The 144,179-nt window shown below is 45.7% G+C and overlaps 1 protein-coding gene across 1 annotated transcript; it reads right to left on the reverse strand.

Annotated features, from left to right (window-relative positions):
• Positions 1 to 610: 610 nt before the first annotated feature.
• TAF9B (TATA-box binding protein associated factor 9b) lies at positions 611 to 92,668 on the reverse strand. The gene is made up of 7 exons (XM_086918743.1): positions 92,547 to 92,668; positions 67,709 to 67,790; positions 32,704 to 32,840; positions 32,491 to 32,625; positions 24,783 to 24,864; positions 9,174 to 9,284; positions 611 to 1,383 (listed from the first exon to the last, which is right to left on the reverse strand). Exons 1-7 carry the CDS (start codon positions 92,610 to 92,612, stop codon positions 1,220 to 1,222), a joined length of 777 nt encoding a protein of 258 aa, XP_086774869.1. The 5' UTR covers positions 92,613 to 92,668; the 3' UTR covers positions 611 to 1,219.
• Positions 92,669 to 144,179: the final 51,511 nt, after the last annotated feature.

The raw sequence follows: 144,179 nt of genomic DNA on the forward strand, positions 1-144,179 counted from the left end.
TTTTGCATCAGCAACAGTTGCGGTGTCTCCCACCAATGTGATGCTCCAGTGACCGCCTGCGTCAACAGCCAATGCGAAGAGCCAGAGGTGACCTCCTCCTCGCACCAGACTCCTCACTGCCCCTGCCAATGCAATGCTTTAGCTGAGGCAACCTCCTGGGTTTGGACTGTGAGAAGATAAACTCTTTACCAGGACATACCTGGTTCCAGTATCCAAACCGCACTCTATCGCAGTTGCCCAGAACTTGTGACTTTAATCCAGTCCAGTATGACCAGATACCAGAGAATGGTGGTTCCTGCTTTTTGGATCTATTTTCAACTAGAACTTTTAAAATGTGTAGCCCGGGTTCTACTGATTGGATTTTTGTTATTTTGGTGATTTTTCTTGTGTTAAGAAATGCCGATATTGTCACACTACTAAGTAACTAAAAGGTAATACATCTTTTGCCAGGAAATCCAAAACCAAAAAGGAAATGTTCTCATCAAAAACAGCAATCACAAAACCATTTTATCATTAAGGAGGATAGTGAACTGCAGTTGATCCATATGTTAGGAGAGTGAAGCAAACAATTTTCCGACATATACAGTTGAAACATGAAATAGGCTATAACTATTGGCAACAGCTCTGTATTTTTTTATTTAAAGGCAAAATGGTTTAAATTATTGTCGCCTGCGTTTTTAGTAATTTAGAATGAGAATTTGAATTAAGTTGACATTATTATAAAGTGGTAAAGTAGTGACACAATGTAAACAGTCCGAATTTAAATTTGAAGCATTTGCAAGTGACACAAACTGAAGGTTCATTTAAATTTAAAAAAATCCAAACAATTTTACTTTTTTTTTTTAGAAAAATATATCTACACAAAGACAACAGAAAAGGACTTATCTAAAAAAACATTACATTTAAACATACTAATACCATATGAAGAGCCAGTTCTCATTTTCAAATTACAATTATCAAAAGTGGATGAACAATCAAAGCTGCTCTATGGAAAAAGAAACTGAAATTAAATTCCTCTGTTCCATCAAACAGACTTAACATGATGGCATTCTACGTGAAAACAAGTGCAAACTCCAATGTGACCCATCCCTGATCCCCACATACTTGACTTAAATGTTGGTAAGTAACAGTTCGTGGAAAATGCTCTATAACGAATTGGCCGCAAACTACACACAGACAATTCTATTTTTCTAAAACAAAAAGTTCAACCACCAGCAGGTTAGAGCGCATCATAGTCCTCGTCATCTTCGTGTTTCCTCTTCAGTGGATTTGATTCAGCCGCATTCTGTGAGGATACCATGTTTGTTGTGATGAGGATGTTCTTTGACCCGATTAACGAAGGATTAATAAGAACATTTTGGACTGTAGGGGTAGTGGTAGTTGCTGCAGTATAGAAGAGAGAACAAACATTGATTTCAAATGTTAAGACACTCAATTCTAATGAACTAGTAAAGGTCAAGATACAGCACAAGTATTGGACCTAACTATATCAAATACTTTTCATCAACTACAGAATAAGTGAGAGTGTAGGAGGCTGGCTTAGTATACGGTGCACATTTAATTAAGTGATGCACCTTGCATTAATCCAGGCAACCCTTGTGGTGATTTTAGTGGTCGTTGATAATAACCATAGAACGCTCTTAAAGTGGTAGCCGTGGAGAGCAGCCTTCAGGCTTATCTTGAAGGAGTGTTAAGCAGCTTGTTTCACCAGTTTAATCATGTACTGTAGGTTAAACGACAATGAACTACACAGTGTATATATAAACATATGCCTATTTATTACACACCACTCACCAGCACATTGTAAGATCTCCTACATGGAGATAGCAACTCAAATACACAACACTACTTCAATTGCAATAAGGTAAATAGCACAAAATACAGGGGTCTCCAGGTGATGAGAAAACCATATATTAAGGAAGTGGAATGCAAACTGCAGGAGAGGACAGGACTTGGACAAGAAGATTCAGAGGAGCCGGGGACATAGGGAACCACCCAAGGTAAGTACCCAGGAACCCCACAGAGGCTGTGTGCAGAGGGGGAACACAGCCACGTGTCCAATGGAAGTCAATGGAGATGGCACGTTCACAGTTTTGCAGAAAACGGACCCTTTCATAGAACCTTGAAGAATTACTTTGGAGGACGGAAGGTTGGAGAGCCACCCCACCTGTGAATGCCCTAGAGACCAGGTTACCTCTACCGAGGAAGCCAGGTGCATAGGGGTGAAGAGACATCTGAATCCTCCGTAGACGACAACGGAATACTTGGAGAAAAGGGCCTCTGGAGAAGTAGGTGAACAAGTCCGGTGAAATCCAAGGGTAGATTCTGGCAGTGAAGAACCTGCATGCAGAGGGGACAGAGTCTATGCCACTCAGGAGTGACCAGGAGACCACGAAGAACATGCCCACCGTTGTCAGACGGTACAGACAAGTTGACGGTGACCATGCCGCTGCAGCGGTGAGGACCAAGCGACGCTGAGGAAGACCTGGAGTCATGCACAAGCTGTCCCACGTTGGATGTCAAACACCAAGGGTTAGGTGTCTGGGGGGAGCACCAACAAGCCTTGGTGGCCGTAACTAGCGTGGAGAACGAAGAAGGAGCAAAGTTGGAACCAGCTAGGTTCAAGGGACTCACCACAAGCAGAAGAGTAAAGAGCAGACCCTGAGCAAGCAGGGGAGACCTCTGAAGCAGAAGACCAAACTCAGTAGAACCCGCAGGCCGAAGGCACATGAATTACAAGCGGACCTCGAGCAACTCACCAAATATGAAGGCCCACAGTGCAGTGGATACAGTGAGGATGCTGTACTTGGCAGGAAAAGATGCTGGAGGCTAGAGCTTCTTGTAGCCTGAAGATCTCAGGAGTGTAGAGCCAACAAGCCTTGTCACTGGAAAGTCAAAACAGTGCACAGGGGCTCGGTCCCTGGGGTTTAGAAGAGGGATACTGGCCTCAAAATCTACTGAGGGAGAACCTCATAAGCTTGGACTCACTCACAGTGAACTCATGATAAAATGGACTACATGTGGATTTCACCGGTGTCCGCCTTGTAAGATAAAGCCGCTGTGCTGAAGCCAGGTTAAGGGGCACCAGACTGGTTGCATGTGGACATGTGTGCGCACCCCTGGAAGGGCTGTGCTGGGGAGATTCCTGTTGTGCGTAGCCCAGGAGTTGGTACAGATAGAACGGTGTGGAAGGGATTATGTAGAGTTGTGTGGCGACATGGAATAGGCATCATAATGTGGGGAGACACATGTAAGGTAGAGTCAGTGTTAACTGTTTCACTGTAGGAACCCTCCATTATTCTCCTATGGAGACATAGACCACCTGGGGTAGTTTCAGTGCCCTAGGGCCTACAAACTCCCGAAACGCACCAAAGTACACTATAAGCTGTGTACAAAGAAATATTCTCCTGAGTCCAAAGCCATATCTGTATTGATTATGGGTCATCCAGAAATGACATATTCCTCTGACTCCGCTCATAACCAGAGCCCGGCCGGGTGTGACTCTGCCAAGCTGGATTAATTACCTTCCTCCCCAAGCTGTAGCATCAGAGGCCTAGCCCTTCACTGCAAGCATTCCCAAGGGCAAAGATTTTCTCTCCAGGAGGGAGAGGTTGAGGTGAAGCTGCAGGGTATCAATCAGCAGCTGTCACCCGGACCAGGCACCAGGCCTGCTCCAGGCCATGAAGGAAGGGATCAGGGGGAGGTAAAGGGCTTTTCAGAGACCATCTGGCATGAGACCCCTGGATGACGCCATCTTGAAGTATTTCAGAGGCCTGTTCAGAAAGTAGGGATCAGGGGCGGAGAGGTGATGTGCCGCTGCAGGATAGAGCAGAAGTGCCTTCCTGCCCGCCCCCTCCAATTTCTCTTAAAAGATCTTGTACAGGAAGAGGAGCTCGCTCTGTGGTGTGGTCTTGCTGAGGAAGACTGGCGCTGGAGCCTGGCACTATGGGCAGCTGGAAGGAGGAATCCCCTGACCGCCCCAAGACTCTGGACTGTGCCTTTGAGGGAGTCCAGTGCCCGTAGGAGGAAGCCCGGGGACGCTGTGCAAGAAGGAGAGGCAGGTGAAAGGCTAGCGCAGGGAGCCAGTGAAGACAGCTCCCTGCTGAGTCACCCTCTTGGAGGCCAGGAGGGTGGTTAAAAGTGCTCCAGATGGCTAGGGTTGATCACCAGGAGCGAGAAGAGGCCATCGAAATCAGACCTACGGGGCAGATATGCCCCCAGAAGGCAGCTGACCTTTGACCTCAGATCGGACCGACAACGAAGCGCGTGGGGCTCTACTGCTGGTCTTTGATGGTACTCCAGGGTGGGTCAGGTCCCAGGGGCTTCTCCCAGAAGAATGTCATGCCGGGGAGCACCATCACACACCTCGTGAAGGTGCAAACGTGACCCAGGCTCTCAATCCTTGGCCCCGCAAAGTAAAGTCAAGACGCGCCGTTGCGCTCACTGTGAAATGACCCCCCGGTGGCCCAGGAGCCTACCCCGGGCTGTGACGTAACCTGAAGCCGGGGAGTGCCGTTTTGACCAAATGAAGAGGTTCCTGGGGCCAATGACCCCATCTCAGGGTCCCGCCAAATAGCAATTGCGCACCAGTGAAGAGATTACTGGGGCCCGGGGCCCCTACCCCGGGCCACGCAGAAGAAGTTTGAAAGCGCAGTCACGCTCCCTGAGAAGGTGGGAGAGGCCAAGGACCCTTTCCTGGGCGCTGGTGTCAGAGGTGAGTGTGCCATCGCACTCACCCGCAGCAAGAAGGTGGACGGTGAGTACTGTCGCACTTCCCCGAAGGCCCCGCCCAACTTGCTGCAGCATCTGTGTCTACCCACAGGAGAGGGCAGATCAGAATGAAGAGTCGGCTCTTGTGGCAGGACACAAAGATGCTGGCCAGGCAAGGAACTGGCGAGAGCAGCCAGGGGTGGGCTCCCTGGGCTGCTCTCCACCTTAGCTGCATGTGGGGTGTCCGGGTGGGACCGGGCCCCCGAGAAAGTAAAGATGCAATGTGAGGTCACCAACGAAAGCAGCGCGGCTCTCCCCGCAGCAGTGGGAGAGCAGCTGCTAGAATATTCACGCTTCCAGAAAGAGAGCCCCATATGCCCTGCTGGGCTTGGACCATGGAAAAGAAAAACCTACTTGATTTCAGAGCGTGGTGACCTCCGGAAGATGGAGTCACCACCATTTGTTTGCAAAGGTGCAGAGGGAGCTGCAGGAGCAATGCAGACTCCCCCAGCACGAAAGTAGAACGTCCCCACCCTATGGGGTACTTGAAGATAAGAACCCCTCAAGGGTTATTCATGTTTTGTCAAGCATACCTAATGCTGGAACTTTTGTTCTTCAGCTGGGAGCTGATGCTTAGGACTACACTGAGGTGTGATAGGCTGAACATGGATTGTCTTCGTGGAGATATCCCCTAGAGGTGGAAAGGTGTAATTGCACCAGTGGTGCATTTACGAATGGTGTTCCTTATGGAGATTGGAAGTCACATGTAATATGTGGAATGATATGTAATTTCGAAATATGTTGCCAGGCATTCTTGCCAGGATGCCTGGTTGTAATTTCATAATCATGTGAATATAAATGTGATGCCTTTTAGGGACTGAGATGGACTTTCATTTTTCATGTTATCAGATATGATAAGTACAAGTCATTCTAAGTGATGCCTAGACATGTATTCTTGCTACTGCGTTGACTGACTGTTCTTATAAAGCGCACTAATGCCGAGGCGTCTTGGCGCTGTGTTAGAGTTAGGCAATGGCAATGTAGGGGAGAATCTTTCTCAGTCCTCTTAGGGTGAAGAAACATGCGGACATGACCGGATTGATTTGTGGGGCCCAGGTCAAATTTTTATTGACCATGACTCCTAAATTCCTAGCTTTTAAAACTGGTATCAGAGGTGATCCGGCAGCATTTGGCCACCATAGTTGGCTCCAGATTGGATCCTTTGTGCCAAATTACAGGAAGTCTGTGGCCCTGGTGTCTCCTGACTCCGTAACAGATACTATAAGCTGCGTATCGTCAGCATAAGACACCAATTTAAACTCATGGCTCTTTATCATTCAACATATATGCGGCCAGTGGGGCCACATATATGTTGAATAAAGTTGGTGATAAGGCCGATCCCTGTGGGACTCCACCCAGCAAGGTAAACTCTTCAGATCTTAGGCCATTCCAACAGATCATTTGTCCCCTGTCTGACAGAAAGGATGATAAAAGAGAAAGTGATGTGCCCCTTACTCCCGTCTCCTGCAGCCTTTGATTCAACACTGTATGATTCACTGTGTCAAAGGCTGCAGTTAGATCTAGCAGGACTAATATAGCCCTTCCCCCTCATACGGTTACCTTACGTATTTCTTCTGTTGCTCCGTAGAATGTTTAGCACGGAAACCATGCAGGGTGGTAGCTAGCAGATTGTTTGTCTCAAGAAAAGCCATCAGTTCACAATTAATGGCCTTTTCCAGTACTTTTGCTGCAAATGGCAGGCAGGAGATAGGTCTATAGTTCATCTCAACCTGTGGGTCCATTTTAGATTTTTTTCATAAGTGGGAATATACAGGCTTTTTTCTATGCCTTGGGGAACAATCCATCCGCCAAACTTTTGCTAATTAGTGGGGATAGGGCAGAGCTGATAACTTTAGATGCCATGTGAAGTATATAAGGGGGACACGGATCCAGAGGTGAGCCAGACTTAATACTCAAGACCAATTCCTCCACCCTGTCTTCTGAGATTGGGGGGGAATGATAACAAGCCAACTTGTTCCTTCATACATTCTGGTTGCACTATGTTTATTTGTTCTGTGTTATGTCTTGAGTTAGTTGAACGAGACTATCAGCCACTGTTATTAAAGTGCGTTTTTACTATATGGTCAGTATGAGAGGCTCTCAGTCAGGGTTATGTGTCACTTATTTAAATAATGGGGTGGGCCGCCACTGGGGTGGTGCCATTGGGAAGGGCCCTTGCTCCAGGTTATGGCCAACCCACTGCATTTGGGGGCAAAATGATGTTCATACATGTGAGTGATGGTACTAGCCCCCGCACTGGGGCATTGTACGCAATGTCAAGACTTATTCCCAACAGCTTCTGTATATTTGTAAAATAATGCATAGTATTGACTAGTGTGTGTGTAAGAAACGTACTCTTTCTTTTTGCAAAGAAAAGTACAGAGTGGACAATCAAATATTGAGTGTTATTTCTGTGTACCTATAAATGGCGATTACTAGCCCACACCACCTGCTTTGAGTAAGCCTTAGATTGCTCTGCAATGCTACCCTCTGATAGTCAAGCATTACAATGGGGTGTTTGGTTCCCAGTGAAGGACAATGTAGACCCATTATTTGTGCTGGCCTCAAAACTAATGCCTCGTTTTCCAACACTAGCCCTCTGTTTTTCTACATACTAGCAGTTTGATAATCAACTGGCGTGAGACTAGAACAGGAAGGTGAAAAGAAGACAACATTTTGAATTCAACAAGGCCTCATTTGTATAGAAATTTCAAGGCTGTCTCCAATAAACTAGTTGTTGAAATAAAGCAATAGGGAATCTAAGTGTAAAAAAAAAGTGACTAGGTTGTCATCTGTAACACAAGCAAGTATCAGACAAATGAACATTCTGGGATGATTATTCTTGGTCACAGCTAGAGATGCAGAACTGGATAATGGGAAATGTTTTTCTATAAACTTTATAGCTCCTTTGAAGGTCGCTCTACAACAAATTACAAAATAGTTACTTACCAGTAGGAGTAGTTTTGCAGCTTGAAGAGTTTTCTGGATTCAGAAGCTGTGCATTACTCCATCTAGTGGTTGGGTATGTAATTATTATTCTTTTTTGTTCTGGGGATCGTTGACCACCATTTGGTGGTAGGGCCATCTCTTGATTTTCAATTTTTTAATATAGTTCCCACCTGCTTGCTTCATCTCCCATTTCTGGGGAGGCAGGTGGGATGCATGTGAATCTGGAAAACTTGAAACTGTAAAAATACTCCTACTGGTAAGTAACCATTTTGTTTTGCAGCATGATTCCTTTTCTGGATTCACATGCTGTTCGTTAGATTATGTAGTTGTAGCAGTATCCTGTTTCCTGGGTTGGTTGGGTTGAAACGTGGGTGTTTCGTGAAGGTGTGTTGCGATGACCAGGCTGCTGCCATGCAGATATCATGCAGGTGATGCGCCCTGCTTCTTGGTTGAGTGGGCTCTTGGACGCATAGATAATGTCTTTGCCACTCTGGTGTTCCAGGTTTGTATAGCTGAATAGAAACAAGAACTACCCTGCCAGGGTTAATTTCAAGGTCCCAAAGGGATCCTTACAATCAGATGAGAGGTGACAAAAGATACGTTTCAGAGCTGACAATACATCACACAAAATCAATACACCTTTTTTATGAAAATATATATAAATATATATATATATATATATATATATATATATATATATATATATATAATTTATTTGTTATTTGTTATGTTTGAGTTCATATAAAGAATCCATATAAGTGCTTTAGAAAAATATATACATTGATTTAGATTCTTACATTAAACATAAGGTGGAGGGAGAAACCATGGTGTTTCTGGTTTAGAATTGGATCATAGTTAGAGTTAAGCAGAGTGCATTCATTCAATACACTCCCTCTCAACCTTACTCATTACAATAATTATACAATCACACACATAAAATTATAGAGGTACATCAGGGCCTGCAGGAGAAATATCTTGTGGCTGCTAGGACTGAAGTTACAACATGGAGGCAAGACGATGTGGACAGGGTGGTTTAACAAAAACTACATGTGACTCACATGGATGGCCCTAAGTGTAGTTTTTGTTAAACCACCATGTCCACATCGTCAACCCTGGGTGAATGAGGTAGATTACCAAGAGTGTCTTAGGACCAAAATAATGTTGCAGTTTAAACTGGATAGCCAAAGAGGGATGCATCTCTGAGAGGCCCTGGTGCTGTCCATACACCTGGGTCATCAACAGGTTAGAGAATGTGGGAGGTCAAGTTTCAACCTGCTGCCAGCAGACGGAAAAAACAGTGTGATCATCAAAGGCAAGAAGACACTGGCCCAGAACCAGGGGAATGCTAAAAGAAAGTGGTGAGGATAATTCAGTGAGAGAAGAGAGATAATTGGCAGTGTTTCGGGATCTTCAACATACTGTAAAGGGTAATTCAAAAAGGTGTCAATCTTTACCTGATTTTATTGATGTTTGAGAGGATGGAATCTGTACAGTGAATCTTTGACTGGTCAGTGGCACTGGGTTCCCAACTTTTGTTGACACGGATACAGACTGTGCAGGAGTACCTGTAAACAATACACAACAAGGAGTTGAACATGTATTGCGTTTGCTATTAACAATCGCTCCTAAAAGTTTTATATAGTCTCTAGAGGACAAACTTATGGAAGACAAAACACATCTCAATGGTTTACTAACAATGTGCATTAAAACTACCCCTTTACAGTTAAGGAGTGAAGTTAAAATGGCGAAGAGAATCATAAAGGGACGATTGTTTACTGACAATATGACAAGAGTGAATAACAAAAGTATGACTAGCATTGTAGTGCATGTTAAGACTGACAATCTTAAGTCTGATGTAAAAAAAAAGATTATAACAGAGAAAACTCTGAGCTGCAGAGTCTGCACATTCGGCTGGATCATCACCTGCATTCAATAACCAACATCTCGCAGGAGGTCTGCAAATCATCAGAACATTTAAGGCCTTCATCTGAGCCTTTAATTCTCAAGTGGCAGCTGTTGCTATGCAACATTTCTGGACATCACCTTCTTTAGTTTTTCTCTTGATTCATATAAAAAAAATTAAAAACAATAGGCTCATTGTATGTTCAACTCCTATATGTTCCACCTTGAAATACAGCCCATTTTATAGCTCCCAAAAATATTTTTTACATAACTGTTACAAGGACAGGAGCGCATAGCCATGACGTGCACGGACATTGGTGTGTTTTCAACAGCTAGGGCCCTGAGGGGGAACAGCCCAGAGACTAAAAACCAGTCGTCAGTGCAGGGAGGATGGGCCGGTCAATGTGGAATCTGCGGCTAGATCATGTCTCTACCGGATAAGGTAAGTAACTTTTCCATCGGATAGAAACATCTAGCCGCTGATTCCTTACCTTTGAATAGATGCCAAAGCAATACCATCCCCAGAGGAGGTACTGCAGACAAGTTTAGACCAGGATGTCCTGCAGGGCAGAGCAGTCACAAAAGCGGCCCCTGGGGACTTGACTGTCCAGGCAGTAGTGCTTGGTGAACGTGTGCAGTGATGCCCACGTTGCTGGCCGACACATGTCAAGGACTAAAACTCCACATTGCCATGCTGTGGTAGCTTTAACTCTGGTACAGTGAGCCCTGAAGCCTTTAGGAGGCTGCTTTTTGGCTACAGTTTAGCAGATTTTGATGCAAAGGACAACCCACAGAGAGATTGTCCTTTTCAGCACCGCACAATCCCTCTATGGTTCCACGGTCTGCCCCCCTAAAGAGTTAGTCGTCCACCTGGAACTCTTTTGTGTGGTCAAGGTGGAATGACACCGCTCTTTTTCAATCATACGGTGGAGTCACTCCTCTTCTTTAGAAGGGGGCGGTGGAGCGTTGAAAGTGGGCAAGGTGACAGATTGCCCCAAGTGGAATGGTGTTACCACTTTCGGGAAGAAAGAGACCCTAGTGTGAAGCAGTAATGTGTCAGGTACAGAAGCTTAGATGACGGAGCATACAATTTACTCACCCTCTTGGCATAAGTTATTGCTACTAAAAATGATATTTTGATAGTAAGCAGCCGGAGGGGGCAGTTGTGCAGAGGTTCGTATCGAGCACACATCAGGAAGGTGAGAACCAAGTTAAGGTCCCACTGAGGAATGATAAAAGGGGCAGGTGAAAACATTTACAAGCCCCATGAAAAATCGATTTACAACAGGGGATTTAAATAAGTAGGGTTCGTCTGGCAGCCTTATAAAGGCAGACAAGGCCGAAAGGTATCCTTCAAGAGTACCCTGAGTTGGGCCCTGCTGGGCAAGGATCAAAATAAAAAGTAAGACCTGAGATAGGGAAGCAGAAAGAGGATCAATAGATCTTGATGTACAATATTTTAGACATTTTTGCCACCGGCAGGCGTACAGTCTTGTTAAAGGGACGCCTGGCTGCAAAAATAACATTAAACTTCGGGAGGAAAGTCGAATGCTATTAACTGCTGCAGCTCATTCTCCACACAAGAAGGCGTAGAGTTGACAGTTTGGGGTGGAGGACCTACCCCTGCTGTTGCAGAAGAAGATCCTCCTGGAGGATCAATGCTCAATTGGAGAAGCTCGGGATACCAGACTCTCCGTGGAGAGTCCAGAGCCACAAGAATGACTTTGCCCCGGTTGCTCATGACTGCAGGTGAGCACAGGATAATGTAGGTTGTTTAGTGACTTACCCTGACAAGGATTGTGGCTTGTCAGAGTGCATCCTCTGCCAACCAGAAAGCTGTTTTCTAACATCCGCTCTATCAATAAATTCTTGACACTGATATCAAGGGCTTTGCCTGGGGAGTAAGCAAATCACCTCTGTCTGCCAAACCTGCATGCAGGCCCTCGAAAAAATGTTGCCACTGTGAATGTGCAGGTTAATTTGCTAAAGGCTGAATTAATGAATATATGAAATGACTAGCCCCACTGAGAAGAAACTGCAAGTAGTTAGAGACGAAGTGGCTCAAGGATACTGTGAAGAAGTTTAAGAAGGATACTTCATCGTTTATCAAAAGGCTAAGAAGGCAGACAGCAGGACCAAGTGCAAAGGACTAAGGGTAATAGCATGGAATTCTTCATGGAGGATTGGTTCGTTACAGTGCTGATACACAGGGGCTTCTCCAGTTTTTCCAGTGAAACACTTGCACAGAAACCAAAGCCCAGGCAAAGCTTCCTTTGCTGTGACCAAGTCCCATCTTAGAGTGATCATTCTAAATGGATTCCACAACTTCAAGGATAATAATGCCAAGAAGCACCAGCGTGACCTAGGACTAAGGTATAAAGATGTTATTCCTGAACATGCATGTTATAGCAGTGGGAAATAAATGGCACTTCATCTTGCCCAGACATGTTGGTGGTTCAACAGTTGGTGTACCACCAGACTGCAGAGGAGACCAGAGAAACTATGTTGCAAAATGTGAGCAGTCTTCTCTTCGATAGGGGTGACATCCCCAGTCATCCCCAGGTTGTGTCCTTGCCTACTGGATCAAGGATGTAGAAACCACTTCTTTTGGAGGAACTGATTTAGCAGACTGCATATATACAATGGGTTCAGGTCAACACTTGTAGCATGCAGAATTGTTTTCATTTAACAGTCTTGACATGCCGGAGGTTAGGGGAAGGGAGTTGGAGGGGTGGACAGTAGATCATACATAGCAATCTACACCATTGTGTTAATTCATGTTTGGGACGGGTTCTTCTGTTGAATATGTAAAAAAGTACTATCAGACATTCCAACTGAGGTAAATCAAAGAATGAGCCTTCGTCTCAGTGGAGGACTCATTTATTAGCATGGAAAGCATCATCACCATGCACCACGAGATCAGCTGGAAATGCCATAAAGGGTTGGAAAGGTAAAGTAACTAGGGAAACCGTATTGTGGCCTTCGCATCCTGAGAGAAACTGCTGCGTGACAAAGCTCTAGAACCTTGGACTTGAAGGACACCCCCCAAAGAAGTTCAGTGTACTCAAGGTAAACTTCCTTGGGAACAGCAAAATGTACAGGTACTTTCAAAGAAAGCACACATTGGTAAGATTCAATATGCACTGGGGTAAAGAGCTTGACTGCTGAAGTCAGAGTTTATAATGAGAAATTGGGTGCTGGTGTCACTTCTTCTAATTAGAGAACACTATAACATACCTGCATGAGGAATCTCAGTGCAAATAGGGGACCGATTTTGGGGAATTGAAGAATTTATATTTGGAGAAAGCTCTCCCCAACCTCAGGGTGGTGACCATTCAAGCTAGTCTCCAGCTAATCCTGCAAATAGTTATAATAAAAAAGAAATCCTGCAAAAATTTAAACAAGGCCATTGTAAAAGGACCAGATTCTATAAAATGGGATTAGCTTGTGGCAAAATAAGTTGAAGCTATGGTGAGAAGGAAGGCCTCTGCCTTCACACCACAATGAGTCAGGGTCTTTATCTACACACTAGAAAGATATTTAATTGTAACTATAAATAATGCTTTGCAAGTGATATCCAGTTACTGGACCCCTAGTGACCACTCCATTTTGCGATTGTTGCCACCTATGGCTGGGTCCCACGTCCCCCTTGTGCCTACCAAAGTAGCTTGCATTAACCGTATCCTCAGGAATTTATGTTGGGAAGATGTTTATTACAATAACTCCCTTTTGACAGGTATAAAACACACTTAGTATTTAAAAGAAAGGCACTACTCAGTAGACCTTTTAGCACACAAGGAAGGGTGTTAAGTATTGGAAAGAAGACCATGTGAAAATGTAATGGAGCGGTTTACACCATTTACTCCTATGTGAATGCTAAATGGCTGTGTTTGCCATTTCAGGATTCGAAGCATAAGGATAATAAGCATTGATCTATCAAGTGCAATGGTTGTGATATGAATGTTTCCAAATTACAGTTATTATAGTACAACTCTTAAACTGTTGTCTTTTAATTCTTAGATATTAGTTGGTGTATTTTGGGGGAGTTGCTTTGCATCATGGCTGCGTAGACGTGCTCTGAAAGAGCCCTGCACGACGGCCCGAGTTAAGTATGCATCCGGAGGAATCCTGGCTCTTACTGGCATGCAAGTTGGTCTCATGGGACCCGCGAGACCTCCAGCCACCACATGAGCGACTATCATGGTGCGAGACCCCGTGGTAAAGGAAACGGAGCCCCGATTCGGACGAGAAGACGGTGCCATTCTGGAATCGGCACAGTGAGACCAGCATGAGATGCTGGGAATGCGGACCTGCCGGAACCTGTTGAGGCGGCGCAAACAAGTCATGGTCCCAGAGGAAGGCGGATTGCCTCAGTGAGAGAGATTGGGACAGCGGGGGACCCGGTGACTGCTGAAAGGGGGCCCCGTTCCTGCAGGGGAGGCAGGTACTGGCTACGGGCTGGAGGAGCAGCCAGTTTGCGACGTTGGGCCGGTGAGCCAGTCAAGCCCCTGCCAAAACAGCGCTGCCACTTAGTGACCCTTGCGGAGGCCGGATCCTGACCGGAAATACAGTGGAAGGGCGGATCGGACAGACGCGGGTGGAGAAGTGATTTGCTTGGCCCGTGGAGCAGTGGGGTCTAAGAGGTGAGCAGCTGAGAGGGACCTGAGTGGACAGGGACGATCCTGCCCAGAGCACGAGTTGCCCTGCACCAGTGAAGCATGCAGTACAGTGGACCACTCCTGGATGGCAGCCCCCTCCCCCCCCCCCCGATAGCCAGCGTATCGTGGGCAAGCTGGGTTGAAAGACCGGTGCAGGGCGGCGGACTGCCGGTTTGCTGAGGGGCTGCCTGGGGCTTGATGAGATCCGGCTGGCTTGGTGGCGGTGTGCTCTAGGAGTGAGGCGGTATTCCGGGACCCCTGGTCAGATGTCGTGAGAGCAGGGGTAACTGACGGGAGACCCCCCTGAGAGCCTGGTCCGAGAGGCCACAAACAGGCTGGTCAGTTCTGCCTGACTGGGAGACGGAGGCAATTAGTGGTGAGAGAAGTTCCAGCACCCCAGGGCCCAGGGGTCTGTGCAGAAGAGGACAAGTGCCTGGGCCAATACTGAAGTTCCACACATACCAGTGCCCAGGAGCGGATCACTAGTGCCAGAGGACAGACTGGAGACTGTGCTTAGACCTCGATCGGGCGTCTAGAGGTGCCTGGCTGGGGGGGCCTTGGGGCGCAGATCCCCCTTGCCATAGTCTTGGAGGGTGGGGTTGAAGTCGTCATGGAGGGATACTTCAGGCGTTCCCCCTGACAAGGAGGGTCATACAGGATATCGCCCAGCGCAACTGGCTGGTCATCATCGCAAAGGACAAAGCGACAAAGGTGCATTCTAATTAAATATCAAATTATGCACAGCCTACATTTAATGGCCCAGATGACAGAAACGAGGATCCAGTGATGGGGAAGGGAACACCGGAGAGGGCTGCTGAGGACACACCAACACTAATGGACGTTATCCGGGCCATTTAGTCGACTAGGGACTAAATGATCTGGAAGATAGATGCTGTGGCCGTAGATGTTAATTTACTGAGATGTGATCTACGGAAAGTCTAGGATAGAGTGATGACGGTCACAGCTTAAGACACAGAAGCAACAAGTGATCAAGCTAGATAAACGCGCTGAACCGAAGATTTGTGGGGTTTCCTGAGAAGGCAACGGACCCCGTAGTGGAATTGTTCCTGGAGGACTGCATTGCCTGAGAAATGGCTTCTAAGCAGTTGTCAAAGTTCTTCAGTAACGAACAAGCACACAGAGCATTGGTGCCCCCAACCCCTGACCTGGAACGCCTCCTCGAGCTATCATTGCAAAACTATTTAATTTCAGGGATAGGGATCTTCTACTCCAGCTTTCTTGTAGCGGACAACAGTTCTTCTTCGAGGGTCATTCCATATCAGTGTACCCTGATTACACCCAAAGGGTCCAGAAACAGAGAAAGACCTTGGTCGCAGTCAAACGGCGGCTTAGAGACCTGAACCTAAAATACAGCCTCCCGGCGAAATTATGCGTAGAAAGCGAGGATCGTGCCTTGCTCTTTTTCTCGCTGGAGGAGGCGAGAGACTGGTAGGACACCAGGGCCCAGGACCGCACGCTGCAGTCTTCAGATTCGGAGGTTGTTCCGGGATCAGTGGAAACGACTCCGGACATTGAACTTGGAACCGGAGACTCAGGCAGTCGCCCAGACTGAGCTCTACACGCCGAACAACAAATGTGGAACTGTACAGATAAGTCTGTTATGTATATGTGACGGGAAGGGGTCCCAGAAAGACTGGCTCGGGTATTTACTATAGGGGTTTCTAGGAGACTTGCAATTTGAGATCATGTGGGTGGCCTCTTGACCTTCTTATTTTCCTTTTTCTATCCTTTAAACTCAGAAAAAAGTACAGGTTGGGGGCCATTCTGGTAGTTAATTACAATGGGATGCCCCCCACTAGAGTCCAGGCCCACCGGCGAAGCTTCAGATTAATCTCGCACCCCGGCATAGCCAGTTATCTTGCACAACACTCAAAAGACATTACCACTTGTATTTCAAGGTTGGACCGGGCCACTGACCTGGGACTGTTAAACTGACAGTGAAGTGCTTACAGGGAAGGAGGGGAGTGGTGTGGGGCGGTGTGTAATGTTTTTTTCTATGAAACACAAGATGCAAATTGAAATTCATTCTGCTGCCCATTGGGGGGGGGGGGAGGGTGGGGGGGGTTGAAAGGTTGTTCGTTTGTTGGGAAACTTTTGGGGTCACACTCTTATCACTTGCTCAGCATAGTCACCTGTGTAGGCCATGCTGCTTGCAAGCTATAGGCTTCAGTTACATTGGCCTGAGCACTACCATTTCTTTTAGCGCAGAAAGCAGGTCTGACCCAAGCTTCTCCCAGCGAGGCCTCGCACTCGCTGCTTCAAGGCCCCCACCCCACTGTATGTGAGGTTCACGAACATCAAAGTTCAAGTTCCTTCTTAATCTTGCAACACACCCCAGGCCCCCACCTGAAAGCTGTGAACGGAGAAAAGGGAAGTTCCCACCACAAGCTACTTCTTGAACCTGTCCGATAAATGAGGATAAATGTGGCAAATCAGTATCACAGACTGGCACATAGATGCATGAATACAATCCTTTGGAGCAATAATAACACATTTCTAATTAATGATAGATTTTCCAGTCAAGATGCCAGGAACTCAGTCTAGACTGGCCTACGTGATACACAATTACAAGAAGGGGCCACATTTACACTTATGATGGGAAGGTACCAGGCAGGGGCGTAAAAGGCGATGAAGGGATATGTGATACGAGGTGGCGTGACATGACGTAATTATAATCTCACGCTTTGGGCATTATAAAAAGGAGGCCCGCACGAACATCGGCGGGCAACTCCTCGTCTGTTTGTAGGTATTCAGGCAGAGAGTTGCCTCCAAGGGCCCTTGATCAAATGTTCATATTTTTTATATATAATTTACCTGTATTTTATCTGTGTAACTGCTTTTCAACAAGACATTTTATGTCTGCATATGTTTTCTGTAACTTATTTTTCTCATTTAAGCATTTATATTGTGATTCTAGGACATCTCACTAAGTATAGAGTTGTGAGCGTACCTAATAATAATAATTTGTATTTTGCATTCTAATGTATTTCCAGGATTCTCACTATAAGCAAATGTGAGTATATTTCTATGCAACTAGCACAACCGTGTTTATTCAAACTGCCTCAGAGCACATAAATGCACTTAAAGAATAGTCTCTCTCTCTTCTTAGCAGCTTCAAAACTGTACTTTGTGGAATCAAACTGCTATCATTGAATATTTCTAGAAGCTGTGTCTTCTAATAAAACTTGTTCAACTTTCAGAAACAGTCTCCAAGGCTCATATATCCGTTTCTTCCTATTTTTAGAGCAAGCGTTCCAGGACTACCCCGGTGCAACTTAAGGTGCCCCATTTCCCTTAGTTCTCTCTCACGGTCTCCCCAGCGCGGCTTCAGAGCTGCTGCACCGAGTCCCCTGGCCCCTCCTGCCCACAATTAATCTTCCCTCCGACAGTAGCACCGAGGGCAGGGTGCATTGTAAGTATAAGGTAGGACATTCCCTAGTGTGTGTTGCATGTCCTAATAGTGAATTACAGCCATTTTCGTTATTCACTATTGCAAGACTACCTGTTCTCCATAGGCCAGAATGGGCAGTTAGATTATTACATCTTATAATCCTAACTGACTCAGAGAACATGGTAAAAATTGGAGTTTAGTATGCCTGAACTCAGAATGATAAATTACATCTTTTAGTGAAATTGGTTTTAACATTCTGTGTTTGAAAATACCACTTCTAGAAGTAGGTATTTTCTTGTCCAACTATCCAAGCCTGCCTCTGCTAGGCTGTTTATTCCTTGTATGGAGTTGAAGTGACAGGGCTGGGGGATTCCAGGAGACAGAATGAGTCAGCCCAGTGGTGAATAGAGAGATCTGGATTTAGATGGGAGGGAGGGAGGAGTTGCACCTGGGACCTGAATAGGGCTGTGCCTTCCCTCCACAATGCTGGCTCCACCTCCTGTGGGGCGTCTGATGTTTCTGCCCTGCACTGTGAAAGGAAAGAAGGAGTCATGTAAACAGAGTGCTTCAGAACTGGTTTGGACTGGGCAAAGGCCCCTCTGCCCTCAGAAGACAAAGGATTTTGGGGTATGAATATTGGAACTTTGATTCCAAGAAATTAGATCACTTTTGGCCAAACAAGATGAAATCTTTGCTGAGGAGAGGAACCTGAAGAAACTGAGGAGAGACTATCCCTAAGCTGAAGTGCTGCTTGGGAGATAGGCCTGCAGTGGGTGCCCGACTGCTAAAGTAAGGAGAAAGGAACTTTGTGTATTTTATTTCAACTTGTAAGGATCTCCAAGGGCTTGGAACAGAGCTTGCCTCCCGATGAAGTCTCAGGGACAACAGACTTCACCAACCAGCTCCCCAAGAGTCTTCCTAAAGTGCCTGCAGTTGTGCTGGACTTTTTGAGGACTTGCGTGTCGCAAGGAGCTGGAAGCACAACTCAAGAACAAGAAGTGTGTCGCCGAACTGCCGTTTCACAACACGAGAAGCCTCACATCGCCGAAGAAGAGGAACAAGGTCGCCGCAGACGCAGCCACATCTCCGGGAAGCGGGTCGCAGGAGAAAAGGATCGACGTCGCATCAGATGCCGCCGCATATCCGAGAAGTGTGTCGCAGGGCCTGGCGCTGCTCATCGCCGGAGAAGAGGATCGACGTCTCCGCAGATGCTGCTGCATCACTGGGAAGAGTATTGCAGGGCCGGTCGCGGCTCGCATCGTTGTGGAAGCAACTCGCATCGCCAGGAGAGAGGATCGACGTCGCATCAGACGTCGCCGCTTCATTGGGAAGAGTGTCGCAGCTCACATTGTGGAAAGCATCTCGCATCGCCGGAGAAGAGGATTGACGTTGCAGCAGACGCCGCCGCATCACCGGGAAGCGTGTCGCTCCAAGGAGAAAGCGTCATCTTTATTTCTTTGCACCAGATCTTCAAAGCATCACTGTCCTTGCGTGTAAGGGACTACCGCATCACATTTCCTGCTACTCTTTCGTTGCCCTGCGTGTCGCATCTTAAGGTACATTGACTCAAAGTGTCGCATTTTAAGATCTAAAGAGAAGGAAGCTAATTCTACCAATTTCAGTACAGTGTTGTGGATTTTTGTCGTTTGTGGTCTTGTGATAAGTCTAAATAAAGAGTACTTATTTTTGATATAAAACCTGTGTGGTGTCCATCTGTAGTGTTGTCATTTGATTACTGTATGTGTTCACAAATGCTTTACACACTGCCTCTGAGATAAGCCTGACTGCTCGTGCCAAGCTACCAAGGGGGTGAGCAGGGGTTATTTTAGGAGTGTACCCCCTTACCCTGACTAAAGGCAAATGTGAGAAAGTGGCTCTATATATACTGGACCAAAGTGAGTTACAGTGTGTATAGAGTCCACCAACCCCAGAGGTATAACCGAGGTTAAAGTCAGGGCTGACCTTACTCTCAAAAGTGGTAGCTTGGTCGAGCAGTAAGGCAGTACCAGAGGACGGTGTAAAGCATTTGTTGTGCACTCTCAGTCAGCAAAAGGTTTCACACACTCAAGGAATGAACTCCAGGCCAATTGTTTTTATATCAAAAGATATAGTTGTTTTATTTTTAGAAACAACAGGCATAGAAAAATATACTTTTCTCATTGACGAGTGATCTCAGGTTATTGCTTTGCAGAAAGGAAATTACTTTGTAAACCCAATAGGTACAGGGGTTGCAATAGGCAACACAATTCTAAACACAATTTAGCATTGAGCTCAATGGGTTTTTCTACACAATTACAGATGATTACTTTGTAGATTACTTTTGTAAGTCCAGGACTTGATCCAGTCTTGGGGTCCAAGCTGGAAACAGTTTAGTAAAAACGTTTTGGTTATTGCAATGATTTTTAAGGAATAAAAAGGTATTTTAAAAGTTCACACTTTTCAGTGAAAATCTGGCAATGTTAACCAATGTGAGAAAATTCAGGTTACAGGTAAAGTATGTACTTGTTACTTTTGTAATCCAGTACTGGGCTCCTAGGTCCAGCACTGGGATCTCTACTTAAGACAAGTAAGTAATTATGTTTCCGTAGTAGGTACGATTTTTAAGGAAGATTTCGAGTTTTCAAAAGTAGACACTTGGAAGAAATTTCATAGAAAAGCAGTCAATGGATGCCTATGGAGAAAATTCAGGTTACTTGTAAACCCGGTTAGGATTACTTTTGCGGTTCAGTACTGTGCTACAAGGTACAGTGCTGGCTTCTCTCCTGATCACAGGTGAATACTTCAGAATTTGGTTGATTTTATAGGAATACTTTAGAGTTTCAAAACTTCACACTTAGAAGATTCTTCGAGTCAAACCAGTCAATGTTATCCTATGGCAGGTAAGTGGGTTATCGGTTTCCAGTGAGTACTCGACCAGTGAAGTTAAGGTTCTGGGCATAGACTCAGGGGTCCCCCAGGGTCAGGTAGGTACAGTTGGTACACCCCCAGCGGCACAGGGGCAGCCGGGTGCAGAGGTAGTTAGGCCCAATGTTGTCCAATGAGAGGCAGGGGGTCTTCGGTTGGTGGCGGTTGGCTAGCTAGCAGGCCACGCGGCTGTGGGAGCTGGGCTCCTGGTCACTTGCTCAGGGCAAATGGGGAAGTAGGTTAGGACACAGGGGGCACTCGGGCGGCTGGGTGCAGGGTGCTTTTGAGGCGCCGAGCGCTCAATGTTATTCAAAGAGAAAGGTAAAAAGGGAACAAAGGCTGCAGGCTCGGGGACGGTGATTCTTCAGGTGCGACCACCACTTCGAGAGGTTAAGGTGGGATCTTGGAGAAGAGGTAGGTACCCCAAAGGAAGGCGCAGGGGGCTGCAGGGCGACGGGTGCAGGGGTGTCTTTGAGCGTCGTGAAATCTTACCCTCTGCTGGTCGCGGTTGGAGGGGTCCCTGGTTCTGAGGCTGCAGGCGTCGTCTGGTTCGCCGAGGAGGGTCTCTCGGCACTGGACTTCAGGTCCCGGACGCCGGGGGGACGTCCTCGTGGTCTTGGATCACTCGGGCATGGCAGGTGCCGACTGGGTTGGTCTGGTGCTTCTTGGCTGGCACCAGGGGTATGGTTGTTGAAGCAGAGCCTCTGCTGATGGGAGTCCCAGTCTTCAAGAGGGTCAAGGCAGGCAGGTCCTCCGGGGGTCCCAAGGTTGCTGTCTGCAGGAGTCGCCGCGATTAAGCAGGAGCAGGTTCCAGGATTGACAGGCCTGTAGGGCTGGGGCCAAGTCAGTGGGTGTCGTCCTGTTAGCAGCTGCACTGCGGGTCTTCTTCTTGATCTTCTTTTCTTATCAGGATCTGAGAAAGGAAGGTTCAGGGAGCCCCTAAATACTGAATATAGGGGTGCTACAGGTAGGGCAAGGGCAGGGACATATAGGTCCCTGTCCTGGGGTGTGTACACCCCGTAGTCTGCTCCTCTCCTGTGGGAGGGGGGCAGGAACCTAGCTGTGTTTGTGCATGGCTTCCCATCTTCAAGATGGCCGGAGCCCGGGGTCGTGCTTCACCTCGCATCTCCCACCTGAGGGGTGGGGTTGGCAAAGGCTGGCACACCCCCCTTCCTGACGCAGTTTTTCCCGCCAGTCCTCCCGCCAGAGTGGGGGTCAGAACCGGTGGGGGCCAGTTGCTGGGTACAGCAAATGGTCTGGAGAAGCTCACAGAGGCAGCCAGCCTTTGAAGCTTCCCCCTGCCCATCCTGGGGGAGGAGACCTAGCACCTCGTCCAGGATGTGCATTGTTGCAGGCCCAGGAGAGCGAGGGGCTCTCCACCCAGGGGTCCAGCAACATGTCTGCTTTGTGGCAGCCTGGGTAGCCACTTAGTCCAGATGTGGATTGTAGGGTAGGTGTCAGGGGGCATCTCTAAGATGCCCTCTGGGGTGCATTTTAATTAAATCCCACACTGGCATCAGTGTGGGTTTAATGGTTGGGAAGGTTAATACCAAACTTGTCAGTCTTCAGTGTAGCCATTACGGTGCTGTGGAGTTCGTAATGACGACCTCCCAGCACCATATACTCTTAATGGCATCACTGCACTTACAGTGCCCAGGAATGGCCCTGGGAACTGTAGGGGCACAGAGCGTATGCACTTGTGCCCACACCACTGGCATAGGGCACCCAGCGAGAGGGGTGACTGATGTATGCCAGGGCAGTGGGTCTTGTGGGCATGGCACACAGGGATGTGTGCCATGTTGACTCTTTGTTTTGTGCTGTACTTAGACACTCAGCCTTCAAAGTCAGTGTGTGGGTGTCAGGGTACAGGACCTCTAAGGGTGGCACAAAAAGTGCTGCAGCCCTTAGGGGTCTGCTCTGGTCACCATGCCCTGGGTACCTAGGGTACCATTTACTAGGGGCTGACAGGTGGCCAGAGATGCCAATTGTGTTTCAGGTTCAACAAAATGTTAGGGAAGGAACACAGGTCCTGGGTACCTGGTTGGCAGGAGCCCAGGGCGCACTCAGTCAAACCACATCAGCAGTTCAGAAAAATGTGGGGGCATACCAATGCAAAAAAGAGGACACTTTCTCACAGCAAGGGTCCCTATTTGCCACAAGTACTTACTTGTACCAACTAGAGACCCCCAAATCTAACGCCCACATTTACAGGGCACTAAGGGGGGACCTTGCCACAGACCCCCTCCCTGTTCAAGCCAAATGGGGCGCGTTACTGGAGGAACCTTTAACGGACTTGGAATGGAAAAGGGTACATGAGGGGGTTAAGCAGATTAGCTCTAATGCCAGATTTAAACTTACCCAATTCAATATTGTTCACCAAACCTATCTGACTCCATGTGTACTACACAAAATATACCCGGACCGCCCTGCCCACTGTCCCAAATGTGGTTATACAGATGTCCATTTCTTACATATGACATGGGAACTGCGGCAATTCTGGGGGTCAGTACTAGAGCGCTTGCAGCAGTTAACGGGGTGGACGCTACCCCACTCCATTTATGAGGTACTTCTGAGACTTCTCCCTAGACCTAAAGGGAAAAAGCTTACACGGAAATTTCTCCATCTGGGGCTGGCCAAAAGGAGTATTGCAATCAGGTGGATGAGTTCGAAGCCCCCCCACTGTGGAAAATTGGGCCAAAGACTTAAGGGAATGGACAACAGCAAACTTATTTCGAATGAGGTGAGTTCAGAGGAATGAACAATTGGAAGAGGATGCGAGGTCCTGGTACACCATGATCTCGGAAATCCCTCTAAGAGAGGTCCTCACCTCACAAGCAACGGAGGGTACCCGGGCTGACCACGCTGGATCAGAAACGGGGGTGCAGTCAGAGGGCAATCACAGTCCGAGAACATAGTGGAAACACCACAATTTCGAGATGTAGTCAAGACTCTTGATACATGGTGAGGGGGGTAGTTTCCTTTATGTGACCCGGGTTAGGGGTTGTGGGGGGGATAGAGGGGGGGGGGGGTTTGGTTAAGAGTTACAATGCTATGATTTATCTCCCCGAGATACAACTGTTCATGTCCGAACACAGTACTAGGTTTATTAACGCAAGATTTCAGTTGTGAACACATCCTCTCTTTGACACGACTGTATTGTAATTGTTGATACAATTATCCGTGATAAGTAAATATTGCTATGACTGTATTGTGATTCTGGACGATTAATAACCATAATTAAAAAAAAAAAAAATTGTTGGTGGATTTATGTAAATACATTTTGTCTGGTGTGCGTTATACCCTGAAGTAAACTGGTGCATGCCTTATAAAAGAACAATCATGAAGAACAAATACATTTTAAATGACAATACAATCCTAGTATTAAATTCAACAATCGTTAATCTGTGACAGATCTGGGTACAGTGTCTTTGATATCTCAGAATTCCATAGAGTGGGGTCAGCTGTCTGCTTCTGAGGGCTGTAAAAAAGGAAGGGGGTTTGCAAAGCGGGAAATATCTTTGGTGTTGAAAGGAGTTGATGCAAGATAGAGACGGAGGTTGGAAAAGGATGCTTAGAGACACACAGTCTTATACACTGTAAATAAGCAAATGTGTAATTTAGCATCTAAAGAGGATGTGCAGAAAGTCATGAATAATTAGGCAAAATTGTGCTGAAACAGTAATGTGATAAATATTTAGCTTATGTTGGCTGCTAAATGTTACTGATTCCGGTCTAGGAAAGACATGGCTTGGTAGTTCGGGCTGGACTGTTCCCATGAGGCACAGGGGCAAGGCTGATTTGCATATAGCCATTGTCTGACCTAGGGTGGTGTGGAGTGCAAAAAAACGATGGATTTAGGCCCAGATCATTGTACTGGGGTGAATGTAAGACATTGTTCTGCATTCTGTCCATCAACTGTGTTTTTTGCAAAGCTAAATGTTATATGCCTGGTAGGGTTAGAAGGTACTTCTAAGCAGCCTACTATAGCATTGCATATTTAAGGATAAAACAAAGGATTTTCCTTTATGGCAAAAGCAGTTTGTTGAAAGATTATTTGACAATTGTGACGAAAGCAACCAAAATTTTTTTTCTAAAGACAGCAAAGGAACTTACACAAGTGGAACTTTTTCTAAATGTTACCATGCAAATACCCCCAAAACTAAATGTTAACGAAGTAAACCTCTTACCAAGAGTGGGTGTGCTCGGTCTGCTTGTAACAGCACCAACACTTAATCGGGGCACTGTTATTCTTCCTGTTGATGAGGACATCTGTATGAAATACATCAATGAACAAATTAAGTATCAGAAATAAAGTCTACAATATATTGAAACATTACATTTACAGATGTTTGGGGAAAAGAACTCACCTACATATCGTGAAAAAAAAAATCACACATGCTATTTTTGTAGTGAAACCACTGATATCTGATTTCGTATATCCTTGCAGAAGGAAATGCTTCTTTTTGCTTGGCGACCCAAAATGTTTTAGGCAAATGCTGCTGGTTTTTCGACTCGGAGTGCACTGAGGCCCACTAACCAGACCTCGGTGCCAGTGCTTGGACCCTTATCTGTGTAGGTTGGATTGGGCTACACCCAAATGGCATAGATTAACTTACGTCTAAGTCCCTTGTATATGGTACCAGTAGTACTGAGGGCCTGTAAGCTACAGTGACCCCTAAGGGACTTCAGTACTAGTTGTACCATCCTGAAGGGTACAGGGTAAAACATGGCACTGAGTTTGAGACTGGAGGGGAAGTTTAAAACTGCTAAATCGGCTTTACTATATTAAGCACTGGCAAAGCCCAAACCCCCTTTTGAATGTGTTTAAGTCACCCCCATTGATTTCAAGGCAGAGTGCAACAGATTCAAACAGTAGAACAGGCAATTAACATATTATAGCAGCAAAAACACAGGAAGGTACGTTTTTGCTGCAAGAGAGACGGGTAGCCCAATTGGCAAGTACAGAGTTACATGCCGACATCTCAGCTGTTTAACTTCTGAATGGGACGTCCAAAATTCTTTCTTCAAGGTATCAAACAACTCATTAGATAAAGCCTGATTTGATGACTAAGCCGGGGGGACCTGACCTGACACTGCCACTGACCTGGGAGGTCTCTACTTGGGCTCCTGGAACTCCGCAGCCCCAGCGCTGCTTTGCTGAAATAGACGCCAGGCTCTTTGCCTCCCTGCTGCCTGCCGCTTCCCAACCATCGCGGCGAGGCGGCAGATCGGGGACTACATCCCCCAGCACCGCTTGCGCCTAGGAAGGCGTGCACCCTGCCCCGCCCCCGGAGGTGCGCTTAAGGTCAGCGCGAGCCCCGGGGGGGCGGGGGACCGGACCTGACACTGCCACTGACCTGGGAGGTCTCTACTTGGGCTCCTGGAACTCCGCAGCCCCAGCGCTGCTTTGCTGAAATAGACGCCAGGCTCTTTGTCTCCCTGCTGCCTGCCGCTTCCCAACCATCGCGGCGAGGCGGCAGATCGGGGACTACATCCCCCAGCACCGCTTGCGCCTAGGAAGGCGTGCATCCTGTCCCGCCCCCGGAGGTGCGCTTAAGGTCAGCGCGAGCCCCGGGGGAGCGGGGGACCTGACCTGACACTGCCACTGACCTGGGAGGTCTCTACTTGGGCTCCTGGAACTCCGCAGCCCCAGCGCTGCTTTGCTGAAATAGACGCCAGGCTCTTTGCCTCCCTGCTGCCTGCCGCTTCCCAACCATCGCGGCGAGGCGGCAGATCGGGGACTACATCCCCCAGCACCGCTTGCGCCTAGGAAGGCGTGCATCCTGTCCTGCCCCCGGAGGTGCGCTTAAGGTCAGCGCGAGCTCCCGCGTCGCGGGATCGCACGTGGGTCGGCGCCCGGGGCTAAGCCCGGTCAAAGGGCGGGCCCTCTGTGGCCCTCAGCGGCACGAGGAGGACGGGGACGGGCCACTCCCCTTGGCATCAACTCCAGAGAAGGTATAGTGCCTAATCTTATTCATTCACGACTTATGGACATTCTGTTTCACCATCATAGCCATACTACATAAATCATGCCATCCAAGGGGGCCTATCAAAATTTCTTTCAAAAACGACGCCCAGCCCAGGAAATGGACACGCACACTCGGAGCCATAGGACCCTTACCGCTATCAGTGAAACAGATACTGATGATTGCCGTCAACCCCCAGATCCAACTCAAACCCTCCGACAAGCCCCTGACAGCCCGGAAACATTGTCTTACTGGGAGGAACTAAATGCTTTGTGCGGGACTAATTTTCTTCCAGTTACAGCTCCTTCCCCCGTAAAAGGCTCTACTATTGACACTCACGCCGATAGACCTTGCGATCCACCCCTATCACTCAAGGAGGATAGCAGCCAAGCTATTGGATTGTCACAGGGCCAAAGTGCGAAAAGGAAGCACGACGGGGTTAATGATAATGTTTATGAAACAGAAGCTAAAATACAAAAACTTTGTACTAACCCCTGATCGCCTGCCATAAATCCTATCTTATCCAAGGTGCACACTGAAACTCTGGATGATGAAGTAGCATCCCCCATCTGCAACTATTGCCCCAGCTTGAACTGATGTTAAGATCTGTAATAGCACCCCTGCTTGATCAAATCAACATCTTAGGGGATAGGTTGACAAGCTTAGAGACTATCATTAAAGCCAACTCTTCCCCTCCCGCAAAGATTGTAACACCTAATTGTTCCACTCCCTACTGGTCCCAAAGTGCCTTACACTACAAAAATTGTCCCAACTGTAAGTCATTCTCCCATCTGCCTACCTCTAACCGTTACCAAAATCGCCCACAAATCTGTGACCAATACAACAAAAAATGTCCTAACCAATGGCCAACCTCCCAAGAGACAACCCCCAACTGCCACCAAAATTGCCCGTAAACCTGCATTAACCAACTACTCTGCTAACCAAACAGAGTAGCTTGTATAGATTTGCCTCCAGAAGCCGCCCCCTTTGTGCTTGTTCTTGCAGGAGTACCTGCACCCATCCACGGGAAACCTGAAAGACATCAGGACCTACTGTATAAGGTCCTCTTTTGGTTATCAAAAAATAGACCCCTCCCACCCAACAAAGACGGTGGCATCCTGAGCGTTAGAAGGGTGGGCTGGTTAGGGTCATCTAAAGAAATTCCCGGGGACCTAGTTCTAGTTAAATTTAGGGACAGGCACACAGTCCCCTACCTATGATCCTCCCGGCCCCATGAAAATGACGGCTCCATCTCCGTTTGGGATCTGTATGATTTTTACCCGAGTACCCCACCTATCCCCCCATCAAGATCAACAGCCCTACACAAATATTTCCTAGGTAGGGGTACCATAAACTCTCCTACCCCCTATAGACCTGACTTCTTTTACTAATATTGTAACATTTGAGAAGCCTTTATAAAGGGACAAGTTTATATCTCAACCCAGTCGGTAATGCTGTTTTTATGTACCTTCCCTCCGAAAAAGAAAAAGGTTCCTATAGGCTGGGTATATGTCTTTTTTTTTTTACCTTGTATATATCATTGTTTATATTATTTTCTTATGCTTGTATGCTTATATTGTTTTATATGTATGCTTTTATGATTTTAATTCAAAATCGAATAAAGCCAAGTGAACTGAACTGAACTGAACTGACTAAGCCGAAATAAACGTAACTTGTTGCCACATGCAACTTTTCAAGTGGCCATTTACTAAAGCTGGCCACGAGGAAGCCCTATATTATTTTCTTATGCTTGTATGCTTATATTGTTTTATATGTATGCTTTTATGATTTTAATTCAAAATCGAATAAAGCCAAGTGAACTGAACTGAACTGACTAAGCCGAAATAAATGTAACTTGTTGCCACATGCAACTTTTTAAGTGGCCATTTACTAAAGCTGGCCACGAGGAAGCCCCCCGCCCACCAGGGGAGACACATAAATAACTCCCAGGACAGGCAATATTAAAAGGCACCTGTTAAAGGAAGTGTTACCTCCTCCTGGAAGAAAGCCACACAAGGGGTTAGCTTAAACAAGCATTTGCAATGCAATAGGTCTCCCATTTGGAATGTTTGAGCTATTGGTATTGTAAATGACAAATATTTTATTTATGTGTTTGTTTTGAAAATAGCGAAATTAATAGCTTTGTCATTTACAATGCCAATAGTTTTAACTTTCGCAAACGTGACACCTATAGCATTTGTAATGCAATAGGTGTTGTATTTACATGACTAAGATGTATTAACCCTTTCCATGCTCATGACGAGCTCAGCTCGTCATGAGGCACAGTGGAGCTGTGCTGATGACGAGCTGAGCTCGTCATGAATGATGTACTAAAGCATTTTCCAGCACAGGAGGGGAAAATGCACAGCAGCGATGTGGTTAATATTACAAATTACAAAGGCTTTTATTTTTTAAATAATTAATACTTAATTAAAACTTATTGTCATTTATAATGGCAATAGCTTAAACTTTTGTAAATAACTTTTCGGAATATTATGTTCAGTGCATTTTATTGTGATGAAAATCCAACAACAGAAGTGAAATATTAACATCTTTTTGTGACATTTGTAATAAAGCTTGAAACATTGAGAGAACATATTAGAACCAGTTGTATTTGAATGGTTGCACAGAGTGATGCTGTGGTGCCGAGTGATGCTGTGGTGCCGAGTGATGCTGTGGTGCCGAGTGATGCTGTGGTGCCGAGTGATGCTGTGGTGCCGAGTGATGCTGTGGTGCCGAGTGATGCTGTGGTGCCGAGTGATGCTGTGGTGCCGAGTGATGCTGTGGTGCCGAGGGATGCTGTGGTGCTGAGGGATGCTGTGGCGTAGAGGGATGCTGTGGCGTAGAGGGATGCTGTGGCGTAGAGGGATGCTGTGGCGTAGAGGGATGCTGTGGCGTAGAGGGATGCTGTGGCGTAGAGGGGTGCTGTGGCGTAGAGGGGTGCTGTGGCGTGGAGGGGTGCTGTGGCGTGGAGGGGTGCTGTGGCGTGGAGGGATGCTGTGGCGTGGAGGGATGCTGTGGCGTGGAGGGATGCTGTGGCGTGGAGGGATGCTGTGGCGTGGAGGGATGCTGTGGCGTGGAGGGATGCTGTGGCGTGGAGGGATGCTGTGGCGTGGAGGGATGCTGTGGCGTGGAGGGATGCTGTGGCGTGGAGGGATGCTGTGGCGTGGAGGGATGCTGTGGCGTGGAGGGATGCTGTGGCGTGGAGGGATGCTGTGGCGTGGAGGGATGCTGTGGCGTGGAGGGATGCTGTGGCGTGGAGGGATGCTGTGGCGTAGAGGGATGCTGTGGCGTAGAGGGATGCTGTGGCGTAGAGGGATGCTGTGGCGTAGAGGGATGCTGTGGCGTAGAGGGATGCTGTGGCGTTGAGGGATGCTGTGGCGTTGAGGGATGCTGTGGCATTGAGTGGTGCTGTTGGATTCAGTGGTGCTGTTGGATTCAGTGGTGCTGTTGGATTCAGTGGTGCTGTTGGATTCAGTGGTGCTGAGTGATGCTGTGACATTCAGTGGTGCTGTGGCGTTGAGTGGTGCTGAGTGATGCTGTGACATTCAGTGGTGCTGTGGCGTTGAGTGGTGCTGAGTGGTGCTGTGGCGTTGAGTGGTGCTGTGGCGTTGAGTGGTTCTGTGGCGTTGAGTGGTTCTGTGGCGTTGAGTGGTTCTGTGGCGTTGAGTGGTTCTGTGGCGTTGAGTGGTTCTGTGGCGTTGAATGGTCACAGAGTTAATGGTTGGAAAAACAAAGCCATCGTCAAGGATAACGGGCGTCCAGCAACTACAATTAAGGAAGTAAAAAACAATAAGTGAGCAAGTCGAAAGTGTAAAAATAAGACTGGCTTGCTCTTTTCCAAATCTATTGGTTGGATGTGGTGCACTGTCAGACTGCGCGCACGTTGTCGGAATGCCACGGGGTGGAACCAACTGCAAGTGCATTGTCAGTATGGCACAGAGTGAAAGTGACTGCATGTGCATTGTCGGAATGGCAAAGGTGGAACCAACTGCACGTGCATTGTCAGTATGGCACAGAATAGAATGACAAGAGGGCGAAAATGTGGGGCGAAGAGAACGAGAAACTAGAGGGACGCAGGATTTAAGGCAGAGAAAGATGAAAAAGAGTGGATGAATCAGTGATACAGGAGGGAGGGGAGAGGGGGGTCGAGAATTGCAATGAAAGGGAGTGGTAGAGAGAGCAAATTCAGATACATAGGGGCAATGTTGGCAAGCACTTACGAAGAGCAAACAATGTAATGGTACAAGCAGAAGTCACTGAGCTCCGCCAGACAGAAGTACTGCGGCAAGCCTCTGACATCACACAGGTATGACTGGTGCCCGGTTAGCAAGAGAGGGCAGCGGAGCTCTGGGGTCAGACGGCGCAGTGATTCACAAGCGCCCGGGGCATCCTGAGGTGTCCACACGGGTTCAACAGACAAGTGTGTGTCATCGAAGCTGTTGGCTAAAGAAATCAGACACCCATACAATGTGGCCACATTCGACATGGGGCCACTTGGCAACTATGAACTGCACAGCAGTCACCAGAGTGGATTATGTACCCCTATTTTACAGAATGGGAGATATGGAAGAGGGGGCTGTTAAATACTTAGTTCTAGCGGTGCAAATCTCTGGGGCTGCAATAGGGATTTAGATAATGTTCAGTTAAAAAACACGAACAAAATGCAGGTGAACGTAGATATTAATGGCGCAGCAGTTGCTATTCCAGCCTCAGAGTGCAAATGTTGTCGATTAGCAGACAAGTATATACAAAGAGGAGTGAAGTGTGAAGCAGGGGACGCGAGAGCGGATCCCTTTGAAGTGAAGCTTTCGGTCGCTAGAGAAGTGTGAGCCTGGTGGGGGTGGGGGGTCGGGGAGGGGCGGGATGCCAGCGAGTGTGAGGGAACGGGCCAAGCGCGCGCTCGAGAAGTCACGGATGAACAAGTAACACGCATTGTCAGAAATCCGGCTGGTTGGTTTGAGAGACTTTGGTTCAGCAGTAATAGGTTCGAGTAAACTCGACCTAAAAACGAGCTTCAAAGGGGAAGCCAACTTTGAGGGGCATATGTTAACCACATTTGAGAGTATATGTTCTTTTCTTCGGGTATTATAAATGGGGTAACCCGTAGGACCATTGGACCCGGGTGAACATCGGTACAAGAAAAAAGGTCACAGTGGTTAGCTGATTACAGATTCATGTACGTAGAACTAAATTCAAATGCATTAAAAAATTCAAAACGTCACTGCACAAACTGTTGATTTCTTGTGATTTCATATTGCATCACAGAAATAGAATTAATCAAAACATATGAGATTAATCAACATTGTTACACATCGGTGCTCAGAAAGGGAGGGATGGAGTGAGTGAGTCCTCAAGTAAAGTTGAGTGATAGAAGGCTGATAGCCAGAAACCGGTCCTTGGATGCTTGATTCCGGTCTAGGAAAGACATGGCTTGGTAGTTCGGGCTGGACTGTTCCCATGAGTCACAGGGTCAAGGCTGATTTGCATATAGCCATTGCCTGACCTAGGGTGGTTTGGAGTGCAAAAAAACGATGGATTTAGGCCCAGATCTTTGTACTGGGGTGAATGTAAGACATTGTTCTGCATTCTGTCCATCAACTGTGTTTTTTGCAACTAAAATATGTTGGCATAATTATTACATGATTTCCTTAACAATCAGTTTCATAACTCTAATGGCTATTGCATCAATTGAATCATGCATGAAATGACTTCTTTCATGTTGACTGTTGCCAAGAGGGCCGATCAGCTGCCTTTACTTTCAACCACACAAAATAAAAAAACTGTGCAAAAGTGCTATAGCTTCACAACTATACAGAATTGAAGCCTCATGGTGAGCGAAGGAGAATACATATGTGAGGAAAGATTTTACAAAGTTCACCTGAGAAAATAAAGGCAAAGCAATTAAGATGTTTTTATAAAACCATACCTTTTTTTGCAAAGATTTCAGTCTGTAGTTAGGTGCAGTCAAACAGTATCTGTCAGGTGGCAATCTAGGTCCAGCATACGGCTTGATCAACGGCAAAGGCATTTGGTTTTTTTGTCTTGCTATGTCTAATAAAAACTGAAAAAAGAGAAGCTTAATTTTAATACGTTTCAGAGTAGTGGCCAGAGTAATGATAAATACGTCGACATAGCTTACATCTCTTGGAGGGGGAGAGGTGAAAGACTGGTCTGTTCTGCACTGGATTGCCAATCTCACATCATCAGCATCAACGTTTGATTTTTTAGCATGGCTTGAGTAAATCTTAGCATCCTCCAATATAGTAGTGACATATCCTTTGGAAGGAGAGAAAAATCAGTTAACAGTAACAGAACAACGTATTTGAGATTTGCAATCTTGATCACCCTAAATATATGCATTTTCCAGTACTAGAACATTAGCGCACACTGAAATACTCACATTGGCCCTGGTAAATAAACTCAATGATTTGACTAAATCATGTTGCCTAGACTGGTATTATTAATGTAATTCGAGGTAGGATTGCCACACTGCTAGAATTGAATGCTATTTCGCAAAGGCATAAACATAAAGAAAGAGGTTGGAAAAGTAAACCGCTCAAAATAACAAACGTCCGTTTTTGCAGTTTCTATTTAAGAAATGTCAGTTATTGCATAACGGCTTAAGCTTTTTATTCACTTTTTTGTTTAAACTAAAAGGTGTAAATCAGTAAAAAATCACATTACTTTGTATGGCAGAAAAGGGGTATAAAACAGATACCAGCTTTATATCTGGGAGTTGGAGAGGTTCTGTATCTTAACACAGCTATTCAAATATTAAGAGGCCCATAGTCTGTGAAAATCCCTGACACAGTAAAATAGCTTGCTCAGGCCAAACCCATCGACTTAAGTTCACGATCCTGGAAGAGGTTTCTCTCCCCAGGGTCGATAGCCTCATCCTGAAACTCTCCTCTGCTAGATTCTCCCTTGTCTGTGCACTGTTTAATCGTCCACCTGAACCTATGCCCCTTTTTCCTCAGTTACTCGGGGACCAAATTTCTCAGCTGGTAATTAATCATGCTAGGGTTGTCATTCTGGGTGATTTCAACTATTGGACATCGGACACCCGCGAGAGTAATCCCTCGATAGAATTCTCCGATCTTTTGCTGAGTCTGAACTGCTCCCAGCAAGTCAAGTCAAAAATTTGTATAGCGCACTACTCACCCAGAGGGTCTCAAGGCGCTTGAAGGGGGCAGGAGGGGGGGTGGGGCTTGTTCGTTACTTATCAAATAGCCAAGTTTTGAGTTGTTTTCTGAAGGAGAGGTGGTTCTGTGTAAGGCGGAGGTGGGTGGGGAGAGAGTTTCAGGTTTTGGCCGCTAAGTAGGAGAAGGATCTTCCTCCAATGGTGGCTCTTCGGATGCGTGGAATCGCGGTGAGGGCTTGATTGGACGATCGTAGTTGGCGGGTGGAGGTGTAAATGGTCAGGCGCGTGTTGAGGTATTTGGGTCCCAGGTCGTGGAGGGCTTTGTGTGCGTGGGTGAGGAGACGGAACGTTATTCTCTTGTTGACTGGGAGCCAGTGAAGGTCTCTCAGGTGACCGGATATGTGTTTGTGGCGGGGTATGTCTAGGATGGATGAGTCGGGCGGAGGCGTTCTGAATGCGTTGGGAGTTTATTCTGTAATTTGGCTGTGGTTCCGGCGTAGAGGGTGTTTCCGTAGTCCAGTCGGCTTGTGACAAGTGTTTGGGTGACCGTCTTTCTTGTTTCGGTGGGGATCCAGCGGAAGATTTTCTGAGCATACGTAAGATGTTAAAGCATGATGATGAGACGGCGTTGACTTGTCTGGTCATCGAGAGGGAGGAGTCTAGAATGAATCCCAGGTTGCGAGCATGGTCCGTTGGTTTGGATGCGCTGCCCAAGGCCGGTGGCCACCATAAGTCGTCCCATGCGGAGGGGGATGATCCTAGGATGAGGACTTCCGTCTTGTCAGAATTCAGTTTTAAGCGGCTGTTCTTCATCCACTCGGCAACGTCTTTCATCCCTTCGTGTAGGTTAGTTTTAGAGGCGTTTGGGTCTTTGGTGAGGGAGAGGATCAGCTGGGTGTCGTCGGCGTAGGAGATGATGTTGAGGTTGTGCTGGTGTGCGATGGATGCGAGGGGGCTCATGTAGACGTTAAAGAGGGTGGGGCTGAGCGATGATCCTTGTGGTACGCAGCAGATGACTTCGGTGGCCTCTGACCTGAAAGGGGGAGGGCAGACTCTCTGGGTTCTTCCAGCGAAAAACGAGATGATCCAGTCCAGTGCTTTTCCTTGTATCCCGACGTTTCTGAAGCATTGTACAAGGGTACTATGACAGACTGTGTCAAATGCTGCGGAGAGGTCCAGGAGGATGAGGGCAGCTGTTTCCCCGTTGTCGAGAAGTGTTCGGATGTCGTCTGTGGCTGCGATGAGGGCGGTCTCGGTGCTGTGTTTGGCTCGGAAGCCGGACTGTGAGGGGTCGAGGGAGCCGTTAGATCCGAGGAAGGCTGCAAGCTGATTGTTGACGGTCTTCTCTATGACCTTGGCAGGGAAAGGGAGGAGCGAGATGGGGCGGTAGTTCTTAAGTTCAGTCGGGTCTGCTGTGGGTTTCTTCAGTAGAGCACTGAGTTCGGCATGTTTCCAGCTTTCTGGGAAGATAGCGGTGTTGAGGGAGCAGTTGATGATATCCCGGAGATGGGGTGCGATGATGGAGTCGGCCTTGTTGAAGATGTGGTGGGGGCATGGGTCGGTTGGTGATCCGGAGTGAATGGAGTTCATCAAGCGGATGGCGTCTTCGGTGCTGATTGGGTTCCAGGCGCCAAGGGTGGTGGTGGGGGGCTTCGGTTCGGTGGTGGTGAGGGGGGTGGACTGGTCGCCAAAGCTGTTATGTATGTCAGCGATTTTGCTGTGGAAGAATGAGGCTAGAGAGTTGCAGAGGTCTTGAGAGGGAGTGATGTCGTTAGAGCCGGCGCTGGGCTTGGTTAGCTCTTTGACGATGCTGAAGAGTTCCTTGCTGTTGTGGGCGTTGTTGTCGAGTCGATCCTTGAATGCTAATTTCTTGGTGGATCGGATCAGCTGGTGGTGTTTGCGGGTGGCGTCCTTGAGGGCGGTCATGTTGTCTGTGGTTGGGTTTTTTCGCCAGGCTTTCTCGAGGGTGCGGCAGTTCTTTTTGGAGTTCTTGAGGTCGTCATTGAACCAGGAGCTTGCTACCTGGTTTGTTGTGATGGTTTTTCAAGGGTGCTAATTCGTCGGCGCAGTGGGCGATCCATTGTGCGAGATTGATGGCTGCTTGGTTTGGGTCCGATGGTTTGGCGGGAAGGTTTTGGTTTAGCAATGTGGTGAGCTGGTCGGTGGTAATTTTGTTCCAGTTTCTGCGTTGGACTTGTTGTGGGTGGTGGTGGGTTGTGGTCTTTCTGAAGTTGAAGTGGATAAGGCTGTGGTCCGTCCAGTGGAGTTCTGTGGCGTGAATGAAGGAGATGTGTTTGCTGGAGGAGAAGATTGGGTCGAGCGTGTGTCCGGCGTGGTGGGTGGGGGTGTTTACCAGTTGTATCAGTCCGAGATTGGCGAGGTTGTCCAGCACGGTGGTGGTATAGCTGCCGTTACTCTTTTCCAGGTGAAAGTTGAGGTCCCCTAGGAGAATGTAGTCCTCGGAGGGGAGGGCGTGTGGGCTGATAAAGTCAGTGATCTCTTCGCTGAATTGTGTGCGGGGTCCTGGTGGTCTGTAGATGAGGGTGCCTCTTAGTGTGGTCTTGGGGTCGGTGTGTATCTGGAAGTGGAGGTGTTCGGCGGCGGTGAAGGTGTCGTCGGAGCTGATTGTGAGGCGGATGGTGTTCTTGTGGACTATGGCGATGCCTCCTCCTGTTCGGTTGATGCGGTCCTTTCGGATGATCTTGTAGCCGTCCGGGATGGCTATGGCAATGCCGGGCGCTGATGCGGTATTCATCCAGGTTTCTGTAAGAAAGGCGACACCGGCGTTGTGGTGCCCAGTAGGTTCCATAGTTCAATGGCGTGTCTGTGGACCGAGCGGGTGTTGAGCAGGATGCATTTCAGGTGGTTATTGTCGGAGCTCTGTTTGGCGTCAGTGGGCGTAGTGTAGGTCTTGATGCAGCAGAACTTGCATGATTGACAGGTGAAGGGTACATGGGTGCGTCCTGGGGCGGCTTGGTGGCAGTTGGGAAGTCGGTCGGTGATGAGTGCAAAGAGGGTTGCGGCGTCGTAAGTTAGGCAGGTGGAGTTGGTTTGGCGGGGGCCAGGGGGTCTGGCGCTGAACGCGGTCCAGGCGTAGACGGGCTTACCTTTGGCGCACCTTCGGCGCTCATGGGGCGCGACCGCTGCGTGTGAACGCTGCGCTTAAGTGCATCTGTCATAAATGGATCGTGGAGGGGGCGGAGCGAGGGAGGAGCAGCTGGGAGGCGGGAGTGGGGTTGCGAGGTCTGGGGATGCCGGAGGGCTACGGGGGAGGGGCCGCGGGGGAGCAGGAGAGGCACAACAAATGGCACGAAAACAATGCAGGACGGGATCGGGGGGCACAATCTGGCACAGACACCCAAAGCGGCGATACCAGGCAAAGCGGAGCAATATTATATAATGAAATGGGCAAATCAAAACATCTTATTTGCAATGGCAGGCGCAGAAATGAGCACAATATTATATGACGAAATAGGCAAATCAAAACAACTTATTTGCAATAGCAGGCGCAGCAATGAGCACAACGATACCAGGCAGCCCAGGAGGGAACAATGTGGACACCAGGCAGCCACGAACACCAGGCGGCTCAGGAGCGAGGTGGAGCGACCGGTTCTGACCAGGTCAGGACGGTCACAGCTCCTTAATGCACTTTCCTTTCCTTATGTGTTTCAGTGGGAGGGAGGAGCAGCTGGGAGCGGGGTTGCGAGGTCTGGGGATGCCGGAGGGCTACGGGGGAGGGGCCATGGGGGAGCAGGAGAGGCACAACAAATGGCACAAAAACAATGCAGGACGGGATCGTATCCATGTTCCTACACATATAAAAGGTCATACTCTTGACCAAGTCTGGTCTTCTAATATCGATATCACCCCTCCTTCCATTTACCCTTGTTCCTGGTCCGATCATTTTTTTGTATCTCTTTCGCATTGACCTACATTCCCTTTGAGCCTCTGACCCCCGCAACCAACATCACAGCCCGTAACTGAAAACGAGCTAACCTAGAAGATTTTCACTCGATACTAGCTGCCTCTATCCCCTGTGACCAGGCCTCTATAACCACCCAGGCTTCTCGCCTCGATTCTTGGATCAAGGCTGCCAGCGATAAGGTGGCCCCTCTGATAAAGATTTAGTCCAAACGTCCTCACAACGCCCAATGTTGGTTTACTGACCAACTAAAAAAAGATAAACTGTCACTCCGCCAAGCTGAGCGCCGCTGGCGCCGTACCTATTCACCCGAAGTAAAATCCGCATATGTTGCGCTGTAAAGCTATATAAAAACTCCATCCTTCAGGCAAAAAAGTTATACTTCTCCCCAAAAATTCTAAACTCTGCATCCAAGGTAAAAGATATTTTTTCCATTGTGAACGAGCTCACACAATCTGATAGGATGACTCTTCAAGATGTCCCCTCACAATCATTGTGTGACTCCCTTAATTCATATTTTATTGATAAAATTATCACCATAAAAAATAACATCCCCAGCCCTTCCTTTCCCTCTGCCCGACCCCTCCCTCTCAGAACTCACCTTCACTGGCTGCCTTTCCCCCTATCACTAAAAGTGATTTTGTGGCTCTACTAAACAAAGTGAGCTCGGGCTCGCCAAATGACTGCTGCCCTCCGCAGATTCTTAAGCAGCCTTTCTTGCCTGCCCTGACCCTCCACTTACACTCCTTAATGAATCCTTAGCTTAGCCTTGTTCCAGACTCCTTTAAACACGCAGCTGTGGTCCCCATCTTGAAAAAGCCTAATGCTGATCCTCTGGTACTGGTCAATTTTTGCCCCATCTCCCTGCTCCCCTACCTAGGTAAGATCCTGGAGACCTACATCACCAACTGTCTTAGTTCTTTTATTGAGAACTCTAAGTTCCTTGACCCTCAGCAGGCGGGTTTTAGGCCGGCCCACTCCTCCAATCACTCATTCTGGCGGTGATGGATGAGCTTAGAAAGGGTGCTGATAATAACATCTCCCAGGCACTGGTGCTATTGGATCTATCCGCGGCCTTTGACACTGTCAATCACGATCTGCTGATCGACCGTGTCAACAACGCCGGTGTACAGGGTCGGGCCCTTGATTGGATCCGATCATTTCTACATCGGCGTACTCAGGCGGTCCATCTGTCGACCTTTGTAGCACCTCGATCCAATCTGACTTGCGGGGTCCCCCAGGGTTCTGCCTTTTCGCCTCTCTTATTCAAACTTTATACGCAGCCCCTGATTGCCTCTCTCTGTAATAGCTCAGTTACCATCTTTAATTACGCGGATGATCTCTAGCTGGTCTTTAATCTTGAATCCACCTCTACACCCCGTGCTAATTTTCAATCCACCATGCTCTCCATTAGCGAGTGGATGTATCAGAGCCAGCTGAAGTTAAATCTCGATAAAACAGAACTTGTATTAACCAGAGGACTCGCCAACCCCTGAAATGCCAGTTTGTGGCCATCCTCTCTGGGCTCCCTCCCCTTCCAGCTGACTCTGTAAAGAGCCTTGGCGTTATCATTTGCAAAGTCCTCTCAATGAAACCTCAGATTAGCATTGTCACCTCGGCCTACTTTTTCCATCTTCGCAGGATCCGTAAAATCTGTAGGTTTCTGTCTATGGAGGCTCTTACGCTAGTCATCATAGCCTTGATTACATCTCGCATTGACTACGCCAACGCTCTTTACACTGGCATTCCTGCCTACCAGTTGCGCCGTTTGCAACTCGTGCAAAATCAGGCAGCGAGGTTAATTTTCTGTCAGCCAAAACATCTACACATTTCTCCGCTATTAAGGAAACTTCACTGGCTGCCGGTTGCCAAGCGGTGTATCTTTAAACTCGGTTGCACCATATTTAAGGCGCTACATGCTCAAGGTCCGGCTTTTGTTACTTCTAGAATTTGCCGGTACATTCCTTCCCGTGATTTGCGCTCCTCCTATCAGAACCTTCTCACCATTCCAGCATTCGCAAAAAGCATGGTGGCCTCCGATTTGCGGTTGTGGCTCCTTAACTATGGAATTCACTTCCGAGCGAACTTAGATCGTCTCCCAGTTACGCTCTTTTTGAATGTTCACTTAAAACTCATCTCTTCCGGCAGGCCTTTGTGTAATTCTGCATCCCTCTCCTCCCTGTTGTGGTGTCCGTGCGCTGAATAAGTACTTTTTACATTACATTACATTACATTTACATTACATGTCATTTAAGATAACTTACCAGAAAGCCACCTAGAATGGTCCACGCAAACTTCAAAAGGGGAGTAATTTTCAGTGCAACACAATTCACAACATCCAATTAGATAAACAATGTTAACTTCCACAAAAAAGAAAAAGAATCAAAAGGCTATTAGAGACTAATTTTGACAAATAGCACAACTGCCCCATGGCAACCAGACAAAGTCTATTTCAGGGGAATGGAAGCACGCCTGGCACTGAAAATCTTTACTAGAATTCTTAGCAGAGGGAAATTCTAGAGAGGAGCAGAGTGGGGATGGGATCAGACCAAAGAATGCTAGAGATCGATTCTGGTAAACACAAATAATTTCCAACTGAGTTGTGAGAGTGTAATAACCTCAGAGCAGCTCAGATGTTTCTCTCAAGTTTGCAATTAAGAATTTATTTGGGTACTTGGGAACTGACAGTAAGAACTCGCTGCAATTTGTCAAGTGTAATTAAGATCAGTCAGTCAAAGATAACTTTATTTGTGCTTATCATAATCATAAAGCATATAAAACACAATTTATTACATGAACATGTTTAAAGCGAAGCGTATTTTCACTCTGTTAAAATATTTACAATTTCTGTAAAAAAAAAGTCCTTTTCTGTCCCCGAGCCTTTAGTCTTTTCCAGCTTTTGTGAGAAAATTTTCTACGAATATCATGAATTTTACCCCCCGACATATTAAAATATTTGATGAGGCCGCCATCAAACTTGTTACCGCATGTCTACAAGTGCGAACGTTTAAATCAATTAAGACTGTTTTCAACAAGTTCCTTCTTTCTACTTTTACTGATTCACAGACGCACAATAGGTGGCTTAAAGTTGTCTATATGGTACCCACATAAACGACATGCTTTTGTTTGCTGTTTATTTTTCAAGGTGGGAACCAAGTCCTTCGAGCAGTGATCGCCAAATCTAAATGCCATGAACCTCCTTTTTAATGATAGTCGGAAGTGGGCTGCTAGGTAGGGTTGTAGTTTTAAGCTTATATATGAGTTTATTACAACCCATGCATTTCGGCGTTTGGCCAATCTTCTTTTATCTTCCACAAAGGATAATACCTTTACCCTGTTGTTACAGACTTTGTTAAATGAGGACCTTTCCAGCTTGCTACTCCATACTTCTTCGATCTCTAGTTCCTCCAGGGCAATACGCAGATGGTCACCCAAGAAGTGTGGCTCACTGGTTAAAGCGGCAGACTCTGAAGCAGAGATCAGGCCCGGGACCAGGGTTCAAGTCCCGACGTGGCAGGGTCTTGGGGGCTCAATGTCCGCGGACTCGATAATTCTCGCCTCAGCACCTACTCTAATCATGGGTCCCAAGCTGCAACTCTGGGCAATAGCTTGCTTAATCTCCACAACGGCCCCAACAACACTGGGATGCCTGGCTTCACCTTGGGGGTGCCCAGGAGGGGCATCTCACAGGGAGAGCCAGGAAGGGTTCCACGGCGCTATACAGCGCCGGGACGCCCCGTTGCTGGGGCAGCTGTGCGCTTCATAAATATACTACATTTACATTTTACATTTATTTGGGTTTCTTTGATCGTATTGTAGTTGTATTTCTGTCCAGCATAGGTTGTTCAATGTTCCCATTTCCGCTGCTCTGAGTTCCCAGCATAATTTTACCAAGATTGCTTTCCTTTGGAATTCTTGGTTCTGGAGCCCAAATTCCAAACGTATTTGTGCTGGCGAGGAACCTTTAAAAAGATTAAATACAGCTTTATAGACCTTGATTTGTAGTTGATGTTGATTTCTTGGCCGTGCCATGTTTCCAATCTGTAGGATAAGGTTGGGAGCAATTGTGCTGCCATGATTTTTAGGAGATGCCCGTGTGAGGGGCATTCCAATTTATTATAAAGCTGTTTATAGGCGAAGGTTAATGATTGGGCTTTTGCTGTGATCTCCCTTTTCTGATCCACCCAAGACAAATTTCTCGCCAATTTAATACCCAAGTATTTATAAGCGCTTATTTCCTCTATTTGTGAGTTCTTTGCGTACCATTTGTATTTTCCTGGCCTCGGGCCCGCCAGTCTTACCACCTTGGTTTTTTATTTATTTAGTTCCAGGCCTTATGCATCCAGGTAGTCTATTAGTTTGTTTATGGTCCTTTACAGCCCCATCGGAGTTTGGCTTACCACCACGATATCATCTGCGTATTGCAGAAATTGGATTGGCTCATTTGCCAATTTTGCCGGATGTCCATTTACTTGTAGCAGGTAGTTATTTAAATCTGCCTAATATAAGTTGAATAAACGTGGTGAGAGTACACAGCCTTGTTTTAGTCCGTTTGTTATGTTTATTTTTGACGATACTCTTCTTCCGTCTCCTAACTTTACGTTGGCCCATGTTTCTCTGTATAATGATGTTATTGCGTCTATCAGTGGCTGTGGGAGTCCCCATGCTTTCAGTTTCTTCCACAGGCGGTCGCGTGACACTCTATCAAAAGCAGGTAGATTTAACAGGCCAATAGTACTCCCTTTTTCCTTTCTGCTTTTTCCGTCAAGATCGTCAATGCTGATAGGTTTCAGATGGTACCCATGCCTTGTCTAAAGCCCGTTTGAAATTTTGGGATGATGTTATTTCCCTCTGTCCTCTATTGTAGATGTCGTAGAATGCACGAGGCAAAGAGTTTAGCCTCTACATCGATAAGGGCAATCAGCCTGTAGTTCCCAGGTTCTTTTCTGCTGCCGTTCTTGTAGTTTGGGTGAAGAAGGTTACCGCTCCAAGACCTTGGCATCTTGTCACAAAACAATTGATTAAAAAGGGGTGCAAGGTATTTAGCCCAGACGTCAGGGTCTCGCAGTTTGGGTGAAGAAGGTTACCGCTCCAAGACCGTGGCATCTTGTCGTCACAAAACAATTGATTAAAAAGGGGTGCAAGGTATTTAGCCCAGACGTCAGGGTCTCGTTTAAACAGGGCGTTTGGCAGTCCGTTTGGTCCTGTAGCGCCTTCAGCTTTCAATTTTTTTATCAGGAATTTTGTGTATTTTACTGTTGTCAATGATGTTTGATCGTTGGCTTCCCAGCTGGTTAGGTCTTTTACTCCCTCCCTTTTGGGGTCGGTTGCCTCTGGGTCTGGTGAATTTCCTTTTGCTTTGTCTATGCTTTCTTCTTCACACATTTGTGGTCCTGCTGTGGGGTTGTACAATTTATCAATATATTCCAACCACGTTCTTTCGCTTATTTCTACATTGTGTAGAGTTCAATTTCCTTTCATTAATTTATTAATTAAGCCCCAGAATTCCCTGCTGTTCGGTAATTTACTTGCCCACAGCAGGTCTTCCCATATCATTTCTGTGTATTTCCTTTTTTCCTCTCTGCACTCTTCCTTGTATTCTTTTCTCATTTTTTTAATTTTAAAATTGTCACTGTCTCTTCCCTTTCTAATTGCTCCAGCTTTTTGTCTTACCTCCTTGGCTATGTTTCTTTTTTTTTTTATTTCTCAACTGTATTGTGCACCATGGGTCTTTATTAGCCCCATACATGCCTTTGCTTCCTGGTTTTGTTGGGAATTTGTCCAGTAGGGACGAGTTTAACTTCTCCCAATCTTTTACCAATGAGTGCGCTGCTGGCTCCTCAGCATTCTCTATGTGTTTTTTCACCATGTCCATTATCTCTTCGATTATTGTTCCTTTCCATTTGAGTTTCCTTAAGTTATATGTTTCGGGTAATGTGGCTAGCGATGCTAAACACTCCCTTTGCAGTATGCTTAGGTGTAGGACTGTTTCTTGAGGGAAATGGTCGCTCTCCGGTCGTGTTATAATACGGAAATAATCGACCAGGGGTGCGAGGTCCTTACTGATTATTGTATTATCTATAATTGATTGTTTATTTCCACAAGAGAAGGTAATACCTGCTGGTTGGTCTCCCTTCGTGTTCCCGTTTAGTGTGACAAGACCTAGTACTTTCAGCTCGTTCCATGTTTTTTGAATTCTATTCTTATTATCGTTACCCCCTATCAGATTGCAATTAAAATCGCCTGAGATTATCAACTCATGATTTTGGTGTGTAACTTGTAACGTTTTCTTAGGTTTATCAGGTTTAACAGTTTTTTCATTTTCTTATTCTTTTCGGGATGAATGTATATGTTTAAGACAATTAATTTCCTCCCCACTCAGTTTGTGGGGTGATTACATTCCAGTTTTATAACTTGGATCCAGTTTTCTCCGGAATCCATTTCCTTTATTTTCCAGTCGTATTCTATTGTTATATATATGGACAGACCCCCTCTTGGGTGTCCATACTTGGCAATTTTTCTGCCATTATATGAAATTCTTCATATCCTGCTATATGCTTTGGTGTTACGTTCCACGTTTCTTGTAGCAGGATTATGTTAAATGTACTCAAAAAGGTGATGGTCTCTTGGTCTTGCTCCATTTCTTTAAAACCGTGGACATTCCAGGAGCAGATTGTTATTTTCCAGTCATATTACTTAGTTACCTTCTTATTTTGTTCCCCACTGGCTATGTTGTTTTCATCAGGATCGGTGTAAATTCAACGTGTGGGGTATCCAGGACCAATCTTGATTTCCATCTGACTGGGTTATCATTTGTCTGAGAGTTATGTTTTTTAGACAGGGATCCCTGCTTGTTTGTTGGGTTGTGGACGTACTTCTCGCTCCCTTTAGTACGGAGGTAGTCTTTCCATTTATGTTTGTCAACAGAGGTGCCTCGTTATTTAATAGCGGGTATGGGAATTTTATTAAAGTTGGGTAGGATAATATTATGCCCCAGGCTGCAAAGACCGCCATTGTGGAGAAGATCAGTTCTGTTGTCTCTTTTGATGCCCATGTTGTTCTGCTTACTTCCAATTCTGTCTCCTTGTTTATATGGGCAAATTCTACCGCCAAGAGTTCTGACGATGGTATTTCCCTTAATTTGGGATTTTCTCTGAATAGTCGCATTAAGTTTCCCCTGTTTCCCTTTTTCCTTTTGTTTGGTATTCTGGCCTGAAGATTAATTTACAGCCTGTCTCTACTGGATCCGATTGAGGTTCCTGGTTTTGGTTTTGTTCGTGTTTTTCCCTTATCGTTTCCCAGGCCTTAGTTTTACTCAAGGGCTCTATAAAAGGCCTTTCTTTTAGACTCGATTTTGCTGTTGAGGCTATCACGTCAATTTGACCTCTTTTGGCCTCTGTTGTTCTATAACTTGGGGCTGGCCTGGCGTTTTCCTTGTAGGTTTTCCCCGATGGTGCATTGCAGATCCTGCCTTTTTTATCCAGGGTAATTAGTAATTGGGTATCAGTACTCAAGAGATGTTCCACCTGTGGTCCAGGGCTCTTTCCCCATTTAGGTGAGTCGGGTCTATCTTCATCAGTTCTCCTCATGGTTGTTTTTACCTGGTCCAAGTTTGTTGAGCCATCATGGGTTTTTGCTTCGGGAACGTATTCCAACGATCTTATTTCACTTTCCTGTATTTCTGTTACTGGTTTATTTCTCCCCCTTATTTGAATATTTTATGTTTCATCCTCTATGTTAATATTTTATTTATTACTTTTTCTTCTACTGTCTGTCCTCTTTTTGTTTTGAATTGGGCGTTTTCTGGTGACCACTGGTTGCTTCTCTGGAAATGTAAAAAGGCCCTGGATTATCTGATGTGTTTATTTCTTGAATGTTTAATTCTGCTTTTGGGGTGTCATCTGCCCGCTCCGTCACATTTTTATTTCCTTTTTGTGAAAATATGGCATAATTTTGTCTTTCTTCCTCCTTGGGTTTTAAGATAGCGTTCTTCCTTGCTTTCTGCGCTCGTTTGCGTTGTCTTTTGGTTTGGTTCTCCAATACGCTTGGTGAGGCAGGGGCATTGTTTTCACTGAGCCTGTTTCCTTTATCGTTTGTTATATTTGCTTCAGTTGTGTTTATGGTGTCTGCAGTGCTTAATTTGTAAAATATGAAGTCCAGGTGCTCAAATTTTTGTAGGAGGCCACACCCACACCCCTAGCTCCGCCCACTTCCTCTGCTGGCGCCACCCATTTCTCCCACTGGCTCCACCCACCTATTTCCCTGAATCCAAAGTGGTATTGGCTAACAATTAAAGACTGGTAGAGGAAGCAGTTGCACAAGACACTCCCAGTTGGCAGCTCACCACTTCCAAAACCACTCCCCGACACTCAGTTAAGCACACCAATGAATGCGAGCCTGCTATGCAGGAAGGTCAAACTCCAGTGACGACTGCCTGTGTAGTCTATGTTGCTGCATCATGGCACGGCTAGGTTGCTGGGCTATTCTGAATAACGGCCAATGGACCCATAAAGCCAGCAGCAGTGGAGGAATAACTGCATCCGTGGGCACACGCTATAACAAGTAATTTAACATAATGAGCCATTTCTATGCTTTGCAGACAAATATAACACTGAACACTAGTACACAGTTGATTGTAAAAAAACAAGAAAACCAAGTCTACCTGAAAGTGCCAGTGTTCAGGGTTATATCTGTCTACAAAGCATTCAAATGGCTTAGTATGCTAAGTAATGTTTTATAGTGTGTGGAGCTCACAGCTGCAGTTCTTCCGCCACTGCTACCTGCTTTTAACTTGAAAAAAAAATGTCTTTCGCCGCAAAAGTTAAAAGCCAGCAGCAGTGGAGGAAGAGCTGCAGCCGTGAGTACCACATACTATAAAATGTTTTTTAGAATAGTCAGCCACTTGAATGCTTTGTAGACAAATATAACACTGAACACTGGCACACAGCTGATTAGAGAAAAGCAAGATTACCTGAACATGTCACTCAAGGCAATTTTTTGCCGCCAGTACTCAGGGCTCACACCAACACCGATGCACATGAAAAAGACAGGACCTATAAGGACGAAATTCGCGCTTCAGAGCAGAGTCAAGAGCACTTGCCCAACATCAAGCACCATCCTTGAAAAGGTAAGCTGTTCTCTCAGGTGCTGCTCCTGCAACTCAGGGGTAGAGTTATTTGTTAAAATGGGAGTGTCTTCTCCATTGCATCTTAGAGTGCGTGTTTGGCAGCCTGAGACTTGGTGAGCAGAACGGCTCCTCTAAATCAGCAATGAGGTGCTTGGTAAGAGCCTGAGGGTTATTGAGAGGCCCTTGGTTAGAAGTCCAGCCCAACTGCATTTTTATTATCATTTTTCTTAACAAATAAAATACTTCCTTTCTGTAGGGACTTTGAAAAAGCTGTGGGGGGAGCATCCACAGCAAGGATCAGGCAGGGGAGACACAGCACAGACATGACAGGCATATTACAAGCAGAGTGGGCCTGGGACAGGCACGACTGGCATAGCACTGCCAAAGCAGGCACAGCAGCAACATTAACACCCGCACAGAGCAGTCCGGACAGTTGTAGCGTAAGTAGGGCAAACTGTGTGAGCAGACATAGTGCAGGTGTAGGGCAGATCCAGAGGGCAGGTAGGGCACATGGAGGCAACCTGCAAAATCTATTGTTGTGGATTGTTTTTTCCTCTGGTAGTGGTTTGAAAAAGATGCATTCAATCAGAACAGTGAAATAATTAGTCCTTTAACAGGGAAAGACAAATCCAACGTCCAGAGTTTGCCCAAAAGGCGATATAAAATCTCCCCAAATTTTACCCTGTAATATAAAGTGCTCGTGCTGGTGTTTCTAGGGTATGCAAAGTCACCGTTCTTTGACGGTGGGCTCGTATTTACTAAGGTTTTGCACAGGTAGTCACGGTGCGAAAAGCAATGCAAAATGTGTCCATTTACTTATAATTACAAAGCACGCAAGAGCAGCGCAAAATTGTGCAGCGCTCACAAGTTCCAGCACTTCCCATTGTAAACATAAGGCTTCCGGTCCTGTATTTGCGTAAAATATGGCCAGCGGTCCTGATTATGTAGCTATAACAAAAACCACCACATCATTGTGCCCGTGGAACCAAACGAACGCTAATTATACAAATTATGCACTGGGCTTAGGGCAGGTGTAGGGCAAGTCGAGAGGGCAGGCAGAGCACACAAAGGCAACGTGCAGCTAGGAGATGAAGAGAGCAGACAGGGCATATGCCCTGAGCATGCAGGGCAGGCGCAGGCCTGCCCCTAGAGGCACTGCCTAGACAGAGCAGGCACACCCTTGGCAAAAAAAGTGCAGTGCAGTGCAGGCAGAACGATATGACACCACAGAACACACAGACAGAGCTGGCACAGCGCCTAGACAGAAGGCAGAGTGCAGGCTAGTTAGACACAGGCCGCACAGCACAAAAAAGAGCAAGCTTGGCTCGGGCACCGCTTAATCAGGACAGCACAGGCAGGACAGTGACAGCACAGGCAGGAACAGCGCACAGCTGCTTTAAGGTGAGAGGCAGTACCGGGCTTACTGTTAACTCCGACTCTCCTCTTGCCCCAGGCCTGCTGCGGCCTCCGCTCCTCTTCATAAACAGCTGGCCTCACACGGAGGCACCGGATGGGCTGCCAGCACCCAAATGTATCTGTAGAATTTCGATCAATATTTCTGGTAGGGATGCCAGTTTATCTATTATTTTGCTGCATCCACAGCTTTGATCTAATGGTTTACTTCTAATTTGGCTGTCTTCATTTATTCCTTTGGTTATTTGATCTGTGATTTTGTCCAGCTTAGTGTTGATTCCTGTTATGTGTGTTGCGATCAAATTCATTAAGTCTACCTGGACGTCTAATTTATCCGATTGGAAATTTAAAACAGCAATAGCTTGCTGTAGACTTCTTAGTAGCGATTCGCTCCAAGTGACCGACTATATTGTTCGGTTGTATTAGAATCCCTGATATGGAGTCGAATCCGCTTACTGATGAAATGGTAATTGGAGACTGTATTTTTAGGTTTCCTTGTCCACTTTGCTCGCTGTTTGTTTCTTTCCAATGGTTGGGACTAGGGGTGTGCTTGATGGTTGTTGAAACAGCTCCCCTTTCTGCTCCTTTTTCCCGGCGGGCCCGTCTCTTTGTGTTTCCCTTGCCTGTTCGCCCCTAATTCCTCCTCCCTATGCGTATTAAATTCAAGCACCTTTATGAGATCGTCTTCCTCAGTAATTGGAAAAGATCTTGACCAGTCTATCTTTTGGGTGTTTCCTTGTGGATTAGCTTGACCTCCACATTCGCTTTGGTCCTTTTTTTATATGTGACTTTGTCCTATTCCTTCTTCATTGTTTTTATCAGGAGTGGTCGTAGGATGGAATATGGGTACATGTATCTGTGCTGTTTTTGATAGCCATTTTTTTATTGCTAATTTCTCTTGAACCAGAGTTCGTTAGTTTCCTTCTGTTCCCTTTCCTCTTTTTCGTTGCAACTGTTGTGGTTATCTTGACTATAGTTCCCATCGTGCCGGGTATTTTTCTCCCAATTTTTTTAGTGTTATTGAGTGTATTGGTTTTATTGGACTTTGTAAGCTTTGTGCCTCTTCTGTCGTTGCGTAGGTTGCCGCCATCTGGTCTTTTAAAAATTGAAATTTACGCTTCACGTGGTTCCCCCCAAACTTAAATGGTTCTGGTGTTGCAATTAGGATCAAGCTCTTTTTTTTAAAATTGGGGTCCTCTTTTGTTTTGCTTTTGTTTGCAGATTTGTTTTGATCTTTTGTTGTCACTCTTCTCCTGTTTTTATAAGTGGGGGCTTGGCGAACTTTTCCTGACCGCATATCCCCGGTTCTCTACTCAGACTGGGGCTATGACTGTTCGAAAGGACTTTTCTGGTATGCCAAGCCACCGCCTCTTCTTTTGAAAGCCTGAGTACTTCGTGCCCCTTGTGTGTTTGGCACCCTCTGAGCACGTCGGGGCTCAAAGTGGCAGAGTTCCCCTTGTCCTAGTCGCTACTTGCTGCCGTTGTCCCCAGTAACTTCTATGCCCGTTGTGGTGTTCTTATCGCGGTTTGCGGCTCTTACCTCATCAGCTGGCATAGCTGCCTCCACCTCTGCCGTGAAATGATTTGCGGTGCCTCCTGTACTGTACCTCTTGTACTGTGGGGGACTGTGGGGCACTCTTGTCTCTCTGCCGAAATAGGCGCTATGGACGGCAGATCAAGGCTTCAGCCGCTTTAGGGGGCACTCGCGGCTCTCAGGAATGCCGCTGTGCCACCGTAATACAAAGTGCCCTTCAAACCCAGTTGCGGCTCCTGCTGCACTATGTATCCCTCGCGACTCTCGAATTTCGCCACGGAGAGCAATTCGTGGCTCTAAGGATTGCTCGCAGTGGGGTGCTCGCGGTGCCGCCGTGTGCAGCAAATGCTGTGGAGGAGCTCAGTCACGGCTCCAGCCATGCTACGGAGCCCTCGCCGCTCTTGGGTGTAGCCCGTCTGTGGGGTGGTTCAATGTTCCTTTTGAGGTCGGCCAAAGTGTCCTTTTGCAGGCGGCCTGAGTGTCATGCTGCACCCCGCAGGTCCAGCTGATCCGTCTCACGTCTTCCACCCCCCGACTCGCGGTCTCACGGAGCTCACGGGGGGGGGGGGAGAAGCAACCGAACGAGAACCAGGTTTTATTCTGAGCACGTAAAGACGCAAAGACGCCACACTACAGGATTCTGCTCAAAGAATGCAACCCTTCCAGAACATAACCATCAGGATGCTTCTGTGTTTCTCACATTTAAGACCTGCTACCACAGCCCTCTCGTCCTTGTACTGGTTTCCTAATTCAGAACATTTTAACTTCAAAGACTCGATCTGGTGCACGAGACTTTGCAAAGTAATTTTCCTGCTCTTGTGTCAGAAAAGGTGCCAGTGGCACTGTGATCAGCAGACATTGTGCTTTTCCAATTTGTAAGCGATATAGTCTCAGAGAAAAGGTCCATGAGACTGTTCTGTGTAATAAAGAACAAATTACTTAAATTCAGTAACGCCTTATCTGGTAATGACTCTATCTAGCTGCAGATTCCTTACCTTAGAATATTCCCCAGGCATCAGAGTAGATTTGGAAATTTTCAAGCAGTACCCCTGTGTGATGGTAAGTGGTATAATTCAGAGCTGCGCCACAAGTGAAGTGCATGTGCCTATATAGGCGGCACCACAGCACGCTGACAGCAGTTTCTTTTCGGGACTCTCAACGCTGGAAGCGCAGAGCTACAAGAAACACTGACAGACAGGTATGCTTGGCTAAGGTCCCACAAGGGTGACCATGACACTTCAATTGGTTCGCAGAGGAGAGATGGTCACTAAGGATTCAACGCCTAAATTCAGTCTCTACCAGATAAGTTCTTACCAAAATAGGTAACTTGTTCATCTGATAAAGCAAACCGATTAGATCTAAAGGTCCTGCAGGACTAAATGGGCAAAGTGCCTTTAACGACAGACCTGACCATCCAGCCAACAGTGCTTGGTGAACGTGTGCAAGGATGCAATAGTTGTTGCCAGGAAGCTGTCCAGGACAGGGACTCTGCGAGCGAACGCAGTGCTCATAGTCTTGGCTCTGGTGTGAGCATGCAAGCCCTCAGGGTGTTGCTTCTTGTCCCATGCATAGCAGATTTTATATACAGAGTACTATCCATAGTTAGATGGTCCGTGTCTGCAAGGCCTTCCCCTTCTTAGCACCAAAATACCCTACAAAGAGTTTATCGTCCACACCAAACTCATTTGTGTGGTCTAGGTAGACCAACAACATTCTTTTTGGGTACTGACTATGGAGAGTATCTGCTTCTTTATACGGGTGAGGCGGAATAATAATAAGAATATTAATAATAATAATCCACATTTGTAAAGCGCCAACAATCACAAGTAAGGGTCTCCAGGCGCTGGGGGCCGTCAGGAAGATTAAGCAAGCTATTGCCCAGAATCCCATGGTGCTGGGCTAATCTGTCGCCGGGGATCGAACCGTGATCCACAGATTCCAGCGTCAGTCACCCTGGCCGCATCGCCACACCTCTCCTAATGAAGGTATCCTAGGTGCATGGCGAGGCGATTCTTGCCGGTCTTGGAGTCATGGTCCCGCTCCAAGTGCAAAAGACAAACCAAGTTTAGGTCTATAACAGTCATCTGCCTGTGACAGGCACTACATGGCTTGAAACCTGCTCGTTTCTTTGGAGACATCCCTAGTTTACCAGCAGAAATAAATCTCAAAACGTCAAAGAAACAGGCCAGTGAAACAATAACTGTAGATAGCTCTTCACGGGTCCGCGCTCACTGGTGTGGTAAGAAAAGAACTGAAGTACGTGCGCTGAGGTGGCATCTATATAGGCACTGCCCATGTCACTTGCAGTGTGGACAGCACCAACACTGATGCAGAGCTTAATGACGCCACCTTCCAGCATGCAGGGATACTGCTTGAATATTCCGGGTCCAGTCTCATGGCTGGGGAATATTCTATGGTAAGGAATCTGCAGCTAGAAGTATATCAGATGTGCCTATTTTTCCTCCACAAGGCATCAAAGCTAAATTCAGAAAAGGGCTCAAAACATGGCTCTATTCTTAGTAGGTGCTAAAGCTGCTTCTCCCTCACATCAAATTAGCAGTGTTCTAGAGTTATCCCACATTATAAAGAGACTGGTTCACTGTCTCAATTAATTTTCGACTTCTCAATTAGAAGGTAAAGGTTCAATGTTCCCCAGATCAACTAAAGTGAGACTTTTGTGGCGAAAGGACAATACCCAGAACTAGATTTGGAAAGAAATAAACAATAGTTGGCATAAGAACCGACTTCTGTCAGTATTTAGTAAAAGCGGGATCAAGGTTCTTGGAATCTAGAAATGTGACTCTTCTTATAAAAAATCCAACAGGGTTAAGTGAACTGTTTGTTAGGACAAGGTTACCCACTTCTCTCTTAGTGCCAATGCATGGCGAAGTAAGTGAACAAATTTCAGAAAAACAGGTAAATGGGGGCGGGGCATACTTCAAAGGTAACAGTACCAGTTCTCTCAAATGCATTCTGGTCGATACTATTAACAGTAGTTTATTGAATCAACAGTATAAAGCATTCACGATCAGTGTTAGGGCAGCCAGTGCTTGCATCCCTAGGTCACTGATATTACTCAGCTAAGAGTAGCAATTAAGGCTTGGGGTGCTTGAAATGTTTATAGTTTCTCTGGTAATGTACTACGACAAATTATGCAGTTGTATCCCAGGTCTCCTCAGTAAAACAGTTGCACGAAAAACCTAACAATTTCAATTATATTCAAGATATTTGGTTCGTTCTCCACCATAAGAGCTACATTTATAACCAAATGGAAATCACAAGTTTGGTGTACGTTTCAAGCCCTTACGAGAAATTATTGGTACTCTCCCCGAACTGGATCTAGCCATCTCAGCATAAGGGGTGTGGGACTGGACAAAACACAGTTACACAAAGATAGCATCCGTGGATAAATGAAATACCCAAATGAATTTCCTTCTGCCCGTATGATACTGTGAAAGGCTATCAGAAAAGATAAGCTTAAAATAACGTCATCCTCTTCAGTATAGAACTCAATAGCATTTCTTCCTGAGATAGCCAAAATAGTCATGCAAGGCAAAATCAGTACTTCTGATGTCTCTCATTCTCATTCCTACGAAAGCAACCAGGGATGTATTTTTATTTTTGAGGGGGGGGGGGGGTGCAAGCTGGGATGGGATAGCCTCTGCAAGCAGAAGCAAAAGGAAACGCTGAGCAGTTTCCTATGGAATAAATCCATTTCAGTTGTGCAAAACAAGCTCACTTTGACGGAGGTGTGCTTGGTAATTTAATAATGTACATATTTACATTAGAATTATAGTTTAACAAATACGATAATTCTCTAAGGATACATTTGAGATGCTACTCACTCCCTTAGGAATCATGTTCAACTAAATAACATAGAAAGGTAGAAGAAATTTGAACTATTGTAAAGGGGGTATATTCCTGTAGATGAGGTGTAGGAAGAGTACAGAGCTCAATGCAAACCCAAAGTGCTCTATCAGTGGTAGCGTGGGCGAGCAGCCTTAGGCCTAACAGAGAGGAGTGTAAGACATTTGTTGTGCACACAATGACCAATAAACGAGACACGACTCAAAAAGGAGATCCATACCAATTTTATAAAAATAAGCTTTGCTCAAGATTTAGTTTAAGCCCAACATCTTCTCAAAAAGGTAAGTACCTTTTTAAATAGAAATTCTTTTCAGTTTCAAAACTGGACACATTGCAATTTTCAGTCTTTGCAATGTTAACCTATGGAGGAAAATAATAATGTGGTTTTAAAGGTGAGTGAGCAACTTACAAATCCAGTGAGTCTTCAGGTTGCAGGGCCAGCTGAGGGCAAGGTTCAGGTCAGCACAAACACTGCACAACCAGCAACACAGGGGAGGCCGGGTGCAGAGGCCCAATGTTACCTAATGGAGATTGGGGGTGCCTAAAGGCATGTTGCTTGTAGGTAAGTAAAGCACTGCTGGGGTCAAGCTTCTGAGGTTAAAACAGACAAGGGCAACAAGGCAGCACCAAACATACACCACCAGCACCACAGGGGCGGACAAGTCCCGAGTGCAAATACAGTGTTGAGAATCCAACACAAGTGAATGGAGAATCTTGTATTTGAAAACAGGCTGCAGGCGTTGAACCGGAGGCTTCACAAATAACATCAAAAGCAGAGGTATGTTGGGATGTTGTAGGTCACAGGGACACAGTCAGTCTATCTCCTTAATGCCCAAGGGCTTCGGTGCAGGGATGTCCTTTGATGTCGGATTTCTCTTACCAGAGCCAGTCAAAGCCTTCAGATTCACACTGCAGAATCATCGTGGAGTCCAGGAAGGGCCAGCCAACGCTGGACTTTGGCTCAGGATCGCTGGGGAATCTTTTCTGGATCGGTAGGCCACCTGGACACAGGTTGAGCCAGCCACAGAGTGGCCCGAACTCGTGGATCGGGAGGGTACCAGAGTTCTTCGTGTTGGGTTCTTATGGACAGAGCTGCTGTCCTTGTGAATTCTGGTCTTTTTCAAAGGCAGGCAGTCCTCCCAGGGGTTGTGAGAGTCACTGGCTGCAGGACAGGTGCTGTTCTCTCCGCAGGGTCTTTGAAGCTGCAGACAGGCTGGTAGTGTGTGTTGTAAGTCTTCTCTGCACAGCGTCCACTTCGTCGTTCTTCTTAGGTCGGCAGGAATTAGTTTCAGGGTTTGGGGGAGCCCCCTAAATACTAGATGTAGGAGCGTTTTAAGGGAGTGACAGGTAGGGCTAATGGGCACCTCACCTGGGGTGTCTATTTCCTCAATTATGCCACCCTCCTGTGTGAAGGGGCATAGCCCTAGCCCCTATTGGAAAAGTCCCACCATCTTCAAGATGGTGAGGACTGACAGATTTGCTTGACTTCGTCACCGACACCTTATGCGTGGAGTTGGGAGAGATGGGCACCCCTCCTATACTTCCTAGTTTTTCCTGCTGGGTTTCCTGCCCAACGCAGCCTAAAACCCAGGCTGTATCTGCTGCTAGTAGGAAGGCTGGAGAGGGAAGGGGGTGGTGAGGGGAGGGTTGCATTACTAAGGTCTTTAACGGTTCCTTTTCGAGCACGCGTCCATCCTGGAGGAAGGGGTTGGGACACCTCAGCCCATTAAGTGCTTTGTTTCTGGTCCCAGAGTGCAGGGCCTCTCGACCCAGAGGTCCAGAAACCTGTCTGGGCGTGGCGGGCTGCCTAAAGCCAGTCTGTGACCACACAAGGGTTGATAGGTGCCCTCTGATTACATGTGCAATCAATGTATTGAGAGGAGTAGTTTGGTACCAAACACTCCTGGGTTCAGAAGTCATGATGGTGCTACGGAACCTCGAGTTGTCGAGTATCCAGCCCATGTACTCTCTGTGGCTTCCCTGGCACTTACAATATCTAAGAATGGACTTAAATACTGTAGGGGCAAATCAACGTTAACTTAAGATATCATGTCACATGGATATTTTAGTTTCACATACAAGCTTTTGTTTATAAGGAGAGCTTACAAGTGCCACATAAAAAATAAAAGATTGTATGTGGAACTAAAATATCCATGTAAAACATCCTGAACTCTTGTTAATCAGAGTCTTTCTTGTACAAGTCATTAGTATTGCTTGTGCACTCTCCAGTTAAAAGTTAAGCAGGGCAGGTAGACTGATACAACAATTTATAGATATTTTATATGCGAGAGGTAGACAAATTTCACCAGAGTTAAAAGACTTACTCTGGGTAACAGATGTAAGACATTGCTGGAGCTTGATTTCTCTTAGATTGCGTCTCTCTTTCAGTACTCAATGAGGTGCCTTAGGTTCAAACAAAAGCATTAACCCACAGGCAATGTAGAGTTAGGGCTTTGTCGCTTGGATCCCATGGGGTGACTCGAATTTGCAACCTTCCTTTGGATAATGTCTTTTGGGTTACATTCCACAGAAACGCATCCCATATATCTGATGCACAAACTTTAACAGAGGATCAATCTCCATCCAAGAACAAAGTGGCAATTTGCGAATTTTGGGGGAGGGGTCGTCTGCATTTCAAAAATCACTAAAGACTTGCACATAAAGATGGATGTCGAGATAGAAAAGACAATGTGTTATCCTTTTCTTAGGCCTTATAGGTCTAATTGATCATTTGTACTCAAAAGTTGTATATCGTCCCTAGAATCTTCAATTTTTGTGTTTCAGCCATCAGTACGAATAGGAGAGTGCAGTGTTTTATAGTGGAAGCAATAATAAAAAGTACTGAAACAAAAAGAAAAGCTCGGCAACATCAAATAAATGCACCTCTTCAAACTGTTTTGCACAGTCTAATTGTAGAAGGAAAATTAGAGAAATTATATCAACAGTGGAAGAGGAAAGAACAAATAAGAGAAAATGTAGTAGCAGGTTTTTTCTAAACTGTTGCAGACAAATGGCCAACCATACACGCAGCTACATTATTGGCACTATTTTGGGGAGAGGTAGAAAATAAAAGTCTTCCACACTGGTATACACGCTATGGTAAAATATTTAAATTAACAACATAATTCATTTCAACGAACCAAGTACTTGAGAAATGTTTGGCAACTGCATTTCTGCTCATTTCTACAAGGTGGCAAGAGCGCACTATTTTATAACAGCTAAACATACGAGTGACAAAGGAAATGAACTGACAGCTTAATAATGAGAAGGAATGACCAACAGCATCTAAAAGGATAGAGGTGGCTGGATATGCACTCCTAGCAGCAAATACAGGATTACTGAGATTGTGTCTGAATGGCAAAACTGACAAAGGCAATCAAAGGTTGCTCGTTTATACAGTGGCGGTTAGAGAAGTTGTACAGTGTCCGGAATATAAAAATATAAATCTTCAGCAGTAAAACATTTCTTTTTAGGCTAATGCCCTCGCTCATAGAGTCCTCCCGGCATGGTGGTTCCTAGGTCGGTACTGACCTAGGAACCACCATGCCGGGAGGACTCTAGGAGCGAGGGCATTAGCCTAAAAAGAAATGTTTTACTGCTGAAGATTTATATTTTTATATTCCGGACACTGTACACACCTTGAAACGAGATTTTTCTACGAGACTTATCCTATTTAGCCTTGAGAAAGCCCCGGCGCAAATCGCCAAGAGGGGGCGAAACACGTGTCGGCTGTCTTTGCTGTATGAATCAAAATAAAGAAATCTTGCTGCAAACAGAAATGTCTCTGCCCTCCATATTATGAGCTGGAAAAAACGGATATTAATCCTGGCAAACTGAATTAATTTTATGTGGAGATTACACTTACAACTTCTCAAACCTGTTTTCTAACCTGAAGCCCAAGAGGTCCAGAGCTTCGAGTGTGTCTCCATCCACCAACTAATCATACTTATTTAAGTGTTGTCCAAAGCCTTGAAACCCTTGGGCCTTTGCTACCTCTCTACAGTGGCGGTTAGAGATCCTTGAAAATGGTGAGTTGTAATACAAGCCTCGATTCCAACGAGTTGAGTTAGACAGACTTGTAGGATTCGCAGGGGTTCTCACTCTGAGAAGAATTAGGAATAATTGGTTTCAAATGTATTTTAAAGAACAATATTCACATGGTTTGCCAAAGGGCACTCGCCAAGCATACATACTTTAATAGGGCTCCAAGATAATACAGCTCGCCGTTCTCTCAGAGTTTACCCCATTATATAAGAAAATGTGCATGTGTCAATAATTACCCCCATTGTCCCTGGAACAGCATGTTGTCATGGGTGGATACCGTGTACCAAGAATTATATCAAAAATGCCAGAGGCACAATTTTCCCTCAGTGCACTCGAAATAAAAATAAATACCCAAAATGCATCAGAATTATGAGATACCCATGTCAGTCTCATGAAAACACGTGAAGACAATACGTGATATGACTTCGAAGCGTATACTATTCAACTACTCAATATGAATACGAAGCTATCAAAAACGCGATGGGTCTTTCACTTTTCTTCGTTTATACTTACTTTGGATTATCAAGTTATCAACATTTAACGTGATTTACTTGTATTGCGAGTGCACCGAGGCCACCTTACTCCCCTCCAGGGAGAACGCACTGCACACTTGCCATTATTGACGCCCATGGTCCGAGGGCCATACCTGGTGCATCCACCTAACCTTACAAGGGAATACCATTACAAACTCACACGCACAGCCGTGGTGAGCGTTTGTCAGTCTACTCGCAGTGGCAGAATTTTGCCACTGATGCCGTGCATTTTATCATGGATGACCCATGTGAAAATGTACCCCTAGTTACGGCAGGGAAAGCATTTTGTCATGGATGCCAACATCCCTTGGTTGCACTTACTTATGTACAGAATTACGTATTTTAATGCCAGGACCCACATTTTGGCACCAGTGCTACTTATGCCAAGAGTTACCTCTAGCACACCACTATTTTGGCATGGGCAAGTTTTGTGCCAAGAAGTACCTTTATTATTATGTGGCAACATGCCAGAGCCAGCACTTTGGCATCGGGGCTCGACATTACAAGAATTACCTCTGTATTCTAATACAAGCATTTTACAGTGGGCTCCACATAAACCAAGAATTATCACCAGTATGCCACGGACAGTAACACTTTAAAGGGGAACAAGGTCACACTCATTCGTGCTCACCTAAATCCAAAGCGATACCAAAGGGGATGATGGACGGAGCACTTGAGCAAATCAAACACTCATCCCCAGTCAACTGATCTGGGTTCAATCCATCATCATTCTTTAGCTCACCCCAGTTCAGACACGGCCATATGCAAATCAGTCTGACCCTGTGCCTCATGGGAACAGTCCAGCCCAAACTGCCAAGTCATGTCTTCCCTGGACTGGAAACAAGCATCCTGTGACCAGTTTCTGGCTATTCGGCAGTCATCAGCCAGGCTAGCTTGACTCCTGTGGCAAAGTGAGCAAGGAACCCACGTCTGGGCATACCCTGCCAACTTAGGATGAACAAAGGAATACCAAAGGGGATGATGGACGGAGCGCTTGAGCAAATCCAACACTCACCTCCAGTCAACTGATCTGTGTTTATTCCATCATCATTCTTTAGCTCACTCCAGTTCAGACATGGCCATAAGCAAATCAGTCTGACCCTGTGCCTCATGAGAACAGTCCAACTCCGTCCATCATCCCCTTTGGTTTGGCTTTGTTCGCAGTTACACTCGCTGACACTCATTCTCAAAACACACGAGGCATGCCACTAGTACTCAAATCGCTAGTTTTCAGTATCCTATCATTCCAGGTTGTACTTTATATTTGGATCGAGCAGCACTCCAGGGTACCCTGGGCGGTAGTGCGTTGTGTTTATTAGCAAGCACACAGAGCCAGGATTCGCTCAGTAGTATGTAGCTTAGTCTCCTCCTGTTGGGGGCTCACCTAATGATTCCTCCTCCTCAACGTTCTCTGGGACCTTAAGTCTACAACACTAGCGCTTCACAGGCACTTGCCGCTTCCAGCGCCCCGTCACTCCCTGTTCTTTTTGCTATTTACATCCTGGTCATTCCCTCACATTCAGCCCACTTAATGAGTTCAATTTTCCATATGGCTATGCTGGGGCCCTGCCTTGCTTTCCAGTGCATGGTGATGTCTCTCTAGGCTAGTAGGAGGCCCATATCTAAAAGATTTACTTGTGATTTTATTTTTGGATGTACGAGGAACCACTGTAATATGCAGCATTTCTGGGTCGGCTCAACATCTCTGTCGGTGATGTCAGACAGCATTGTTGTTACTTCCCCCCAGAAACTACTCCAGTGCAGACAGTCCCATACCATGTGCCTGAAATTTGCTCCTTCTCTATTGCATTGCGGGTAAGCCGCGGTTTGGGTCGGGAAATACTCATTAATCTTTTCCAGGGCGAGGCATGCTCTATGAAAGATATAAAAATGTACCGACTGGAATCTGTCATTTCTGTTGCTCTTCCAAGCTCTCTCCACTAATTCCCCCTAAGTTTTCTCTGGAATGGCCTCACCAAGGTCAGTCTGCCATTTGAGTCGCAACTCTGATAAGGGCAGTAGTGTTTCCCACGTTATGCGCCTGTGCAAACATGCAACCAATTTGAATGTACCTGCCGCCATCACCACATATTGGCAGCACAGTTATGTTTTTGGTTCGGTGAGAACACCTCCCCAGTGTTTGCGTATGGCCGCAGTGAGGGCAGAGTACAACAAGAAATCCCCCCCGAGGTAGGCCGTATCGGTTCTGCAGGTCTTTGAACAGGATCACGGCCCCCTCCTCATATAAATCTTCTTTTGTAGCCAACCCTCGTTCAAACCAAGTCGTCAGTCTCTGCCAGTTACCCCCATGTGGCAAGGCTACGCACATAAGTAACACTACTTTCGCAGCATAAGGGCGTCTAATTGCGGTCTGTCGCAGGTTCCTAGTCCAGCACGGTCTTGTTGTATGAGTTCTGTGGAGAGGCTCGGAGTGCTAACAGGGAGCAGCTGAATAATTAGGGATAGCAGTCCTAAAGTATTCTCTCTTCCCCTATACCCCCCTGATGCAGTTTGCCACCCATTGTGTGAGCTATTGGAATTGTGCGGCCAGGCAGCAGGCCTCAAAGTCAGGCACGCCAGCCCTCCCTCAGCTCCTGGTCACATAAGAACAGTAAGCGCCACCCGTCACCTGCCATTATCCCACAGAAAACCCAGCCTGTCGCAGGTTCCTAATCCAGAACTGTCTTGTTGTATTGAGTTCTGTGGAGAGGCTCGGAGTGCTAACAGGGAGCAGCAGTATAATTCGGGATAGCAGTCCTAAAGTCTTTTCTCTGCCCTATACCGCCCTGATGCAGTTTGCCACCTACTGTGTGAGCTATTGCAATTGTACGTCCAGGTAGTAGGCCTCAAAGTCGGGCACGCCAGCCCTCCCTCAGCTCCTGGTCGCATGAGAACAGTAAGCGCCACCCGTCACCTGCCATTATCCCACAGAAAACCCGTAATCCTTGACCTAAGTTGGGCAAAGTACTTTGTCGGTACCCAGACCGGCAAGGTCCCAAAGAAATATAATAACCTCGGGAGAGTCACCATTTTAAGCAGAGCTACCCGGCCCGCTACCAGCAGCGGCAAAGAGCCCTAGAAATCGAAATTGCTTTTTGTTCCTCTGATTGCTTTCCCTATATTACCCTCTAGTAGGTCATCCTAAGTGTGGTATATTTGAGTACCCAGGTATGGCAGACTCCTATCTTCCCATCTTACCCCTTTTCCTGTGGGCCTATCCTGCCCTATTTTACAGGAAACAGACAAGACTTTGCCCAGTTCACCTATGGCCCTGCTACTCCACTTAGGCCCGTAGCAATTCTTTCGCTTGCTGATGAACCTCGCCCGAATCAGCCAAAAACAACAGGTCGTCTGCATAAAGCACAATGTAGTGGGTCTGCCCATAAATATTAAGTCCCTGATAGAATTGTCCTGTTCTAGCTTTCGCTGCCAATGGCTCCTTCTCCAGCGCGAATAGTAAAGGGGAAAGGGGGCACCCCTGCCATGTGCCCCGTTCAACGCTGCAGGCATCCAATATTAGCCCACCAGTCTTAACTCTAGCAGTGGAGTCGGAATACAGGAGAGCTGTCCAGTCGACAAATTTGTCTCCCAGCCCAAACTTCCAGATCACATGAAACAGGTAAGGCCATTCCAGGCTATCAAATGCTCTTTCTATATCTACTGCGAAGATCATGGTCTTATCTTTCCTATAGGAGACAGCCTCCAGCGCTCGCAGGAGGCACCGTATGTTAAGCGTTGTGTTTCTAGTGGGAATGAACCTGGATTGGTCTCTGTGTATTAGAGTTGCCATGTGTGGGAGTAAGGGAGAGGCCATCAACCTGCTTAGTATTTTATAGTCTAAGTTAAGCATAGAGAGCGGCCGATACGCCGTTTTATCCCACGGTGGCTTTCCCAGTTTGAGCAATGGTATGATCGCCTCCCTAGTGGATACAAGCAAGTGCCCAAATTGTCTTATGTCAATATATAGTTTTACCAATCTAAGGGCCTACAAATCAATGTATGCTAGGTAGAATTCGATTGGTAGGCTATCCGTTCCCAGTGTTTTATTTCGTGCTACATTTTTAATAGCCCCTCTTACTTCCCCAATCTCTACTTCCCCAATCTCCACTTCCCGCCCCAGAGTATATGCGACTCTCTCATCCAGAACTGGTAGTTCCAAATCTTGTATGAACTTGTTCAGATCCTCCTCTACCGGGGCCAACTTACTCCTGTATAGGTCTGTGTAGTATTTTAAAAACAAGTCATTAATACCTTGTTGGTCAATCCTTGCTGCTCCAACCTGCCCCCTAAGTTCCAAATTGCCGTGCCTCTCCTGGCTGGATTAGCCAACCAAGCCAGTAGAGCTCCCGACTTGTACCTCTCTGAGTGACACCGGGTTATGTATTTTTTATAGTCAAAACAATGAAGGTGCTCTACCTCCACTACAACTGCCTCTCTAGCCTCCAAGAGTTTCCTCTGTTTGTCTGCTCTCTCAGGTCTTTCCTTTACTAGTTCTCTTAGGCGCTGATCATCCCTCTGTATGCCCTGAAGTAGCACCTTCTGTGTCCCCATCATCTCTGATATGCAGCACCCCCCAATGACCGTTTTAAACGCATCCCATTCCACTAATGAGTTTGATGCAGTGTTAGCATAGTCTTGAAAAAAATGTGCAATAGCTGGGTCTATTGCTTCGTGGAAAACCTCAGGTCTCAAGAGGTGGGGATTTTGGGCCGCAAGTGGGACCATTGCAAGCGTAGCAACTAGGGATTACTATCAGATATCGTCCGAGTGAGGTACTCACTACTGCAAACCCCTTCGAGTACATCAGGGGAGCACAGTATGGCATCTAGTCGAACATGTAGTTCGTGCATGGCTGTGGGTGGTGAGGGTGAAAGCAGTTTGGGTAACCAGTGATAATTCCAAACCGCAATGACGGGTCAAGTATCTTTGGTATTAAGTGAGGAGCGTAGTGTCTCGTATCTCCCACACCGATACGAGACACTACGCTTGTTACCCGTTCTGGCATCTACACCCAGACTGCCCTCCATCACGACGGATGTACCCGCCCGTCAATTTGCAATTCTTAAATCTCCTCACTTAATACCAAAGATACTTAACCCGTCATTGCCGGGTTGGAATTATCACCGGGTACCCAAACTGCTTTCACCCTCACCGCCCACAGCCCTGAAGAGTCACAAGCTATCGGCTCGCTTGACGAAACACGTGTCGGCTGGTTGTTGTGTTTTTTTTCTTGAAGGTTCAATACATCTAAAAGGAACTATTCATATATGTCTACCTTGTCTTATTACTCTTGATTTGCGCTCCTTAATCCTTAATCCTCGTCCACAGAAAACCTGCACGATTTACTGTTCATAACTTGTGCACAGGACTTGTGTTGTATCTATTTAGTTGGGCCCTTGCCAACTACTACAGAGGTTTATTGGGTCTCCTCTGACCGTGCTGCACCGTTCTTACATTGTATCTTCACCCTTATTTACCGCTACCAGCACAGGCGCCACACTTTCTTGTACACTTGAAAACCCTTCACGGAATCCTTGGATCGTGTACTGAAAGGGTACACCCGCCCTCACCCAGATCAGGATACCCCGTGAAAACGCTGAGTAATTGGTATAAAATGCTTGACCTCTCCAGCGATGCTGCAATGCCCTCCTTCTTTCGCCATTATGTGGGTCTCTGGAAGTAGTGCAATCTAAATACCCCTAGGGACCAAATAGGCATGTATTTTATGATGCCGCAACATGGAGTGCATTCCCCTTACATTCCACGAGATTTAAAATATAGTGAGGATCCCATGGTCTTATTAAGCCTTGTTCACACTAAAAAATACATTGTGACAAACCTGGTCCCCCTTAACATTCCCCAACCCCAGTAAAACCTTTAACTCCCCCTCCCCAGGACAGGTACAAGAGTGGTTACAGGGGCAATCAATGTACAGTTCTGGACCCAGATGCCCATTGCGCCGCTTCCCCGAGTTATGCAACAATTATTCCGCCCGGACCAGCCATTGGCAACCTCTGCTATCATAGTGCAGTCAACAAGTACTGGTAGCCCTCCCTCCAAATCCAGATTACACTGCGTCTCTGAAATCAACAGTTCGGGATGCTGAATCATACTCATCACACAAACTTGTCCGCCGTCTGGGGTGTGATCTTTGGCAAGTCCATCTCCGAGGTGTCGTTGTCACTGAGATCAGGTGAAGTTTCTGCTCTTTCCGCATGCAGTCCTCTTCTACTCGAGGTGGGGCTGGAACCTTTTTGGCTATGTGTAGCCACAGCCTGTAGCCCTTTACGACGTTCTAGACTGAGATCCCTGGCTATTGGGGCTCTGGACCCCATTTTGTTGCTGCGAGGACTCAGTTGCGGTGAGTTCGAAGAGGAGTTACGATGGACCAGAGGCCTCAGCGTGTCCAGCCACTTTCAGGCCTCTTGAGGCGTAGTGAAGAAGTGAGGTCCCACAGGGTCCGCCACTCTGAGTAGTGCATGGAACAGCATTGCGTATGGCAAGTGTAATTGGCGTATTTTCTTTTTGACTGCCAAGAAGGATACTCTGTTCCGCTGGACTACCCTTGTGAAGTCCAGAAAAATCAGCAATGCGCTATTCTCAATTTGCAGCCCCTGGCACCGACGAGCTCGTTGTAAGATATAGTCTCTGTCCCTATAATGTAATAGGCTCGCCACTATTAGTTTTGGCGGGGTTCCAGGCTTCGGCGGTTTTGCTGGAACTCTATGGGCTCTTTCCAGTGCATAGAAGAGCGATAACCCTTCTGGGGCAACTTCTGCTCGGATCCAGTGATCCAAGAAGCGCTCCACATTCGGCCCCCTCCACCACTCTGATATTATTCCTGCGGATCTTCCCTCGCTGTCTTCAGCGCTCACTTCTAACACTTAGATTTTATTTTCCAGGTCTGCGAGCGTTTTCTGCATCTCAGTTACCTTCTCTGGGAGGCCGCCCAGTTCTTTCTCAGTAGTGGTCACCCGTTCATTGAGCTTGCAATGGTCATCCTTGAATAGGCTTATGTCTGTGCCTTTCGCGTCTACTTTCCCCTCCAGCACCTCTCTGGAGGCTGCGATTGCCTGCATGAGGTCTGTTAGCGTTGGCTTTCTCGGAGCCGAGTCATTCCCCAGTTCCGTTACTTCTACATCATCGTCAGTCTGGGCGACAGGTGTTTCTACACTGAGGACGTTGTATTCTCTCTTCTTTTGAGCTCTCCCCATCTTTCCGGCAAATACCTGGCTTCTCCTTGCTAATCCCAGGGGCTTTCCGGAAAGCTGAGGGCTGTTCCATTGTATTGTGGGTGTCTATCAATCGTGGCACAGCTGCAGGGACCCCCAGACGTTCCTCGCCAGCAGGAGTATGCCCTATCTCTGGCCCCCACCGCTGTCGTCGTAGAAGGCGCTAAAATCTTACTCCCCGTTGTGGGCTCATGATTGCCACTGTCATGGCGTCCCCAGCCACAGAAGAGGTGCCACGGGACCTCATAACTCGAGTCTCGTGGGGCCTTGCGCAACAGCAGTATGTTGTCTGAACGCTCGTAGAGTGCTCTTCTTAGTAGGCGGTCCTACACTTGTCACGCCACTGTTACTAACTGTACTGGCCAAATCCCCAAGAACCTCTGCTTTCTTGATGCTGCGTTCATACTCTACTTCAGTCTGGTTGCGTTAAATGTCTCAGCCCATAGGTGTCACTCTCAGCTTTGAGCGCCTACTGCTTGCGGGGCAGCTCCAATGTCCTTCCCCCTTGTGCAAAGGCCAGTTATCTCAAACAGGTGCTGCTGTGGTTGATAGGGTCAGACAACACCACACGACAGTCTGGGGAGGAGCAGTCAAGTCGCACACCCCTTCTTGTTGCAAGGGGTCACTATAAAAGCTGTTGTATCTTCTCCCCAGGTAGACTATTATATTGTTGGGCATGGCTATTACCTACAAGGGGAGCTCCATTGCCCCCTTCTGGGAAGCAGCTTCTCCTCTGGCTGTGGAAATGAGCTTCAATTAGGGATGCACTCCTCCCCGTCGATGTGCTGAGTCCCCCGAATACTCCTGTGATGTGCTTCTGCTGGGGGCCTGTTTCAGGGTACACGGCCTGTATCGTTCGCCTGGACTACATTATGGAGCGATCGCCTTCTTGCCATTTGTTTTACCATGCTGCTGTCCCTCAGATATACTAAGTGGAGGGGGGGGGGGCACTTCTTGAGGAATCAGGGCACCCAACTTAGAACTTCATGCCCCCGGGGCCCTTCTGGTCTCTCGTTGCATTCAGGGCTCCTCGACGGAGTAGGGTGCTCACAACCACTGGGCTTCGATGTTCCAGCAGCAGACTGCCCCAGTTACACGGTGTATTCTACAAAGCAGGCGCCATCTTGCGTCTTATCCCTCTGTGCTGCCTGACCTCTGCACAGGACAGATAGGATACTGTCTGGGAAATCCGGGCTCTACATGCATTCCTCTACCCTCATGGACCCCCTCCTCTTACAAACGGTGCTTGGGCCTTCCTCAGAGGGTGCCGCACTACTCTGTCTCTCTCTCGGGCTCAGGACACGGGTGCCATCTTGCCGCCTTCGGCTCTGCAGTCCACGTCTCCGTCGGCAGCGATTTCAGCTTTCCAGGGGTTCTCGGAGTTCGCTGCTTCCCGCCCCCAGCTTTCAGGAGCCCCCCGGTCTGCAGATTGATGCCCATATCTGCGGCCGGGGCTCATGATATACAGCAATATGGAAAAGCGGCAGACGGAGTTCCGTTGCCTGCGTCAGATCACACTGACTTCCAAGCCACGCCCCTTCCTTTGCTCACACTATGATGATTTGGTAGAAAATAATGCTTTCATGAGAGAAACTGCACATAAGCTGCAGATTTTGGAGGTGAGCCTGAAGACTTTCCTGATTCTTATGTGTACCAGTATGGATATTGTCTGATTTCTTGCTTTTGCTGCTCCTTTGACATTTAGAATGTTTCGGATTTTGCACCTTATCCTGCATTGTTCTAATGGAAGAGAACATCCCTGGCAACAGCTGCATGCATCTGCAATTCCTGTATTGCACATTTTGAATTTTTTAAATAAGTCTTAAAATGTTAAATTCCTACCCTAGAACTCAATTGAGTCCGACCTTACTTGATTGTATTTATGACATGTTTTATAGTGTCATGTCTAGGAGACACATTGACTCATGAAATTAAGGTATAGCAGTCATCAAATTAATTCACCGATGGGTGTGCTATTGAGGTGTCATTTTTTGGAGTGTACAATTTTAGAGGTTCCCTTCGCCCGCATTGTATACCTGATAATTCCCATTATGTCTTCAGTATCTCAATAATTGGTTTTGAAACCTGAAAGCTTACCTTTACGCAATTTAAGACTAAGTTCTCTGCACAGAACTTATTGTGCAAGCAAGCTTCTTGCTAGATTACATTTTACCCTATTTATGCACACTTCCAAAAAGAAAAAAACTGTCAAAAACAAAAACCAAGAGAAACAGTTCTAGAAAAAATGTGCCATAACCGTGAAAACACAACCCACTTTTATTTTATTGACAAAGATATCAATCAATTATAGAAAGCACACATCACACTTACTGTAGGCAAATTCCAACATCTGGTTTATCACTCTGGGTTCATATTCATTAATGCCCATATCTTTTAAAATCTGAGCCATGACCTTCAAAGACAAGGGAAAAAAAGAAAGGTGAGTGGAAGCATATTAACGGAGTACAGAATGCAAACTGTATGAACGGCAATTAAAAATAAAAAAAACACCAACTAATGGGTGAGTATTTTTATTATGACATTTAATTGCTAATGTAAGCACCTGTCATCATAACTACGGATCAAATCTGGCATTTAATAAACAAAACTGATAGACAGCACTCTATATAAATGTGTAGTTTTTCTGAACTCCTGTCTTCCAGGATCTAGGTTTTGGCTATCATTGCCAGGAGGTGTATCACTCAGGTGTACACGGTAGCATTTACTAAATTACTCCAGACTGAGATGGACCCACTCCAAGCCACCAGGCCCGATTAAAATGGCCCCCATAGTCTCTGCTGAGGACTATACCAACTATTCAATATTAATGGGCTGCAGCTCTATAAACCAGCAAAAGAAAGTTGCTGTACATATATGCCTAGATACCAACTACTTCACTCATGTCGCCACCAATATAACCAGACGTTTGTGTCATCATGACAGTCTTTCCAAGTTTGAATGCAAATGTAAATATTTTTTACTTATGTGTTGTGGCGTGAATGGATGTATGTGGTGTGAACTGGGATTATGTGGATAGTAAAAATGTGGTATTATAGTGTATTGGTGGGATTGGGTGTTATGGAGAGCAATTATGTGGTATGGTATTGTGTGTTGTGGAGTGTTATACCGCTCTTTTCAGGATACATCGGTCTTACCAACCGGTGGAGGAGACCGCGGCAGAGGTCGGGGTGCCCAACAAAGCTGTGAGAAGCCCAGCAAGACGGAAGGTAAAGGCAAGCAAGACGACTCTCCACGTCAAAGACCCCAGTTTCAGAAAAAAAAAGTTGCCGCTTTAAGAGCAAGGTATGCCACGGATAGTGAGAACACAGCTTCGGAACCTGACGTGGGCGCTGACGTTGCTAGACAGTGCGACGGAAATTACAGTAGTGCGGGAAACATTGCGTCCATAAACACTGACGGATCGGCGCAACCGGCGATGGATTCAAAGCATGCGTATTCAGCAGCCTGCGCAATAGTGGTGGATACAACGGTGAATGGAGAGTTCAAGTCCGATGTCGTGCATACACAGACATTAGGGGATTGTACCACCCAGTTGGTAGAGCTACGTGCTCTGGTGCTTGCACTGGAGTATGCTGACCCTTGTGTGACGACTGATTGTAATTGACACTTACTACTGTGTTTAGTCTTACAATGACAATTTATTCTTTTGGACTCAGAATGACTATCTTGATTCCAAAGGTAGCACAATCAAACACAAACTACTATGGGTTCATGTTCATCAGCGCATAGGGGTACCCGATGTTGGTAACGGTCTTGCTGATGAAGCCGCAATGTCAGCAGTAGCGACATATGTAGTAGCAGCAGTTACATGCTCCTTAAGTAAGATTGCTGTTGACATCTTGGCAGCCATTGCTGCAACAGAGAAGGGAGGTAAATACCCAAGAGGTTTCCCTTCCAGATACTCTTATCATTTAAGTCCTGATAAAATTCCCTATGTTAAAAATTCGTGGAGGTGGTGGTATTGGTGGCGGTATTGTTAATAAAACAGGCTTTTGAAAACAACCCGTCAGGTAGCTTTAGTACAGATGACATGTAACACAGATGTGCTGTTGTCAGCTTCAGCCCATTAGCACAGGATTATGTGCTACCTGGAATTCACATGACTTAATTTGCTACTCATTTCTAAATCCATTTTACCTTGGGTGGAAGGGTGGGGGTGGACGGGTGGGGGGAGTTGAAACAGGCACAATATAATGCCGGGTTATGGTGATTTAAAGAAGAAGCACGTGTTGCGGGGGCGGCCGTACGGCTTTAGAAAAAAAACACACATGGTTCCAGCTGAAGCAGCGCATGTCATGCCTGTAGTTAGAGGAATTCCATAAAGTAAATTGTGCTTACAGACTAAATAACAGGTCCAGTGTAACAACCAAAGTAAAAGGGACAGGCGCCAAGGGAGGGTACAAATGAAGATATGGCCGTACTAAGGAGGGACTAACAAGCCTATTAACGAATCCAAATGCAGTATTAATGAAAGACAATTACACAAACCAATGAAAAATATGGGGAGAAAGTGGGCGCAGCTTCTCTCCCATACTCTACTACAGCAGACTTGCAGAGAGAACAGCGCATGTGTGCTGCTGCTAGACTCGACCTAAAAATACAGGAAGTAGAGGCAAAAAGTCAGGGGAAACCACACCAAATAAGCCAAGTCTAACACTCCCCATTGAAATACATAGCATGAAAGCCTGCTTTTGATGGTCTATAAAAGAAAACAAGAGTTTTTTGTATAGCAGACATGCTGAACTCATAACTGAAGGTGCTCTTTTATGTGACAATGATGAAAAAGTCAGCACATTGAGATAAAATATTTGACCAAGATCACACAATCTGAGATCAGTTTATGGGTCAAGAACATTACAGTTAGGTTGAGTAAATTATTCAAGTAACTAGACCTGCATGTCTGGTAAATGTTTAGGACATTATAACCTACAAGTTCATCACAAAGTACAAATGAACAACTGAAATGCTAACATTTTTGTATTGAAGACAAAGGCGATGCACTCCTGAATGCCATTTTATTGAGTGAGAACTGTAGAATGTTAAGCCTTTCCTGAAGAGTAGGCTGAAATAAATAAGAATTGAGATGTTAATGCCAGTATAAAACCAGCAGGTTGAAAACATGAGGAGAGGTATGGATTTTTAGTAATTTAAAGGCATCACCTGTTTTCAAAAGGGCTAAACACAGTTAAAGGAGGGAGATTTTGCATCTTTCCACATCCGGCCGTACTCATGATCTCAGACATTTAAGAGCTCCCTCATTTTAAAATAGTAAATGTTTTGGCAAACTTTGTGCACAGAAGGCACTGGCTGAACACACAGGAATGACTACAGGGCTCGACAGAGAAGACACTCTTGCTATGTACTTTATGCACAGACATGGCTGGGAGCTCACAGAGGGACACCAGAGGGGAATTAGGCACAGGACCAGTGGCCAACCTCTGGTGCAAACAGCCTTAGGTTGTCTGCGGCCAACCCAATCTGTGCAAAGCCTAAGGACCTTCCAAGGGAGTGTTGGGTGCTAGGCTAAATTAGAATGTGATCATGGGTACAAAAAGGAATGAAAACATCCACAGTACTAAGATCTCTAAATTGGTCTCCCTACGAAGCAAGAATACAGCTAAAGATTGCTTGCTTGACACATAAAACCCTCCACTTCAAAACCCCTGGTTACCTAGCTCCAGGGGTGTGGAATTTATTAAAATATCTACTTGTCCATGGGGCAGGTTGCTTCATAAATCTACTTGTCCTGTAACAAAATCCACTTGTCCCTTTGGTGCCATGTAGTGCTGCCACAAATTATGGCAGCAATCTCATTATATAAGAGCTCTTATATAACCTCTCTGATTATGCCAGGGCATATCCCATAGTAGTGTTTGAATACTAGTAATTATTTTATGTTGCCACGTTTCCGCAGCTCCACATACTGGGACTGGAGATGGTTGTAAGCAGTAGTTCCAGGCTTGGAATGCCCTATTGAGTCTGTGCAAACCTACTAACTTGCATGTTTAAGGGTTTTCAACAAATCTTCTCTAATCTTTCCCATACTGAGAAATGTTGGAAATTTACTCCTGAGAGTGGCATACGTAAACCTTCTTTCAGAGTGGGGAAAATAGTAGTTGGAGGGAAAAGGAACTTTCAAACATCCAGGTTTTCACATGAGCAAATCTACACATGCATATTTACTCATGCTAAAATGCAGCTCACAAATATTTTGTAGAAGTACAATTTCTTGCCCTACTAATGTAAATTCTTGTGAATTTACGAAAGCCATATACCAAAGGTGCACTTTTGAGACTTTCTTTAATAATTGGGCCTCTAACTTGCTCTGGCGTTAACCATGACCTTTTGTGTTTATTAAAATTCTCTCTCTCTGAATCGGCTGGCTTCACTGTGAGTGACAGCATTCTGCTCTTTCACAAGAAGCATATCGGTACACAAAGTAGTTTTGTTCAGTGCCAGTAACGAATGTGGCAGTGTGTGCTTTTTTGAGACCAAAAACAATTTTTGTGTTTGCCAATGTTTGTAATAATGGTGAGGGCCCGGCAGCTCTCACATCAATAAGGTTTTACAAAAGCCATGCCAAAACAAGTCACGCATTGCCAAAACTAAAAAGCTGACCACCAATGTCAGACCTACTGGCTTTGCCATGGCTTGTTTATTTTTGTTTCCCATAATCTTATTGAAACTGGTTACACGAATTTTCCAATATGAATATTTTTGGGAAATACTAGCATGCATCAACACATTTTACTAAATGATGCTGCAAAGAAATGGTACCTGAAATTGTACAGTAGTTTAGCAAAATGTTACTTCCCTACTTTCATTTTTTAGGAACGTTTTATATTGAAAGCAAAGAAACATTAATCTTGCTTTCCAGCTTCTGCAAATATTTGCATCTAAATCAGATAATAATAATAATCCACATTTGTAAAGCGCGAACAATCACCTGTAAGGGTCTCTAGGCGCTGGGGGCCGTCGGGAAGATTAAGCAAGCTATTGCCCAGAGTCACATGTTGCTGGGCTAATATGCCGCCGGTGCCGAGGATCGAACCGTGATTCCAGCGTCAGTCGCCCTGGCCGCGGCACCACACCTCTCAGAGATCATTCTGTGAGCATCATGCATAGCCTCATGTTGCTAAACTTTGAAACTGTGTGTACACATTTTCATACTGGAACCACTGTAAGTAGTACATTTACTTAGAGCGCTCTCCCTAATAATAAAGGCTTTCAATTAATGAACCATAAATACAAGTTTGAACAGCATTAACACATGCACACAAATATTAACTACAGGCAGTACCCTTCCCTGGTCCTTAATGTGGTACTGCAAACTGGCAGCCAAAGGGTTTGTGCTGCAGGGGGTTGGGCCTACTTGTCCCAAGGACAAAATACACTTTAAAACTTGTTGCCCTTGACCAAAAAACAATATGTCCTGGGCGTCGGGCTATAGAAATTCCATAACCCTGTAGCTCAAAAGCGTGAACTATCAGGAGAGGGTAGACCATCAAGAAGTGTGAATTCTCTCCTATTGAAACCTCAGACCTTTTGCAAAAGGAGAACGAGGCTCAGAGCTTTCTCTGGCTCGGCGCCAGAAGTCTGGAATCCCCTCCCACCGGAAGTCCGCAGAATCCCCCACTCGACTGCCTTCAAACATGAAGTAAAAATAATTCAAATGAACAAGTTCTTGCTTTAAATGGTCGTAGATCGCCTCCTTTCTCAATGACCCCTAGTACACTTCTTTTGGCCTAACAATTGTAAGGCACAGGGTTGTCTGTTATAAACTATTAAGCATGGTTTGTTCTCCTCCTAGTACATTGATATTATTTAATTATGTTCACGTTATTCTGTTACCCCCTTGTAATCTCCCCTCTTACTATGTTCTTCCCTTCCATTATGTGAAGCGCTCTGATACCTTTTGAGGTCACATGCGAGCTATACAAAACTATATAAATAAATAAATGGGTGACAAACCGCATTGGGGGTGTAGTGTTTCCATTGCTTTACTTGTACCAATGGATTAAACATTTGCAGCAGAGTTCCCGTGTGCCCGACTCTTCGTTGACAAGGAGCAGCAAATTGTCAAATTCTTTAGAGGTTCTTTCTTCTTGTGCAAACAACAGTACCGGCAGGGCCGAGAGGAAATGCTTGTAAGGATTTGGATTGCATATACACACATGTATGCATACACAGATACAAGTATATATGCATGTAATGTTATTGCTAGGCCAATTCAACAGCTAAAAAGTAACTTATCTGTGATGTAAAGGGCTATTAAGCAATAAACAAAAAATGTATCAGTGATGTAAAGACTCACGATGTATCTACTATGACGTAATGACACCCAATGTTAAGTATGAGAAGTAAAAGTCACAGATCTTTCAGACCCGGCTGTATTTTTAAAATGTGTGTTCTCCTATGGCACAACAAGACCATATTAGGTGCCATAAGATTTTAATTGAACACAGAAAAGCCTTTCATGACATCAATAGGTATTTTAGAATGCATAACATTTGAACTTGGAATCATCATAGAGAGAGTTACTTGTTTTTAGGTCTCGAGCCTAGCGTACACTGTGCATGCAGTGTCGCGCAGCGAGAGTGCTTTTCCCAGGGTTTAGAAAATGGACCTAGAAATTCCACGCAGCTCGTGCGTGTTATTTCGTAGGTCCATTTTCATTGGCCTTTGCGTGAGTGTACTTTTGAAACAGAACACGCAATAGGCCATGGGCGGTCGTGTAGCTCCGCCCCTGACCTATTGGGGTCTGTTACGCGCACCAAAGGCCATATATCTTCAATTATAGCGGCCGTCAGGTCCGCAATAATTGAAGACATATGCTGGCAGTGGCGCGTGCACCACTCGCCGTTTTATTTTTTTTACAATAGCAACTGCGAAAGCGATCGCTTTCACGGCTGCTTGTCTCATTAGATAAAGACTGGTCCAGTCAGCATTTAACCACATAAACCGGTACTTCTTGTATAGTGGAGAATTCGCTCTTCTCTCCAGCAGCGCCTGCCGTGAACCCGGGATTCATCTAATTGCAGTGCCCTCTGTTGCAGCCTTTGTTTTCCCCGAATCGCTTTCAGCCCATGGTCGTTTCACGCAAGTCCCTGGGTGAAAAGCTGGAGACCGCTGTATGAAATACTTCTGGTTTCTGCAGTTTGAATTCACCTGTGTACCCGGACCCGATGATGTCTAAAAGAAGTGTGTGTGCGTGTATTTGAGGGGCACTGGGTGGTTTCTCACATTCTGGGGGCGAGGCTTTGTTCGCATTTATATTGGGAATTAAAGTTAACTTGAACAATTTGTGAACAAGCCCGAGCTGTGGATTTGGCTATCACACTCCCTCACTTTGTGCACAGTTATTTATGGTGTATGTGCTATCGTGTACACAACCCTGCGCACTTCTCTGCCCTCACTATGATGTCTGCGGCTTCTATAATCATGTTTATCCAGTGCCTTTTTATGTGCACTCACCCCACCACGATGTTTTGCTAAACTCTTCCCTCGGGTGATTTCTCGCCTTTTCCAGCTGTGCCTTGGCTTCTGATCCGCGTGCCTCCCATGGGGGCAGATCTAGTCTGTGATGTCCTGGTTTAGCTGAACCGACGGTGCATTAATATGCCGCGTGCCTCCCTTGCACTCCGTGTGCGCTGGAGTAGGAATCTAGGGCAGAGCTGGGGCGCAGCCAAGTTCGCGGGCTGTGAGGATGAGCTGTGATCCTGTACACCTGTACGCTCAGTGGGGCCCCTCCCTGTCCCTGTGTGGGTGGGTGTCCCCCTCGTGGGTGTCCTTACAGTTCGCAGGCATTTAAAGACATGCTGATGATGTGTGCACTCCGGTACTGCACAGTCCGTTCCTGCACCGTACTGTCCGTGGGAGTGTAAAGGCATGCCGCTGATCTGGGCTCCTCTCCTGTACTTGCCTGTCGTTTACTGTCCGTGGGAGTGTAAAGAGTGAGAGTGACTGCAGAGTGAGAGTGACTGCAGAGTGAGAGTGACTGCAGAGTGAGAGTGAGAGTGACTGCAGAGTGAGAGTGAGAGTGACTGCAGAGTGAGAGTGAGAGTGACTGCAGAGTGAGAGTGAGAGTGACTGCAGAGTGAGAGTGAGAGTGACTGCAGAGTGAGAGTGAGAGTGACTGCAGAGTGAGAGTGAGAGTGACTGCAGAGTGAGAGTGAGAGTGACTGCAGAGTGAGAGTGACTGCAGAGTGAGAGTGAGAGTGACTGCAGAGTGAGAGTGACGTGAGAGTGACGTGAGAGTGACGTGAGAGTGACGTGAGAGTGACGTGAGAGTGACGTGAGAGTGACGTGAGAGTGACGTGAGAGTGACGTGAGAGTGACGTGAGAGTGACGTGAGAGTGACGTGAGAGTGACGTGAGAGTGACGTGAGAGTGACGTGAGAGTGACGTGAGAGTGACGTGAGAGTGACGTGAGAGTGACGTGAGAGTGACGTGAGAGTGACGTGAGAGTGACGTGAGAGTGACGTGAGAGTGACGTGAGAGTGACGTGAGAGTGACGTGAGAGTGACGTGAGAGTGAGTGTGACGTGAGAGTGAGTGTGACGTGAGAGTGAGAGTGACGTGAGAGTGAGAGTGACGTGAGAGTGAGAGTGACGTGAGAGTGAGAGTGACGTGAGAGTGAGAGTGACGTGAGAGTGAGAGTGACGTGAGAGTGAGAGTGACGTGAGAGTGACGTGAGAGTGAGAGTGACATGAGAGTGAGAGTGACGTGAGAGTGACGTGAGAGTGACTGCAGAGTGACGTGAGAGTGACTGCAGAGTGACGTGAGAGTGACTGCAGAGTGACTGCAGAGTGACGTGAGAGTGACGTGAGAGTGACGTGAGAGTGACGTGAGAGTGACGTGAGAGTGACGTGAGAGTGACGTGAGAGTGACGTGAGAGTGAGAGTGACGTGAGAGTGAGAGTGACGTGAGAGTGAGAGTGACGTGAGAGTGAGAGTGACGTGAGAGTGACGTGAGAGTGACGTGAGAGTGACGTGAGAGTGACGTGAGAGTGACGTGAGAGTGACGTGAGAGTGACGTGAGAGTGACGTGAGAGTGACGTGAGAGTGACGTGAGAGTGACGTGAGAGTGACGTGAGAGTGACGTGAGAGTGACGTGAGAGTGACGTGAGAGTGACGTGAGAGTGACGTGAGAGTGACGCGAGAGTGACGCGAGAGTGACGCGAGAGTGACGCGGAAGTGACGTGAGAGTGACGTGAGAGTGACGTGAGAGTGACGCGAGAGTGACGTGAGAGTGACGCGAGAGTGACGTGAGAGTGACGTGAGAGTGACGCGAGAGTGACGCGAGAGTGACGTGAGAGTGACGTGAGAGTGACGTGAGAGTGACGTGAGAGTGACGTGAGAGTGACGTGAGAGTGACGTGAGAGTGACGTGAGAGTGACGTGAGAGTGACGTGAGAGTGAGAGTGACGTGAGAGTGACATGAGTGAGAGTGACGTGAGAGTGAGAGTGACGTGAGAGTGACTGCAGAGTGAGAGTGACTGCAGAGTGAGAGTGACTGCAGAGTGAGAGTGACTGCATGAGTGACAGCAGAGTGACAGCATGAGTGACAGCAGAGTGAGAGTGACAGCAACCTACTGTACGATTACAACACAGGCCAAAGGGCAGAGCAAGGTCTTTTCGCATTACCTAGGGCAGGGCTCGAAAAATTCCCTCGATCGCTTGCATTTGCGAGTGAGATTGATTAAGGACGAGCTATTTGTAGGTCCTACTCGCCCTTTCTGGCGAGTAGGAATACAAACTTGACACCTGACCTCAGCCTCTGAAAGCAGAGGAAATGTGACAAGATAGCAAGTTTTAAAGGTATCTTTATTAAATGAGCAATAAAAATGCTTTTAAATCTTGTTATCTTGTCACATTTGCTCAGTTTTCAGAGTTTGAGGTCAAGTTCATTTAACCCCTTCGATGCTCATGACGAGCTCAGCTCGTCATGAGGCACGGTTGAGCTGTGCTCATGACGAGCTGAGCTCGTCATGAACAATGGGATTCATAGATTATCAGCACAGGAGGAAAATATCTCTAGCAGCCAAGGTGTTAAGTTAGGTCGAGGAGATTTTGTAGTTTACTAGACCTGCAGGTCTAGAGCATTTTTTAGGATTTGTCGAGCCCTGACCTAGGGTTAGCAGTGTGTGTGTGCGCAGGGTGAGCAATGTGCGAGTCTGCAGGGTGAGCAGTGTGTGAGCGTGCAGGGTGAGCTGTGTGTGAGCGTGTAGGGTGAGCATTGTGTGAGCGTGTAGGGCGAGCAGTGCGCGAGCGTGCAGGGTGAGCATTGCGCGAGTGTGCAGGGTGAGCATTGCGCGAGTGTGCAGGGTGAGCATTGCGCGAGTGTGCAGGGTGAGCATTGCGCGAGTGTGCAGGGTGAGCATTGCGCGAGTGTGCAGGGTGAGCATTGCGTGAGTGTGCAGGGTGAGCATTGCGTGAGTGTGCAGGGTGAGCAGTGCGCGAGTGTGCAGGGTGAGCAGTGCGTGAGTGTGCAGGGTGAGCAGTGCGTGAGTGTGCAGGGTGAGCACTGTGTGAGTGTGCAGGGTGAGCAGTGTGTGAGTGTGCAGGGTGAGCAGTGTGTGAGTGTGCAGGGTGAGCAGTGTGTGAGTGTGCAGGGTGAGCAGTGTGTGAGTGTGCAGGGTGAGCAGTGTGTGAGTGTGCAGGGTGAGCAGTGTGCGAGTGTGCAGGGTGAGCAGTGTGTGTGTGTGTAGGGTGAGCAGTGTGTGAGTGTGTAGGGGCAGTGTGTGAGAGTGCAGGGTGAGCAGTGTGTGAATGTGCAGGGTGAGCAGTGTGTGAGTGTGCAGGGTGAACAGTGTGTGAGTGTGTAGGGTGAGCAGTGTGTGTGTGTGTGTGTGTGTGTGTGTGTGTGTGTGTGTAGGGTGAGCAGTGTGTGAGTGTGTAGGGTGAGCAGTGTGTGAGTGTGTAGGGTGAGCAGTGTGTGAGTGGGCAGGGTACGAAAACTCAAACTAAGTCCACCACACACACACACAACACCACACACACAAGACCACACACCACACACACCACCAGCCGTCAGTGCACGCTTTCACCAGACACAAACACCACCAGCCGTCAGTGCACGCTTTCACCGGGCACAAACACCACCAGCCGTCAGTGCAGGCTTCCACCAGGAACACACCACCAGGCGTCAGTGTACGCTTTCACCAAACACACACACGCCACCAGCCATCAGTGCACACTTTCACCAGGCACACACAACACCAGGCGTCAGTGCACACTTTCACCAGGCACACACACCACCAGCCGACAGTGCACGCTTTCACCAGGCACACACACCACCAGCCGTCAGAGCACGTTTTTACCAGGCACACACACCACCAGCAGTCAGTGCACGCTTCCACCAGGCACACACACCTCCAGCCGGCAGTGCACGCTTCCACCAGGCAAATACACCACCAGCCATCAGTGCAAAATTTCTACAGGCACACACACCACCAGCCATCAGTGCACACATCAATTGTTAACGCATCCACAATTAACTATTGTAGCAATCGCAGTATGGTGCACTTTACTTTTAAACATATTCATATAAAGCGCAGCATGCTACCGTTGCTACAATTCCAATCCAACCCACATAATTCCACTACACACCACATGCATACACTCCATAACACATGGCTAAAAGACATTGCCATTTACAATGCCATTAGCTCTAACTCAAATAAATCCGAGACCTATTGCATTTTCAATGCTTGTTGTGTATTGTTGGTAAAACCATGTAACTAAATTCTAAGCTGGAGAGATTGTAAAAGGAACAAATAGGGCATAGCCACACCCACTTTACTTTTCTTAGTAGCTGTAGAACTCCTTGCTTCCTAAATATGTGAAACTGACATCTAAATTGTCATTGACAAAAATCTTCAGATATGTGAATTAAATGTAATTTGTTTAATAGATTCTACAAGGCAGAAGACAATTCTAAAGTGTTGAGTAAGAATTAAACAGTGAAACGCGGAAATTTCCTCAACATAAAGTGGACGAATGTAGTGAATTTTAAAGGGTTGTCATGGGTGATGGATAGGGATTGCTAACACCATTCCATCTGAGCTGATCAACATGTTTCAGCCATCTTTAAAGAACCTAGTGGACCTACAGGACTTACACAAGTCTCTGCCTTCTTGGAATAGATGATGCATATGTGTAAAGCATTTTCGGGCCTCTGTAGTCATAAAATACATGCCAAGAATCCTGACAATGAGGACCTCTATCACCAACCAAAGAGGAAATTCCTCTTAAGCTAATTTCAATAGGTTAAGCCTACTTGCTCTTAACCCGGGGATGACACCTGGTAGTTATACAAGGGTATAGGTCAAGGGTATGCCATCTCCACATTTGCTGACTTCCTCCCAATGACACTGATTCCTAACATGTATTTGAGAACACATAAGATGAATAGGATACATACACACACACACGTCATCAACTATTTCAAGAAGCCAGAGACATGAATAGGTATTGAAGAAAGCTGTAGACCTACTGGGCTCTTCACAGTCAGCTAAAACATATAGACCAGATCAGGGGTATAGCTATTTATTCAAAAGGCAATATGCCCATTAACAAATGGGTTATTAACAGTAGGAACAATGGAAAGCCTGGCAATCGTAACTCCAAGACCACATACTAAGGTGCCTTATCCTTGTCCTTCATCAAAGCTCTCTTTGGAGAAGGTCTCTCCCCCTTTCTCATCATGATAAACTCCTCTTTCTATTAATTTATTACAAAGACAATATGCCATACCATAGAAGAAAAAAATAAAAGGGAAACATAAAGAGAATGAAACATGTCATTAAATCATTGTTGCAACTGCGTGCATAAATCAGACCCCCCAGAATATTGCGGCATAGATATGGAAATTTAGCGGCACAAAAATGGAAATTTAGCAGCATTATTGCGGCACTTTATTTTACTTGTAATCATTCTTTTTCAGTTTTAAATAAATGCAAACTATTGTAACAGAGAATTCCACTTTGAAATAGGCATGTTTAAAGTGCCTGCAACTCTACGGAAGTACACCTCTAAATCTAGGGAGAAAATTACAAAAAACAATTTGATGGACAGAATGTAGATCAATGTCTTACATTCACCCCAGTACAAGGATCTGGGCCTAAATCCATCGTTTTTTGCACTCCACACCACCCTGGGTCAGATAATGGCTTTATGCAAATCAGCTCTGACCCTGTGCCCCATGGGAACAGTCCAGTCCGAACTACAACAGCCATATCTTTCCCAGACCGGAATCAAGCATCCGAGGACCGAACCGGTTTCGAGGTAACACCTCTCATCAGCCCGGCTAGCTTGACTCCAGTGGTGTGGAGGCTCTGGGACCCACGTCTGAGCTACCCCAGTACACTCAGGGAGAAAATTACAAAAAACAATTTGATGGACAGAATGTAGATCAATGTCTTACATTCACCCCAGTACAAGGATCTGGGCCTAAATCCATCGTTTTTTGCACTCCACACCACCCTGGGTCAGATAATGGCTTTATGCAAATCAGCTCTGACCCTGTGCCCCATGGGAACAGTCCAGTCCGAACTACAACAGCCATATCTTTCCCAGACCGGAATCAAGCATCCGAGGACCGGACCGGTTTCGAGGTAACACCTCTCATCAGCCCGGCTAGCTTGACTCCAGTGGTGTGGAGGCTCTGGGACCCACGTCTGAGCTACCCCAGTACACTCAGGGAGAAAATTACAAAAAACAATTTGATGGACAGAATGTAGATCAATGTCTTACATTCGCCCCAGTACAAGGATCTGGGCCTAAATCCATCGTTTTTTGCACTCCACACCACCCTGGGTCAGATAATGGCTTTATGCAAATCAGCTCTGACCCTGTGCCCCATGGGAACACTCCAGTCCGAACTACAACAGCCATATCTTTCCCAGACCGGAATCAAGCAACCGAGGACCGGACCGGTTTCGAGGTAACACCTCTCATCAGCCCGGCTAGCTTGACTCCAGTGGTGTGGAGGCTCTGGGACCCACGTCTGAGCTACCCCAGTACACTCAGGGAGAAAATTACAAAAAACAATTTGATGGACAGAATGTAGATCAATGTCTTACATTCACCCCAGTACAAGGATCTGGGCCTAAATCCATCGTTTTTTGCACTCCACACCACCCTGGGTCAGATAATGGCTTTATGCAAATCAGCTCTGACCCTGTGCCCCATGGGAACAGTCCAGTCCGAACTACAACAGCCATATCTTTCCCAGACCGGAATCAAGCATCCGAGGACCGGACCGGTTTCGAGGTAACACCTCTCATCAGCCCGGCTAGCTTGACTCCAGTGGTGTGGAGGCTCTGGGACCCACGTCTGAGCTACCCCAGTACACTCAGGGAGAAAATTACAAAAAACAATTTGATGGACAGAATGTAGATCAATGTCTTACATTCACCCCAGTACAAGGATCTGGGCCTAAATCCATCGTTTTTTGCACTCCACACCACCCTGGGTCAGATAATGGCTTTATGCAAATCAGCTCTGACCCTGTGCCCCATGGGAACAGTCCAGTCCGAACTACAACAGCCACATCTTTCCCAGACCGGGGGAATGCGTGACATTGATCCACATTCGGTCCATCATTTGTTGTTTTTGCAATTGCCGCCCTAAGTGCGCTGGGGATGCCCAGACGTGGGTCCCAGGCACTCCACACCACTTGGAGTCAAGCTAGCCGGGCTGATGAGAGGTGTTACCTCGAAACCGGTCCGGTCCTCGGATGCTTGATTCCGTTCTGGGAAGGACATGGCTTTTGTAGTTCGGACTGGACTGTTCCCATGGGGCAACAGGGTCAGAGCTGATTTGCATATCGCCATTGTCTAACCCAGGGTGGTGTGGAGTGCAAAAAAACGATGGATTTGGGCCCAGATATTTTGACTGGGGGAATGTGTGACATTGATCCACATTCGGTCCATCATTTGTTGTTTTTGCAATTGCCGCCCTAAGTGCGCTGGGGATGCCCAGACGTGGGTCCCAGGCACTCCACACTACTTGGAGTCAAGCTAGCCGGGCTGATGAGAGGTGTTACCTCGAAACCGGTCCGGTCCTCGGATGCTTGATTCCATTCTGGGAAGGACATGGCTTTTGTAGTTCGGACTGGACTGTTCCCATGGGGCAACAGGGTCAGAGCTGATTTGCATATCGCCACTGTCTAACCCAGGGTGGTGTGGAGTGCAAAAAAACGATGGATTTGGGCCCAGATCTTTTGACTGGGGGAATGTGTGACATTGATCCACATTCGGTCCATCATTTGTTGTTTTTGCAAACACCTCTAAATCTAACCTCATGAGCGGGGGCCCTATTTCTCCATGGAATGTTTTAGCATCCTTCCTCCACAGGTGCATAATGGAAATTAATAGCATAGGCGGAAGACAAGCTTAGGGTGGCACATTGTGCTAGCACACAATATTCACCTTGGTGGTTTGAGGAGCTGGAAATCAGCCGAATTCACATTAAATTTGGTAGCAGACCAGTGAAATAGCCAGATCGTCAAATTCTTCTGCATAATTAGACCTTTTTGGGCTGGTGCTTGCATGAGGGCACACATGCCCTGGGGCATATGAGGGCATATGAGCCATATCTGGATTGGAGCAATCTGGTACTAATTTGTCCAGGCTGACTGAGATTAAATTAAAACTCACTCGGCTAAAATAAAAATAATTAAAAAAATAAATATCTAAGTTCAAAACATATCATTAAAACTCACTCAGCTAACATACAAATAATTAAAAAAATAACTAACTGTAAAACATACATGGGCAGTCTCTATATTGTACAAAATACAAAATGATTGGGCCGCAAAACTACCGTTCCTCAATAACAAAAGAGGACGTGGCATTCACATTCCAGTTTTTTTAATTGCAATTCATAATCAGTTCAGTTTCTGGATCGAAGCAAATCAATCAAACTTGCTGGTAATGATTATCCCTATGCTTCTTACGAGGTTAGTCCTACCTTCAGGCGTGGTTGCAATGCATAACAAAGGTCCCACTTGCTTTGATTGCCCACTTATTCCATCAGTTAGAGCATCAAGATTTAAAGACATTTTGTGTATCTCCGCTGTTAGACCTGACATCATTGGCTTGAGTCTCTCCTCCATTTTTTCTGTTTGCCTCCACTGTTTTTCGATGTTTTGCTGGTATATGCTTTGGGCGCTGTGCCACGGCTGATCCGTGCCACAGCGCAAGTGCTCCCTATGTTAAATTGATGTATCTATTGTATCCATGTTTGGCTTATTTGGTTTACTGTCAGTCCCTAGTCTAAGTGCACCAGGAGTGCTGGGGCTTGTAAATACAAATGCCGCTCGTGGGCTTGCAGCACGTGTTGTGCCACCCACAGGAGCGGCCTCGTAAAAGAATGTCTACGGGTCGGTCATTGCGAGACCCACGTACAGTCTGGTACTGTCACACGGGCTGCGCAAGTATACCTACTTGCCAGCCCCTCAAACCTTCCCTTGACTTCATGTTAGTCACCCCTATGGTAGGCCCACGGGCAGGGTGCATTGTAAGTATAAGGTAGGACACGCCTGACCAAGTTGGCATGTCCTAATAGTGAATTACAGCCATCTTCGTTCTTCACTATTGCGAGGTAGCCTGCTCTCCGTTGGGTAGAATGGGCCGCCAGGATTATTAACGCTATGATCCTAGCTGGCTCGGGGAGCATGGTGCAATGTCGAGTTTGGTATCCCTGAACTCGGGGTTTAATTACGCATCCGTTGGTATGGATGGTTTTTGGACTCTGGGTTTGAAAATAGCACTTTCAGAAAGTGTCTATTTTCTTGTCTAACCATATCTGGTTTCTGCTGGTCTTGCGTGTGTGTGACAGGAGCTGGGTGGCTCCACAGGTCTGGATGAGTCAGTGTGGGATGAGTGGGACATTTGCGTTGAGAGTAGGGGGAGAGTAGTTGTTGATAGCCTGCCCTGCCTGGTACAATGCTGGCTCCACCTCCTGCCAAGCGGCTGATGGCTCTGTGCCTGCCATGGACGATCCTAGCCCCACCTCCTGCCAGGAGGCCGATAGCTCTGCTCCTGCCAGTGTCAATGCTGGCTCCACCTCCTGCTGGGCGTCTGAGGACCCAGCCCTGCTCAGTGAATAGGCCAGGTGCTGCTGCCTGGCTCCACCCACAACAGACCCAGGATGTTGGGAAATCCCCGGCATGGACAAAGGGATCAAAGACGGAAAGGGGTATAAGAGAAGGACCCCTGAACCAAGAATTTAGATCACTTCTGACAAGGAACCCTGTAACCAAGGACAAGACGCCTGCTGATCTGAGGACTTGCCTACCCCTTCTGCCAGTGTGCTGTTTGCTGGGGGGAATCCTGCAGTGCTTCTTTATTTTTGCCAAGGAACCAGGAGAGAGGAACTGTGTGTGTACTCTCACGCTTGCTAAGAAAATCTCCAAGGACTGGAAGAGTGCCAGTCTCCTTCTGAAGTCACAGGGCTAAAGGACTTCATCTGCTAAAGTGCTATTTGCTGGAATCGTGAATCCAGCACCTCTGAAGGAACCAGCAATCTCGACGCCGACGGACGTCGCTGAATCCAGCTCGATGCAGTGGGTAACGGCCCCAGTGTCCCGCTTCCTCGACGACCGGCCGCCGGGCCCGACCGACGCCAGCAGCAACGCCAGTGAGTGGGAGTACGGCTCTAGCTCCAGAGGACCTCGTGTCTGCACCGCTGCTGATCGCATCAACTGTGTGCCCCCTCGACGCCGTGAGCGCTGCTCACTCTGTGCAACCGCATCATCGACGACGCCTGCTGAGGCCTGATCGACACCGAAGACGCGACGCCGGATTGCTCGACGCCGCTGATCATCGTGTGCTTCATTTTCCTAAAGGTACTGTGTTGTTGGGGGTCCGTGTGACTCCGGGCTCGACGCAGCGCTCCTCGCGGTCGACGCCGAACCTTTGGAATAACTTTGCCTCGACGTTGTGTAGCCCCCGTGTGGGTTACCCTGTTGCTAAGAACTGTATTGCCAAGAAGAAGATTTGCTTTGATACTAAAGACTTTTGTGCTAAAGAAGAAATTACCTTTGAACTATCCTTTTTCCCTTCCCAGAGTATTTATTAAGATTGTGTACATTTTTGTCGTTATTTGGTCTTGTGCTAAGCCTTATATAAAAATACTTATTTTTATAATACTACTGTGTCGTGTCCATTTGTAGTGTATTCACTTTATTACTGTATGTGGTCATAATTGCTTAACACACAGCCTCTGAGATAAGCCTGTCTGCTCTGCCAAGCTACCAAGGGGGTGAGCAGGGGTTATCGAAGGGTGTGATCCCCTTGCCCTGACTAGAAAAGGTGTGTCCCTATTTGTCAGAAGTGTATACCTCTGCCAACTAGAGGCAGCCGGTTCTAACATCCGCTTTGCAACTGGAAGGCAATCCCAGACAACGGAGCAAGGAGACAGGCACGCTGACAGAGAGAGACCTCGACAGCAAGACATAGTGCAGGGCCACAGTCACGTGGGACCATACAGCACTCCACTGACAGGACGCAGTGGCCGGGTTAAGGGTATGTCCTTTCTGGCTTACATCTTTCTGAAATTCTCAATCTAAATTCGGAGAAATGTTAAAGGTATACGCTTTGGACAATGCAAAAGCATAACAAATGGACGCTCAGCTTTGAAATGAGAGGCCAAAACAGCTGATGATAACGGCCCCAGATAGAAGCAAAGTATGGACACGGACAGGCGGGCAACTAGGGCCACATTTTTCGAGTGGGGGGGGAGGGGGGGGGGGGGGGGGCACCATAGACAGAGTGACTGAAATAAGGGGTGAAAACACAAACACCTAATATACAAGTAAATGGTCTTTAAAGACCTGTTAAGTACTTTTGTGCAGCTGCAATTAGAGCGTCGCCAGCCCGCAAAGCTGTGTCAGCCCGGGCTGACACACATGGGGGCGGGGGGGGGGGGGGGGGGGCTGAAGCCCCGTGGGTGTTACGCGCCTAGACACCAAACTGAAGACAGTTGCTGACAGAAACACTGGCACTGCTGCGGAGAGACATGTTCATATTTAAGTAATCATTCCCTACATGCAACACTGGGGAATGCACACCAAACAACCGTATGTGGAGCTGGCTGGAGACAACGAGCCAGTAGTTTTACAGTTTTATGACAAATTGGACCGAAAAGGCAACAGTGCCTTGAGGCAGAGAATACAGTTTAAAAACACAGAGAAGCCTACGTCACCAAGCTATGTTACCTGCTGCACGGTCGCACGTAATGACGTGCGCGCGTGCAACCAATGTACCACTAAGAAGCCATATGTTTTTCTTCTCTCCTGGGAGACCTTTTTTAGCGGCCAAAATAGCAAATATCGCGGCCATCAGCCGATTTCGCGATTTTTTCGTGAATCGCGAAATGCTGGAGGGTCTGATAAATGCATGACTCATACCATGCCAAAGTGCCGACGGCAACGGAGTGTAGTGCATGCTGAATACAGGCAGTGTAAACAACGGTGGGAGCAAGACTATTGGCGCAACGTCCCATCAGTGACATGACATGTTACATTCTCTTTATGTTTCCCTTTTATTTTTTTCTTCTATGGTATGGCATATTGATCTCTACATTAGTGAGACTTCTACAAATGTGTATTCTTAAGGCAATTAACCTCTGTCCTGAGGATGAACCGTTATTGTTTGTGGTTCGAAACGTCGTCGACACAATTACACTAAATGCATAGTTGATTTATACTTTTCTTGCATATGTGTATGTCTTAGATTGTCTGGTATATGATTTACAATAATCAGATGACCTGCTATTGCCTGCTATTTCCTTCATGTTGTATGTTCTGTTAGTGTGTTAGTCGGACATCGGCTGGTGTCCCACTTCTATCACACGCAGTGTTTTATTGTTTTATGAATATTTTGTATCAGGGTAATAAATTGTCCGGCTGGACATTTCCCTAACAATATAGTTCCATTTGGTCTATATTCATTTCCCTTAATTGTTTCTCCCTCTAAGGACCCCTGTCTTTGTAATAAAGTACTTACCCATGGTCCTTAGCATATTGCGCCTTGGGTTCCCTTGTCTTGGTCAAATAATCCTCTATCTATTAAGGCATCTTTCCAAAAGCTGTCAAGACAGACAAGATCCTTGCCCTTTCAAAGAAACCTACACTAGACCCGATCTCACCAACTACCAGCTCCTCACTCACCTACCTTCATTTGCAAGACCAACAACAAGCAATGGCATAGCCAATATGTCTCGCCTTTGGGACCTTATGTGTTTATCCACAAATTTTGGCTATGTTGTAGAGCATTGTGGCTGCTGTGCATCATGGTGAAAATTATGATAACAGGTAGCATTTTTGCTACCTTCATACAAACCAAGACAACATTATATACAACTGAACAACCTGATTAAAAAAAGATTTTAACATAAAAAATGTCTTCTAGTTTTTTGGTACTTGCACTGCTGGCAACTTCTTCCTGCCTGTTCTCATGCTTGTTTGTTATAAATGTTTGTGTTATGGGGGATCAGGACATAAATAACGGGGAGTGGAGGTTGCAAAAAAATAATTTAATTAGAACACGAGCAGCGGGCGGATACTAGGGGACTATCAACAGATGCCAGATTACGAGGGCAAACTGAAGTGATGATTAGGTGGTGCGCTGATGCAAAATGGTGGTGGTGAATGATGTTTGGTGTTCAGGTGGTGCCACTATATGGTGTGGATTGGAGGTATGTAGTGGATTTTGGAGTTTAAATATGTTGTTTGGTGTGTAATTATGTGGTGTGTATTAGAAATGTGTGGAATTGAAATGTGTGGAATTGAATTGTGTGGGCTGGATACTGTGGTGTTGAGTGAAATTATGCTTAGTGAAATGGTGTCATGGTGTGGATTGCTTTTATGTTGATTGGTAGTATGTTGAATAGAGTGCATTTATGTGAAGTGTATTTATGTTGCATTGAGTGGAGTGTAATTATGTGGCACTGAGTGGTATGTGCAGTGTATTTATGTTACATTGGGTAGAAAAATATGTGGCATGTAATTATGTGGCACTGAGTGGTATTATTTGGAGTGTATGTTGCATTGAGCGCTGTTTAATTATGTAGCATATAATTATGTGGCACTGAGTGGTATTATTTGGAGTGTATTTATGTTGCATTGAGTAGAGTAATTACATGGTGTGTAATTATGTGGTACTGAGTGGTATGTGGAGTGTATTTATGTTGCAATGAGTAGAGTGTAATTATGTGGCGTGTACTTATGTGGCACTGAGTGGTATTATGTGGAGTGCATTTATGTTGCCTTGAGTAGAGTAATTATATGGCGTGCAATTATGTGGTACTGAGTGGTATGTGGAGTGGATCTATGTTGCATTGAGTAGAGTAATTGTGACCTGTGATTATATGGTACTGAGTGGAATTATTTGGTGTGTATGTTGCATTGAGTGCAGTGTAATTATGTAGCATAATTACGTTACATATAATTATGTGGCACTGAGTGGTTTTATGTGGAGTGTATTTATGTTGCATTGATTAGAGTGTAATTAAGTGGTGTTTAAGTATGTGGAGTGTATTTATGTTGCATTGAGTAGAGTGTAATTGTGACGTGTGATTATATGGTACTGAGTGGTATTAATTTGTGTGTATGTTGCATTGAGTGCAGTGTAATTATGTAGCAATTATATTACATAATTATGTGCACTGAATGGTATTATGTGGAGTGTATTTATGTTGCATTGATTAGAGTGTAATTGCGTAGTGTGTAATTATGTGGTAGTGAGTGGTATGTTGAGTGTATTTATGTTGCATTGAGTCGAGGGTAATTATGTGGCGTGTAATTATGTGGTAGTGAGTGGTATGTGGAGTGTATCCATGTTGCATTGAGTAGAGTGTAATTGTGACGTGTGATTATATGGTACTGAGTGGTATTAATTTGTGTGTATGTTGCATTGAGTGCAGTGTAATTATGTAGCAATTATATTACATAATTATGTGCACTGAATGGTATTATGTGGAGTGTATTTATGTTGCATTGATTAGAGTGTAATTGCGTAGTGTGTAATTATGTGGTAGTGAGTGGTATGTTGAGTGTATTTATGTTGCATTGAGTCGAGGGTAATTATGTGGCTTGTAATTATGTGGTACTGAGTGGTATGTGGGGTGCATTTATGTTGCATTGAGTAGAGTGTAATTATGTGGCGTGTAACTGTCACACTGAGTTGTATTATGTGGACTGTATGTATGTTGCATTGAGTAGAGTGTACTTATGCGGATTGTAATTATGTGGTACTGAGTGGTATGTGGAATGTATTTATGTTGCATTGAGTAAAGTGTAATTGTGATGTGTGATTATGTGGTACTGAGTGGTATTATGTGGAGTGTATTTATATTGCATTGAGTGCACTGTAATTATGCAGCATATAATTATGGGGCAGTGAGTAGTATTATGTGGAGAGTATTTATGTTGCATTCAGTAGAGTGTAAATATGTGGCGTGTAATTATGTGGCAGTGAGGGGTATTATGTTAAGTGTGTTTATGTTGCATTGAGTACAGTAATTATGCAGTGTGCAATTATGTGCTAATGAATGGTATGAGGAGTGTATTTATTTAGCATTGATTAGAGTGTAATTACATTGCACTCAATGCAACATGCACACCAAATAATACCACTCAGTGGCACATAATTACTCTACTGGATGCCATATACACTCCACATAATAGCACTCATTGCCACATAATTACACACCCCATAATTACTCTACTAAATGCAACATAAATTCCACATAATACCACTCACTGCCACATAATGGTATGCTACATAACTACACTGCACTCAGTGCAATATACACACCAAATAATACCACTCAGTGCCACATAATTACCCACCACATAGTTACACTCTACTCAATGCAACATAAATACACTGCACATAATTCCACTCAGTGCCATGTAATAACACCACATAATTATGTAGCATATAATTATGTGGCAGTGAGTGGTATTATGGGAGTGTACGTGGAAGTAGCCATTTTACACATGCTTAAATATAAGGGCAATAAAACATACATTCAGCCAAATCAAACTTTTCCAAATCTGCAGGTTAAACTTACAGCTGGGTCATGACACTGTCTAGGAGCCTCCAGTCATAACAGTTCCTTAATGTTTACTTCATTCTACTTTCAGTTGGAAGCCGCCAGTAGCTGCCACGTTTAGGTTGGTCACCACAAAAATGTTAATTATTTAAGCAGTGATATATTCTCTTAGGAAGCTTTACACTAATTGGGAGACAGCTACGTTACCCCTCTCTCCTTATTGCCTCCAGCTGCTGGTCGTCTGATTATTCTAGAAAGCGGCTAGAAATGCTGCTGGCAGTGCTACAGAAGCTCAAGCAGGTTTCTGCACAGAGCATGCCCACTGAGATTCAGCCGAAGCCTGGCAGAATTACAAATGTGAACAAATGAGGCAGGCCCAGGAGGGTCAGTCACTGGTGATTTGCTTAAGGGTTGTCAGTACTTCATGTTGAGGAGGATGAGAGAGCAAGTGTAAGGAGGGTGAGGGTCAAAGGAAGGAAGATAAATTTACTGTTTTTGCAAGTGGGGGAGGTGTGCTGTGTGCTGGAATTTCGTAAACGCGCATATGCGAAAGTGAAAGCGCTCACGATGGAGAACTGTAACAGGATTCTGGAATGCAGCTGGCACACTGCGCGCCGCTGCTCACTCCCCTCGCTCCCAAGACACATAGGCGAGGGGAGTAAACATTTAAAGAAAAGGCAGGACATACCCACACCTTTGGCCATTTGCGTGCTTTCCTTTGTGAGAGCCAGACGCAATGGCCAATCAAATGTGTAGGTGTAAAGAAATCCACACTGAAATGTTGAAAGGCAGTAGGGAGTGCTTACAAGAAGCCTCCCATAGAGCAGCGCATGCACGCTGCACTAGGCTCGACCTAAAAAGCAGCCTACACTCAATTGTTGGATAATAGCAATGCGACCCACCTACTGCATGACTACCAATCTGCATATCCGATCAAGCTGCAGCACAGACCACTAACTTACATTGTAGAAGACGCCATCCTAACCCCAGATTTAGATTACCTCTACCTCCTGATACTGCCAGTCGAAGATCATGCCTTCAGTCACACCCTGGGATGTTGAATGGGATTTACTGGCAATGTCCTTTACTGGTTCTCCTTTTACCTTCCCAAATGACACCGGTTTGGTAACATGAGCAACCCAGCGCCCAAAAGATCAACATCACAATCTATAACTCAAGGCCATTGCCTCCCAGCCTTTTAAGAACGCACTAAATGCTGCAGCATGACGCCTCAACCAGAGACGGAAGAAATATTGTCAATCCACAACATCTTTAAAACCGGCTTTATCATTTACAAAGCCATCACAACCGAATTCCAGCTTATCTTGCAGATAAACTCACCATCTCTGGTGGCTTTCTGCTCACTCACAACAGGACACAGTGGGACATGAGGCTAAGAAGTGTAAAAAAGAAAGAAGCGCGCGTTTTCCAGCTGCTCCCAGGATCTGGAACAACATCCCTGTATACATCCCACCACTGCTCATATTTAGGAAAGTGTTGAAGAGGCACCTTTTTAAAGAGCACCACACAAAGTAGCAAGCGTACACGTCTGCTCCCAGAACCCAGCTACCTCTCCCTATCATTTACTGAGTGCAAGAGTGCACGTTGTCTTTTGGCTACAATTGTGCTGCACAAATAACATATATACACAAATAGCATTAAGGACAGGGTGGATGGGCTTCCTCTGACCGTTCTTCGTTCTGAGACACTTCCGTATACCAAAGAACTGGCAACGCTTAATAAAACAAGAATGATTCTCACAAGAATATTTCGACTGTAATTAGGACTATTACGCGCCCCCCGCCACCTTTCCTGTACTGTATCGATATGCATACGTGTATGTGAGCAAGACATATTTCACGCAGTCAAAATACCAGGAAAGCGAAAACAACCGAATCCATGCAATGAAGGAAAGTAACAGAGTTCAAAAACGAAGCATGGGGAATCGCTAAAGGATTTCCCAAGAGACGGAGTTCAAGTCGCATGAGATCTCAACGCTCGGTAAGATCTGCAACAGCTACAGTAAACACTTTCGCTGCGCAACCCGAACTTATGACTCGTATTCTTTGCGGCTCCATACACACCTGTGCATCCTTTGGGGTGATCTTGGGAGCCGCCATATTTTCCCGTTCCACCACATCCGGAAACATGGTGCATGTGCTTCCGGGTCAGCCACTGTCGGGGACTAGGAAGGACGGACGAGAAGTTTACAATGGCAGCCGTGCCCTGAGTTGTGTTCTTAACGTGACGTCACGTAGTAACCATAGCGACGGAGAAGGTGCGCTGAAATAAAAAAGGGACACCAATATCTCGAACAAGTACATTTTAGAGGTAATTGTCGTTTCCTTAAAAATGCGTTGTTAATTACCAGCTAAAATCGAGTGTTTTCAACACCTCGGCTAAAATGCCACCCAACGTGTACATTGACACACTTGATGGGAGTCTTGCTTATATAACAAGTAAATCTTCTGCGCAACTGTACCAGCGCAACTTTGGGTATTTGATATGCCATATTTTGCCTGCCACAGTGATGATAGGCATGGCAGGTAAAGTTCGTCCAAATTACCGTCGTTGGTAAGCACTCTGGTATAGAAATAATTATTCAGTGATTGCCACACCATTATAATTGTGAAGGGTTTATGTTTGCATGGTGACTGAAGCATACTTGGCGATTAGCAAGCCATTTTGTGGGAAAATACAGGTTGTAAAGAGAGTAACCCTGTCACAACAGATTTAGTTAAAAAAAAAATACAAAAGCATAGTTATTTTCATTCCTTGGGCGATTGACACAGCACTTTGAAATGATGCATATTATATTTTCATACACAGTATAAGAGTTTGTAAGCACAACACTTTTTTTGTTACGTTTGTTAATAGATTGGGAGTAAGTTGTGGTATTAAAGATGCAAAACCTTTCTGCACCACCATTTTTGCTAAACAGATATGGAGAACCACAAGTACAGTGGTCGACATTTAAACAAGCATTTGCAATGCAATAGGTCTCGCAGTAGGAAAGTGTGAGCTATTGGTATTGTAAATGACAATTTTTTTTAATATGCGTTGGCTTTGAAAATATATAAATTAATAGCATTGTTATTCACAAAGCCAATAGCGTACACTTTCCTAATGCGAGTCCTATCGGCTATGGCAATGCTTGTTGCTAGCAAGCGAGTGCTACAGCAGGACTACAAAAATAAATTGTAAATCAACATGCCCATTTCTCCGAATCCTCAGAACACGCATTCATTCCACAGTGGGGCCCATTACACTGCACACTTACTCTGTTCATTTAAACTTGTATTAAAAGATTTTGTAGTGTTAGCACTCTAGTGTTTGGATCGGGGTGATGACATAGCACGCCGATCCGACATTTTAGGTGAAGCGTGCGAAGGTTTCATTACGGGCGCCGGAGCCGGAGAAGCAAGCGTCTCGGCGCTCTCTGTGGAAGTGCAAGCAGAATTAAAGATCACGCTTGCAACTAAACGTTGGTGGTGTTATCTGTGGGGAAGACCGTATACTTTACAATGGCGACGAGGCTCGGATCGTAAAGAAAAAATGGAAAAAGAAAAAAAAAGGAAGGAAAAAAACGAACTCACTTACAGGCCGAGCGACCGAAGCAGAGACACCCACAGCACGGCGCACGCTGGATCGAACGTGTCAACGCGCCACGACCAGAGAGAGCGATGCAGGGCCATGATTCCACTCCCTGTGCTGCAAGGGGCAAGCCACAACACAAGACGCCCAGGTACAAGGGTCCCCAAACTCATAAGCAACCCCAGGCGTGAAGGGCAGGGGCGGCAGAGCCCCACTAGGCAACATCATTAGGGTGGCCGAAGCACACGGCTACACGGCCAGTGGCGGACACAGTGGAGCAAACACACAGGACCACTGTACTTGTTGCACACCCTGCAGGGGAGTAGCACTGGCGGCATCTGGGAGCAGAGATGGCGTTGAGGCCCGTAGCACCCCATCAAGACCGAAAAGAGAAGGGGTGGATAACGCACCAGGAACCCAAAGGGACAAGGCGGGACACCACCAGAGAAAAGCGCGAAACCATGTGCGCGCTGGCATCTTCAGCAACGGCACCCATTGCCTTCCTACCCAAACCAGGTGAACCCCTAATGAAGTGGGAGGACTGGAGGGGATACATTTCCAAATACATTGAGGTGTTAGAGGACAAAAATGAGGAAAAATTTACAAGGAAAAGGAAAAGGAGAATACTGCTTCATAATTTGGGCCCGGAGGGGCTGAGGGTGTTCAAGAATCTGGTACCCAAACAGAGACAGGATACTGACGATGACGTATATGCTCATGCTATAGAAGAATTAAATGAACATTACAGGCCGGCCGTCTGTGTCTCAATTGACCTATACAACTTCCAACAACGGAAACAGGAAGAAGGGTAGTCGGTCGAGGAATATGTTGCAGCACTCAAAAAGATTGCGTCCACGTGCAGATACGTTAATTTCCATCACAAATTCATAAAGGATCAGATAGTGATGCACACGACGAGCAGAGCGGTGCAGGACAAGTTGTGGGCCAATGGGGACTCCTCCCTGAAGGAGGTAATGGCGATCGTCAAAAAAGCAGAATTGGCGAAGCGTTGTGCAGAAGCAGCTAGAAAGGAAACGCTGGCCAGACCCATGGTAAATAGAATTGAAGAGGAGGCCCCCAGAAGAGATAATAGGATCAAGGGAGCACCACAGAGAGGCCCGAATAAATGGCAAGGAAATCCAGGACCGCCCGGGAACCACTCGAAGGGCGCTAAGAACTCGTGTTATCGGTGTGGCAGCACAACTCACGAAGCACATGATAGGAAGTGCCCAGCATTCCGAGCCAAGTGCCTGTTCTGCGGGATCGTAGGACACTACGAGAAGGTGTGTCGGAGGAAAGCGACCAGGAGTGTGGTGAAATTTGTGGACCATGGGCAAGATGACCAAGAAGGAAGCGGTCCTGAAGAAGATGACACAGTCCTATGTATCTACGACCAGGTGCTGTGTGTGGACACCAAGAGATCAAGCAAGCCAGTGCTGGACATGCATATTGGAGGAGTGCCAATCAGCATAGTGGCAGATTCGGGGTCACCTTACACAATTGTGCAACGGGCAGTATGGGATGAAAAGTTCAGGCCAAAACTGGGCTCGGAGTTGGAGCGGCTGGACATACGGCCAGTAACGTATAATGGAGACCGGATACCCATGGTGGGTTTCAGACCACTTAAATTTGAATTCAAGGGGCGCTGTGCATACTGCCAACTGTATGTCTCAGAGAAAGGACCGTCGGTACTGGGGTGGATGGACCAAGGTGACCTAGATTTCAAGTTAGACCCAGGAGGTGCGGTGCAAGTCTAGCTAACGGAGTCGGAACAATGGCCGAACCTGGAGAAAGTGAAGAAAGACTACCCCAGAGTGTTTGGCGGGAAAGTAGGGAAGCTGGAGAGGTTCACGCATAAAATCATACTGAAACAGAAGCAAAGCCAGTAGCACACAGAGTGAGAAATGTGCCATTGGCGGTGAAAGAAGCAGTGCAAGTTGAACTTCAGGAGCTGGAGAAGAAGGGCATAATTGAGCTTTCACGTGCGCGGAATGGCTAGCGCCATTGGTAGTGGTGATGAAACCAAGCGGCAAGGTCAGGCTCTGTGTGACCTGCGCAAACTAAACAAGAACATTGTGGTGGAGAAGTTCCCGCTGCTGCGCATTGAGGAGATGCTGGCAAAGACCAGAGGAATCAAGTGGTACTCCACTATCGACTTAACATCGGCCTACCACCAGATATCGTTGCATCCTGAGAGCAGGAAACTCACCTCATTCATCATACCCTTTGGGTGCTACCAGTTCTGTAGGATGTCGTTCGGGCTGGCATCGGCAGCTGCAGTAGTTCAAAAATTGATGCACCAACTCTTCAAGAACATGGAAGGCACCCAGTACTTCCGGGATGACATCCGGGTGATGGGCAAGGACAGAATGGATCATGACGCTAAGCTGTCCAAGGTACTGCGAGTGTTGGAAGAAAGAGGATTAACGGCTGAGTGGGAGAAATGCCAGCTAGGAATGGAGAAAGTGACCTACCTAGGACATGAGATTGGGGTACAAGGGATCACCCCGAAGACAGAAAACAAGAGGGCCATCTGTGAGGCACCACCACCGTCCAACAAAGATGAGGTCAGGTCATTCCTCAGAATGGCCGAATATTACAGCAAATTTGTCTCCCATTTCGCAACAAAGACCCACCACATGAGGCAGTTAACGTGGGAGAAGACAATGTTCAGATGGACGGAGGAAGCCCAAGGAGAGTTTGAGGACATAAAGAGAGACGTCGTGCAGGCAATACAGTTGCAGGGATACGATCCCCAGGGGAGGACAATCCTCACCACCGACGCCAGCGACAAAGGACTGGGCGCAGTCCTGATGCAAGACAGGGGGCAAGGAGTGGTGGAGACACTGAGCTTCGCATCCCGAGTGCTGAGTGAAACAGAAAAGAAATTCAGTGTCATAGAAAAAGAGATGCTAGCTGTGGTGTGGGCTATGACCTGGTACAGACAATTTCTATGGGGAACAAGATTCCAGCAGAAAACAGACCACAAGCCCCTGGTAAAGGTACTCACGTCCAGTGGACATGCTAGCGCCAATCCCAGGATTGAGAAGATGACATTGAAGCTACTAGAATATAGATATGATGTAGAATACATCCCCGGCAACAGGAACAAGGTGGCAGATTACTTGAGCCGGGCGGCATCGATGGCAATGGAAGAAGAGGATCAAGAGGCCATGGAAGAAATGGTAGCGCTTATGGAGGACCATGAAAAGGTCATCAGCAACCAAGAATGGGAGGAAGCCTACAGAGAAGACCAGGAGTTACAGGAGGTAATGAAATGCATAGTGTGTGGGTGGCCGGAAAAAAGACATCTGAGTGGGTACCTACGGAGGTACTATGAGGTGAGAGAAGAACTCTCTGTGGACGACCAGGGGGTGTTCATATACAGAGGAGACAAGGTGATACCGCTGAGAGGAATCATCCCCAGACTACTTACACTACTGCACAAAGGACATTTGGGGATAGGGAAGACAAAATTGAGGGCCAAGGAAGGGTACTGGTGGCCGGGCATGGACATACAAGCAGAACGCCATGTCAGGGAGTGCACCCAATGCCAGCAAGCAGACAAGACCCTAAAACCACTGAGGCCAGCTTTGGGTAAATTCGAAAACCCCATGAATCCGTGGGAAGAACTATCGATTGATATCTTAGGTCCGATCCTCGACGGACAAGGAACACAGAAATATGTGTGCGTGATCATGGACAGGTACTCCAAGTGGCCTGATGTGAGAGTGGAAGAGGAAATGGACACTGAAACCGTACTCAAATTTCTGACAGACACCTTCCTGAGGGAAGGGATTCCCAAACTTATACTAAGTGACAATGGTCCGCAGTTCACCTCAGATAAGTGGGCAAAATTCATGGAAAGGAATGGCATAGTTTCTAGACACACATCAATATACCACCCAGCAGGAAACAGACTGGTGGAACAGTTTAACCGTGTACTGATGGGATCCATACAGGCAGCAATAATGAAAGACAAGGACTGGGAGAGAGAGATATGGCAAATTATATGGGCGTATAGAATCACCCCCACGAGCACGGGGTATAGCCCGTTCCAGATCTTGAGGGGCCGAGATCCATTCACGGAGGACAACAGGGCGTGGAAAGAGAAAACGGTAACCAGCAAATGGTCACCAGCTGTGGTCCAAGCGAATTTGAAAAAGGCCCAAGCCGTGTACACAAAACACTATAATTCCAGAAGGAATGTGAGAGACACTGGATTAGAAGAAGGAGAATGGGTAAGAGTCAAGTTGGCGGTGCTGCAGAGAAAAGGGGACAGCAAGTACAGTAGACCGCTCCAGGTCAAGGAGGTGTACGACAGGGCTGCCCTACTCAGCGATGGGAACGTATGGTCCCTAGACCGCATGGCGAGATGCAACAAAATACTACAGTGGAACAGGAGCTAACAAGATCAGGGAGGAATGGAGAGAAGCTGGGCGGAGAATGAACAGACCCTGGAGGAAGGAGAGACTGAGGAAAGGGACATAAGGGGCAAGCAAGGGGCGGTGAGATCGCCCAGTGGAGAGTTGCCCCGGCAGGAACCAAGGTCCCAGGGAACCCGATGGCGGGAAGCAGCCAAGAAGGTAGAGGAGATAACCCGGGGAGGCCCGGTGGGAGAGAAGCGACCTCCACCCCGGTAAGGTGCACCAGAGGGGGGAGAGCAGTGATGAGTCCAGCGAGGTTCCAAGACTATGACATGAGCGATGGACAGTAACTCCGTAAGGTTATTGAATGTGTATAAAAGGGGAGATATGTAGTGTTAGCACTCTAGTGTTTGGATCGGCATGATGACGTAGCACGCCCATCCGCCATTTTAGGTGAAGTTCGTGAAGGTTTCATTACGGGCACCGGAGCCGGAGAAGCAAGGCTCGGCGCTCTCTTTGGAAGTGCAAGCAGAAATAAAGATCACGCTTGCAACTAAACGTTGGTGGTGTCATCTGTGGGAAAGAGCGTATACTTTACAGATTTGGCCAACAAACCAGGAGTCCTACTATAACATTGGCGGAGTGTCTAAACCTATTTAACTATTTATTATTTACACCTGCAATTTAAAGCGATTTACCATGGTTTCATTTAAACACCATTTATTACCGACACATCACCATAATGACAATGGATCTGCTAGAACGAAAACTAGGCGTATGAAAAATCAAAGACCAACTTTTACTTCTCCATTTATCTAATTTTTATTCAAAGCAAACTTTTAGTATGTCCGACATTTAGGCATTTATTAATTCTTTATTCAGTAAGAATCTTTAACTTTATTAAAAAAAATGATCATTTATTTAAAAGCTCAGAAATAGACATTTATTTAAAAGTTCAGTAAGAAGTTTAGCAAAGAACAGATAGTTCCAAATTCAGAAATCGATCTTCAGTCCACAGCATCTCCAGAGGAAATCGAAAGGAGCGATGGCTCTAAGCAAAATCAGGGGTTTTTATACACTTAATTTTCTAACTTAATCTATCTAAAATGTAACTAACATCACCAATTCGAGTTCTGATTGGACACATTTGGGGTAGATTAGCGTCTTCTCATCATTACAGCATGTTTTTCACAATGAATCAACAGAAAAATATAGGGTCTTTGTTTAGGACAGTCCATGGCCTAGGCGCTTCCTTGATTCGTAACTTTGGGAAATATTCCCATGATCAGAACATTACATTGTGCATGTTTGGCACCCATCCTAGGTTCCAGGGAATGGTGGCCTTGAACCTCCCATCCGAGCACAGTCTGCTCACTCGCGCTTGCAGGCTTTGGATGCACATGCGCAGTCTAATATTCACTCGCGGTTCATCAGAACAGCCATTTTCTTAGTAGACCTCAAAGGCCACTTTTGGAACTATCTTAGAAACAAACACAAATTCATGTTAAGTATGGAACTAAAAACCCTTCTGTTTACCTCCCACCATACTAATGTTTCCCCATTAGTTGTTATCTAGCAAATAAGCCACATAAATGCATTTCATACTTACATATCCGACGACTTTATGGCACAAAAACACGTACAATCAGCATATTTAAACAGCATATATTTATATTAAGCTGTGCATTAATTCACATCACAATTACAACACATATTAGTCATTTTTATTGCACCATGCAAGCAAGATTAGTACTCCTGTGTGTGAAAAATGTATGCATCTTATACTATGGTTGATTAATTCATAATATCATGCCATTAGTAAATATTAACGTTATGCAACATTGATGTAGAGAGGGGTGTACAAAGTTTTGTTTTACCACCTCACTCCATCAATTCCTTCATCTGGTGATCCTATCACCAAACATCTCTCAAAATTTTGTAAAATTTAGCAGAACATGTTTTGAATTCTTCATATTAGTATAACCTATACTCTTGTAACTTTCTCCTTCGATTCTTTAAAAATCTTTTCATTAATTTCTTCCATTTCTATTTCATTCTTTTCTCTTTCCCTTGCTTTTCGTTCTTGAATTGTCTTCTTTCTTGCCTTTCTGAAATCTCTCCTACCTTTGCATATACAGCATAATCTTATCAGGAAAATCACTATCACTAAAACTGTTACTGGAATTAGTATTTTACCTATAATTGAACTACCTATCTCTTGGAACCAATGCTTAACTGCTGTAAAACTTCTACCTAATTTCTCCAGAACACCTTCAACCTCCAGTGGTTCAATCTCTCTATGTAACTCTGTAATATTTGTAATATACTTTTCAATATTCTGACTTTTATCTGGAATATAAGTATAACAATGTTGCACTTTCAATATTCCACAGACTCCTCCCTCTTTTGCTAAAATTATGTCAAGGGCAAATCGATTTTGCATTATCATAGCTCTCATAGCAATCATTTCAGTATCAACCATCAGGAAACCTCCTGCTGCATCTGTTGACAATCGATCAACTATTGTGGACAATTTTCGGATTCTTTTTGCATTAAATGAAATTCCCACTGCTGGTATCAGTGCTCCAAAAACATCACCTATCATTTCTAACACACTCTCTCTTCTTTTACGACTTAAAACTTTACCTATCTCATGCTTTCCGTTAGTACCTCTATCTACATGGAAAATTTTCGGAAAGACCAAACCCACATAACAGATCCCATACCTATAGTAAGCTTTGTTCCCACAGATAAAATAAACACCCGGAAAAACAGGATCATTTCCTCCTTTAAATCCCCAACCCCCTAAAATTCTATAAGTGTCTTTACATTGACTTGCAGCCACAAAATAATTGTCATACATGGTGTTATCTCTTCTATAACAAAATTTCCCTAACATTGGAGCATCTATATTTATAGCTACATTCACATTCTTATCATCAAAATTTTCATCATTAAATGTCCAATATTTAGATTTTGAATGTTTTATTTTCTCACTTCGTTTATAAGCAATCCTTCTTTCCTCAACCATATTTAAAAACGTCCTTCTTCAATACTCAATTTACATGTCACATTGTTATTAAAAGCATATTCATGTGTCAACTCATCTATTTCTAAGAAATACTCTCCTATCTTTTCAGCAGGCTTCTTTTTGTTCAATGTACTATCAATTTTTAGTTTTGCAAAAATTTCATCTACATTAGAATAATGATATTCCAATTTCCCAGACTGATAAAACAAACTTGCTATTACACTGCAGGTTACACCATATGTAAGAGGAAGGTGGTGATAGGTCACCCCTTCTGACACTGACGCTGGAAAGTTAACGCAAACTTAACACTCATCAACATTCATAGTCTTAATATATTCAAGCAATAGCTTTGAAAATGTATTTTGTGTATAATCACTAATCGACTGATCCTGATGCACCTCTGGCCTATACACATGTTTCTCATGAGTTTCTACCTTCTCACTTAGCTTATTTAAACTTACATTTGATTTCAATCTTGTTAAATTATCTTGTAAAGGAATTACAATTGCTAAAATCACCCACAATATTATCAATAATCCCATACATAAAGTACAGCATCTGCACCATTTTCTAAAAATAGAACATTTTGTTTTATGGTTATTAGTAGGCATTTTTCCACTAACACAATTTCTTCGACCTTGTGTCACCTATAAGTTCCACAAAAATGGTTTACTAACAGAGTTTCTTCGACCTTGTGTCAATTCTATTCTAGACTATATTATAAGTTATTTTTCTAACAAGTTTTCTTCGACCTTATGTCAACTCCGACCTCTCCTATATTTACAATATCCATCTCACAGGACTCCAGGCTTTTACTTAATATCATATACTTTGAGTACTAATCAGTTCTCTTTTAAGTTGACTTCCTTACTCACTTTTCCCAATTGCTTTTGGGCAGTACAAGTTTTCTTGGCTACTATTAACCTCAGCAATGAGTGGTAGGACTATATAAGTCCACTCAGGCAATTTGTACTTCTGATTTGGACGTCTTACTCTTTTTGGCCTTTGAACGACTTCTATTTTCTTTCCCAGCATTTCTCTCTGACTAGTGATCTCATGCACTTGCTCTTCTGACTCTTTTGCTTTGTTCACTAGTTTGAATCTCAATCCACCAGTTTCTTTAGGCCAATTATCTCCTTTACTGATTTTCTTAGTTTGTGGCTCTATTGTGTTATGCTCCACTCTCCAAGCTCTTTTTCTTGGACTTTTTCTTATTGCAGTTTCACCTGAACTGTCATCAGTTTCACTTTCAGTGTCTTCAACTGTATCATTGATTATAATTTTTACAATGTCTTTGTCTTCATCAGATTCAGCTTTCTTCTCTGTTACTCTGTTAGGAACACCTTCATAGCTGGTACTTTGAATCTCATCCTTTTCGTGAGTTATTTCCTCTTCCCCAGTTTCAGGATTTCCGTTCCTGCCTTCGGAGTTTCCAGATTTCTCTTCAGCTTTCTCCTCTTCAATGACCTTATCTTCACTTACTTCTGCATCTTTACTGGTGTCTAACTTTACCGATTCTCGACCTTCAGATTGATCTTCAGAATCTGGTATCTCCACAATCTCCCTTTCACCTTCACCTTCAGACGCAGAACTGGCTTCTGATACTTCCAGATGTCAACGTTCCTGTCGATCTTCAGTATCTGGAGTGTTTTCTGGTTCAGCTTCAGAATCAGCGTCAGTTGTACTTTCACCGTCGTATGGTATTCAGGTGCAGGTACACGGATGGTGTGGCTGGCATGCACCCACCTCTTCAATCCAGCACACTTGACTTCAGTAGTACTGACTAGGATAACCTGGCGTGGTTTCTGACACCGAGGTACCAAACAATTTCTCCTGCGATGTACCTTCACTCGAACCCAATCTCCAGGGACTAAATCATGAGGTGGATTTTTCTCTTTGGAATTTGACTAAGTTCCCACCTGGTGGAGCACAGAAGTTACCACATCAGACAGATTTTTGCAGTAGTCCAATATGATGTTATCATTTATTGTCAATAACCTATTAACAGGTGCATAGGCCTGCCTCATTACTCTGCCCATCAAAATCGCATGCGGACTTAGTCCAGTTTTCTTGTCAGGAATGCTTCTCAATGTCATCAGGACAAGCGGCAAAGCGTCTGGCCACTTAAGTCCTGTTGCCAAACACATTTTTGCAATTCTGTTCTTAATAGTTCCATTTACCTGCTCTACCACCCCTGAAGCCTCAGGTCTGTAAGCACAATGTAGCTTCTGGCAAATGTCCAGAGCTTCACAGATCATTTGCATCAACTCATTTTGAAAATGCGGTCTGCGGTCTGATTCAATGGACACTGGGAATCCGAAACGCGGTATTATTTCTCGTAAAAGCAATTTGGCAACAGTTATTCCATCATTCCTCCTTGTGGGGAATGCTTCAACCCATTGGGAGAACAAGCAAATTATCACAAGAACATACCTAAGCCTGTTGCATGGGGGCAATTCCACAAAATCCATTTGAACCCGTGTAAATGGACCACCCACCCGTCCTATGGTTCCCAAACTCACAACGGTTTTTCTGTTTGGATTAAATTGCTGACATACTAGACACCTTTGGCACAAACTTTCAGCAATCATCCTGAACTTGGAATTATACCAAGTTTGCCTGAAAAGACGAATCATGGCATCTCTTCCAATATGGGCTTGACCATGGTACATTCGAGCCATGTCTGAGATCATGCTATCGGTAAGCATGGGCGAATTTTGCGGATCTCGCGTTTGCGAATTTTGCGGATTTGCGGATTCGCAATCCGCAAAATCCGCGAATTCCCGCAAATTTGCGGATTTTATTATTTTTTTTGTGTTCGCCCGTGTTTCTGCCAGTTCGCGAGGGTTTTTACAATTTCGCAATTTGCGAACTTACCTGTCGGGTCGCAAGTTTTGCGAACTTGTTGTTTCTACATGTCCAGCCTGTTTGGGACACTCTTCTTCATCACTGCCACTCTCTGTCACCACTGCCACTCTCTGACTACTCATGCCACCCTCTGGCCCACCCATGCCACCCTCTGTTTCATCACCACACCCTCTGGTTGTCCAGTGTACATTATTTTCGGCAAAGCAAAGCACACCTTCCCTGCCTCAAGTGACCTGAATTAATTTGGGGCTGATTAATGTGTCACAGAATATTTTTTTAGCTGGCACCTGCTTCCTTAGTGCGCCCTGATTAGTGATCTTTTGCACTTGCTAAGTGCTTTCATTGTTGCAAAATTAGTTACAACACCTGCCCTGCCCCAACTGACAATAATGAATTAGGGTATAATTAATGTGTCACTGAAAGAATTTAAAGTTCCAGCCTGGCACCTGCTTGTCTGCTCCTTTAGCTGTAAATCAGGACCTTTGTGGCATACAGTTAAGGTCAGAGCAGGGTCACACAAAATAGTTGCAAGCAGGCAACCGAATTCTGGAGGGCCCCCTCAGGAAGCACTACAAAGAATCGTTACAAATCATGAGGTTGACCTTTTGCACCTGCTCATTGCTTTTGCTTTTGCTGAAATCGTTTTTCGGTTTTTTTCGCGCTATTCGCGGGGCGCGGCGTCGTGCGAAACCGACCGCGGAAGCCGCCAATTCGTGCGAATGAGCATTTTATTTTTTTGCGGCTTGTTGTTTCGCGAGTTTTTTTGCAGTATTCGCGAGCCGCTTGCAGCGCAACACGCGAATTTACCCCAAGGTCAAGTACGGGCGCGGCCATTTTGTTTGCGTGACGTATTTCCGTTTCCGCCCGCTATGTATAATCTCGCGCAGTAAGCGCATTGCGAGTAGCGGTTCGCACGAGATCGCGCGGGAAATCTAGAGGTTCGCACGAGATCGTGAGGAAAATCTCGCGCGAACTTACTTTCGCGCTCGTGAACGGGCGCCGGCCATCTTGTTTTTCATTCATTTCCTGTGTCTGGGCATGGTGTTTAATCCTCTTGGTATCTTTGCCATCCTTTGCTTGTTTTCAGTTTTTTTTTTACGATTTTGCTTCTTATCTATCCCTCTCTTTTCCTAGCTGTATATTTTTGTCTTTTCTGCTATTTTTCTTTACTTTTAAACTAACTCTTTTCTTTTCTTCTTCCCTATCCTATTCTTTCTTAATTTTCTACTTCTTCCTACCTTACCTGCCCAGACCATGGTCAAGCCAGGCGCCGTGAAGCTGCCCAGGCACTTGAGGGCCGCAGCGGCGGCGGGGAGTAGTGCTGGACCCAGTGCCAGGACAGCATGCGGGAGATTGAGGGGGGAGCAGGTGACGCGACGGGAGATATTCAGCCCGGAGGAAGTGGGCGCGCTGGTCTACTTCGTCCAGCGCCGCCTGCCCAGGACCATCGCGGGAGGCGGCAGGATCGCGGCCGGCGGCTACAACATGCGGGAGCGCCGGAAGCGGTGGGAGAAGGTGTGCTGGGCCATATCCCACCTCTACGGGGTCCAGCGCACCTACAGCCAGGTCACCCATCGCTGGACGGACCTCCTGGACCGCGAGCGCGACCTGCTGGACCAGCTCGGCTTGGAGATCCCCGGGCTTGGTGAGTAGTAGTAGCCATTTAATCACTCACTACTATGATGTTTTCTCCTGCTCTGTGTTGTTGTATTGCAAATATTTGTTTTTTACATGGAGCAAGCCAATAATGCCGCTGATGACGATTACATTGTAGTTAAATTATATTTCAAAATCTTCTGTGCATTTCAGGTGCACTGCTCTCCTTCTCAGTGGCGTTGCTACTATGCTTATTTGTTTTCTATTTCGTGGTCTCATTGGCCTGAGTAACTATTATGTATGAGTGTACTTTACAGAACTGCGTAATGCTAGACACTAGGGGGCAGATTACATTTACAAGCCCCTTGCGCCACGTTTACGTTGCCTTGCGTGACGCAACAGCGGCGTAAACGTGCCGCATCCCTGCGAGTCATTTACAGCATGACGCATCTAGGGAGATGCGTCACGTTATAAAGCCATGGGCCTGCACCACAATGGGTGCGTTCCTAGTACGCAGGGTGGGCGGTCCAGCGGCTGTGCGCCTCGCAAAATTGCCTGCGTGAAATGTACAAGATTTAACGCAGGCACTTCTGCGACGCTGCTACGTCAATTCAATTCCTTATGTCTGCTCGAAGCAGGCGAAAGGACTGACACAGCATGTTAAGTATTGGGTGGCCCTGAGCATTACTGGAGTTGCATTGCGTTGGCGACGTGACTCCAGCGATGCGCCGCTCTTACGTGACGAGATGCGTCACGCAAGTGCCTACCCTTGCGCCAGGGCGCGCCGCATTGTAAATGAGGCACATCTGCCATGTCGCAAGGGTAGTTTTGCGTGACGCATTTGATCTGGCGCATCTCTGGAGATGCGCCAGAACGCGTAAGTAAGTATGCCCCTAAGGGGCAGAATTGCAATTACCGTCGCATCCCTGCAAAGTAGCAGGGATGCGCCATTAATTGTGCGGCCCGCTACCACCACCAAACATGGTGCGCCGTATTTGCAATGCGGCGCACCATGGGCCCAAAACGTCACCGAAGCTTTACTGCTGGAGTTGCGTCGCAACGATGGCGCAGCTCCATCAATGCTCTGGGGTACCCTATCTCCCCAATGCTGGGTCAAGCCATACGTCTGCTTCAAGCAGGTGCAGGGTTTGTTTGACGCATCATTGTCCTAAAGGTGACTGATTGATATTTTGTAGATTTCCCTCAGCCACTATTAGGATGTGTTCCAGCGCAGGAATGCCCTCCCTTGCGCCGGAACGCCCCCTGATGGCGCAGGGCTTTATAACGGGATGCATCTCCCAAATGCGTCACGTTGTTATAATATTATACGCCGCACCATGGCGCCCTTTTTTGTTTAGCTGCTGCGTCACAAAAGTCACGCAAGAACGGCGCAAAAGAGCCGCAAGGGCTTAAATCTGCCCCTTCCTTTGTAACCCTGACAATAAGAAAAATAGTGGCGGTGGATTGATAGTTTGACTATTTAAATGACTGGTAATGTAGCAGGCAACTGTTAGTGTTGTCACTGATCTGACTGAAATCACAATGGAGTTTGTCTGTCACTTTGCGTCTTGCCTGCGGACTGCGGACTGCCAGTCCTAGGTGAACGTTTCAGTACTTTGTTTAGTGAGTTACGTGACTTTCGAAGTCACAGGTCCGCAAATAAATGAAAAGTAACCATAATCAATATAATTTCGCGGAAATATTTTGTTATTGTTCTTTTGAAATGTTTGATTTGGTTGACATTGACAAGCAACAATCATCCATGTTTTCTGTTCTTTCTTTCATGTTGTACGTCAGCTCCCCCCAGGGGCGAGAGGAGGACACAGGAGCAGCAGGCGGCGATGCTGTTCAACAGGGCCAGGATCGGGCAGGCGAGGGCTCCTCTGCTGGCCCCAGTAAGTTTTCATTTTAGACTAGTACCTATTTTTCCTAGCGTTCCTCATTTGACTTTTTTCAAAATTGTCTTTGCTCTTCTTGTAGACTGTATCTAAATTCTTATCCTGCCTCTACTATGACTCCCTGTGGTATTACTAGATTATTCTTATTAGTCTGTCTGTGTAGCTAACTAAGATTGCACGGTTGGCGAAACTCCCATGATTCTAGTCAGCAATAGCTCTATCAACTTAGTGCAGTCCTCTGGGATTGTCCATAATGTCTTTTGAAGTGTTCTATCTGGACTCATGCTTGCAAAAATTGCAAAACCTTTCGCTCAGTCACTCTAGTCTGGACCAAAAAACACAGATTGTATTTAAGTTTAAAAGCTTTATTAAAAGTAAACACATTTATTAAAATGAAGTCATAATAAAACTAAACGTTTAACTGATAATGGAAAAGTGGTTAGTGCTGACGATTAATTGAAGACATTTCTTGTGGTCGAGCCGAGCTCTCACCTGGTTTCAACTTGATCTTGTTGTTAGAAGTCCATCTTCTGTCTGTGTGGAGAAAAATGGTGCGTGTTAAAAAAACAGCCTTCATCAGTTGTGCCAAAAAGTGCAGCAAGACAACCTTCCCTGGAAAAAGGGACATTTTTTTTAACTTTAACGTAGACAGTCACAAATTACATTGTTTTCACATGTCTTCATTCCTAGACCAAATACTAGTGACTAGTGAGTGCTTTATTCTAACATTGTTAAATGTACTTTGTAGGTGGAACATCTGGTGGCGGGGCCAGTGTGGAGGTGGTGGTGCTCGACACGGAGGCGGAGGCCGATTCTTCAGGGGAGGAGGCGGCGGCGGCGGCTGTGAGAGTTGAGACGGTGGTGGTGGCGGCCAGAGGTAAGCTCTTATATATTCCTTACTTATTGAGATTGAAGACTAGCTGGGAAGGCAAGAATATGAGATGCATGGCTGGGTGAATGATGAAGCAATGATGGGTGGAAGGACAACAGCCTGGGTGGGTGACACAGAAACTGTATGTGTCCATATACCTGGATCATGCTACTATCTGACTCTTAGATAGCATATGTGTATCTAGAGCAGGGGTACTCCTAGTACGGCCCGCGGGCCGGTGGTGGCCCGGCAAGCCTTCCTTGGCGGTGCGCAGACCTTGCAGACAATCACTGCTCCCCCGGCCCCCACAGAGCAGAGGCTTTTTTGTATTTCACCTGTTAGCGCCCCTGCATCTCCACTCTGACAATCACTGCTCCCCCGGCCCCCACAGAGCAGAGTGGAGATGCAAGGCCACAAAGAGGTGAAATAGAACAAAGCCTCTGCTCTGTGGGGCCGGGCAATCAGTGATTGTCAGGGTGGAGAAGCAGGGGCGCTAAAACAAACAAAGCCTCAATAATATGTTAATGGTCTTTTAAAGACCTGTTAAGTACTTTGGTGTTGTTGTCTGTGTGTGCGCGTTGAGGAAGCGGTCTCAACCCGGGCTGAAGGCTGACACAGATAGACACACACACAGTGAGATGACAGAGGGGGAGGGAGAGGGAGGGCAGGAGGGAGAGAGAGATGGAGGGAGGGCAGGAGGGAGAGCAGGAGGGAGAGAGATGTATGTAAATGCTGGGTCTGGTGGCTCAGTGGATGAGGGCATCTGCTGCAGGGACCTGTGTGCAACCTCATGGTCACAAGTTATCGTTTTGCTTTAGCCCCGCCCCCTCTGACTCCGCCCCCACCAGTGCGGCCCTCGGCCCCAAACTACACTGTAAATGTAGCCCCTGAGAGAAAGTTTGTGAGTACCCATGATCTAGAGAGAGTAGACGGTCAGTGGATGAACTAAGTGTAACTTTGAAGAGCATGTAACACTGCACCCGCACGTCCGTTCCAGTGTAGGAAAGGCAAGGAAAAGAACTTTTAATTTTGTCCAAATACTACCATAAATAGTAGCAGTAGTTTGTATTGCAAGCACTGCATAGATCCGGTTATTATGGTGGCCACTCCCTACCTCTCTTAATAAGTTTAGTAGTACTCAGTCATTCATGTGTGGGTGTATCACTGGTCACTCAATAAAAAGCAAAGCACCTAAAGTCATCCCATATATAAGCAAAAACATCCCATGTGAAGTGATAGATAATCAGATTATTTATCTTCTTCAATTTTCCATTTCTAGTACTCATTTCCACTGTAGGGTGAAAGTTAAATTAATTAAGCAGTAGCCCTTGAGTTGTAACAGAGTATTCTCAGTGCCACCCGTAATAGAAAAGTAAGAGCTTCACCACCTGCATGTACTGGACGGGTACAGTAACGCAACGGCAACGCAAGTCTAGGTCACTCCTCATGGCGTGCGTCTCTTTTTCTCGGGTGCAAGTTTACTGCGCTGGCATTATGCCGGCTTGCAGAAAATAACGTACCAATTTTCCAAAACAAGAGATAAGAAGAAGAATAAGACTGGTGTACTTTCATAGTCGACTCCAATGGAAGTCCACAGTGCTCGTAGAATTTGTTCCTTAAACTCCCACTAATGTTAGAGCAAGGATGAAGAAGTGTGAGGTTAGATAGATACTGGCCTCAATAGTTATGTAATGCGCTTGCAAGTTGCTAGTTGTACTGCAACACAAATTTCTGCTGAATGATTGAGTTAATCTTAAAGAGCATTGGTTACAGACTATGTCTTTCTTTCTTCATATAGGTTCTCCTTCCAAACGAACAAGGAGGAAGGAGCTGGCTAGAGCGGCCCGGCAACGGAGGATCGAGGCCACTGTTGCGGAATATCGGCGGCTGGTGGCCCTGGAGGACGTGGAAAGTGTGCAGTCGACAACTACAACAACGTCGTCTGCATCGGCCTCCGTGGCCCCACGGGCTGCCACCCAGCACAGTGGTCCACCCAGACTGAGCCGGGCTGCCAAAGGCAAACGCCACCGCCGAGCAGCAAGGCCAACAGCTGCCTCTCACAGGCATTGCACCTGCAAGGCAGTGAAGGCACGCCTGCGCCGCACTACCCTGATGGTGTCCCGCCTTCAGCAGGAGCTCGCCTTGCTCCGCGAGGAGCATGATGCCCTGGCCCAAAAAGTTAACAGCATCCACCCATAGTGTCCCTTGCCCCTTTTTTAGAGACTTTTGGGGGGTGGGAATTGGGAGTTGGGTTTTTGGGGACTTTTGAAGGACAATCGTTGGGGTTAGGGAGGGTCTTGCGGGAGATTATTTTGTTAGGGATATAAATATACTTTTTCAAACTTTATCTGAGCATACCTGTTTTTTACTGCTTGCCTGGTGGGTGGGGGTTTAACGTTGACTGTTTTCCTGAAAGTTTAGTTCCATTTTCTTCCTTTAAGTGTAAATGCCCAAATGTTTTCAACACTAAGTGCCTCTCACAGACTAAGTGAAGTGAATCCAAGAGTCCTAGGACTTTAGTAGTACTACCTTCAGTCTCTCGTCTCTCGTACTAATACTCCATTATACCCCCAAACCACCAAACGCTTATCTTACCTGTAATTTGTGTTTGAAAGTAGGGCTAGACCCAGGGCTGGCTCCACGGGAAACACCGAATAACGTTGGCAATCTTGGTCGGATAAAATTTCCTCATAGCGGTGGTACTAGTGGTGTGACACAGTGGCAGTTGCATGCCTATGAAAAAAAAGAAAATGAAATCTGGTTTGTCCTCCTGAGCAATTCAACGGTACAACTGAGAATATAGCAGGTGACAGAAGTACAGTAGAGCAGTGCCACATTGTAGCCTAACAAATGGTAAAGTATAAGTACTAATTCGGTTGAAGTTCTTTCACATTAGCAATGGTTCTTTGTCAAGCAGAGTAAGAATATATCCTCGGATTTCTTCACCAGCCTGTTGCTATCACCTTATCCTCCCCACCCAGCAAGTGTGTGGATTTATTGCTGTAATAATAATTTAGTCACACATCAATCAAAACCACACAGCCCGGGGGAAGAGGGTTAGGGTTTGAAAAATGGATGGGTACGGGGGGTTTTGGGAAAGGTTTTGGGAGACAAGAAAAAATAGCACAGCATAGACAAACTATTGTGAACATAAACAAATCTTTGGGTACAAACCTATCCATCAATCTTTGAAAGTGCATGCACTACTGCATGCATGTCAGTGAAAAGTAAGTAGTACATTCGACAACTGTGGAAAGAAAGAATGCGACAGTACAGGGCCTGTGTGGAATTATTGATAACGATATTCAACATAAGGTCTCTGTAGCCAGATACCCGAGAGCCTTGCTGGTCACTATAAATCCATTCACAACAACACTCAATGGGGTTGGTCTGGAAGGTGTCAGGTTTACTCCCCGTGATCCAGTCGATGCAAATATGGTTCCACCTCCAAATGTCACCAACACCCAGAAGTGTAAACACAGGGTGTTCGAGCCATTAGGCGGGGGAGAAAAATAACAAACTAAAATAAAAAATGTGGGATGGGTAAAGGTAGGGTCAGCAGGGAAAGGATACCTGTAACAGAAGACAAAACAGGCATCAGTGAAGTGCTGTCCTAACATACAAGGGTACTCTCATATAGTCTCACTAAATAACCAAGGAAGTAGACAAGTACCTGAGCACCAAGAAAACATGACCTTGGATAGGAAATACTATAGCCCTTCTGCCACAATCTGTGAGGAAGGCCTAAGAAACACATAAACATATAGTTAACGAACACACTCCTGTCGCACCAAACACACTCGCGTTATACTAAGACATCAAACCCACTACTCACAACATACCACAAACATGGTAGAGGACTCAATGTACAAAGGGGGTTCCAAATAGTCAAAGCAAAGATGTATGGTCCAACAAAAAGGAAGAGGGAAACGGTAGTGTGTAGGAAGCAAGAACTACAACACTGCGCTCTCTAAGTAATGACCCAGTAGAGAATCTTTGGTGAAGGTCAAACAGAAAAACGTAGTTGCTGTTGCGACCACCACTGAATTCTGCCAACAACACACCCCACGGTGCACTACACAAAGAGAACTGGGGTAGCCTGTAGTTACCTCACTACATGCCCAGTTATGGAGGTCCTTTGAAATACACAGTTATACAACGGAGACGCGTAGTTGTCCTTACTACCGCGCTCCGTTTTAATAGTACAAAAACGATCCCCGATGTGAACGCTAACACGTGGTATAGACCGCCACTGTGCTCCGCCACACACAATTCAACCAAACAGGAATTCATCAAAGCTAGAATTCTGTTAGAAAACAGTCACAGAACCTCCCTTAACAATCCGTTCAGGCAGTAATCAGCTGACCGCACGGGCGGCCGAAGAGTTTAGAGCGGCTTTACCTGAAGACGCGTGAAGTCCGTCTACCGCCAAGGACAGAACACGGAAGCGCTCCCCACTGAGCCTCAGGGGGGGGGGGGGAAGGTGATAGTCCACAGGAGACACGATAGAAAAGCATGCAGAGCGTCCGCTCTCATGCCGGTGCAGAACAGAAACCAGAATAACGCGCAACAGGAAGCGCGTCTGTTCCCCAGATAAACTTCCTGCAAGTCTCCCGCCTACTCATGGGAAATGTAGTTTCATAGTACGGTAGGCGCTTAGGGGCTGCGTAACCTGACAGAAGGTATAGTAGATAGAAAAGGAGAAATTGCTTTTTTTCTAGGTGTCCCCTCACTCACCAGGGTTGCCCCTTGGTGACATGCTTCATCATTGGGGCCATCCCAGTCCTCTACGGCCTGGGGCGTGCTGCGACTTGCGAATTATGTAGGAGCACTTACAAATGACTATGTGTGGTGCAGATGTGATAGTGGAGTGGACTAAGTGATGTGTTAAGGGATCAATTTAGAAGCCTAGAGAGAGCCAAGAAATGCAGTCACAGTCAGAGAAAAAGGCAAGGGATACTGTATGTATGTGGTTGTAGTGGTCCTGTTGGAAGTGGTAAGTAAGTTGCCTGCAGAAAAAAAATCCTCCTATTAGCGGCACTCCTCCATTGCAGCCGACGCTTCGTCCATCGATGTTGGTCACCAGAAGACACCCTGTAAAAAAAAGCACAGCATAGACAAACAATTGAACATAAACAATTCTTTGGGTACAAACCTATCCATCAATCTTTGAAAGTGCATGCACTACTGCATGCATGTCAGTGAAAAGTAAGTAGTACATTCGACAACTGTGGAAGAAAGAATGCAACAGTAAAGGGCCTATGTGTAAATTATTGATAACGATATTCAACATAAGGTCTCTGTAGCCAGATACCCGAGAGCCTTGCTGGTCACTATAAATCCATTCACAACAACACTCAGTGGGGTTGGTCTGGAAGGTATAGTAGATAGAAAAGGAGAAATTGCTTTTTTTCTAGGTGTCCCCTCACTCACCAGGGTTGCCCCTTGGTGACATGCTTCATCATTGGGGCCATCCCAGTCCTCTACGGCCTGGGGCGTGCTGCGACTTGCGAATTACGTAGGAGCACTTACAAATGACTATGTGTGGTGCAGATGTGATAGTGGAGTGGACTAAGTGATGTGTTAAGGGATCAATGTAGAAGCCGAGAGAGAGCCAAGAAATGCAGTCACAGTCAGAGAAAAAGGCAAGGGATACTGTATCTATGTGGTTGTAGTGGTCCTGTTGGAAGTGGTAAGTAAGTTGCCTGCAGAAAAAAAATCCTCCTATTAGCGGCACTCCTCCATTGCAGCCGACGCCTCGTCCATCGATGTTGGTCACCAGAAGACACCCTGTCCACTGCCTGCCTGATGCTGAATTGTGGCTCGCTACTGTGAAGCCTGACTCCATCCTTTTTTCCCCATTGCAGAGACTGAAACCCGGCCTGTAATTATTCAACGAAAAACAGGAAGTGATATAATATTACAACACCACTGATAAATAAATATAAGGTATGTAGGCTGTGGAGTGCAAAAAGTCACAATTTGATTTTCCTAGTAGACAGTACAATATTTTTGAAAGTGCGTACTCTGAGTCACCTTTTGAAGGATAAATAAGTATGGGCAAATTAATGTAGCGGATCTTGCCCCTCAAGCTAGGTGTACTGTAAACTGTGTTTTAGAACAAAATTAGATCTTCCTAGCAGTGCTCCCACCCAGACCCTTACTAAAGCCAGTCGCAAAAATGTAGAAGACCCCCAATCAAATCTCAAAAAACAAGGCCTAGCAGAAAACTGGTGACAAAACTTACTTTGAAAGTAAAAGTAGGCCGAAGTACCCCCTTCCTAATTACCCATTACCCACCGTGGATTGCATTCAAACCACTTGCAAGCAACCAAGCAAAAGTAGCCATAGCCAGCATCGCTCCAAGACTCGAAATCCCCCCCACTCAAACACATGCAATAGAAATACTGCTAACCCTAACGAACCCTAAGTTAAGAATAGTGGCAAAGGCTTTCTTTAACTATGCCAAATCCCCCCTTTCCCACCATGGATTTTCTTCAAATGACTTGCAACCAAAATTACACATTCTCACGAGTGCTCTAAGACCCCAGAACTCAGTTGGAAAAATCTAGAACACCCCGAAACACATGCAATCCTGCTGCTAGGGCTAACCCTAACGAACCCTAAGTTACAAAAAGTGCCAAAACTAAAGGCTTTTCCGCGCGGATTTTGTCCCAACCACTTCTACCCGGTATTAGACCTTCCCAGGAATGCCCCAAGACCCGGCAACCCACCCGCCAAGAAGCATAACACCCCCAAACAGGCCAAAAGCAAAATCTCATACTTGCAATATTTCTGGGCCTTCGGTCCAAACGCGCTGCGTAGCTAGGCCATAAGTCGGGGTTGGCACGACGGATTTCCTGAAAAGCAAATGCAATCAAGATTAGAGTGTCCCAGCAGTGCTCCCAGACCACGAAACTCACCCACAAACACCAGGAAGCCCCCCAAACAGGCCCCCGAAAACGCTACATAGAGCAAAATGTCAGAAATAGCCCAAAAAAAAATCGGCCTGGATTTTGTCCCAACCACTTCTACCCGGTATTAGACCTTCCCAGGAATGCCCCAAGACCCGGCAACCCACCCGCCAAGAAGCATAACACCCCCAAACAGGCCAAAAGCAAAATCTCATACTTGCAATATTTCTGGGCCTTCGGTCCAAACGCGCTGCGTAGCTAGGCCATAAGTCGGGGTTGGCACGACGGATTTCCTGAAAAGCAAATGCAATCAAGATTAGAGTGTCCCAGCAGTGCTCCCAGACCACGAAACTCACCCACAAACACCAGGAAGCCCCCCAAACAGGCCCCCGAAAACGCTACATAGAGCAAAATGTCAGAAATAGCCCAAAAAAAAATCGGCCTGGATTTTGTCCCAACCACTTCTACCCGGTATTAGACCTTCCCAGGAATGCCCCAAGACCCGGCAACCCACCCGCCAAGAAGCATAACACCCCCAAACAGGCCAAAAGCAAAATCTCATACTTGCAATATTTCAGGGCCTTCGGTCCAAACGCGCTGCGTAGCTAGGCCATAAGTCGGGGTTGGCACGACGGATTTCCTGAAAAGCAAATGCAATCAAGATTAGAGTTTCCCAGCAATGCTCCCAGACCACGAAACTCACCCACAAACAGACGGAACCCCCCCCTAAGAGCACCTCAAAGGCAAGCAAGTCATCAAAAACACAAAAAAAATTCCGCCTGGGATTTGGTCCAAAACACTTTTATCCGGTATTAGAGCTTCCCAGCAATGGCCCCAGAGCCGTCAACCCAGGAGAAAACGAGTAGAAGACCCCCAAACAGCCTAAGAGCAAAAGTACAAAAATGGGGACTTAGTCAATTTTTCACAAATTTCCCAAATCACTCCGCGCGCGCTCTGCAGCTAGGCCCTAAGTCCCCTCTGCCACCATGGATTTGCTTCAAACCTCTTGCAAAGTAAAGTATATATAGCCAGCAGTGCTCCCAGACCACGAAACTCACCCACAAACACCAGGAAGCCCCCCAAACAGGCCCCCGAAAACGCTACATAGAGCAAAATGTCAGAAATAGCCCAAAAAAAAATCGGCCTGGATTTTGTCCCAACCACTTCTACCCGGTATTAGACCTTCCCAGGAATGCCCCAAGACCCGGCAACCCACCCGCCAAGAAGCATAACACCCCCAAACAGGCCAAAAGCAAAATCTCATACTTGCAATATTTCAGGGCCTTCGGTCCAAACGCGCTGCGTAGCTAGGCCATAAGTCGGGGTTGGCACGACGGATTTCCTGAAAAGCAAATGCAATCAAGATTAGAGTGTCCCAGCAGTGCTCCCAGACCACGAAACTCACCCACAAACACCAGGAAGCCCCCCAAACAGGCCCCCGAAAACGCTACATAGAGCAAAATGTCAGAAATAGGCCAAAAAAAAATCGGCCTGGATTTTGTCCCAACCACTTCTACCCGGTATTAGACCTTCCCAGGAATGCCCCAAGACCCGGCAACCCACCCGCCAAGAAGCATAACACCCCCAAACAGGCCAAAAGCAAAATCTCATACTTGCAATATTTCAGGGCCTTCGGTCCAAACGCGCTGCGTAGCTAGGCCATAAGTCGGGGTTGGCACGACGGATTTCCTGAAAAGCAAATGCAATCAAGATTAGAGTGTCCCAGCAGTGCTCCCAGACCACGAAACTCACCCACAAACACCAGGAAGCCCCCCAAACAGGCCCCCGAAAACGCTACATAGAGCAAAATGTCAGAAATAGCCCAAAAAAAAATCGGCCTGGATTTTGTCCCAACCACTTCTACCCGGTATTAGACCTTCCCAGGAATGCCCCAAGACCTGGCAACCCACCCGCCAAGAAGCATAACACCCCCAAACAGGCCAAAAGCAAAATCTCATACTTGCAATATTTCAGGGCCTTCGGTCCAAACGCGCTGCGTAGCTAGGCCATTAGTCGGGGTTGGCACGACGGATTTCCTGAAAAGCAAATGCAATCAAGATTAGAGTGTCCCAGCAGTGCTCCCAGACCACGAAACTCACCCACAAACACCAGGAAGCCCCCCAAACAGGCCCCCGAAAACGCTACATAGAGCAGAAATAGCCAAAAAAAAAATCGGCCTGGATTTTGTCCCAACCACTTCTACCCGGTATTAGACCTTCCCAGGAATGCCCCAAGACCTGGCAACCCACCCGCCAAGAAGCATAACACCCCCAAACAGGCCAAAAGCAAAATCTCATACTTGCAATATTTCAGGGCCTTCGGTCCAAACGCGCTGCGTAGCTAGGCCATAAGTCGTGGTTGGCACGGCGGATTTCCTGAAAAGCAAATGCAATCAAGATTAGAGTGTCCCAGCAGTGCTCCCAGACCACGAAACTCACCCACAAACAGACGGAACCCCCCCTAAGAGCACCTCAAAGGCAAGCAAGTCATCAAAAACACAAAAAATTTTCCGCCTCGGATTTGGTCCAAACCACTTTTAGTGCTTCCCAGCAATGGCCCCAGACCCGTCAACTCACCTGCAAAGAGGTAGAACAACACCCCCACAAGTGCTGAGTCTTTCTTCATTGGGCGTAAACCAGCCCTCTGCTTTGATGGAAATAGGAGTCTGGAGGAGGAGGATGGAGGAGCATGTTCTTCTGAACTTGTGAACCTGAGGAATGCAGACTGCGGCACCTTCAAATAAATTAGCAAACAAGTGAAGACAGTTCTGCTGATGGGCTTGTTTTTGTGATTATCTGATTAAAGTTTGAATTATATTAACTGTGCACAACAAAGAAAGACAGACACACAGGAATAAAAGTGAATAAGGATGAAAAAGAAAGTTATTGATTCGTTGTCTCATTTTCAGGGCTCGAAGTCGGAATCACGGTCCAGGAATAAGAATAAGGCTTCGTCATCATACTCTGCGAATTCAGGCAGGGTGAAGTCAGTGTCACCTGACAGAGTAGAAATTCCCTCATCTATGTTGCTGGCCACCTCCTCTTCATCCGGCACGCTCTCTCGTACTCTGAAATCTGGTGGTATGAGGTGCTGATTCATCTTGATCATTGTTAACCTCTCCACATTTTTGGGCGAGAGGCGGCTCCGTTTGGGAGTTACAATCCCACCAGCCACACTGAAAACCCGTTCAGAAGACACACTTGCGAGTAGGCAAGACAAGTAGTTTAAAGCCAGGTTGGTGAGCTGTGGCCACAATTCTTTTTTCCCATGCCAATACGCCAATGGGTCAGAATTAACATAGACCTCTGTTGAGTCATTCAGATAGTCCTTCACCATCGACTCAAGGTCCTCATCCAAGGTTCCTCCACTTTGCTTAGCTCTTGCTGTGCCTCTGACCTTTTGAGAACCAAACCCACGCAGAGCTAGCCAATCCTCTTCAGCCTCCAATGTTTCTGTTGTCTTTCGTGCAGATGATCCGGTTGCCGGTGTCTTTAACGGCTGAGAGGTCACTTGTGCCACAGCCACAGGTGCAGAAGTGGATTGTTTTGACTGGGGATGGCCTGCTGATGTACTGCCATTTCCTTCAATTTCCAGCCGTTCTGTTTCAAACTTCTTGGCTGACAAGGCTAGCCAACGTTTGTACTTTGGAACATGTTCATCATTAAAAGGAAAGAATGCTTGGCCTGCCAGCGCCTTTTTGTAGCGTGGATCCAGAATAGTAGCACAAATGTACTGCTGTTCTGAGTGGATCTTTTTAAGACGTTCATCACCTTGTAGGAGCTCTAATAATTGCTCAGCCAGAAGCAAAGAGTCTTGCTTTTTGTCATCTTTTCCAAACACAGAACACACCTCCTTCAGTTGGTCCTCCAGCATGTACAACAATGGGATAGCTTTTCCCAAATTAGAGTCCTCCTTGCTGACTGCACGCGTGAAGACCTCAAAAGGACGAAGCATGCGTGTCAGGCTTTCAACTATGTTCCATTGCGGCCCACCCATCCTCAGCTCCTCTATACCCTCTTTCAAGAAATATTGATCGAGTTCCGTATACTGCTCATACAGACGCTCAAGCATGTAGAAGGTTGAGTTCCAACGTGTTACCACCTCCTGGATGAGTGCTTTCACTGGCATTTGACATTGATATAGCATGCTCCTCAGCTGCTTCCGGGCCTTAAAAGAATGCCTGAAATGCTTGCAAATTTTTCGGCAGGTCTCCAATACACCGTACGCTGCACTGCGTTTATTACCCAAGAATTTTTGGACAACCAGGTTTATACAGTGCGCCAAACACGGCACTCTGAAATAGTAACCGTCCCTCATGGCCTTAACTATATTGGCGCCATTGTCCGTGGAAACATAACCAACCTTGCGTTTTAGTGGGGACAGACAGTTAAGGACCTTTGTGTTAAAGACATCCAAAATGTTTTCTGCTGTGTGACGTTTCTCCAAACCAAACATGGCTAGTGTTGCATGTTTCCGAGCACCTTTAAACACAATGTTAGTGTCAACACCTGAGTTTAGCTTTGCTTTAGCCCCTGAAAAAGAGACCCAGTGTGCAGTGATGCACATGTAATCAGCGCCTGCGCCACTGGTCCACATGTCTGTTGTCAGATGTATAGTGTGAACAGCACTCTTCTGCAAAGCTGCCCCAATCACCTTCAGAACATCTTCATGTAGTGCTGGAACCGCAACTCGGGCAAAATAGAACCGGCTAGGAACCTTCCATTTAGGGCAGAGCGCTGTCACTAATTCTAGAAAACCAACCCCTTCTACAAAAGAAAAAGGGAGAAGGTCCAGAGCTAGCATTTTAGCCAGCTTAGTGTTATACAGACGGGTCATTGGGTGGTTGCGTTCATATTGCGCTTCTGTAAACAACATCTTTTTAATGTTGCCCTGGACCAATGATTTACGGGATGATGATGATCTCTTCGACCCAGTTACGCTCGCTGATGAACTTTTCCGCATTGATGTCTCACTCTCTCCCACACTCTTAGTGTGGCTCCCATGGGGTGTGCTGCTGACATGGGAACTGGGTGTAAGTGAAGTGTTTGAATCGTCTTCTTCTACCTCCTCGTCATCAGCAGATGAAAAATCAACGTTTTCATTACGTGCAATTCCGGCTTTCTTGACCGCCTCTAGGTGCGGAAACCATTGGACAGCGTGCCTTCTCTCAAGATGACCTCTCTGGCCTCCGGTACCATAGTTAGAACCAAGCTTACCACGACCAACTCGAAGCTTACAAAGGCTACAAATGGCTACGTTTTCCTTTTTTGGGCAAACACTAAAGAAGTCCCAAACTGGAGACTTGAAATGTCTTTGGGGGCCGGAGGAGGCGGCGATACTGGTGGTGGTGGTCCTGCTGCTAATGCCAGATGAAGTGGAGGATGTGGATTGCCGAACTTCAGTACGTTTTGCACTTTCACCACCACGAATTGAGGTCGAGGACGAGGTGGGTACCTTCTTGCGAAGAAATATGGAAGCGGTAGGTTTTGGTGTACTACTTAACTCCAAATCTAATGATTCCATTTCCATTGCCTCCTCGCCGACATCATCATCACGCTCAGCAGCTTCTCGGGATAGGGTCAAAATGTCTCTTTGCTGCATGCCCGGTGGGGCTGCAGTGACCTTTGTGATGACTGGCTCGTCGTCATCGTGAGAGGCTTCATCACCAGCAGTATCTGTCACTTCTTGTTGAGCCTCATCACACTCCATAGGTTTGAGTTTTTGGACGACCTTCCTTTTACGCTTAGGTACCGGTGTCAGATCATGGTGTGCCTCACTGTCAGACCGCAGTTGTGGTTCCCAAGACAGATCACTTGCATCAGAAGGAGGTGGGCTTGAAGAAGATGTAGACACCCCCCTTGATCTTTTCCTTGCTAGGGATGTGGAAGACAATGAATGATCATCAGGAGGAGTGGCTTCCAATGATACCTCGGCTTCATTGTCGATTTCCTGATGTGCCCCTACTTCGGGAGGAACAACTATTGTGGGCACTTGTGAACCTCCATGCACCTTTGCTTGCGCATCTCCTTTTGCTGCCTCTCCTTCCACATGTACTTGGGCGTGTACTTGCACATGGTGTTGTTGTTGCGGCTGTGTTGATTCAGGGACATTGCTGCTACTTTCTTGCGATGAGCCAACATCACTGGTCGATGGTGATTGGAGAAGTACACTGACTGCCTCTGAAGCACTCAAGGGCTTTGACTTAAGTTGGCGTGGTGGTGGAGGCACTGAACCCAATGGAGCAGGGGTGCTGCTCCCAGCTTGGTCCCCAGCAGAACCTGCTGCAGCAGGCGTACTTTTTTTTTTGCTCCCAAAAAACGTGGCGGGTGGCACACCAGCCTCCTTGGTAACTTGCTTCTTCTGCTCCTTACTAGCAACTTTCTTGCTAGAGGAGCTACGGAGAACTTTCTTTGGGGGCGGGGCCATCTTCTTCAGAGCAGGTCAGACAGCAGGCCGCAGTTGCACGAATAGTAGAGTTGTCTGAGGCCAGACGTGACGTCGCGTGACGTTATGCTGCACACACACACCGCTGCAGGACTTCTTCCTGGCACTGGTGGTTCTCTTGAGTCTTGTGCACCTAAAAAAAATGGAAGACAGAGGAACATCAGTTCAGTTATAGAGCACAAAAAAAATCGAAAAACACTGCAAAATCAGCACAATCCCAATCCATCCATGCCCTCCATAATGTTTAAATTCAAGACAACCCACAGAAAGACTAGGCCCATGCAAGACTCACTAGTACCCCTGGGCATAAATAAAGGTTGAAAAGTAGGCAAAATGGTTGGAGGCACATGGCCAGGGCCTGCCTGTACCAGCACTCAAAATGGCCCCCACCCACATGGCCTGTCCCCATGAACACCCCCAAAAATCGAAAAACACTGCAAAATCAGCACAATCCCATTCCATCCATGCCCTCCATGATGTTTAAATTCAAGACACCCCACAGAAAGACTAGGCCCATGCACCACTCACTACCCCTGGTCAAGGCCCCAACAACAGGTCAAAAATCAAAAAACACAGAAAAATCAGCACAATCCCATTCAATCCATGCCCTCCATGATGTTTAAGTTGAAGACAGCCCACAGAAAGACTAGGCCCATGCTAGACTCAAATACCCCTGGTGAAAAGGCCACAAGTACAGGCCCAAAAAACGAAAATCACTGAAAAATCTGCACAATCCCATTCCATCCATGGCCTCCATGATGTTTAAATTCAAGACAACCCACAGAAAGACTAGGCCCATGCAAGACTCACTACCCCTGGGCATAAATAAAGGTTGAAAAGTAGGCAAAATGGTTGGAGGCCTAACAACAAAGCCTGCATTCAAAATGGCCACTTGCCTCCTAGCACATGGCCAGGGCCTGCCTGTACCAGCACTCAAAATGGCCCCCACCCACATGGCCTGTCCCCATGAACACCCCCAAAAATCGAAAAACACTGCAAAATCAGCACAATCCCATTCCATCCATGCCCTATATGATGTTTAAATTCAAAACACCCCACAGAAAGACTAGGCCCATGCACCACTCACTACCCCTGGTCAAGGCCCCAACAACAGGTCAAAAATCGAAAAACACAGAAAAATCAGCACAATCCCATTACATCCATGGCCTCCATGATGTTTAAATTCAAGACAACCCACAGAAAGACTAGGCCCATGCAAGACTCCCTACCCCCGGGCATAAATAAAGGTTGAAAAGTAGGCAAAATGGTTGGAGGCCTAACAACAAAGCCTGCATTCAAAATGGCCACTTGCCTGCCAGCACATGGCCAGTGCCTGTAGCTGCACTCAAAATGGCCACCAGCCACATGGCATGTCCCTCCCCATGAACACCCCCAAAAATCGAAAAACACTGCAAAATCAGCACAATCCCATTCCATCCATGGCCTACATGATGTTTAAATTCAAGACAGCCCACAGAAAGACTAGGCCCATGCACCACTCACTACCCCTGGTCAAGGCCCCAACAACAGGTCAAAAATCGAAAAACACAGAAAAATCAGCACAATCCCATTCAATCCATGCCCTCCATGATGTTTAAGTTGAAGACAGCCCACAGAAAGACTAGGCCCATGCTAGACTCAAATACCCCTGGTGAAAAGGCCACAAGTACAGGCCCAAAAAACGAAAATCACTGAAAAATCTGCACAATCCCATTCCATCCATGGCCTCCATGATGTTTAAATTCAAGACAACCCACAGAAAGACTAGGCCCATGCAAGACTCCCTACCCCTGGGCATAAATAAAGGTTGAAAAGTAGGCAAAATGGTTGGAGGCCTAACAACAAAGCCTGCATTCAAAATGGCCACTTGCCTGCCAGCACATGGCCAGTGCCTGTAGCTGCACTCAAAATGGCCACCAGCCACATGGCATGTCCCTCCCCATGAACACCCCCAAAAATCGAAAAACACTGCAAAATCAGCACAATCCCATTCCATCCATGGCCTACATGATGTTTAAATTCAAGACAGCCCACAGAAAGACTAGGCCCATGCACCACTCACTACCCCTGGTCAAGGCCCCAACAACAGGTCAAAAATCGAAAAACACAGAAAAATCAGCACAATCCCATTCCATCCATGCCCTCCATGATGTTTAAATTCAAGACACCCCACAGAAAGACTAGGCCCATGCAACACTCACTGCCCCTGGTGAAAAGGCCACAAGTACAGCCCAAAAAAACGAAAATCACTGAAAAATAAGCACAATCCCAAGCCATCCAGCCCCTCCATGATGTTTAAATTCAAGACACCCCACAGAAAGACTCAGTCCACCCACCACTGAGTACCCCTGGGCAAAAGGCCCCAAAACAGCCCAAAAATCGAAAATTCCAAAATTTTAATTGCAGCAACTGTATTGCCCCAAACAAACTTACTTGTAAAATTTCTAATCCAACAGTGATCCAAAGAAAGTCAAAAAGGCCTCAAATCCAAAGATCCAGCAGCATCCACAAAAAGTAATCCTTCCAGCTGCACATCCAAATGAAAAGTGACCAGGAGATGGACAAAGCACTGGGAGGAGCCTACTGAACAGGAACAGGAAGTTGAAGACTATGGGGCACTTCCTTCCTCCCACCCCCCTGCCCCCCTCCCCAAAATGGACTCCTCGCTAAAAAAGTGCAGGCAAATGTCAAACTAAGGAGTTATTCACATAAAAATCATCATTTCTAGAAGGTTTATGCTGCTTGCTGGTGGATTTCTTGTGCAGAATTGCAAATTTATATTTTCGCTCGCCGCATCTCAAATCTCGCAATTGCGAAGTACCGCGAGACGAGATCTCGCCGTACTCGCGTTGACAAACTATCGCTGGCAAGCCGCGATGACGTAATCGCGCTCGCCAATTCCCGCGGGATCACACAGCAAGATCCAAAATGGCTCAGCACTCGCAAACTATCGAAAAAAACAACTCGGCAAACGATGATAAACGCCGCGCGCCGCAAAAATTGTATCACCAACGCCGCGCGCCGCCAAAAAAATCCGCTGCGTGCGAATTTGCGGATTTTGCGGGAAATCCGCAAATCTCGCGGATTGCGGATTTCCCGAAAATCCGCAAAATCCGCGAGCGTAACGGATTTTCCGCCCATGCTTAGCTATCGGGCATTACTGGTCTTTCATCTTTGTAAACCCAAATTTCATCTTCTCTCTGTCTGCACCCTGCTTTTAACCAAATATCTTTTTCTTCTGCTTCTGCCTCTTCCTGTACCCGTTTCACTTCCTGCCATGTCTCAACTACAGTAGTTAGCATTAAAGGACTAGGAACATGCTCTTTTAACTTTTGTCTATTGATTGAAATTTGATTTTTCGCACAATGCTTTGCAATGGCAATCGCATAATTATTTTCTCTAGAAATATAATCTTCGTTCTTTTTGTGCACTGAACACTTTACCACAGCTATTCTTTCAGGAAGCTGAATTACATCTATCAGTGTCTTCACAAATTGAGCATTCCGAAAAGGTGTTCCCGCAGAAGTCAAATAACCTCTTTGAGACCAGATTTGTCCATAATCATGAACAACTCCATAGCCATATTGACTGTCAGTCACCATGGTTACTTTCACCTCTTTTCCCAGTTCACATACTTGTATCAAAGCAATCAACTCCGCTACTTGAGCAGATTGAATTCCTTTCAAACAAGATGCTTCCAACACTTCTGCTACTGTACAAAAGGCATAAGGAGCGTTCAAAATGCCACTCTCTGTTCTCAGACATGATCCATCCACAAACATCACAAAATCTGATTCAGGTAATGGTTCATCCCTAATATCTGGCCTAGGTTTTGTGCAATACTCAAGAACATCCAGATATTTGTGATCAAGCTCACCTTTCACTTCTGCTTCAATAGTGTCAGGTAATAGTGTTGAAGGATTAACATTCACACATCTAGCAATTGTCACATTTTCAGCTCCCAAAATTACTTTTTCATATCGAGTCATTCTGCTGTTGGTCATGTATTGTGTTTTTGCTCTTGTGAGGAAAATCTCCACTGAATGAGGTACATACACCCTCGCAGGAAATCCCATCACAATTCCTTCACTTTGCTCCAAACTTACACTGGTTGCTGCTACTGCTTTCAGACATCCTGGCAAAGCCTTTGCAACAGGGTCCAAAACACCTGAGAAATACGCAATTGGTCTTCTCATTTTTCCATGCATCTGAATTAACACTGACAATGCACATCCTTCTCGCTCACTGCAGTACAATTTAAACTCTTTTTCATAATCGGGCATTCCCAATGCTGGTGCTTCACACAGTTTTGTTTTTAGCTGTTCAAACGCTTCCATTTCAGTTTTGGTCAACACTATTGGATCTCTAATATCTGCTTTTGTCAGTCTCTGTAATGGTTTTGCAATCAATGAAAATCCACTAATCCACTGTCTACAGTAACCTACCATTCATAGGAACATTCTTATTTGTGTTTGAGTTTTAGGTGGCTGCATTCCTTGTATCATTCTAATTCTTTCTATTGTGACTTGTCTGATTCCTTTTGCAATCTTGTGACCTAAGTATTGTACTTCTTTCTGACAAAACTGCAATTTAGATGAAGACACTTTATGTCCCTCTTCTGCCAAATGATTCAACAATGCTACTGTGTCAGTTGCACATGCATCTTTTGTTTTTGATGCAATCAAAGATCATCTATGTATTGTACTAATACAGACTCTCCAGGCATGCTCAAGCTTTCTAATGATTTCTTTAGCAACTGATTAAAAATCGATGGACTCTCAGTGTACCCTTGTGGAATTCTACACCATGCTGGAATACGATTCTGGAATCGGAATATAAAAATTGGCTGGCTTTCTGTATGCAATGGAACAGTAAAGAACGCATTGCACAGGTCAATCACTGTGTACCATTCCGCATCATGGGGAATTTGGTACAAAATCACAGTTGGATTCGAAACAATCGGGCAACATGGGACAACAATTTTATTAACCTTTCTAAGGTCCTGTAGAATCCTAAATGTTCCATTAGGCTTTTTTCAATCCCATGATTGGTGAATTACAAGGGCTGTTTTCTATTTCTCTCAGAATTCCCTGATCAATCATTTTGTCAATCACTGGAGTGATTCCTTCAATTATTTCTGCAGTCATCTTATATCGAAGTATATTTGGGTAGCTTACACCTTCCTTTACTGTAACTCTTACAGGATCAACACCTTTCATCAATCCTATATCTTTTCCAGTAAAATCCCATACTTCCTCTTTCACTACTTCTTTCAATTCAACGGGAATAGTTTCTCGATCAAAAACAGGAAATAACTTGCTCTGCTCTGCCTCAATCATGAGCATCGTCATTTTATACAACTGTCTTCATCTGAGGTTTGCAATTCTATGCCATCCGGTGACCAATATATGGCACGGTTTATTTTGCACAGAATATCCCTGCCTAACAAATTCGCAGGACTACTATCACACACCACAAATCGATGCATATCTTTGTAATTTCCAATTTCTATTTCAACTGGTTCTGTCAAAGGAGTTTGCATCTGTCTATTAGCTACACCCACAACTTGGATGCTCTCTCCCGAGAGAGGAAGATTTTAAATTTCTACTAATCTAACAGTAGAACAGGTAGCACCAGTGTCCACTAGAAAAGTTATTTCCACATCATTCACCTTTCCGTTCACAAATGGACCAGACTGATCTACCTCAAGAGTGGCTCCAATCACACACTCTTCTCCCTCTCTCAGGCACCGTCATAAACTTTCATCCGACTCACTGCCACCTTCTTCTTGTAACCAATACTGAGGACACGCATTCACTCTTTGCTGTCTTTTTACCTGCTCACCTCCGCTGAATCCTGTCTCTGCACTGTATCTCTGCTGGTTTACACTGTTTGGCAGTGGCGGTTGTGGCACCTGACTTTGCTGATTTGCTATCTGCTGTTATTGCTGTTGTGGATTTACCTCAAACTGCACCTGCAAATTCAATGAATTATTTTCTACATTAGCTCTTGGCGGACATTTACACTCTTTCTTCCAATGCCCTAACTTGCCGCAATTAAAATAAGGGAGCTTCTTCTTTAGTTCATCTATATTACCCACTAACCTTGGTTTACCCTTAAAGTTTCCTTGATTCCCTGCATTCTTATTTTCCATTTGCGCCACTTGCTGTTCCGCTATTTTTACTTGTGCCCACATGGCTTTCTCTTTCAGCTTTTTCTGTTTTGAATCAATTTCTTCACTGCAATATTTCGCTTTTCTCAAAACATCATCCACAGTACCTGACTGCCAACCTATCATGTTGTGTCGAATCATGTCTCCAATCTCTGGTCTTAACCCATACACAAATCTGTATATAAAGTGGCTGATATCCTTCTCATTTAGTTCCTCATAACCACTATACTGTTTAAAGACTAACAGCAATCTTTCATAAAATGAATGTTCAGATTCTTTCGGCTCTTGTGTGGTCCTGTCTATTTTTACCCAATCGGTTTCTTTTGGAGGTATCTTATTTTTCAACCATACTATTACTTGTTCATATTTCCGCATTACATCTGGTGACGGAGCTCCTGTGACTTTGTCTCTAGCAAATTCTTCTCTTGGCCAATCTATAGCTATTTTACATTCTGAGAGAACAAAGGAGGGATGATAATCCTGGATGGTTGTGGCGCTAAACCAAATATCGGCACTATCAGTATTTGTTAATCTCAATATCTTAGTCGTTGGGTGCCTAGGTTTGGGTCATCATCCTTACCCACAAATGATCCGTAGATCTAAAGATATTCCTGAAAACCTATCACACCAACTCAAAATATTCCACAAGAACACAATGTCACAAGTTAATCCACAAAGTCAAATCAGATTGAAATAAATACAAAGTTCATTTAATCCACAAGGCTTTCTCCAAGTCCAGCCAACACGTGTTTCGTCGAATGAGCAGGTACCCACGACTTCATCAGGGCTGGGAAAAAATAATACAAATAAATATTGTAGTCCCGCCGTACATCGGGCAATGTTCATAATTTACATGTGGTTAATTTGTGATCATCAATTATAATGTCATGCAAGTGGGATTATTCTTTACATGTTCTTAATCCACAAATTGTTGAGATGAGATACATATTTTTCTATTATTACCGAGTGAATATTAATGAGTAATTGATGAGGGAAAGAAGGGAGATAGGACTCCCAAGGAGAGGATGAAAATTACCTCCACAGGAGGCAAATAAGCGCCCCACAACTCGTGAAATCAAAACATACACCGGTAAGACCAGATTTCCTGGCATCACACCGGCACTAAGCCTCACCAATTGTATGTCAGCCATAAACCCAAGTGAGAGTCATCGCATAGATATTTGTGCAGTAAATCCCTCATCGGGTGAACGATTATTAACAGTATTAGTGCTCAAGTGGTTATCGAGACTGAGCATCGCTACTCAGGCTTACCTGATACTCAATTCTTGATAGGTTATATGCCTGTAAATTACCATAAGATATAAAAATCTTGTAACCTCCATAAGAATATTATTATCATCCGTATCAAATAAATGAGCCAGCCCAAAAACGTACCTTCTGGCTGGTTATAATTCCGACCCAGCCTTACACGGCTGGGTGATAATTTCTTAGATAACCCGGGTCTGTTCTCTTAATCACGCTGTGGGAAAATATGTATATATTGCATGTTACCCAGATGATTGTGAAATATATAGACACAGCTAATATACTAAATTTGTAATCAGATTGTTAGATTTATAGAGCTCTTAAATAATATCAGCATTGTATCGTAGTCTAATGTCACATTCCCAAATTGGGATCCGTTATTACTCCTATATTGTTTATCTCTCAGTCGCTTACCTTTATATCGGTAATTTAAATATGTAGCCGAAGATGCGACCAAGATCAACTTGTTGGGATCCAAATCATTAGTTAGATCAATTTCAGTTATTCGTCACGTTAGTTGATGAATCTTATTATCGTCACCCCAGCTATAGTTTGCATGGGGAAGAGAAAAAGAAAAACACATGCGGATGTCCGTTAATGTTCCGTATGTGTAGTCTAAGAGCAATCCTTGCTGTGTCTCTAAATTTATATCGCTCTATATCCATACCTTCGTATTATGAAGTCCCGGGATACATTATGCTGCGTGTAGAGCCGGCCTCTCCGTATTCGGAAGAACCGCGTCTCCTAACCCGGAAGTCGATTTAAGTCAAACTTGTAGCATTGTATCTAGCAAGTCGAGTGTTTTCAAGCTGAGTATCCCTAGAGAGATGGCAACACAGCAACAGCATTTGAGGAGCAAGTCTACTGTAAACAAGCACAGTATGCTTTCACTTACGGCTTCCCTGCGAAATGGATGCAAAAAAACCCAAGCTCGGCATTGCTGTGGCGGGGGCGGGGGATCTAGAGCGCATTCCTTTGAAGTCTGATGGAGGGGGGCAGGGAAGCGGCTTGGAAGCGGATTTCTTTGAAGTCTAATGCCGAGGCTCAGACAAATGGTGGTGTGCGAGAGGCTTCCTTTGAAGTCTGATGCCGCGGCTGATGGTGTTTGATGTGCACGCGCCTGCCTCACACGCCTGCCTCACATGAACTGTACGCCATCCGCAGTTTGGTAGACTTTTTGAACCGCTTTCTATAATCTCGCCTATTGATCCCTAACGGTATATAATAGGTGAGACCTAAAAAGGCTTTCTTGAAATATATTTCTGTGTGTCCAAACAATTTGACAGTGGGGACAAAAGTTTCTCAGTTGGTACACTGTCTGGGGGTGCATAGCTGCCAAGGTTTCAGATTGCTTATGTGTGCCTTTTTTATAATTTCAGTGTAATTATGAGTGACATTAAACTAATATGAGTGACACTTTCTCGCGATCAAAATCAAGCAATGAAGACGAGGGAAACATATAAATATCACACATTACATACATTTGAGCAAGAAGAAACTCTGAGAAGATCTTAAAAATGCTGCAAAGGACCAGAAATGGAAGGGCACTAGGATGAGAGAAAGGCCCCAATGTGGATCCTGAGCCAACATCACTGCTGAACTCAACTTTGTGCACACTGCAGACAGTGACTGCAATGGAAAGTTCAGCTCAGGCACTGTAACACATGACATGTGGTACTTGGCAGGGCTGGTTTTACTCAGATCTTGGGATGCTGCAATTAGATTGCAAGACAATGATAGTTAGTAGAATCAAATTTACCAAGAGTCTCCTTAGCTATATTTCTGCTCTTTGAAGATTAGGAATCATCGTCCTACATCACTCTGAAGTGAGTGTGGCTGCAAGAGACTAAGACGCTTCATGAAGCCACTAATTAATTTTGTTCAAATCATCTAGCAGTGACCAGATGTTACTGGTACAAGTGTCAGAATAGCTATGAGTGCATGTAGGAGTGCAGGGGTGAATGCTAGTGCCAGAGCAGAGGTCAGCTGCTGTGAGAGAGATTAATGATGCCAGTCCAAGTGTGAGTGCATCTGAGAGTTAAAGTGCCAGTACAGGTGCTAGTACAAGTGACAGTAAAGGTGTGAGTGAGGTGAGTGTGAGCTTACTGGTGGAAGTTCCTGTTGCATGAGTGAGGTGCAAATGAGAATACTTTGCAACTTTCATTACAGGTGTCAGGAAGGTTACTGGTGCATGTGGCAGTGAGGTGTGAAGGAGGTTGCTGGTGTAAGTATACTAGTGGTTTTATGAGTGCTTGAGCAAGTGAGTTAAATACACTTATTTATATCCTTATGCAATCCCTAACTTGTATATAAGCATCCACTCTCATCTACTTGCTCACTCACTTGTCCATCCATGCACTCTCATTATCTTATTCACCCATTAAACTGCTCATGCATAGTTTCACCCGTTTCATGATCCTTGCATTCTTCTATTCATCCACTAATCTATCCAAGTAGCACCTATTTATAAACACTCACATATCCATGCACTCAGCCATTGATTTGTTGATTAAAAAGGCAGACCTATGGCCTTTGCTAGTGTGTGCATTATTTTAAATGTAATTTTGTAAATCATCTCTATCGCCCTTCTCAAGTCTTGTTTTGAAGTTCTTATTGTTTAGTGAAAGATGTGTTGCTCCATGTAACACGCCCTGCTTTAGAAGGTGCGAGCAAGCAAAATATGGAGCACTCCTCACGTTATTATGTATCAAGCTGTTTACTGGCCTGGAGGGCAGGGAAAGGACAGCTGTGTGGCAGATTGAAGAAAGCTACAAGGACTCCTGCTTAAGATATGAAGCTGGGGAAAAGAAGTCAGAAGTGCAGGTTCAGTCCTTCTCACCCAGGCAAGAGGGCAACAGATAGCAAATCTGCACGCCAAAGGAGTCCAGCAATGTGCAGTCCAGCAGAATGGCAGTCTCTCAGCAGCACATTAGGCCCAGAAATATACTGAAGTGATGGTGTCTGGGTTACATATACCCAGTGGTGCCTTTGAAGTGAGGTAGACTTCAAAGATATGACTTGTGTATGGACAGCCAAAATCACATCACGCGAAACCCTTGCTCAAAAACCTTCACTGGCTTCCAGTTGCCCAGTGTTGCCTCTTTAAACTTGGCTTCCTGGTCCACAGAGCCCTGTCCTCCCATGGACCCGTCTTCATTGCCAACAGAATCCAGCGGTGCGTCCCCTCTCGTACCCTAAGCTCTGCCAGCTCTAACTTCCTGATCCCGCCCTCATTTAAGCGGAAAAAACATGGTGGTCTACGGTTTGCCTCCCTGGCACCCCAGCTATGGAACACCCTCCCTCCCGAGCTACGCCAAATCCAGTCCTACTCTCTGTTCAGGAAGGCTCTTAAGACATGGCTTTTCTCCCTGGCTTTCTAACTGACTATTCGATCACTGCACATGTCCACGCATCTCCCAACTAGCGCCAAGAAACCGTTGATGAACTCGTGCTCTATAAGTGACTTTTATCATCATATCATATCATATCATATCATTTGCACTTCCTGCCCTGGCTGCATACTCACTGCAGCGGGGGCGTATGCAGTCCTTTGTGTGTAAACAGGACATAGCTTATTGAGGTGTAAGTGAGGCTAGGTCCAGCTCTTCCCTGCCATCCTACCAGAGAGGACCCATTGAGACACACCTTAGCTCTGAATGTGTGTGGCTGTCTAGGAGGAATACACAAAGCCTAACAGCCAACTACAACCAGTCAGGTGATCAGAGACTTGTACTTTTGCCAAATGGATATATGCCACTACAACGCATGCCTTTATCACGCATGCCTTAACCACCCATTGCCTTTACCGCGCAAGTCTTTACCACATGTATGCCTTTTCCACGTACGCCTTTACAGCGAAAATAAGTATATATCAGGTAAGTGACACCCCTTATATGTATATATATTTTAGGAATTAGGGTAAGGGCATTTTAGGGTAATGGGGTTGATAAGGTGTAGGGTGGTAAGGGTGATTTTAATGTTGGGTAAGGGTGTTTTCAAGGTTTAGGGGTTGGTAAGGGTATTGGGTGGTATGGGTATTTTTAGGGGTGGGTAAACATATGGGTGGTAAAGGTGTTTTTAGGGTTTAGTGGTGGGTAGGAGTATTAGGTGGTAAGGGATGTTTTTAGGGTTTATGGGTGGGTAAGGGAATTGGGTGGCAAATGTGTTTTTAGTTTTTAAGGGTAGGTAGGGGTATTTGCAACAGAATAAAAAAAAAGAAAAGAAGCATGGGCTCCTGCGCTTTAAAAAATAAAAAAACCAGGGGTAACATTTATTTTTGGGGCGAGGAAGGCAAGTGTGGTCCCCCCGGCCTAGTTCAGCCCTGGGGACCCCATCACCCAGGCTGGGCACATTTGTGAGGGGATGGGTGCTCATGTCTTCCCTCTCGGGCCAATTTTGGCCACTGGGGCGTAGTCCCCTAGGGCCGGCTCACAAGCTATGTGCTGGGTAGCCCACCCCTAGGACATAGTGATTTCCCTGCCCAGTGAGGGGTTGGCTGTCTTTATGCAGTTTGGCTAACCCCCCACTTCGCAGGTAGAATGTGCGCAGCCTGGGGTTGGCTCCATGCTGGGGGTTGGATTTAAGGCTTGGCCTGCATCCACAGCCATCTACCGTCCCACGCCCGGATGTACAGTAATTAAACATTACTTTATGCAAAAAAATCTAGAAGCTCACTGAAAAAGAAACAAAGTTTAAAGCAACGTTATAGTTAGCTGAAATGTTCAGTAATAACGTAAGGTTTTAAACTCTGAAAGTCACTGAAATTCACCTGTTATAATTCTAGTTATCTCAAGTAACTATAAATCATGCCCTAAGGTAACTATAACTCATACCCTCACCATGCACTGACAATTACCCCGCACATTACATCACCCATGATATTTTCTATGACTTCATTGCTAATATCACTGCAACATTTGAGGTGAAATTATTAATGAGAAAACTGTGCATGGCGAGGGTGCAAGCTTTAGCTAGTTTAGGGCACGCGCTATAGCTCCTTGAGGTAACTATAACTGGTGAATTTCAATGGTTTTTAGAGTTTAAAATGTTATGTTGCTGCTGAGCATTTCACTTAGCCCATTTGCTCCTAAGATTTCTATCCCCTGTGCCAATCTTTTTTTTTTGTCTATTTGGGGTAGTTCGCGCTTAGGCCCCATTACTTTTTGTCCACATAAGGTATCCACTCCAAATTTGCGTCCTTCTTTTCTAACAGTCTGGTGACTCTAAAGGCACCAGGGTTTTGTGGATTCTCCTGAAGGGGACCGAGAAATTAGCCAAAATATTGCAACATTTGGGGTTTTGGGAAAAAAGTGCTACAGAAGAAAGCGTCTGTTTTTGTCCTGCATGTAGCATCAACAAAGGGTTTGTGGTGCTAAAATCGCCATCTTCCCAGCTTTCAGGAACAGATAGACTTAAATAATATAACCAATTTTTTCAACACAATTTTGCCATTTTACTGGGATTTAGAACTCTTATCCAATTTTTTGTGCATTCAGCCTCTTTAATTTTTGTAGTGGAAACGGGTGTGAAACCCCTGGTGGATCCCAGAAAGCTATACATTTTTTAAAAGGGGGTCATTCGTGTAGTTCCTTGAGGGTTTTCCTATAGAATGTGACAGTTGAATGTTTTTTTTTTTAATTGTGATTTAGTTGAAAAACACAGCCATTTGTGTCTATGTCTTCATCTGTAACTTCTTCTAACTATGGCAGATTTTTTAAAGCAGTATACCGTTATGTCCGCTGGACCCATCTGGTTATGGGGATATATAGGGCTTATATGTTCTCCAAGAAGCAGAGGTACCCAGAGACAATAACTGCACTACACCTTGCAATGGTTTTTCATTGTGTACCATGTATTCAGCAGTTTTTTTTACCTAGAATCTCTTGCAAGCCTCAGACTAAAAATACACATTTCTCTCACATTTCTGTGCTGGGAACTTCTGGAATATGCAGGTTGCCACAAACCTCCATCCACCAGGCATTCCCCCGAGTCTTAGGATAAAAATGGTACCTCACTTGTATGGGTATATCTAGTGCCTGTGACATAAAACGGCCCAAAATGCAACATGGATGCATCACATATTTCCACCTGAAATTGAGCCTTTTTTCCAATGTCAGTAGCTCTGGATTTTGGACTCTAGCTTAGGTGAAACCTATGGAAAGCTAGCCAAATTGTACACTTTAGAAAACAAAACACCCAGGGATATCCAGTGTGGGCTTACTTGCATGGCTGTCACCATGTGTTGTCACCCAGAATCCCTGGCAAACCTCAAACCTTGACTAAAAAAACACATTTTCCTCACATTTCTGTGATGTAAAGTTCCGGAATCTACAGGGAGCCACAAACTTCCATTCACTCGGCAATCCCCCAAGTCTCTCGATAAAAATTGTACCTCACTTGTGTGGGTAGGCCTGGTGTCTGCGACTGAAAATGGCCCAGAGCACAACATGATACTACAAGTGTGAACTGATCACTTGACCCTGCCTGCTCTGCAAGTGCAAACATACTGTTTGCTCTGTTTCAAATTCGCAGTTTCCTTCTCCTTGTATTAATTCTGACAATTTACTCAAAATATTATATCAAAATTACTAGACATCAGTTAACCTTCACAATTTCTTTACTGGAAATTCAAGCTTTGATCAACGTATGTAATACATTTTTGACATGAAACACGTGAACAAAAATACAACCTAATCATAAATTCCCGTTAATGCTGTTGTAGATCCCAATGCATTTCAGGATACAAGATCCCTTCTTCAGGGGAACTGTGAAAATAAAATATGTTTCATCAAATTTTACATGCAACGCAAAGTGGTTTAAGTCACTATCGTTTACACACTTAACAGGACTCAGTTAAAACGGTTTCAAGAATGAAGCAAGAGAATATTCGCCTTCACCAAGGTAATTGAAAAAGAGAAAAAGCCCAAAACTAGTGATAAATGTGACTGGTGTATGAAATAAGTCAAAATCAACTTACCAACATGCAAAACATGCTACCGCCTATGTAAATGTATTCCTCAAGATCAAGGAAACAAAACGTTACCGCCTGAAAATAAAGTACTCAAGTAAAAACCTTGCTGTTAGTGCCAGTGCGAATGTCTGACATATTATCGAAAGACACAATATCGTACTACACTAATATCGGAACAAATATATCGACTACACTATTATCGACTTCCTATACTTTACTATAAACATACAAAAATATCGGATACTTAATATCGATATACAAAAACACCGTTATCATTTATATCGACTACTTTTATATCGATATACATAAATATTGATCTCTTTAAAATACATACACATGAAATAAAATATCGACATCAATAATATCGTGAACAATAATATCGTAAAATCTTATATATCGACTGTTTATATACATATATTTACACATTTCTTTTACATATTATTATGTTATTTGGAATTAAATACACACTACTTATTTAAAAATATTTTTATTTATTTTTAATAAAAATTACAACTATACTATATTATCTATTATATAACCTACACATTGGAAATTATTTTCTCCACTTTTTGTGATTATATAAATTCTTGACTTTTCCCTTCTTTTACTACATAATATTCACAACTGAAATTCAAAAATACTAATTAACCTATCAACACACAGTTTTTTTTTTCGAACCAATAGCAAACTAAGTACTAATGACAATCCTCTATATAAACAATTAAACCCAAAACACAAACCACTTGCTAAAAGTAACGGAAGGAGATACAACTCTGGATGAATTGCAGCACACCAACAAGAACATCAAGATTATCAACATATAAGAAAATATTTCAAGTAAGTAACTCGAATAAACACAATGTAACTAACTGCTGCTATATTAATTCCCTGCTAAATACCCAGTGCTCCTTTTCTTTTACTACTACAGAACATGCTACTAATAAATAACAGATAACAGATTTCTAAAAACACAAAACTACTACAAATGTTATAACTATCTCTATATGACATTAATCTTGTAAGCTTTCAAAAAAAAATATCCTTATATGTATATCCTAACTATTTTATTTCTCTCCTAATGCTACAGATAATTCTACTACTTACAACAATACTACACACCTCTTAAAGAAATATACAAATATCAAAGTAAGTATCGTTTAATACTACATTAACTGTGACAATCCCTAAAAATGAGCACATGTTGTAATTATTTATACATACATCTGTTTTTTTATATACTACCACTAGAGAAAACTCTACAAACAAACAACAGTGAACAATATCCGAAAACAAAAGATACTAATAACTAAGTAAGTCAATTGTAACATTTTATTTACTTGTAAAATGTTCTAAACAAAAACATACAATAACATTTATAACACATATGTACTTTTTTTCTCCAGATTCAACTACAGAAAAGTACACTACAAAGGAACAGAGAACATTATTCCAATTTCTATATTAAATATTACTAAGTAAGTATTTCGAAACAGAAAAAAATGTGGGAAAAACGACAATCATTAGCACTTGTTATTTGCAAATATCTATTTTTTTTACACAGCTAACACTACAGAAAAGTATACTGATAACATTCAGATCTCCAATTTCGGAATACCAAAAATACAACTCACTAAGTAAGTATATTAAAGCACATAATTAACTGCTAACTTGTTAAAAACCTACAAACATGTTGAGTTTTCTAACACATATCTACCTATTTTTTTAAGATAACACTACAATATACTCTCCTGAAAAAGAAGATACACTATACTGGAAAACCCTACCTAAAACAAAATAAGTAAGTATCTTGACTATTTTTAAAAAAATACTACACTTATTAGTATCCACTTTTATAGTATAAATTAGCAGTGACATTCTAAATATACACACATTTTAGTAATAATATTGTCATTTTTTGTTCTTCCTAATAGCTCAAACAACATCAGAAAACACAATCCACAACGAAAGAATAAAGCATATCAAAAGATTTCACTGATTTCTAAAACACGTAAGTATATACATTACTAATATTCACTTACTTAGAATTATAAACACATGTTCCTTGACATTAACTATTATATATATGTTTTCTAGATATACAAACAACAAAATAACAGAAGGAGCAGAATTTGTAACCAGCCAGAAAGGAACGCTATTACTGTGCTACATGGGTTACACTTATACACAAGAAAAGCAATATGGCATGAAAGTAAATTGGAAATGTTGTAAATATTATTCTAACAAGTGTTATCGAAGGGCAACAACAAGAGAAGCTACTGTACTGTATACTAGGGAACACAACCATCCACCAAATGTAACAGAAATTGAAGTTAGAACAGCATTGGAAAATATAAAAGAGGCAAGCACAGGTTCCCAAAAACAAACCAACGTCATATTAAAAGAAGCAATTCCTAAAATCCCTAAAACTGCCACAACACAGATGCCAAATATTCTTTTACTAAAAAGAACTATAGCACGAACAAAAAAAGCTACTACTACTACCACACTAGCTCCAAGAACATATAGTGATATCAATTTAAATGCCAACCAAATTATAACTTTAAACAAGCAACCATTTATAAACATTTGCGACAATGAAAACAATGACAAAAGACTTATTATTTTTAGGACAAATATGAATCTAGTAAAACTTCAGCAAAGCCAATATTGGATGATGGATGGGACTTTTAATATCTGTCCTAAACCATTTTTCCAATTATACACTGTACATGGCCTCTACCAAAACTGCAACATACCACTACTATATGCACTACTACCAAACAAAAATAGTTCCACATATATGGAATTATTAAATATAATTAAACAAAAAACTAATGACTATTCTCCTGAAAAAATAATTCTAGATTTTGAGCAAGCAATGCTTTCAACCATCCTAAAAATCCACCCCCATACCTGTATTCAAGGCTGCTACTACCATTTAAACCAGTGTCTATGGAGACATCTACAAAAAACTACCTTAAGTGTAGAATATGCAACTAACTCATCTTTTGCATACCAAATTAAAAAAACTCATAGCACTGGCTTATGTTCCAGAAACAGACGTAGCAGAACACTACAACATTCTTATAGACAGCCCTTTCTATAAACAAAATGAAGCTAAGTTGAGTCCATTTTTGGACTACTTTGAAGACACCTGGGTAGGCAGACTCCATAGATCTGGTCACAGAAGAAACCCAGAATTCCTAATACCCTGGTGGAACGTTTACAGAAGCACCTTAAATGGTGAATCTAAAACTAACAACGCAGTAGAAGGTTGGCACAATGCCTTTATACAATCAACTGGCAGAACAAAACCAACTCTAGAACATTTTATTAAGTGCCTACAGAAAGAACAAAGCTACCAGGAATTCAGAATGGACCAATCCATAACTGAACTAGTCCCTAAAACATCAAAACAAAATAAGCAAATGCACAAATACCTAGAAGAGCAAGTGAAATTATATCCTAGTACAAAAGGCGTTGAGTACTTAAACATAATTGCCAAAACACTACTCTGAATAAATAACAACACCAAACCAATCCTTAAAAATATCACCTAAATATTCATAATGACATTTGAATCTTGATGTTTAAAACTCTTTAATGTATGCAATATATATATAATTATTAATCACATATATGCACACAATAAATGAAAATAAGAACTATTAAACAATGCAAAATTAATAATTACATTACCCACCCACAAAAGATCAAACATAAATGACTTACCAATCATGTTTGAAATCCAATAACGTCCTTCTCCACCAAAATAATCCAGTTAGTGCAAATTTAACCCCCAAAAAATGCAAAAATACAACTGTTCCAAAAAAAGCAAATCCATGGTGTGAAGATCCGTCGAATAACCATAAAAAACCCGAAAAAAGCAAAAAGTTAAAGAAACGCTCCAGGAAAACCGAAAACTTAAAAGAAGTGTTTGCAAATCAGTGGTGAATAAAACCAACAAACACTTCCTTGGGGCGCTAAGGGCGCACACGCGGAATGGCTGCCTAACGTTGTAGCTCCCGCACCTTGGCCACTAATCCTTCACCTATCCTCTGCCACGGGCGACCGACATTGCCTTTGAACCTGCCATCTGAGGCGTGCTGCTATCCCCCGCACTCGTCCGAGAGCCTGGCTCGCTACCGCCATCAGAGACGGAGTTCTAGCCTGGTGAAGTTGGGCCGGCTACAACCCTGGTGATTGCCGATCGACGAGACCGGCTGTGAGGCGCCACTCAAGGTCGGTGCTTGCCATGCGGCGATAGGCCCGGCCTGCTCCGGAGCTCGCGTTTTCTGTGCGGAGCCCGTCCGGACTTCTGGTGGCTGGGCGGACTCGGAGCCCTGTTCTCGTCCGTTTTGCTCCCTACTGCGGGCGGGAGCCAAGAGTACCAACATTGGACAGCCCTGCCGCTATACAAGCTGGTGAGCGGTGTGACTGGGCGGAGAGGCGACATACTGCTGGCGGCTGCTGGAGGCTATCCATAGACTGCATGGGGAGCTACGGGCGTTGGAGACTCGAATGGTCACAGAGGATAACCCTGCATTACATGCTGAGTTTAGGGTCACACTGACCAAATACGCAGAGGAAGCTGACAGGGAGGCGAAGTTCAAGGGGAAGCACTGGCAGGCTCGGCGATATTGTGAGGGGGATCGCCCGGGAAGGGCTCTGGCAGTGTTGACGCGTTCACAGCCTGAGCGCAACACCATTCTAGAACTCACTGATGACCAGGGACACACTATCAGGGATTCAGAGGCACTGCTTGCCACCTTCACCTCACACTACCATACTCTGTACACCACCAGCGCTTCGGCAGATGTACCCTATGCTGACTACCTGGGCGATGTGGCACTCTGTTGACTCAGCGATGGGGACAGGGCCTTCCTGGCGGCTCCGTTTGAACTTGACAAAATTCGGGAAGCCATTATGTCCCTTAAGAATGGCAAAGCGCCCGGGCTAGACGGTCTGCCGGCCGAATTCTATAAAACATATATAGACATTATGGCCCCAGTCCTTCGCGAAGTCTATGAGGAATCGCTTGCTGATGGCATTCTTCCAGGCTCTATGCGCGAGGTAGTTATCACCTCCCTCCTTAAACCAGGTAAAGACCCTGGCTCCTGTGGTTCCTATCGTCCTCTTTCCCTCCTGAACTGCGACGTGAAAATACTAGCCAAGGTTCTGGCTACTAGGCTGTCCCTACTTATGACCAGGATTGTGCTACCCGATCAGTCGGGGTTCGTCCCCGGTCGCTCCACTTCTCATAACCTACGCACCTTATTTTCACTTCTCCGCACGGTCCATCCAGACCTCCCGGTGGCTGCTGTATTTTTAGACGCCACTAAAGCATTCGACTCGGTCGAATGGCCCTACTTATTTTCGGTGCTGTCGAGCATGGGTTTCCCCAAACTTTTTCTTTCCTGGGTACGGCTCCTCTATACACAGCCGACGGCGAGGGTCCTTATTAATGGCCGCCTCTCCCCCTCAGTCGCCATCACGAGAGGTACGCGTCAGGGGTGTCCTCTGTCCCCCCTCCTTTTCGCGATTGCGGTAGAGCCTCTGGCTTGTAGGCTTCGTCAGTTACACCGGGAGGGTCCGTTCAGTGCCTACAACGCCAAATAGATGTGTCCCTTTACGCGGACGACATTACGCTTTACATCAAGCACCCTCACCTTCACCTCAACCCTTTATTGAGAGAATTTGTGGCCTTTGGGGGCATGTCCGGGATACACATAAATTGGTCCAAGTCGCAGTTCTTCCCCCTCACCGACTCGGTAGTCGACTTTCCCCTCGACTACCCACTAGAGTGGTGTCGATCAGATCTTCGTTACCTGGGCATACAAATCTCACGGGATCGGGAGGAGACAATTCGCTCCAACTACGGGGTAGCGATCACTACCCTTACAGCCACGGTGGACCGCTGGGTTGCATTACCGCTATCCATGGCCGGTAGGGCTTCCCTTATCAAGATGGTAGTGTTGCCCCGCTTCCTCTACCTCTTTCTCAACATCCCGTATTACCCGGGTGCCTTTTTCTTCAAAACCCTAAAGTCGGAGCTCTGTCGCCTGTTCTGGGGGGGCAAGGCCCCACGGCTGAAATGGTCTACACTCATATTACCCTACGAAGCTGGATGCTTTAACATCCCCGACTTTGAAGCCTACTACCTTTGCGCGCAGGCCCACTATGCATTTCACTGGATGGTCCCCACGCCATTTATGCCACAGCTCGTGGTGGAGGACTGGATAGTACACCCCATACCGCTAAATGGACTAATCCATTGTCCGGAGTTGGAGATCCAGACTCCGAACACGTCAGTCTCTTGCACCTTGGATGCATGGCGCCGCCTAGCTAGGAGGCTCTCCTGCTCCTTCCCGTACTCCCCTCCTCTCCCCCTGACATACCACCCCTCACTCGCACTACTGCAGGAACGAGGCTTTCGGATGCTTTGTGAACGGTTACATGTCGTCTCCTGGGGGGATCTGTTCATGAATAAAATTTTCAAATCCATGGACGTACTCTTTGCTACTCACGACCGCTCCCCACTCGATGTATTCTATTACCTTCGCCTCCGGCAGGGGATGAAAGATATCCTACCTGATTACCCTAACGAACCAGAGCTTCTATGTCCGTTGCACTTTCTGCTCAGCTCGCAGGACGGGGCGCATTTGGTCTGTGGCCTTTATCGCCGCCTTCGGTCAGACATTGACCCTCCTGAGACGGGTGCTAAGGCATCCTGGAGTGCGGATCTGTCTACTACGCTCACTGATGAACAGTGGCAATACTGCTGCACCCTCACAGCTAGGATATCAGCCAGTAGCAGACTCAAGATGATTCACTATAAGTTCCTTCAGCGGCTATATTACACTCCAGCCAAAAAATTCAGGTTCCAGCTGGCTGATACCGACAAATGCGGGCGCTGTCGCTCAGACCATGCGGGCTTCTTGCACCTTGCCTGGGAATGCCCGGCTGTTCGGGCGTATTGGCAGCAGGTGACCGATGCTCTCATGACGATGACCAAGGTCACTATTGAGGCGGAGCCGCTACTCACACTGCTGGGACATACACCGCACATTCCAACATCCAGCAGGAAATTCATTGATACTGCTCTGCTCTTGGCTAAGCGACGTGTGGCATGTCGCTGGGGCCGAGGTAGGGCACCGAAGTTTAAGGACTGGCTTTCGGATATGACTTATTGTCAGGTCCAACACATCACTTATTCAGAGTTGTTGCCGCTCCCAAGCAGGCCTAAAGACATCTGGGAGCCACTGGTCTACTACCTGCTGGCTCAGGAGGCCGACGATGTGGCCTTGGACCAACAACAGGGGGGTGACTGATCAGGCTGCCGGCCCCAGCGACTATGAAGCGCTTGTACCTGCGCATGCATATGCTGAATCCCCGATCAGACGCATGCACCCTCCTGGCCACACTACTGATGCTGACATGACACTTAGCGTGGGTAGATGCTATTCCTCCATCCAATACACATCACAATCCCACATTTCCTTATACTACTACTTCCTCAGGACACAACACGCAGCCATTACCCTATTTCTATACATGACCAACTGATGCCGTGACCACTACCACAGTGCAATACAGCAACCTATGATCATTATTCCATGAGCAACTGTAAAGACCTGGAATTTCTTTTTCACCTATGCACGTGTATATGACCTCTTTTTTTATTGTTAACTGTTGGGGGTTGATTAGAAATAGAAAAGAAAAATGT

This window comes from Lissotriton vulgaris, chromosome 4_1 (genome assembly GCF_964263255.1).
Source record: "Lissotriton vulgaris chromosome 4_1, aLisVul1.2, whole genome shotgun sequence".
Taxonomy (NCBI): Eukaryota; Metazoa; Chordata; class Amphibia; order Caudata; family Salamandridae; genus Lissotriton; species Lissotriton vulgaris.

Bases quoted from the DNA above. Each gene is read 5' to 3' on its own strand.
- TAF9B (XM_086918743.1), bottom strand. From the start codon at position 92,612: ATGTTTCCGGATGTGGTGGAACGGGAAAATATGGCGGCTCCCAAGATC. The intron at 32,841-67,708 runs GTAAGTGTGATG...CTCCTTCCAAAG, and splicing joins GATGTTGGAATTTGCCTACA to GATATGTCACTACTATATTG. The intron at 1,384-9,173 runs GTAAAGATTGAC...TCTATACTGCAG, and splicing joins TCAAACATCAATAAAATCAG to CAACTACCACTACCCCTACA.